The sequence below is a fragment of the Euleptes europaea genome, chromosome 4, assembly GCF_029931775.1.
Source record: "Euleptes europaea isolate rEulEur1 chromosome 4, rEulEur1.hap1, whole genome shotgun sequence".
In the NCBI taxonomy this organism is placed as follows: domain Eukaryota; kingdom Metazoa; phylum Chordata; class Lepidosauria; order Squamata; family Sphaerodactylidae; genus Euleptes; species Euleptes europaea.
The window spans coordinates 90,926,034-91,070,212 of record NC_079315.1 but is presented as its reverse complement, the minus strand read 5'-3'; the positions used below and the strand labels follow the sequence as shown (position 1 = coordinate 91,070,212).

At 42.1% G+C, this 144,179-nt stretch overlaps 3 protein-coding genes across 3 annotated transcripts in view; 2 read left to right on the top strand and 1 right to left on the bottom strand.

Annotated features, from left to right (window-relative positions):
• The first annotated feature begins 51,258 nt into the window (after nucleotides 1–51,258).
• On the top strand, nucleotides 51,259–72,540 carry LHFPL2 (LHFPL tetraspan subfamily member 2). Its single transcript, XM_056848667.1, has 2 exons — nucleotides 51,259–51,758; nucleotides 71,872–72,540. The coding sequence occupies exons 1-2, from the start codon at nucleotides 51,329–51,331 to the stop codon at nucleotides 72,126–72,128; spliced, it is 687 nt and encodes a 228-aa protein (XP_056704645.1). The 5' UTR covers nucleotides 51,259–51,328; the 3' UTR covers nucleotides 72,129–72,540.
• Nucleotides 72,541–84,024: 11,484 nt separating this feature from the next.
• Nucleotides 84,025–119,923, bottom strand: SCAMP1 (secretory carrier membrane protein 1). The gene is made up of 9 exons (XM_056848657.1): nucleotides 119,854–119,923; nucleotides 112,574–112,651; nucleotides 104,751–104,849; nucleotides 104,234–104,345; nucleotides 103,639–103,767; nucleotides 97,987–98,146; nucleotides 96,116–96,217; nucleotides 87,391–87,508; nucleotides 84,025–85,133 (listed from the first exon to the last, which is right to left on the bottom strand). Exons 1-9 carry the CDS (start codon nucleotides 119,908–119,910, stop codon nucleotides 84,969–84,971), a joined length of 1,020 nt encoding a protein of 339 aa, XP_056704635.1. The 5' UTR covers nucleotides 119,911–119,923; the 3' UTR covers nucleotides 84,025–84,968.
• A 23,687-nt stretch (nucleotides 119,924–143,610) lies between these two features.
• Nucleotides 143,611–144,179, top strand: part of AP3B1 (adaptor related protein complex 3 subunit beta 1) — a 201,387-nt gene continuing 200,818 nt past the window's right edge. Inside the window, exon 1 of the mRNA XM_056848189.1 lies at nucleotides 143,611–143,741. Coding sequence (XP_056704167.1) covers nucleotides 143,611–143,741 — 131 coding nt within the window. The remainder of the gene's footprint in view (nucleotides 143,742–144,179) is intronic.

The window sequence follows — 144,179 nt, the reverse complement described above, 5'->3', positions numbered from 1 at the left end:
TTAGCCTGGAGTAACTCTGCATAGGATTGCACTGTTAGACTGTAAGTTCAGTATGGCTTTTGTTTACTTTTCTTGTAAAGGAGGCAAGCAGCGAGGAGCTGAGCTTGCCCTGATACACTGAGCCACCCCTGCTTGGTTGGTTCAATTTGAATTTATAGAAATGCACCCTTTTTGTAACGACATGGCAGCTTGGGATAGCAGATGCATGATTTATATTTTTGTTCTGTGCCCCTCAGCTTTGTGCACCTGAGACAAGCACCCCACTTTCCTCACCCTTGTTACAGCTCTGATTAGAAGGGACTTGGTACTAGAGGCAGCAAGAAACCTCCTTGCTGGTTAATAACAGCTAGATAAAGGCTGGCTGAACAGCCTCTTCCTCTCTCTGAAATTCTTTACAGTGGAAACAATTCAATTTATACTGAAACTTCACTTATTAGAATCGTACCTGCTTAGGTGCTGCTGAACCAGTTAAGAGTCCCAAGGGCTGAGCTGTTTCCCAGCAACCAAACACCACTGCTTTCTGACCAGCAGTCCGAGGTAATCTGGAAACCAGATTACTGTGAGCCGCAGCAGCTGTATGAGGGTCCCACCATTCAAAAGAGGGGGAAATGGATTCGGTCCTCTTCCCTTGAGTTGAAGAGTCCCTGCTCACATTCTTAGAAATCTGTCTGTTTTCACATAGACATGGTGTAGTGGTTAAGAGCGGTGGTTTGGAGCGGTGGACTCTGATCTGGAGAACCGGGTTTGATTACCCACTCCTCTACATGAGCGGCGGAGGCTAATCTGGTGAACTGGGTTTGTTTCCCCACTCCTACACACGAAGCCAACTGGGTGACCTCTGTTAGAGCTCTCGGCCCCACCTACCTCACAGGGTGTCTGTTGTGGGGAGGGAAAGGGATGGCGATTGTAAGCCGGTTTGAGTCTCCCTTCAGTGGTAGAGAAAGTCGGCATATAAAAACCAACTCTTCTTCTTCTTCTTCATCTGAAAGAGCTGTGTTCTCCCACAATGGGATGGCACAAGAAGTGTTCACCCACAGTCTTGACAAAGGACTTGTGGACAATCAAGGACCACCAGACACCAATACTACCATAGTCTTTTTGGAAAATCTTATAATAGGGAAGAACCGAGGCTTAATTTTGAATTTGCACACATGCTGTGAAAGGATGTAAACATGATGTGCTAATAAAATAAACATCACATATACACAGTGTGGTAATAAAATGTTTACACTTTTATAACTTGGACTGTAACATTTGACTATTCCAGTTATAACTGGAATTGTGAGTTTCCTTTGTTTACTATATCTGTTTCTTACATTGTGCTTAAATTATTTCTCCAGATATAGCCTGAGTTCTTCAAAAGGTACCCAAATTTGCCCAGAAAACAATATCCTTATTTACAAATAGGTGAGTAAGAATGTAGGCTGTTTTTTTATATGCTACGTGTATATCCTGAGCTTAATTTATGAGTTACCAACTCCTTTCTTTAGTGCTAATGAAAACTAAGAACTGCTAAAATCTCAAAATATGGCATGACTGCTGTTAGACGAAAAACTGTCAGGAAATCTGAGAGTACAAGTGGGGAACCGGAAGGACTTGGGGGGTCCACTTCATTTCCACCTTTATCCCCTTCTCCATATTATTTCATCTTTCTCTCCTCCTGGCAGTCCCCATGTCCTCTCTACTTTCCCTGCTTTCTTCTCTCCTTCCCACTCACCCACCAGCCTCTTTTCTCTGCCCGCCCCCATCTTCAGCTTTATTATTTATTTACTTCATTTATATCTCACCTTCCTCCCTGATGGGGACCCAAAGAAGCTTAAATCATTCCTCTCCCCTCCATTTTATCTTTACAACAACCTTTTGAGGTAGATTAGACGGAGAGAGAGAGTAACTGGTTCAAGGTCGCCTAGCAAGCTTGCATGACGGAATGAGAATTTGAACCTGGGTCTCCCAAATCCTAGTCTGATTTTCTCCCCAGAGATTAGCTAGATCAGACAACCGTACTCATAACTTTTATAAAAATGTATCTTTTGGCAATATTTGTGTGGCCAAAATGAAGCAAGAAAAATTAACACTCCACCCTTAAACATAGTTCATCTGGAAGTAATTTTTATTGATTTATTACAGTATGCTTACTATTGGTGTGTAAGAGCACAAGAAAGCTTTTCATATTACTTGATGTGTCCTTTTTCTGTTTTGTATTTTGTTTTAATTTCAGTGGGGGAATTTGCTAATTTCTTACGTTTATGCTTGCTGTTTGAATATTTATACAAACACTCACCACACACTGTAAGAACAAATATTTTGATATTCGGAAAGGATTGATCTGAGCCGTGCACAACAGAGTTGATCTCATCATTGGACTGCAACCAATCTTTTATGGCTGTAATATTTCAAGCACCCTATTCCCAGTACTGTATTTCAGGATATGGTCATGTGAGATGAGATCAGCATCTTGCAACCAGCAGAAAACTATTGCTTAATTATTACCCATAATAAATCAGTTTAGCTTTAAAAAAAAACAAAGACAAAAACACTCTCAACATCATGTAGCCTGGATCATGCAGATTGCTTGGGTGATGAATCAGTGGCAAATGCTGGCTGGTTATTTAATCCATTGGGTGTGCACTGTTGATTCAATTGGTCCATGAAAATAATGTACCGTTGTATAGTACCTTAGAGATTATGTGAGATTTATATTAGGACCAGAACATAGTAAGTTTTGATTGTTGTACATCATTGGTTTACAGCATTTCTGTCGACAGGGAACAAGCTCTAAACTGAAGCGTCTGCAAATAAACTTTTGCATGTTGCAAATAATTTTGGGAATGGGTGTGTGTGTTCTGTGATGGAATGTAATATCAATCTATGCTATGCAGTACATATATGTCTGAAATTCAAGGCCTGACTTCATTCTTGCTTTGAAATTTAAGTTTCCCCCCCTTAAAGTCAAGTTAGGTGGAATAGAATTACATGAGTACTTACATAGGGTAGATTTCTACAAGGTATGCCAGTGTTCTGTGTATCTACGGTATTCAACAGTGTTTTAATCAGATCTGGAGCTAGATTATTTTTTAAATAAAATTGACTGTTTATTGGCTGGTTTATCGCCACCTAGAACCTGGATCAAGTAAATAAACCCTCATCTCTCCCTTAAAGATTGAGGGCTGCGCCCTGCAAAGGCTGAACGTTTTAAGGGAGTACTCAATCACCAAGCAGCATTGTGATATAGAGGTTAATGTGCTTTAATTCAGTCGAAAAGGTATTAATCTCCATGTGACTGTTTAAAGTGATGCTCACTCACTGTTGGGTCCAAACAACTTCCGTGGTTCTTCGGATCATCACCCCCCCCCATTTTTAATAGGACTAGTCGTGGTGGGAGATGAAAAACTCTCATAAGACCATTGCTCCTTCCAGTCTGCAATGTACTTAATCTATTCCACTGAATTGTACAAACTTTTCTGGGAAGCTCAGATGGTAGTTTGTGCTTTTTATAAAATACTGTGTGAATACATGGGATAGCGCACAATAATATCAGGATAGAATATCAGCCATGTTGGTCTGCAGTAGTACAACTAGGTACAAGTCCAGTAGTACTTTAGATACCAACAAGATTTCCGGGGTATAAGCTTCAAGAGTCAACGCTCCATTTGTCAGATACCAGTTGGAATGGAGATCTCTGAATCCATATATCCTAATCAGAGGGTGGGGGAGGTGTTGCAGAGGAGGAATCATGATGGGGAGGTACAATGTGCATTGTAGTCAGCTTGATTAAAGCAGAGGGGAAATGCTTGGAGGCAGAAAATTAGCTTCTGCAGTAAGATAAGTATCCTATGTCCCTGTTCAGCCTATGGGGCATCCATTGTTCTGAACCTGTAAATGAATTCAAATTCAACAGTCATACATTATAATCTCCCTTTGAAGCTTCTCTGATTGAGGACTACCACTATTAGGTCGGTAACGGAATGACTCACTGGTTTTTGAGTGTTGTGGTTTTTAATGTTGGATTTATGTCCATTTATTCTTTTGCATAGGGACTGACCTGCTTGTCCGATGTAGAGATTGGAAGGGCATTGCTGACATTTGATGAAATATATAATGTTGCGAGATGAACAAGTAAATGAACCTGTAATGGTATGCCTAGTTTTGTTAGGTCTGGTGATTGTATTCTCAGAGTGAATATGGGGACAGAGTTGGCATCCTGGTTTGTTTCAGGCCCTGATCCCAGAGACCATGTCTGTGTTAGGAAGGGCATTGTTGTCGTAAGAAGCTGTTTAAGGCTCAAAGGCTATGGACAAAAAAAAGGGCCAGTGTGGTGTAGTGGTTAGGAGCAGAGGACTCTAATCTGGAGAACCGGGTTGTTTTCCCCACTCCTACACATGAAGCCTGCTGGGTGACCTCTCTGAACTCTCTTAGCCCCACCTGCCTCCCAAGGTGTCTGTTGTGGGGTGAGAAAGGGAGGAAGATTGTAAGCCAGTTTGATTCTCCTTAAAAGGTAGAGAAAGTCAACATATAAAAACCAACTTCTCCTCCTCCTCTTCTTCCTGTGAGAGAGGAGTCTCAATGTCCAGCATAGGTTGTAGGTTGTTAATGATGCCTTGAACAGGTTTGAGCTGAGAACTGTAGGTGACCACCAGTGGTGTTCTGTTGTTGTTTCGTTTGGGCATATCTTGTAGCATGCGATACCAATGGTTCTGAGCTGCATGCAAACTAAATGTAGCCTCATGAGTAAGGAATACAGAATATTGCACCCAATTATTATCTTAACAAGAACATTCAGTCTCTTATTAATGACTTCTGAACAATGTGTTTTTTTAACATCACCTTACCCTAAGTTCTATATGTTGTCTGTTTACCAGATAGTTTAAAAATCTGTATCTTTTTTTTTAAGGGATTTATTATTGTTGTAGAAGTTGTGCGTTAAGGAAAATAATGCCTTTGAAAATTAAACTGCCACCTGATAATCTTGGAAGATTAAACATTCCTTAAACATAAGGTAAAGGTAAAGGTCCCCTGTGCAAGCACCGGGTCATTCCTGACCCATGGGGTGACGTCACATCCCGACGTTTCCAAGGCAGACTTTGTTTGCGGAGTGGTTTGCCAGTGCCTTCCCCAGTCATCTTCCCTTTACCCCCAGCTAGCTGGATACTCATTTTACCGACCTCGGAAGGATGGAAGGCTGAGTCAACCTTGAGCTGGTTACCTGAAACCGACTTCCGTCGGGATCGAACTCAGGCCGTGAGCAGAGCTTTTGACTGCAGTACTGCAGCTTAACACTCTGCGCCACAGGGCTCCTAAACATAGGAATATTTTTTTCCAGCAAATAATGTTGGCATCTCTGTTTGCTTGTTTATTTAGAAAGTAAGTTCTGGGAAGAGCAAAAGGAAATTCTGTACTTGGAAGCTGAAAGCATCTACTGAAATCAAACTAGTTTTCCAGATCAAGTTAAGCATTTTTCTACCTGGAGATTGGATCAATTTCAAGGCACTTCCTGAGACTGTCAAACTCATTATCAATGTGGCAGTCAAAGGCTATAGCGGGGCTGGGGGTGGGGGGAGAGACAGATGCTGAGACAATATTTTGGTTAGCAGAAATGTTCAAGAAATTTACTTGTAGTAATTTTCTCTTAAGTCTGTCACCCAGTTACTGCTGGTTTGTCTTTTTGCAAGCCACTGCATTTTAAATCGATTTTATTTCAGTGAGCAGTGAAAGTACTCTCTTTAAGTGTTTGGGAAGGTTAACCCTATCTAAAATGTTAGTTAACTTTGTGCAAGTTTCTGCTTGTGTTCCAGTGCTAAAGTGGCAATGTCTGTGAAGTAACGCGGTGAAGCTGTTGCATTTGGCTCCCTCCTTAAAGCATCAAAGTATCCCTGGTAGATATGTGCAAAAAATTACCTTGTAAATTAAAAACTAGAAGGAAAAAATCATCCAGACAGACATGCACTGAACATTTTCATTGTTTACCAAGGAGCATCAGTTAAAGAAAAATAAGGGAAAGGTGGGGGGGCACAGGGAAATGGCCTGTTTACATTACTTGCTGACCCAGGGTTAATTAAAAGGAACGTCGCTATTCAATAAATTCAAACATTTTTTAAAAGTTAACATTTTATTAAAACACAACTTTATTAAACAACAACATTATAAACATTTAATTGTAGGAATTAGATTGATTTTGGAATGAATTGGCCACAGCTTGGAATTGGCAAACAGCTGCGACCCTCGTGGCGCAGCATGCGTGATGTGTCAAGTGCCCAGGCCGTGTCCACCATGGCCATGAAGTAACCTCCGCCCACAGGGCTCCCGCTGTGGGCAACTGGGATGGCAGTACCAGGATGACACCAGGACGAACGCCACTGGGTGTTATCCCCCACCACTTGGGAAGAGGCGGACACCTGCCCTGCCACCAGGGCATGTCCCTGAAGCCTCTCCCAAAACCCTTGGGATAGGGTTCCCAAAACCAGGGAAGCGACCAATTCCTATGGAGCTTCCCCCCCCCCCAAAAAGACACATCCACATGCTAAACCGCAACAAGCTGCAAGGAGACCGATTCACTCACGGGCCCCTGCAGCCGCAGGGAAGCCGAACTCTACTCTCGGACCCGAATTCAACTCTCGGACCCTTGCAGCTTCCGCCACACTTCACAGCTGAAGCCAATTCCTTAAGCCTCCCCGAACATTGTGCAGCCATAGGTCCATCCCCCAGCTGGTGAGGTGCACGCCATCCCGGCGATAAAGTGACGCTATGCGGAAAGAAATGTCCCATTGTCGTATGATCACTCCGCCTAGTCTGATCACTTCCCTCCCAACAGCGTTGGTGACTTTCCTCCTAGCCACGTCTACCCTCCGCACATTGTGGGCACCTCTCCAGCACCTCCTTTCTAGGAGATCCGACCAGCAAATCACCGTTGCTGGGCATAACGATGCAAACGTCGAGAGATCACGACAAATCTCAGTAGCAAGGTCTTTGCCTCGAGTATGTACTAAGTCGTTCTCACCCAGTTGGAGGACCAGTGCATGAGGAGCTCCAAACCTTTCAAGCAAGTGATGAAGGACCGGTATCAGCGAACGCCAACGCATGCCTCGCTGGCCGAACCATTGCACCCGGACTGCTTGCTCCAGTCCCAAATGCTGTCCCCATCCAGATGCAGCCGCATAACGTCCATTCCAGAAAACGATGCTGTGGCCCACGACCCACACAGTCTGCCACGGTCCTAAAACTCGGAGCACAATTAAAAGAAAACGCGGTCAGGCCTGACATAAGACTTATACGATGCAGAACGCCATCGGCCGATGGCTTGTATCTGGCTGACAGCCATGCCCTCTCCAGCCGCCTGTGTGGCTGCTCCTATACAAAAGGAATGGCCACTAAAATCAGACGTGGGGAAGCCCATGGAGCTGACCGAAGCCTTAAAAACACTGATAAATTGATAGCGGGTCAGCGGTGTGCAATCAGCATGTATCAATAAGCATCCCTTTATGTGTGGCCGTATGGCTAGAAACCTTTTTAAAGCTCTGACAGGGCAAGGCCGGACAGTGGTGGCCTTGTGCAGCCGGACACTCGTCCCTTTTCCGACCTGGTCAGTCTTGGACCGACGAACGACGATCGTCAGTGCTGAGTTGTGAAGGCATATGTCCCCCAACAGTAAAGCCCTGCTGGTCAAATCATGACGGGATTGAGCCACGATTTCACTAAGTCGGAACGCCCCAAAGAAGGCTAAAGAAAATGCCGCCTCAAATAAGGTGGCCTCATAGCGAGAAGTGCACAAGGATGGCAGTAGCCGTACAATCCTTTTTAGCATATCCAAAGTGACTGGCCTCCTGACGTCCCTGATGGACGGTGCCTCGCGTTGCCAGCCCTTGACAGCCTTTCTGGCTCGAAAGGATGCACAAGGATCATTGAAACCGTGTGCTTTTGAAAAGAAAGAGATAGCCGCCATGTGAACTCCGATAGTCCTAGCAGCGTAACCAATGTCTTTTAAATGGGCTAAGTAACGTAAAGCCAAAGTTTCTGTGACAGGCCACAGACCATCCCGACCCATAATGGACAAAAAACTCTCAAAGTGGTGCACGGCTCTATCATATGCCCGAATGGTGGCAGGGGCCAATGAGCTCCGAATGCCGGTCATAATGACGTTTCCCCAAGAGCCCATAGCTCTGCTGGAAAAGGTTGTGGGAGCCGGTCCGCTTCTGGTGCCAGGAGACGGAATCTGTCCATCTGAAAACGAGACAGAGCATCCGCTAAGCAATTGTCTAGGCCTGGGACATGTTGGGCTGTCATAGAAATGTTATTGGCCAAAGATGTTAACACGAGAAAGCGCACAAGGCGCATGACCCTGACTGATCTGGATGTTTGCCTGTTAACCACCCTGACCACAGCAAAAAATTACCTTGTAAATTAAAAACTAGAAGGAAAAAATCATCCAGACAGACATGCACTGAACATTTTCATTGTTTACCAAGGAGCATCAGTTAAAGAAAAATAAGGGAAAGGTGGGGGGGCACAGGGAAATGGCCTGTTTACATTACTTATAGTGCATAATGTCCTGGAAGGGGACATGCATCTGACAAAGTGGGCTCTAGTTCATGGAACTATATGCTAAAACAATTTTTTTTTTTAAAAATGCCACAGGATTCCTGTTTATTTTCTGCAACCAACTGCATAATAAAAGGCACTGTGTCATGGCAGAGATCTGTGCCACCAATGCTAGGCTACAATCCAACAGTACCCCCAGGCCATGAAACTTCTCCATGGGGAGTGCAATCGCCTCCAGGATAGGTTGACTCCACAATTCTCAAGGAGCTTTGTCCTTGACCTACAGCACCTCAGTCTTGTCTGCACTGAGCTTCAGTTTAGTGGCCCTCAGCATTCCCATTACCTTCTCCAGGCACCAGTCCCAGATTTCCACACTCATCTTAGCGCCATCTATGTATTGGTTGCACCTCACTCCAAACCTTGGATAACCTCTCCCAACTGTTCCATGTGGATGTTAAATAGAACGATGGATTGTGGAACTCCCTGCCCCAGAATGTGGTGATGGCTGCGAGAATGGAGGGCTTTAAGAGGGGAGTGGACATGTTCATGGAGGAAAGGGGTATTCATAGCTATTAGTTGGAATGGATGCTGGTCATGCTGCATACCTGTTCTCTCTAGTAACAGAGGAGCATGCCTATTATTTTGGGTGCAGTGGAACACGCGCAGGATGGTGCTGCTGCAGCCGTCTTGTTTGTGGTTTCCTAGAGGCACCTGGTTGGCCACTGTGTGAGCAGACTGCTGGACTTGATGGGCCTTGGTCTGATCCAGCAGGGCCTTTCTTATGTTGTTATGTTCTTATGCCTGTGGAACTCCATAGATTAGACCCAGTGGAGCCAAGCAGAAGTTCCCTCACACCATCTTCTGGAATTTGTCAGCTAAGTAAGAGCAGAACCACCAAAGCACTTTATCCCCCACCGTCAACCCAGTCAGCATCTCCTGAAGAACACCATGATTGTTGGGACTGAAAGCTGCTGAGAGGTCCAGGAGACTCAATATAGCATGTTTCTCCTTTCTCAGCACTGTATTTCTTAAGCTAAGGACTAGATGCTCAACTAACCCCAAGCCATAGCAGTCAGGGCGACTGCTATAACGTTAGTCTGCTAGTTGAGCAAGAAGCTAGCCATCTAGTCACAGAGCTCAGAAGAATCCTGCTGTTGCACTAACATTGTGTGGTGGGACTTTCCAAATTGTTTATCTTCCACCCTTTGATGATTCCTCTTGGGGGTCCCAACTTGTCTTCTCTTGATTATAGCGAGCAGAGCTTTCAGGTCTTCTTCCTTGTTCTGTAGGAGCTGCTGATGAGTCAGTAGCACAGCTCATACTTTTCAGCCACTTCATTTAGGTCTCATTCCCACTGTTAATAATTGGATTTCAAAGAAAGTCATTGCTTCAGAGACAATCCATCTGTTTCATTAAATGGCCAGCTGTAGACATGTGACATCCCCCCTTCTTTCCACATTGCTCCCTCCAATAACAGGTTTAATTGTCAAAGGCTCCTAAGAAGCAATCTGATTAGCAGATGTTAAAAGGGGGACATTTTCAGCAGGTTCTTGGTGTGAAGTGGTAATTTGAGAGAGCTTGTGTATGGGCTTGCTGGGATCTGATTGATGGGTTTGCCTGGCTTTGACTCTGATAGAGCTTTGGAAATTACATCATTTCCTCCACCCCCTCCCTGCTCCAACGAGGCCAGGTGGAAATGTTTATGTGGAGAGCAGCCAGAGAGCCATTTGTTCAGCTGGACGGCTGCTGCTTCCCACAGCAAATCAAGACAAACTATTATAACTCCGCCCTTATAAAGCATACCAGCTGTATTTATAGTCAGGACATCTGAGAAACTGAAGTGGACAATGGCTATACATTTTGTCTATCTGTTGTAATTCTTGCTAAAATGTTGTTTTTCCCTTCAATAAATTATCCAAGAAACTATTGACTTAAACTTGAACCTCGAAGAAGTAATGTTTAAAATCTCCATTTTCATTCATCTTGTTTAACAAGGTTCTGCAGTAAAGAACAGGAGATGTAAAGTTGATTATAAGATAAGGGCTATCTTTTGTGTTTCATGCAACACCAATGTTTTTGTTAGGAACTTCACAATTAAAATTATTAAATATACTTCCTCCATAAAATTATAGTGGATCAGCCTTCATCCTTTACTTTTGTGAACCTACTAGCAATTAAATTGCACTGAGCAATGCTTTTAACAATAATGATATCTCAGAGCTCAAGAACACAGGTACTCCCAAGATTTCTCAGATGAAAATAAGTATACTTTTGTACAATAGACATTTCTGCTCTACTGTACTCTTCTTCACCTTTGTGTGCAGCAGTTTTTTAAAAAGGTCCCAGAGACCATGTAGGGATAAAGTGGGAACAGTGGTTTACTGGGTCCAGCTACCAGAAAATATTATCTGATTATTTGGGGAAATTGGAATGTATGAAGAAGAATAGGAAGAAGAGTTGGATTTTATACTCCAATTTTCTCTACCTTTAAGGAGTCCCAAAGCGGCTTACAATTGCTTTGCCTTCCCCTCCCCACAACAGGCATCTTGTGAGGTAGATGGGGCTAAGAGAGTTCGGAGAGAACTGTGACTAGCCCAAGGTCACCCAGCTGGCTTCATGTGGAGGAGTGGGGAAACCAACTCGGTTCACCAGATTAGAGTCCGCTGCTCATGTGGACAAGTGGGGAATCAAACCCACTTTCCATATTAGAATCTACCACTCTTAACTGCTACACCACACTGGCTCTTCTAGTGAACAACTCAGGTGTGATGTTAGGAGTTTGGCTTAACCTCTCATTGCACTGGATTCACAAACCAAATTGGATCCCTGTGTGCTTGCTGGGATGCTCCATTTACTGGCATGTCTGATTTAGCCCTAAAACTAACTAGATACATTGAATTTTAAGTTTGGATTTTTCAGAAATTCATATTTAAGAGTAACTCTGTTTCAAGTGGGTATTATGAAGCAGTGGTAACTTATCATAATTTACTGAGCAGAATGGTAGTATTTTTGCATATTTTAAAATAAGCCTATAAAGTAAAAATAGAGTAGATATTTAAAATTACAGACTTAAAGATGTTAAAACCCCAATGTAGGTTTCAGGTAGCCGGCTCAAGGTTGACTCAGCCTTCCATCCTTCTGAGGTCGGTAAAATGAGTACCCAGCTTCCTGGGGGTAAAGAGAAGATGACTGGGGAAGGCACTGGCAAACCACCCCGCAAACAAAGTCTGCCTAGTAAACGTCGGGATGTGACTTCACCCCATGGGTCAGGAATGACTCAGTGCTTGCACAGGGGACCTTTACCTTTAGGTAGGTAGTTAGTTAGGTAGGTAGGTAGGTAGATAGATAGATTATTTCAATGCATAAATGGTTTTACAATTAGGCCATAGCGTAAAATGGTTTATTCCTTAAAGTCATGCATGGGTTTAGTTTTACTTGAGTGATTTGCTTACTTGTATGTAACTGTTTGATAAATTGATACTTGGAAGTATAGCATTGCTTTATGGGATTCATCTTTGGCTTTATGCCAACAGATGTCTTGCATAAAAATGCTTATCTAATCTTATCAACAAGTTATTTCCAATGGGATAAAGAATTTTATGAACTGATTGATGGAGTAGCTATGGGAAGTCCACTCAGTCCAGTAATAGCAAACTTTTACATGGAATATTTTGAAAAGACAGCATTAGAATCGGCACCTTACAAACCTACAGTCTGGTTCAGGTTCGTAGATGATACATTTACTATTTGGAGCCATGGTGAAGAAAAATTAATGGACTTTCTAAACCGTCTTAATAATATCCATCCAAACATTCAGTTTACCATGGAAAAGGAAATTGAGGGTAAACTCCCATTTCTTGATACCCTTGTCATCCGTAAAACAAACTTTCAGTTAGGTCACAAGGTCTACCGGAAACCAACTCACACAGATCGCTACTTACACAAAAACTCCAACCACCACCCCCGACAGAAAAGAGGAATAATCAAAACATTAATGGACCGTGCAAGACGGATCTGTGAACCACAGTTTCTCAAGGAAGAAACTAATCATCTAAATCACGCACTGCTAGCAAACAGCTATTCCAGAAATGAAATCAGAAGGGCCATTAAACCAAACAAAAATCAGAAAACTCAGGAAAAAAAGTCTCCCATAGGAAAGATATTCTTGCCATTTATTAAAGGAGTCACTGATAGGATGGATAAACTTTTGAAAAAACATAACGTACAAACGGTGTTTAAACCCACCAAGAAAATACAACCGATGCTACGATCAGCAAAAGACAAAAGAGACCCCCTCACCTCTGCAGGAGTTTATCGTATACCTTGCAGCTGTGGACAAGTTTACATCGGGACCACAAAACGCAGCATACAAACAAGGATAAAAGAACATGAAAGATACTGCAGACTTGGCCAACCTGAGAAATCTGCAGTGGCTGAACATGGATTGACACAAAAAGGACACAGGGTCTTATTCCAAGACACTGAAAGACTGGACAATTCTACCAGCTATTTTGTCAGATTGCACAGAGAAGCCATTGAAATTCATAAACATCAGCACAACTTTAACAGAAAAGAAGAGAGTTTAAGAATGAATAAGGCTTGGCTTATCTGTCCTGAAAACCTCCAGACTAACAAAGACTACAGTCCACAATAGCCATGCAGATTAGCTTTGGATTTCACACATTCACACTTCAGGATACAATGGTTCCATATTAACATACCACACCCTCATTAGCACATTATCTTGATACTTACAGGACAATGATTAGCACATTACCTTTGATACTTTTTGCAGGACAATGATTCAGCTCAAACCCTTTCTGACTATATATTACTCTTCCTACACACTTGACACTGAGAGACACTGTCCTTAAGTGTTACTCCTTTGAAGATGCCTGCCACAGCTGCTGGCGAAACGTCAGGAAAGAAAATACCAAGACCACGGTCACACAGCCCGGATAACCTACAAGAACCAATGAACTCTGACCGTGAAAGCCTTCGACAATATTTTAATCTTATCCTATTTTTTTGGTTAGGCAATTTTTTGTAATTGAAACAGTATTATTGACAACAAGTGATGTACTAGATTTCTTAACTAATGTTAGATTTAAAAACAAAAGAAGAGCTGTTACTACTAAGGCCGACATCCTGATTCCACCAGTGGCCAACCAGATGTTTCTGAGAATTCCACAAGCAAGGTATGAAGATTATAGCCCTCCTTGTTGTTAGCTCTCCAGCAACTTGTTTTCAAAGGTATGCTGCCTCTGAATTAGGGTTGCCAGGTCCCTCTTCACAATCAGCGGGAGGTTTTTGGGGCGGAGCCTGAAGAGGGTGGGGTTTAGGAAGGGGAGGGACTTCAGTGCCATAGAGTCCAATTGCCAAAGCGGCCATTTTCTCCAGGTGAATTGATCTCTATCGGTTGGAGATCCGTTGTAATAGCAGGAGATTTCCAGCTAGTACCTAGTGGTTGACAACCCTACTCTGAATAAGATCATTGCAAATATCCACTGACATGTGTAGTCCAGGTATTTGTGTTAACTCCCTTTTAAAGATACGTGGCCATTATCACATCTTTTGGCACCAAGGTATATATGTTAAGTACAGTTTGTGTGAATAATTACTTTGTTTTGCCTGCCCTGAATCTACTACAGTCAGATTCATTGTGCGACTACCCAAGATCTAGAAATAAGACCGAGGGAGAAAGATGTCTTTCTCAGCACTTGATTCACAACATGCATAATGTTATGAACTTCTGTCATGTTTCCTTTTAGTCATGTTTTTTCTAAATTAAAATAAAATCAAAGGCTCCAGCTTTTCCCCCAAAGATGCTTCAACTCCTTAATAATTTTGCTTGCTCTTTTCTGTACAGTTTCCATCTCTGTTAGCATAACAACATGGGTTTATATAAAGTCATTACAATACTGACAGTTCTATTTTCAATACTTGTTCTGATAACCTTTGACATGGAATTTAGAGAATATTTCCCTGTAAAGTCTTGTTTATAGATGTGAGAGCAAAACTCTCTTTTTGACAAATTTTAAACATCTGTATGTTAATCTGAGCCACTGTTTTGCAAGCATCTGATTGTTTCCACTGGAACCCCCGAGAAACATTAGTGAGTAGGAATAATTCAAAAAGCAGGTAAAGCAGAACTTTCCGGGCTGAGTTACTATACTGAGTTCTTTTTGAAATATTTTGCATTACTGATAACCTAATCAACATCAGATAATTTCCCCTAGCAAACTGGTTTTGTTGCCCTCCATAAACATGGATTTACTGCCCCCTCTTGAGACTTACCAGCAAGTCTTTCTGATTGAGGGTCCCAGTTCCTATGCCAATACACTAAACTTTCAAAGCCTATCGTAGGCTACTGCTTTCTTTCAGATCAGTAACATCTAGGTTGGTTAGTTCTGAAGACACTGCGTGGGACAGGCGAGTAGTTGCAAAAGCAAATCTGTCTGAATAAGAGCATGTGAGCCCCATGTGCAGGATAAAGATACCAGAGTTATCAGCAAAACTGAGTTGTAACTGTAATCAGCTTGAAAAATAAAGTGTGTAGGTGTGCAACAAGGAATTCTCTCATCCTGTGTCAAAAGATCCTGTCAGACTAAGATTCTGATTTTAACAAAGGGGAACTGATACAGGAAAGAGAAGAAGGCAGAGCTGTTCCTGGTGCCCCAAAGCATTTACAGGGATAGTTGGGGTTCCCAGGTGAGGACCTAGAAATTCTGTGTGACTCCCTTGGGAGGACTGTAACACTTGGGAATACTCATGGGAGCATTTGATTGAGTTCTGTCCCATATAATAGAACTAGCTCAGGAGGTGGCAACTACAATGCTCAATCAGGTTTTTCCTCAGTCAAGGAGTTGTTTCCATCCAATGGCATTCATAGAATCATAAAGTTGGAAGGGACCACCAGGGTCATCTAGTCCAACCCCCTGCACAATGCAGGAAATTCACAACTACCTCCCCCCCCACACACACACACCCAGTGACCCATACTCCATGCCCAGAAGATGGCCAAGGTACGTTCCCTCTCATCATCTGCTTAAGGTTAAAGAACCAGCATTGCTGACTGATGGCCATCTAACCTCTTCTTAAAAACTTCCAGGGAAGGAGAGCCCACCACCTCCCGAGGAAGCCTGTTCCACTGAGGAGCCGCTCTAACTGTTAGAAAATTCTTCCTAATGTCTAGATGGAAACTCTTTTGATTTAATTTCAACCCGTTGTTTCTGGTCCGATCTTCTGGGGCAACAGAAAACAACTCGGCACCCTCCTCTATGTGACAGCCCTTCAAGTACTTGAAGATGGTTATCATATCCCCTCTCAGTCTTCTCCTCTTCAGGCTAAACATACCCAGCTCCTTCAACCTTTCCTCATAGGATTTGGTCTCCAGACCCCTCACCATCTTTGTTGCCCTCCTCTAGACACGTTCCAGCTTGTCTACATCTTTCTTAAATTGAGGTGCCCAAAACTGAATACAGTACTCTAAGTGAGGTCTAACCAGAGCAGAGTAAATTCAGTTGAGCATTTTAATAGCATTCTGAAGCTTTGTGGTATGGGAAAAAAAGCTCAATCATGATTCTTCAGAACATGAAGTTCAGCTCTGAGTAACGTAGATCTTTATTGAAACTTCCCACATAGGAAAGACACACAGACAAGTATTTTCCGGTATTTTATACATGCAGAATGGGGGAGGGCAGCGGAATTGGATTTCAAATTTGGTTTTCTGAGAACATTTTAAAAAATGTTTCTTGTTGTTACAACCATGAAAAAAAAATAGATAATGCATTTCAGAACCACAAAGGGTGGATAAATTCAGTTTCCAGTAGCAAGAGAGTAAGACTTGGATGCTCATGTAGCTTCCCAATCTCTCAAGTTTAAGGCTCCATGAATATCAGAAGAGAAATGTGTTGGCATTTTGGAGAATAAGAAAAATATGCTTAAATCATAAAGCCTGTTAAATCAAGTGGCTCCAGTGTACTTTGTAGGTGTGAATAGCAATGTGGTTGTCATAGCATGTGTTGTGTATGCAAAGAATGCATACAAGAATATTGGTGTATGCAGTACAGCAGCCTTGCAATTAAAAGTTGTCATCCACCCCTGTCCTAGTCTCTCATCCCAGTATTTACAATCATATCTCTTTGATCGAGGCGCTCAAAAGAAGCAACAATGGAGAACTTGATTCCACTGCATACCAGCGGTTCTGATAGTGAACCACTTAACAAAACCAGTCAGCGTGCCAAATCACAGGAAACCGCATAAACATCTAATTTGCTCAACAGACTTTAATTCTAGTTGGTAGGATCTGTCAAACGCTGCCACGGTTAACAACAGCACCAGTCAGCACTTCCTTAAGCTTTACAGGAGAGACAATGGTCTCCTCAGTTCCCTGCACCTAGAAGCAAACAATTCAGTAGTCCTAGGCTGTCAGGAAAAGACACTCAAATTCCTGGAAGGTTCAGTACCAACATGTGTGTTTGCCACCTGATAGCTTCATATTAATGCATTTAGGGATGATTTGCTTATTACAGAGTTTACTGGGCACATATCACAGAATGTGTAATGAATCTGCTAAAACTGAAATATTTGAAGTGCATACATATCTTTCACTTTGTGTGCTGTTAAGTCTCTTCTGACTTATGGTGACCCTGTGAATTAATGACCTCCAAGAATTCTTATGCTTAACAGCCTTGCTCAAATCTTGCAAACTGAGGGCCGTGGCTTCCTTGGTTGAGTCAATCCATCTGCTGTTGGGTATTCCTCTTTTCCCGCTGCCATAAACCTTTCATAGCATTATTGTTTTTTCTAATGAGTCTTATCTTCTTATAATGTGACCAAAGTATGATAGTCTCTGTTTGCTCATTTTAGCTTCTAGGAGGAGTTTGGCCTTGAGCTCACTTTGTAATGGCTGTAATAGCTTTATTTGCATTTAGCCATAAGCCGTTAGAAACATGTCCAGGATACCACAGATATGTAATAAAAGGAAATACGAGGTTAATAAAATGCTGGATTAATAATAGATATAATAAAACTATGCTGAATTGATGCATACAGAGAAATAATAATAATTAAAAGTTAGAGTGGTGTCCCAATCAGCCAATGAGACCTCGAAGGATCAGTTCTCTTAGCAACCATGTGTGTGTGTAAAGTGCCCTCAAGTCGCAGCCGACTTATGGCGACCCCTTTTTGGGGTTTTCATGGCAAGAAACTAACAGAGGTGGTTTGCCAGTGCCTTCCTCTGCACAGCAAATATTGGACCTTATTTTCTTTGCCACCAGAGCATACAGGGAAGTCCTATAAGAAACAAACCCATTGGTGTCTTTTAACAAAAATATTAATTTTTCAGCACTAGGAAAAGTGTTAAGGCCAGAAACCAACCCGGCAAGAAATTTAGCCCTGGGTTCCACATATAGAAGGCATTCAACTAGGGGTATAAGTCCTCGAGCTCACTTTGTATACACTACATGAAGTTTGAAAAATCATTTCTGACCCCAAGCTCTTTGGCAGATGTTTCCTCCTGGGGGTAAAGAGATGCAAGTGCTTCAAACTATACAGTTTCAGTGGACAAACAGTAGGTCTCTAATATGAAACTGTTGAAATCCTGGGTTATAATCCAGAATTAAATTAGGCTCCTGAAAAACCCTTTATTTCACTGTTTTTAAGCATATTGTCCTGTGTGCAGGAATATGGCTGCAACATATGAACTGACCCCAAAAGGTTGTATCAAAACATCAATATTGTGCAATATAGAGCAAATATTGTATAATTTGTTTCAGAGAAGGCAGGTGAAAAAGGGATTACTTTTTGTTTAGTTTCCAGTTGCTTCATAAGAATGCCCAGTGAGTGGGTAAAAACATTTGATCAGAGTCTCCAAAGCTAATAGAAACTTGCAAGGCAGATATCGAAATATGTATAAAAATGAAAGAATGGGGAGCTCTCTGAAACCCCATTCAGTAAACCTTTCTTTTACAATTCTTCATGTTTAAAAAGATTAGGAATAACTAACTAATTACTGCAGGTTCCAATCTGTTTGACAGAGCATTTGTGTGTATGTATATATTAAATCGGGGAGCTAAATATGAGTCCAGTAGCAATATACAGACTGACATGATTCTTGAAGTTAAAGCTTTTGGGAGTGAAAGCTCTGTTCATCAGATTCTTGAAAGTTTCTACCCCGAAAATCTTGCTGTTCTAACCTCGTATCTAGCTGATTCGGTATCATTCACTCAGTTTAAATAGTTTAAGCTTATTATGGGAACTGCAAGTACTGAATACATCATAGAATTCTATCTCTATTGGCTTCAGTCCACAAGCCCTGTTAAACTGGAATATATCAATGAAATTGGCATACAACTACTAAATTATCTTAGCTGCTGTCTGCCTGCAATGTTTGTATTAAGTCCTTGCTATGCCAGTATAATATACTTCGTGACATAGCCCTGGTGTAGAGGCTGGTATATAACCAATTTGAAGAACTTACTTGCTGGCTGTACAGATTTCAGGATCAGGAAGTAATCCACTTAAATCCATAATTTTACTTTATCTGGGTTGTCAATCATAGTTATTAGCTGTTATTACCTGGAGTTTTGCGGTGGTTTGGAAAAGTGACGGATTTCATAGTTCCTCACTGCAAGTAAGTGCATTTACTCAGAACTGTAATGTTTTGCATCTAAAGTATCAATTTTTCTACTTATTTGTTTGCTGACATTAATTGAAGTCATAGCATTACTTAAGTCAATTTGTATAGGGTTGGGTTGTTTTTTTTTTTAACATTCATAACAGAAACCAGAACACAGTGACATCTCAAATGACAAAGGAGCTGTGGCTAAGTGGTACAGCATCTGCTTGGCATGCAGAAAGTCCTAGGTTCAATCCCTGGCATTACCAGTTGGCAGTAGTTGATGTGAAAGACCTCTGCCTGAGACCCTGGAGAACCACTGCCAGTAGAGAACCACTGCCAGTGTGAGTAGACAATACTAACTTTGATGGACCAACCGTCTGATTTAGTATAAGGCAGCGTCATGTGATTTCTATCCTTATGCTTATGGATTTTATATTAAGAAAGGTAAACTTTTTTCCAGATTATAAAATATCACAAACGTTGCAAGACAAGCCCTGAATACACAGATATTATTGCAGTGTTGTTCAGAATAATAGTCTGATGTTTAACTGCATAGCAGGCCTCCCTGCAGTAGGATTGTGTGCTGTTAACTCTGGCAGGTTGTGTGCTGTTTTGCCAGATTCCTTTTGTGGCCCTCAGACAGTGGACTGGATAGGCTGCTGTGCCGCATCCTCAGGCAGCTGGTAGACTTCACACCCCAGTGCACCTTATTGTAGGGAGAAACGTGTGGTGAAATGTGTGGGTCCTTGTGTGCTGCTGTAACCTCCCCCTGGTCTCCGTGTAGCCATTTATATTTCCAAAGGCAATTTAAATGCTTCTGTACAAGATTTCCACATCTTGAGCTATAATTGCTGATGCAGGCATCTCTCTGCAGGCACATGGTAACTTGAGTCTAGAGTGAAGGAACAAAGGAAGATGAAACTTTTTTTCTTTAATGCCTTTTTCTTGAGCTTATTAATATATTTTGATAGTTATATTCTTTTTAAGTGCATAGCTATAATTCCTAATTGTCCTTCTGAAACAGTGAGTGGTGAGATAGGACATCAAAAAGAACAAATCATGAGATCATAGTAAGGAAGTGAGTATCAAACAGGGTATCAAACAGGGAGGCATCAATTTTAGCAAACACATATTCTGTGCATTGCCTTTTCAAGACAATGTGTTTCACATGGTTGGATTTACGTTACGTATTTCATCCAGCATTGTAGAGCATAGATACAATTGGCTGTGTACCTATTCTTTTTGTATCTGTTTCATTTCAGTTTATAAAGCTGATGTGTGTGTGTGTGTGTGTATATATATATATATACACACACACACACACATATGTAGCTTATTTCCCCAGCCTTGTTTAAGTTATCCAATTGGATAGCTTCCATTAATGGATTCTAGAGAGAGCTCCTATTGATTTAGCTAGAACTAGATGCTGTGAGGGACACGCAGCTCTCACTGAGAGCTGGACCGAGAGCTGGACCTTACGTCCTCTTCCCCTCCCCTTTTGTATGTAAGGTGAAGAATAACAAACACATGATGGGATCTCATCATACTCCGTGTTTCCATGCACTTGTTCAATGTCCTTGGTGGCTCCTTATGCAGATAGAATCCTGTTATATCACACATTGGGTTGCATCTAATGGTTCTTTTTGGCTGGTGGAATGGCATATTCACCAGAAGAGGAGGGGGGGCTATTTTCACTGTTCCCCCATATAATTGCTGAGCTCCAGTGCTTGTCCAGTGCTATTTCTTGGGGAACCTTGTACACTGGGAAGATCAGTGCTTCAGGGGTATGGTGGGTTGCAGTGGGCAAGAAGGTTCTTTACTTGCTGCTGGTTGCATAGAACCATGGGCAAAAGAGAGGTGTGGATATCTCTCTTGTATTCTATATATTTTTTACCTTAGGATTGGACTGCATTAAACATTTAGATCAACTGTCATGACTTCCAAGAAAGTACGCCTAGAAACTTGGTTTGGTGAATAAAGGCTTTCAGTAACCTCACAAAACCCCCAAAAGGAGGAGTTGTTGAGCCAATTTTACAGTTTATACTGTTAAATTTAGTGAAATCAGATCCTTGGGGAAAAACAGATGTGATATTGAGATATCTGTGAAGAGATCTTAGTGTTCCTAAAGCAAAAAAGCAGTTCTGTGGGACCCCAACTTAGATCAGGTGAGTGATACTACTCTGCTATGGAAGGGAGAAAAGACAGGCAAAGAGGGTTAATAACAGGGTTTCCAGGGTTAATAGCAACCCTATCAGTTTCCCATAAAACCACATTGAAAAGGAAGGTTTAAATCCTCCTCCTCCTCCCTCCAATCTGAATTGGCATGGTTGGCAGTTACTTCCTTTTTTAAAATGCTGGGAAGATAGTCATGGATTTTCTTTAACCTTGTCTGTTATGGCTCTTGGTAGTGTGACTCGAAACTGAATTTGAATTGTGAACGACTGTGTAGACTGCTGTTAGGAGTCATGCTAGTCGGTCATGGCAATAATTTAAAATTAAAGTTCTGTAATACTTTAGCAAAGGTAAGTTTAAATGTTGTTAGCTACTGATCCAGGGAAGAAGGCAAATATTTTCTTGGTTTTCCAGAGCTTTTGTAGATTCCTCTTTCTTCCTGCTGAGAAAAAGAGGGGTTCTCCCAATTTGGAGGCCTCTTTGTTGCAAAGTAGTGTGAAGCCCATGTGCATTTTTACTCCTTATTTATTTACTTCCTTTCTCCCCTGTAGGGACCTAAGGCATCTACGGTACATCATTCTCCTTTCATTCCTTTTCTTTTCACCACAACCCTGTGAGGTAGGTTAGGCTGAACATGTGTGACTCGGCCCAAAGTCACCCAACAGACTTCCATGGCAGAGTGGGGCTTCTAACCTGGGTCTCCCAGATCCTAGTCAGACACTAACCACAATACCACACTGGCTCTGGAAAAAAATTCCACCGGATTACAACTCTTGTATTTTTGGTGGTGCTTCAACATTCCAGCAAAGAAATGGACTAGCAAACATAAAAAAAAAAAAACTGTGCTTGAATGTGCCCATGGGCAGGGGTATTATCTAGTTACATATTTGTGCACTAGTTAATTTTCTGATTTATGTCAGCAATATGTTTAACACCATGGTTAACCTTTAATCGACTGTCACCCATAAAGTACACAACATCATTATCAAAGATCCCCCCAGCCAAGCTAAATGCAAAAACATTTGGAACTAAAAACAACACATTTGGACAAGACAACTGTATTTATATTTATTTATGTTTTTATGATATACCGGTATGTGTTTGATGTGGAGATCCTGTGAATGCATTCAGTGATATTCTTGTGTTTGATGGCTGTCAGCCAACTCATTAATCTAAAGTTTGATTGCTATTTATAGTGTGCTGCTTGCTGTTTTTTAAGAGCTGGGAGAGAAATCGAGGTTTTATCCTAAGAATGGGGTGAGAATATAAAACAATCTTACTAAGCTGGGTCAGCATCCATAGTAGGTGGGGGAAAGGGGCTTCCTAAAATCCCAGACCGCCCTTCTTTGCCCCTCAAAGTTCCAAATGCTCTCCCAGATGTGAAGAGTACCTCCTGGAGTCAACATATGACCCTTGTTAAGAATCATGGATTTAATAATGTACATGTTTTGTCATGCATTAACCACTAATTTGCAGTTCAGGCTGAGTGACATTTATTTAAAACATTCCTATCCTTGTCTTTGTTCACATAATGAACTTAACTGTTTCTAGGTCGCACGTAGCCACATGCGTGAATTTCCAAGTCATACACTGACTATGCAAATTATATAATTAATTGCAGTCCTTTGATTTAGGATGTGTCTCAAATATAAATCAAAGTTTTAAAGATGGTTGCTGCTCCCTTTACTTGAGTATTGTATTTCCTTAATTTTGTGTGATGACTGCCCATAAAGTTCTAGATCCTTTTGTGATTGTTACCAAGTTTTAGAAAGGATTTATGTGTCTGGGTACATTTTCCATTCCGAAAAGAGTTTTTACTGTGCAACTCTTAAAAGCATTGGTTTCAATGAATTTCATAGAATCATAGAGTTGGAAGGGACCGTACATGCAATCTAGTCCAACTCCCTGCTCCATGCAGGATCAGCCTAAAAAGCATCCGTGGCAAGTGTTTGTCCAGCCCTTTCTTGAAGACTTCCAGTGAGGGGGAGCTTACCACTTCCCTAGGCAGCTTATCCCACTGCTAAACTACTCTTACTGTAAAAAAAAAAAATCCTAATGTCCAGCTGGTACCTTTCCACCTGTAATTTATGCCCATTATTGCAAGTCCTATCCTCTGCTGCCAACAGGAACAGCTCCCTGCCCTCCTCTAAGTGACAGCCTTCCAAATAATTAAATTGAGCAATGATGTCCCTTTGTTGCCTTTCTCTGGACATGTTCCAGCTTGTCTATATCTTTCTTAAATTGTGGTGCCCAAAACTGAACACAGTACTCTAGTTGAGGTCTAACAAGAGCAGAGTAAAGCGATAGCATCACTTCGCGCGATCTGGACACTACACTTCTGTTGATGCAGCCCAAGAGTGCATTTGCCTTTTTAGTTACAGCATCACACTGCTGACTCATGTTTCAGTGTTTGGTCTACTATGACCCCAAGATCCTTTTCACACACACTACTGCTCAAACAAGTCTCCCCCATTCTATAATTATGCATTTGATTTTTCCTACCTAAATGCAGAACTTTACATTTGTCTTTGTTGAAGTGCATTTTATTAGTTCTAGCCCATTTCTCCAGCCTGTCAAGATCATCCTGCATCTTGGCTCTGTATTTGCTACCCCTCCCAATTTAGTATCATCTGCAAATTTAATAAGCATCCCCTCTATTCCTTCATCCAAATCATTTAAAAAGATGTTGAACAACACAGGGCCCAGCACAGATCCCTGAGGAACTCCACTAGTCACTTCTCTCCAAGTGGACGAGGAACCATTAACTAGCACTCTTTGGGTATGATCTGTCAACCAGTTGCAGATCCATCTAACAATAACAGGATCTAACCCACATTTTCCCAATTTGTCAACTAGAATACTATGTGGAACCTTATCAAAAGCCTTACTGAAATCTAGATAAACTATGTCTACAGCATTCCCCTGATCCAGCAAGGTAGTAACTTTCTCAAAAAAGGAGATAAGATTAGTCTGACATGACTTATTCTTGAGAAACCCATGCTGGCTCTTAGTGATCAGATCCATCCTTTCTAAATGCTCAAGGATGATTTGTTTGATGATTTGTTTGAACACTTTTCCTGGTATAGAAGTCAAGCTGATGGGTCGGTAGTTACCTGGATCCTCCTTTTTCTCCTTCTTGAAGATGGGGACAACATTTGCCCGCCTCCAATCTTCTGGCACCTCACCTGTTTGCCAAGACTGGACAGAGGTTCCAAAATTACATCTGCAAGTTCTTTGAGTACCCTTGGGTGCAATTCGTCTGGCCCAGAGGATTTTGTTTCATTTAAAGAAACCAGGTGTTTGTGCACTACCCCAACGCCAATTCTAGGCGGCAAATCCCTTCCCTCATCACATGTTCTGTTTATGCAATGTTGAGCACCACTTCCCTCACGAGGAAAAATAGGAATTGAGGAGTTCTGCCCTTTCTTCATCTCCTGTTACAATTTCACTTTCCGTTCCACGCAATGGGCTTATCTTGTCCTTGTTCTTACTCTGTACATAGGAAAAGAACCCTTTTTTGTTGCGTTTAGCATCTCTCGCTAGCCTAAGTTCATACTGAGCTTTAGCTTTCCTAACACTTTCCCTACAAGCACTAGTTATTTGCTTATATTCCTCTTTGGTTATAAGGCCCTCCTTCCACTTCTTAAATGAGTCTTTTTTTATTTCTCAACTCTTTAAAAAGCTTTTTATGGAGCCACCCTGGCCTCTTTAGGCTCCTCCCATTTTTCCTTCTCATAGGAATGGTTTGGGATTGCTCCTTCAGTATTTTATTTTTAAGAAATGCCCACCCTTCTTGAACTCCCTTCTCCTTAAGTATTTCTGACCATGGGATTCTACCTAGCATAAGTTTAAAGTTTGTTAAAATTTGCTCTTTTGAAGTCCAACCTACATGTCTGACTATGTACAGGTTTTCCTCTCCCCAAGATTGTAAATTCCAAGAGTATGTGGTCACTACTACCCAGGGTGCCTACTACTTTAACCTCATCGACCAGTTCTTCCCTGTTGGTGAGAATCAAGTCTAAGATAGCAGACCCCCTTGTTTCCCTGTCCACCTTGTTGAACTGCATCTTGTTCACATCCGCCCGCTTTTCCAGTGTGCTCAGATCTCGGAAAAGTGGGCAGATCTGATTTAGAAGGATGTAACTCTTTAGGACTATATGGTTAATGTAATATGGAGGCCCTTGTGGTATTAATACAAGGATAGCATCTGACTTTCTTTTTCTTTATCGTATTTTATCCTGCTGAGTGCTAGTTAGAATGATGAGTACTTTTAATTGCTGTTTTACTTGATTATTGATATTAAAATTGTGTTTTCAGCACTGTTGCATATTTCTGAAACTATGGCCATTTATGCGTGGCTGTTTCCTCACGGTCACTCTGCATACTGGTTCAGGGCTTTGCCTTGATTATGCTTGTATTTTCCGACCATCAGAGGTCACCTTGCTCTCCCTGTGCGTTTCCCTACGTTTTGCCCATGCTTACTGGATTTGTGTTTAGCCAGCATCCAGAAAATGCAGGGAAAACGTGCAGAAAATGCTAGCATAATCAAAGCAAAGCCCTGAAGTAGTCAGCAGGGGGACCATGAGGAAACAGCCATGCATAAATGGCCTATAACTGAGGCATGGGATACATGTATTTTAATTAGTTAAGTTATCTATTTGGATAATGGGTGAATATATATTCAGAAAAACTGGTTTCAGAATCTTCTGGACAACACTATCAATGAGTCTAGGTTATTATTCTGAATGGATTATGTGGCCTGCAAACTACAAGAATTTGGACACCTAGAAAGTATCAATGTTTTAACGCTCATTTAGGGCATATTTCCAGTTAACTTATCTTTTGTTTTAGCATGATAAGTTGTTTCCAGTACAACTTTTTTAAAAAGTCCCATCTTAAGTACTTTTTCAGAGGATTGCTAATCAGAGTCTCACTTCCTGAATACCAGACAAGTTAAGAAAAGACCTTAGTAACAGAGTGGTTTTGTTTTGTTTCCAAGACACATCCGTAATATCTGCATGTTAATCCTTAAGAAAGGAGGCTCTCTGTTAAAAGATTACTCAGACTTAACAGTGAGAATACTGTCATGGGAATGAAAACTTGACGAATGCTGGCTTTGAAGATTAACTGTGGGATTTTGTTTTCTGCAAATTGTACCAGTCTTAATAGGAGTATTTTTAAGCCCTCCACCTTAACGTATACCCACATCCACAAAAGTTTAAGAAAAGTTAAGCATTTATTATGACATTCATTTGTTAAAGGAGTATCCTTTCCAACATCTAATGAGCTAGTACACTAAAGAATCCTAAACTTATGAAAAAAGGTTTCTCAAAATCTCCAGTTCGTATCTGTTGCTTTAAGTAGCTTATTGGGAATATCTGGGAGAAAAGGGGACAACTTCTGCTTTTATTGCAGATAACATTTATATGAAAATAGATGACTAACAGGAGGAGCCTATGTCTGTCATGGCTTCTTCCTCTGACCATTTACAATGAGTTTAATGAAGGTACTGAGAACTCACGGGCTCTATGCAGAAATGAGAATGAAGCAGGCAGTCCTTGGGACTCAGATACTCCAGTCCCCCTTCCTCCTGCCATTTTGCTTGAAATGGAGAGTGAAAAATTCCTGCTTTGGGACAAACTCAACTTGATGTTCAATTTGGGTGAAACAATGAACTAAACCAAATGCTAAACCAAAGATTAAGTGTTATGGTAGATTGTAATTTAGATTGTTATGGTAGATTGTAATTCCAAACCAGGAAATCTAAAATATCAGCACTGTATGTTAAGGAAGGAGTGGGACTGTGAGTAAAAGGATTTGTGGTTTGTTCTCATCATGAAGAAACCCAAGTTTGTTTGTGATGTTTGAATACAGCCCCTATAAGAGATCTTTAGACAGAATTTGTTTTTTCCAGGAGTACATAGGGAAGTGGGGAAGCTACTACAGTTCAGTGTAACACTTTCAGAATCATGTGAACTAGTTTAATTGATTTATGGTACTACAGTGATATTACCCATTTCCTTATTTGGTTTATTGAAAAAATGAGAATAGACAAACTCACCGTAAACAGATTCAGCCCTGGTTAGTAATTGGATGGAAGACCACCAAAGAATACCTGGGTTACTATGCAGAGGAAGGCAATGGCAAACCACCTCTGCTAGTGTCTTGCCTTGAAAACCCTACGGGGTTGCCATAAGTCGGCTCAAAGTGAAGCTTAATCTTGATAAGATAGAGACAGTCACTGTTGGTTGGAGGTATAGATGATCCTGGAAATGCAATGTTTGCTGAGGTGAATGGGGTTGCAGTTCTTCTGAAGATCCCAATAATCAGTTTGTTTGTCCTTCTGGACTTTTGCTCTGGGATGGGGTCAGAGGGTAGCTGTGCCCTGGAGAGCATTTACTAGTTTAGGAATATGCACTACAATGAGTTGGTGTCTCAGCCAAATTTAAAATGGTGGTGTTGACTTTTAAAATAAACTTTTTTTAAACTGAAGTATATCAGGGACTCCCCGCCCTCCCACCTACACATTGAAATCCTCTGGAAGGGCCTGATCTATGTTCTACCACCTCTGGAGGCATGCAACAGGGTTTTCTCGGCAGCAGCATCAATTGTATGGACCTTTTCCTCTCCATTAAGCTCATTTGACACTATCTTTTGTTAGCATTATGCAGACTGGCAAACACCTCTTTGTCTGCAAGAGCTTCTAACCTGGTGTAATTAATTGGTTCTTGTAGGTTATCCGGGCTGTGTAACCGTGGTCTTGGAATTTTCTTTCCTGACGTTTCGCCAGCAACTGTGGCAGGCATCTTCAGAGTAGTAACACTGAAGGACAGTGTCTCTCAGTGTCAAGGGTGTAGAAAGAGTAATATATAGTCAGAAAGGGGGTGGGTTTGAGCTGAGTATTGTCCTGCAAAAGTATTGTCCTGTAAGTATCAAGATAATGTGCTAATGAGGGTATGGTATGTTAATATGGAACCATTGTATCCTGAAGTGATCTGTTAATGTGTGTAATCCAAAACTAATCTGTATGGCTATTGTTGAATGTTGTCTTTGTCTGGAGGTTTTTCAGGGCAGGAAGCCAAGCCTTATTCATTCTTAAACTCTCCTCTTTTCTGTTAAAGTTGTGCTGATGTTTGTGAATTTCAATGGCTTCTCTGTGCAATCTGACAAAATAGTTGGTAGAATTGTCCAGTCTTTCAGTGTCTTGGAATAAGACCCTGTGTCCTGTTTGTGTCAGTCCATGTTCAGCCACTGCTGATTTCTCAGGTTGGCCAAGTCTGAGAAATCAGCAGTGGCTGAACATGGACTGACACAAACAGGACACAGGGTCTTATTCCAAGACACTGAAAGACTGGACAATTCTACCAACTATTTTGTCAGATTGCACAGAGAAGCCATTGAAATTCACAAACATCAGCACAACTTTAACAGAAAAGAGGAGAGTTTAAGAATGAATAAGGCTTGGCTTCCTGCCCTGAAAAACCTCCAGACAAAGACAACATTCAACAATAGCCATACAGATTAGTTTTGGATTACACACATTAACAGATCACTTCAGGATACAATGGTTCCATATTAACATACCATACCCTCATTAGCACATTATCTTGATACTTACAGGACAATACTTTTGCAGGACAATACTCAGCTCAAACCCACCCCCTTTCTGACTATATATTACTCTTTCTACACCCTTGACACTGAGAGACACTGTCCTTCAGTGTTACTACTCTGAAGATGCCTGCCACAGTTGCTGGCGAAACGTCAGGAAAGAAAATTCCAAGACCACGGTTACACAGCCCGGATAACCTACAAGAACCAATGAACTCTGACCGTGAAAGCCTTCGACAATATGGTGTAATTAACTTTCTCCTTGTCTGGGTTTCTGCTGATATGGTCTGGTCTGATCCTCTTAACTATTTGTATTTTGTACTTGCACAGTTCTGATGAGTAATGTTTTTAGATGATGTGTGATTTTGTAGCTTTAAACTTAATACTGTGCTTTAAGCTGCTGTTATGGGGGATCAGTCATACTAAAAAAGAAGGGTACAAATATAAATATTTTGATTCTCAAGTAGTGGGTGCAAGAACTATGTCAGTGAATTGCTAAAAAATTGGAGGACAGGGTTTACTGAGGCAGTGTGGTATAGTGGTTAAGAGTTTCTGTCCAGTATCTGGGAGAACCAAGTTCAAATCCCCACTTATGCCATGGAAGCTCGCTAGGTGACAGTGGGCCTGTCACACTCTCTCAGCCTAACCTACCTCACAGAGATGTTGTGAGGATAAAATGGAGGAGTGGAGAATGATATAAGCTGCTTTGGGTCCCCTTGCAGAGAAAGGCGGAGTTCAAATGAATGAATTAATTTCAAAGGGAGAAGAAGCAATTCAACTTAATAGACTGGTAACCAACAAGCAATTCTACAGGCTGGTTCCCTGGTCTGTTAGTAACATAATTAGACATACCAACAGGCTGTCCTGTTGCGAAGAGCATTCTGTGTAATCTAATAAATGTAAAAATACAGAACAAAACTGAGGAATCATACAGAGGTCAATCTGCTTGCTGTATATAGTGAAATGATAATGGAGTGTTTTGTTTTCCTGATTCAAATATTGCATTGATTGGACAGTACCAGTGTTTGAATTTTGGAAGGGGAGGTTTCAACAACATTTTTGATGCCCACCTGGCTACTATTTTTGGAAACCTGCAGGGGGCAAACAAGGGGTTGAACTTTAGATTTTATTAGGAGTCCTCTTAATTTTTCCTCCATACCTGGAGCATTGAACAATAGGTGCTATTGTTTAGCAATACCAAAATGTAGCTTTTCTCCATGTGAGCTTTCTGTGCGAACATGCCCTTTGTTAGGAAAGGATTAAATTAAATGCATATGTAGAAGCATTGTGTGTTGCTTAAAGCTGGTATATGGTATATTTTACTTTAGCAGGAACCTCCCTCCCCAAACATCTGTAAAATAAATTATATGTTACAGAGTAAAACCATTTATAACATAAAATGAGTTCATGGTGAATTTTTAAAATTACAATAGGGAATAGTGCACACAACATCTAGTGTTGCTGCATTATTAGGGTAACTGTGACTTAGGTCTACAGAGAGAAACAAGCAAAGTAGAGCTTTTGTAACTAATTCTTTCCAGACCTGGAGTAACTTGCAGAATACTCTGGTTCTTCCACCAGGTTATTTATTTATGAATTAAGGGCAATATAATACCCATAAATCTGATGTGGTACTTGACTTTTTCCTGCTTTACATAAGCCCCATTCCTCAAACATGGATGATAACTTGTTGCTTTCTAAAAGACAGGAAGAGTCGCCTTTCTGCCCACTCATATGGCTGTGCAACACTAGATCCACTTTTAATTTTTCAGTTTCATTGGTTTTTTCCTTTTGCTTACTTATGCATAATCCTACAATATCTTTCTACCTTTATTTCTGATCATTATCCCTTGGGTTTTCTATTTACTTTGTTTCTGGCGTAACTGGATTATACTGTCTTAATCTCCATTTGTGCTTTGTAGAAAGACAATTTATCCTCTTTTGATTTATAACAACCCTTGGGTGGTCTTCTAGATAGGATGAGCTTCCTTAGCATTAGTCCACGTAGTATCCATTAATCTGACTCAAGCAACAGTAATAGGGGAGAGCCGGCCTCTTCAAAGTGGGATGTACTTGTACTAGTGAGCTCTTATGAACAGTCCTTCCTAATTTAAATTTAAATCAGTTTTTAATCTCTGTGTTTCTGGACATTGAATCCCACCTGTTGCAAAAATGTTATTCTCAAGCAAACCTCAATTTAGTTTAAAATATAGTTTATTCTACTATTCTACGTAACGCTTTTCTGTTATTAGTAGATAAGTGATAATTTCCTTTTAAGACATAAGTGATCTACCTTGTGTATTTCTTCTCATTCATGTCTCCTCATAATGATGTTTTGTATCACAGTAGGTTCAGGGGTTCTGGTTCTGAGCATCCCATGGTAGAAAGTTTCAGGTGGGTAGCTATGTTGGTCTGCAGTATAAGAGCAAGATTTGAGCCCAGTGGCACTTTAGAGACCAACAAGATTTGCATGGTATACGGTAAGTTTTGCGAGTTTCTGGCAAAGGGAGCTTTGAGTCTCGGAAGCTTATGCCCTGGAAGTTTTGTTAGTCAACTTGTCAGCTCTCAACTTCTGCTCTTCCCATGGTGGAAAGGTGAGAGTGGGCATCAATGAATAGAATGAGGTAGTAAAGATTATATGTGGGATGTTCAAATTATCTGGACAGCTCTTGTACATCCCAGGCTGCCTTTAAAGACAGAATTATGTTGAAGTAACACTGCCCTCACATGGTAAAGGGGGATGGCTGTACAGACCTTCTGTGACCTCCTTTGATGGCAAAACTGTTTGTTTTCTACTCTTCTGCAGTCTCTCTCTTTCTAGCTTTTACACACAGACTCACACACACACACATTCTGTTTATCTCTCCATTTAAAGAAGAGGAAGTCTGTCATTTAAATATTCTTTGTTATCTGAATATTGATTAAATTCTGTATATTCGTGTACATTGTAGTGTAACATTGGCTACTATTCAGGTCCTATCTTCTTCCTATCACCTGCTAAACTTTATTTTTGTGTGTATACAGTGCATATTTACCATATAATCATCTCATGGCTCCTCTACTGTCAGTGCAGCTAACAGCCCATTCCTGACAATGGGGCTGAAAGTTCTTTGGAGCACAATTTTAAAACCACTGCAGGTTGCTTTGGGAGGAGGGAAGCAGGAAATTTCATACCTGTGAGCACTGCTCCACTTGCATGAGAGAGGATCTAAGCCCAGGTTTGTATTCAACCTAAATACAAATCTGTGTGCTTTAATGCTTGTGTGCCTTCTGCATTCTTTCTTCTTCTCCTTTTTCCCCTTTAAGTTTGTGGTAAACAATAATCCCAAAGACAAAACAACTGTATTTTCTTGTCAGGCCCAAAATTGTCTTAGCATTTTAGGGACTGAATCAATTGCTCAGCTAGGGATGGCTTCATGGTTATTTCTCGATTGTTAAAGTATGAACTGACCATGTACAGTTCTCTCTGAACATGGATGCTCTAATGAGCTTGGTCTTCTTGACCTGACACCCTAAAAAAGGCTGTATCAGAAGTTCTGGTGCAGTTATTTCTTCCTTATAGCTCTCTTCCTTTTGGAGGATGTTATTTTAAAAGCTGTGACCCCAAAGTCTGTCACAGAGTGGACAAGAATGGGAAAACGTTTTCAATAAGCTTTGCAGTGATTGAGTTTTGCCGTTACATAAACCTTGGTCATCAAACAATTTGCAGTTCCTTTTATGTTTGGAACACAGTGAGCAATCCACTTTAGAAAGTGTTGAGCAGTCTTACACTTGCTTTGAACTACTTGTATGGGTAAATTGATTCAGCATCTTGAGGGACGAGATTTTTTTCTTCTTCACCTAGACAGCCCCCATCCCCTCCCCTGCCTAGCTCAGCTTCTTCCAAATGCCTTCCAAAGCCAGTGTAGCTGCTAGAAACAGGGACTTGGACCACAAAGACTTTGGTATGAACCACTACTCCGTCATAAATCTCACTGGGTGACTTTGGGCCAGTGGCTTTCCCTCAGCCTAAACTACGTTACAATGTTGTCATGAGGATAAAATGTGAGGAGAGAATCCTGTGTAGTTTGAGCTTCAGGGTGTCCTGCTATTCATTACGATTTTGGTTCCTGCAACCTGACTCTGTGATTCAAATTGACTTGAGGATCTGGCAGAAATCTATGGATTTCCCAAATCAAACTAGAAACCAAGGTGTGTGTGTGTACACTGGTATTTCTCTATTATTCCCACACTCTGCATTGAAACCCTGTCTTGAACCTCAACACTGCCACTTATTGGTGGAAGCCAAAGCACCAAGTATGGACACTGGCAGCCATGTCTTCCTAAGTAACTACAGTTGCCATGCTTTTTTGTTTGTTTTTGAGCGCCAGTGTTGCAGAAAGCTTTCTAGTGCATCACCAATTTAAGCAATCACCGTACTCCCATGGGAGAAGCGAGACCATTGATTTGTTGTAACAAAGCTGTTAAACTGGAAGGATCTGAGAGGCTATCTAGTTTGGGGTCCATAATGTGGCACCGGCTGACACCTTTCCAGGTGTTTCTAGAAAGCGGGTAGGGCCAGGTGGGGCTTTTGCACAGTAGGGCTTCTGATCTGATTAGCGATCTGATTGTGCAAATTTTTTGAAAGTTGCTTCGGCAGCACCTTCCACCACAACACAATCCTCTTCGCTATCTGACTGAAGGTAAGCGGTGTATATGCAATACTTTTAAGCAACATGTTAATTTATAAAGACATCCTGTTAAACAGAGCTTCTGCCTGAAATGCTGAAGAGTTACTATTAGAGTTGTGCATGACTTCGTTCCCTGACATTTTGTGGCTGGCTCCGCCTCCTGCTGCAGCCATGTTGTGGTTGTGCCCACCACCCTGTGGCAGATTTTCAAAGGTGCCCACAGGCTGAAATAGGTGGGAGAACCCTGATCCTATCACAGGCTCACTACAGAAAATCCACAGCTATACCATTCTTGATATCCTTCATATCTGCAGGACCACCTCTCCTGGTGTGCTCCCCAGAGAACATTAAGGTAATCAAATGCTAATTTGCTGGTGGTCCCCATCCCAAAGAGTGTCTGGCTGGCCTCAACCAGGGCCAGGGCTCTCTCTGCCCTGGCCTGGTGGAATAGTCTCTCTAATGAGGCCAGGCCCCTGCGGTACCTTACGGGTTTCCACAAAGCCTGCAAGACCGAGCTATTCCACCAGGCCTACCCCCCCTTTTTTTGAAATTATATTCTTATGGGGGTTGGAATATGGCAGGCCCTCCTGGGGCGGATATATCGCAAAGTGCGCCATCTGATATGTGGTATAGTTCTTTATTTATTGATTTATGAGGCAGGTTTTTAATCATGATTTTATTGATTTTACTGTGTTTTGATTTTGCAATTTTTATCTGTGTTAACCACCCTGAGACTGGCCTCTTTGCTGGGGAGGGCGTGATATAAGTTTAATAAAATTAATAAATAAATATCCACTTGTCCAGCCCCTGCTTGAAGACCTCCAGCAAAGGAAAGTCTACTGCCCCCCCCCCATAATTGGTCCAATTGAAAACATTCTTATTCCTCCATGAGCCACAGCAGTTATTTCGCATATGACATCCTTACAGTTCTGGTGAGGAACTTCTGCCCCTCGCAGTTCTGACCTGAGGAAATTCTGTCACAGATGGATATTAAGCAGATTTCATTTCCTCATAGACATGTCTTGTGATCTTTCTTCAAAATGCTGATGTTACATTTTCTTCTCACTGGAATAACATGCTGAATACGCAAATGGCTCAAATTCGACAGAACCATATCTTGTTCATACAAGGCAATCGATTCAAAACTCACAACTTTTCTAAACAGCACTTTTGGGCTGAAGGTAGCCCGGACATAGGTCTAGATTTCCACAGGTGAGGATGAGGGAATCAAACTATCAGATTTTTCTGTTTCTGGGTCAGCTGCGATTGGTTCAGGCTATTCAGTGTTTAGTAAGCAGCATATTAGAACCAAGCAGTTAATGTATTGCTCAGGTGGGAAAATGTAGTTACCATTCAAATTAAGATACTGTATTGCAAGTGTGGTAAGGAAGTTCATAATATTGTGTCTTCTGTTGCCCAGCTCAAAGGTCTGAACCAGCAGAGTACAGAGGGCTGGGCAAACCCCAAAGATTTATACAAATTCCTCTGATATAATGGGTTTTTCACTAATCATCAATTCTGTCTGGGGCCAATGTGTGTCAGTGAAGGTTGGTGCACATATGCACATTCAGCACACAAAGACTACAGAATAGCCTGTGTGAATGACCAATGACAATTTAAACACCATAGGTGCAACTTTCATAGCATCTGAAATGTGGTACGTATATACTCGAGTATAAGCCGACCCGAATATAAGCCAAGGCACCTAATTTTACCACAAAAAACTGGGAAAACTTGAGTATAAGCCTAGGGTGGGAAATGCAGCAGCTACTGGTAAATTTCAAAATAAAAATTCTTTCTTCTGCTCTTGACACAACCTTAAGTTTGAAACTAGCTTCGTATGACCTGCATTTTTGTTTCGGTCCAGGATTAGAAGTATTGGGATCCATTTGCAACAGGATTAAAAAAAAACTTTGAAAAAGAAGTGCTAACGCAACACATGCAATAACACAGTGCTACACAATGCAGTGTGTATATTATGAGCCCTAACACAGGCTGCGCTATGCAAGCATAGTCAACACTGGGTCCAGATAGGGGTTAATAAGAAAATAAAAAATAAAATATAGCAGACTAAGTACTGTAAATAAATATAGCAGACTAAGTACTGGGTGTATGGCGTGGCCTTGGCGGCTAGCAACCCTAGCCCCTCACGCCGTACTTGGGGCAGGTCGAGGAGAGCTTCCTCGGCCTCAGAGCAATCCGACGGGGAGTCTGAACTGTCCTCCCCATCGGTAGCAGCCAGCTTGCCCTCTTGTCACCGCACAGGGTTTGGGCTGCTGCTTTCAGTGCTGCTGCTCTCCTCCCCGGCCTCCGCTCTTTCCCGCCTTTATTTCCCCATCCGCCCCTGTGGCCCTCCTCCCAAGCCCTTAAAGATCCTCCCTGGCTCGCTCCACCCTCTCCCTCCTTACCCGTCTGTGGCGGCCACGGGGTGTGCCCCGCCCGCCCTTGCTCGCCCTCCCGTCAGCTGGGCAGCGCTGGGGCCTCTAGCAGCGACGGAGCCCCGGCCCAGAACCATTGTCACGGCGGCACAGGGCTCCCTGGCTTGACGGCCCTGCCCTGCCCCCCGCCCGTCGGCCCAGGCCGGCGCCGTCTCGCCCCCACATGCTCCGGGCATCGTCGTCGTCTCCGGCGTTGGCCGGCTCCTGGCGACCCCGCCCCTCCTGCAGTGCAGAGTCTCCGCGGTCCCGCAGGGTCCCCGGGGGGGGCGCCTCTCCTCCCGGGGTGTCCGTGACTCCGCGGGCATTGCAGGGAGGCGCCCCGCCTCGCTGGGCGGCAGCGTTGTCCTCCTGCCGGCCCTGCCCCCAGCCGCCGCTTCCGGGCCTCCCGTGGAGCTGCTGCCCGGTAAGTGCAGCCAGAACGGTGTGTGTGTGTGTGCTGACCGCTGACCCAGGACAGTGGGACTCTCACTCTAGTATAAGCCGAGGGGGGCTTTTTCAGCATAAAAAAATGTGCTGAAAAACTCGGCTTATACTCGAGTATATACGGTACTTTTCATGGAGTCAGTTCATTCTTTCAGCTGCAATGTCTAATAATGAGAAATGGGCTGGTGACAGTAGTGAACAAAGCTGCAGTTTCAGGTTTTTTAAGGTCAGGTTTGTCTTTTGAACTGGTAACCTCAATTTTGTGATGGAAGAACAGGTCCTGTTTTGGTTGACCTAAACTAGGGCTTAATTAAACAAAATGATAGGAGCTCATAACAGATTTCCCACTGTTTTTAAACTATCAATAGCAGCCGCAGGGAATCCCAGTTTAAACTGGTGCTACATCACGTAGGGGAGGGAGGCTTAGGACTTTTCCCTCTGTCTCTAACCCTTCCCCCCTCCACCGTGCATAGAGCACTGCCACCACTGTTGTTGTGATGGTGGTGGTTTTTAGTATATATTTCCAAATTTTAAAAATAATCTCTTATTCTTTAACGGAAGCTTTCAGGCCACCCTTTAAAAACCTATTTTCAAAAAAAATTAATGGAATGAACCAGTGACTCAGGTGAGATAGTGTATCCACTGGCCCTATTTTATGGCCCTGTGGATTGTAGACTTATAGTTCCAAGCTATTGTCTCAGTTCACAAAATCGTCAAGTTTTGAATGACAGTAGTCAGGTCTCTGTGTTCTGTCATCAGCAGCTGGGTAAAAAACAACCCCAGGCGACTTCCTTCTCTTCAGCAGGGGTTTAACACATGGGAAGCAACATTGTGCATATAATATTCTGAATTCTGAGTGTTCTGTCTGTAAAATCAGATTTATTAAACTCCTTTCTATGACCCACTTCATTTGTTATATGAACCTAGATTATAAAGACATAGATTTAGGATGTAGTCCTTTATCCTGCACGGAGCCCTTTGGACGGGCTTGCGCAGAACTTCCTGATGGGTTAGGCCCTAATCTTTATCGAGGAACAGCTGGTATTAATACTCATAACCCACGCAGCATTCAGCCATTTTTAGAGCTCATGATTTAGAACAGTTACAAGGATATCCCAAGGCTGTGCTAATTACAGGAGAATGAGGGTTTGGCTCTGTTTGGAAAGCTGAGGCATCCATGCAGCAAAGAGGATTTCATCTGGGGATTTTGAACCTTGAATGATTTCATCTGGAATGATTTCATCTGGAACTGAACAGGAAAAATTCCTAATTTCTCCCTCAGTTGATAAATTCTTAAACAGTTACATTATCCCAGTACTTTTTGGCCAAGCTTGCTCTTTGTAGTGTACACTTTTTTTCTGTGACTTTGCAACTTTCTTTTGAGATGCCACAAAATACTATTCTGTCTTCCTTTCCATATAGAAGATTTAATAAATGTTGGAATTACAGCAAATCTTCTATAAGTTTTCAAAACATACTGTTCTGGCTGCAGACATAAGGAAAATGAAAAGGCAATAACCAAGGGTAATTGGAACAAATCCATAATCCAGGAAATAGAACCTGTAATGATGTTGAAAATCATCAGGAGTGTGACCTTGTTACCACTATGGGACAAAAAAAATTCCAGGTTTTATTGAACTTGAATAATACAGATGAATCACCACCTTGTAATATATCCTAATGGATGTTTACTTTTTTTTTTTTTAATTGTTCTCATCTAAGTTTTGACTTTATCAGTGGAATGGAATGATATATTTCCTTTCCAATATGAGAAATCCATGTATTTTAGAATGCAAGAAGAGCTTTGCTAGGCCAGACAAAAAATGTATCTAGCCCAGCACCTTCTTTCCCACAGAAGCCAGTGAGATGCTTCTGGGAAGCTGACTAGGAAGGCATGGAGATACTGTATTTTTCGCTCCATAAGACGCACCTGACCATAAGACGCACCTAGTTTTTAGAGGAGGAAAACAAGAAAAAATATATTCTGAATCAAATGGTGTACTGCCCCTGGAAGCCCGGCGGGGGGGTCTTTAAACTCCTCTGCGCTGCCATCCCAGGCAGCGCAGAGCACTTTCAAGACCCCCCCTGGCCTAGGCAGCGCAGAGCAGTTTAACCTACGCGTCCCGGTCCCGAGGCTCAGCTGTTGGGAGGGAACCCGCTGAACCTCGGGACCAGGAAGCGCAGGGGGAGGTTAAACTGCTCTGCGCTGCCTGGGAAGGCAGCGCAGAGCAGTTTAAAGATCCACTGCCCCCTTCCCGGGGGCAGGCAGCGCAGAGCAGTTTAAAGACCCACTGCCCCCCTTCCCAGGGGCAGGCAGCGCAGAGCAGTTTAACCTCGCCCCCCCCCCCCGGCTGAGCCTTGGGACCAGGAAGCGCGGGGGGAGGTTAAACTGCTCTGCGCTGCCTGCCCAGGCAGCGCAGAACACTTTCAAGAGCGCCCCGCCCAGTTTCCTGGGACTCCAAGGAAACCGGGCGGGGCGGTCTTTAAAGGCGGGAAAAGGCAGGTGGGGGTCTTGGAAGTGCTCTGCGCTGCCTGGGATGGCAGCGCGGAGGAGTTTAAAGCCCCCCCCCCCCCGCCGAGCTTCCAGGGAGTCCCTAGAAGCCAGGCAGGGCGGTCTTGAAAGTGCTCTGCGCTGCCTGGGATGGCAGCGCAGAGGAGTTTAACCTCCCCCCAGCGCTTCCCAGTCCCGAGGCTGCGCTGGGCGGCTGGGAGGGGCCTCCTGCTCCCCAGCTGGCTGGCGGCGTCCCAGCTGGCTCCCGGGGCAGTCCGGCTCCACGCACCGCTGCCGCTGCGCTGGGCGGCTGTGAGGGGCCTCCCCCCACCAGCTGCCTGGTGGCTTCCTAGCTGGCTCCCGGGGCGCTCCGGGTCTCGCTGAGCTGCCGCGGCTGGGGGTCGGCCGTGGCTCCCAGGGCCTCTCGCAGCTTTGCCCTTCTCCCCGGGGGCCGGTTTCACACACACACTCGCTCCATAAGACGCACAGACATTTCCCCTCACTTTTGAGGAGGAAAAAAGTGCGTCTTATGAAGCGAAAAATACGGTAACAGCTATTCTCTGCTGCCCCCCTCCCAAATCCTGATTCCATTTTTGTACCTGTGGCTTTGATAGCCATCCTCCATGATTAGAGAGTAACATGTCACCACTTCTGCACATATGAGTGGTGGCATGTTATGGTGGGTTCAGATGACCAGGATCAATGTTATAGTCGTTTAAATGCTTTTCTTTTCTTTTGTTTTGCCATCAAGTGGCAGTTGATTTATGGCGTTTTCAAGGCAAGAGATGAACAGAGGTGGCTTGCTATTATCTGGGGCCACAGATCAACCCAGGACTTCCTTGCCAGTCTCCCATCTTGAGTACTAACCGTAGCTGACCTTGCTTAGCTCTCAGATCTGACAAGATCGGGCTAGCCTGGGAGCTTACTCTCTTAGCATTAGCTTAATCCCAGTCTTACCAGTCCTCCACAGCAGCACAGAAATTCGAAGAAGCTGAAGTTATGCTGGAGGATTCAAATTCTCTCTGTAGTTTTTGAAGTGTGTTTAAAAATTAATTCCCACAGGGTTGTAGGTTATAGGTGCTGCACAGCAAGATGGAGGGAGGCAACACATGGGCTCGGCCCACCTTCCATTATGTACCAGCATGGTCCTGATTCCAAGGATTTTTTCCTCTGTGCAAGCTGGCTGCCTTCTCCCATTCAAACTGCAGCATAGGCAAAACGCTATTCCTTCCCTACACTTGAATATCAGGGAAGGCACTGTCATAGTTCCTCATGTGCTTCAAGTTTTAACTACTGAACTGCATAGACAGACAGGGAAATAAAGGCTATTCATGGCCTGAGGCTCTTCTTGGAGGAGAAGTGTTGGAAACTTCTCTACCAGCTGAGTAAGATCTGGGCTGAGCTTCTGTTCTCTCCTCTGTTACAGGTATTTAAGTCTGGGAGGGGCCACAGGACAAGAGCCAAAGGATTCTTGTCCCTTGGCTCTTGGCTTATGGCTCACAGCCTGTGGCCTTGAGTCAGCAGAGCTAGTAGATCCAGGACCAGCTTAGAATGCTGGAGTTGTAGTTTTTTTGTTTGTTTAAATTATATGTTTATTTTTCTTTGTAAGCCACTTACAGTTTCTGGTGGGAGGAAAAGCAGGGTAGAAATGCTTTAATAAGTTAACAGCATCAATCTAAGTAGCTCAAGTATACAAGGGACACAGCCATATGTCGGGAGTAATTGAGCTGCACAATAAGAAAGCCAAAGCCTCTGATACTGTTCACAAGGAGAAGGAGTTAAAGAGCCCTTTGCGTGTGTCATGTAGGACTGAATGGGGCCAGTGTTTCTGACTCATCACTTCTTGACCCATTAAAAATTACTTGCCAGCCAGGTTTGTGGGCTGTTTTAGGTAGTTGTCTTATTCTGCACTGAAACTAGAGAGCTGGTATAATGCAAGGATTAGAGTGCTGGATTTGGGAGACCTGGGTTCAAATCCCAACACAGTTATGAAGCTTTCTGCATGACTTTGGGGCTGTCACACTTAGAGTCCAACAATGCATTACATCAACCTTGCATCCTCCCCTAGCCCATCATGAAGACCATGCCTTGTGATTCCATGTTTGGAATGCAATTCCTAACCGAGATTCGAATTGGGACTGTGGTGTGCAGGGAGAGGGGGCTTCAGTCTTTCCCCTGTGCCATTTTTAACCTAAAATGGTCCCAGGCAGCCATTATGTGCCACACTGGGGAAACTTGCATATACTAATGGGGGCACACAGATTTCCACACTGGGGCAAATACCTGCTTCCCGAGGCTGTTTCAGGTGGATAGAACGGTGTGGGGGGAGAAGGCTTAAACTCCTTATCCTTGCGTGTTCCTAATCTGAAGCAGGCCCCCACATGCCTAGCTATTGAGTTCATGTTCAAAATTCACAAGGCACATCTGATCAAAAGTCCTGGTAGTGGACCCAGGGAGGATGTGAGCATAATGTAATGCATAGTTAGGCCCTCAGCCTTACAGGTTGTGATTAGGGTTGCCAACCACTAGGTACCACAAAAAAAGGGAGCACTCCTGCGCTATTACCCCAAGGTTTGGAAATCATCACAGAGATAACTGTACAAAGCAGCCACATAAGTAACGTGTTTAAACATATATTCAACTAAGGTGCAGTGATACATATAAGAAACACATACAACTATGTACACAAATGTATAATGCTTTCTCTAATGCAGTCTTTGTGCAAAAAGGTTTTCTGTTATAGCAGTAGTTGTAGAAAATTTCTTTAAAAATTTCTTTTAAAAGTCCATAAGGTACTTGTAATAAATATTCAAATCTTCAGAAGAAGGCAATGGCTGGGGGACGGCCGTTTCAAGAAAATTTCTTCAACCCCAATTCATTCAATCTAGGAAAAATACTTTTTTTTTTAAAAAAGTAACACCTTTAAATTATAACAGCATTGTTGGAGAGTTCTGAGTTACACAGCATTTTGGGGAAAGAAGAGCAAAAGCTTAATTTCTCTTACAATACCAGTTGTTGATCCAATGAAGGATCATGAAGGTGTTTTTTGTTTTTGTTTTTTGTAATGATCTCTCACATTGGAGTCATGAGAGTGGCAGCTGTTACTACACACACAATGCACTGGCAGAACAAGGGCCAAGATACAGTTTTAAGGACTGAGATAACAGGGTTTCGATGAATATTCATGGCGGCTTTTTCAGTATGTGTGGAAAATGCCTTGAGTACAGATTGAAGGGAGTCAGGAAATAGCAGTGACGAGGCCTACATCACCATTCACTAGTCTCCAGTGACTTTGCCTTTTTCTTTTTCTCATTCTGCATATAATATGGTTTATTGGAGCAACAGAAAATGAAGGCTGTTAGTAGGGAGAAGGAAAAATTCAGTCAAGTTGATCTAAACTGGTTGAAGCCTCTGTTTTTTCAAGTGTGAAAACATTCTGTGAGTTCATATGTGCCTCTCTAACTGGTAGTAATTTAAAATCAGCAACGTATAAATAGCAGCAACTTCTGATCTGCATTTCTCAAAGCATTTTGTAGAATGTGGTAGATCCACTAATGAATAACAGTTCGGGGAACTAGTGCCAAGACTCTGGCAGGCATTTCTCATTTTAGACAGCAAGATGTTAACCTTCTGTTTGGTAAACAAAAGATACACAAAAGTCCTCTGCATGATTTCCTCCAATCTGTACAGAACATGAGAAGAAAAGGTCTTATTGTGCCTGCAGCTGCTTTGTTTTGTTTTTCAAGCAAAAAAAAGTCTGGTTTCAGCTGTCTGTGTGGCCCTCCCTTCAACTATTTATTTAAGTTGAGCCAAAAGGCACTTTTCTAAAGATGAGTTACTAGTTGACAAAATGGAAAAAGTTGCAGAGGAAAGAAGTTTAGGAGACTGTGTTGCCATGATTTCAGTCTTGCACTTCAGTTTTTCAGTGAAAGGGAAAGCATGGCCCTTTAATCCCGTGAACCGTTCTCAAAAAGGTGAGCAGTTGCTCAAGTGAACTAAGGTACTCATAAAATGAATAATGTAGAAAATGGATAATGCTCTGGCATTACATAGTCTACATAGCACATAGGCTTTCAGACAAAATAATATAACAATAATTGAAATACATGAAAAAGGGAACTTTCAGCACTTTAGGAAAAAGTAAATATTGAATACATATTCCAAAATACCAAATTAAAATTACAATTAAAATAACCACAGAAACACTGGATATTTAACTAGGCACTGAATTAATGGCAGTAGCTCAAATTTTTAGCGCAGCTGAGATGTATTTGGCAACTGCTAGAGAGATGTGATTTTCATTTCCGGACAGAAGATTAAGTAAGTGATCGTCCACTGAACAGCTGGTAAAAAGGGGGAGTTATCAGAGAAGCTCTTAAACTGCCATAGAATTTGCATGTGAGAAAAAATATGTCAGGGTGACAGGCACCTTGAGATCACAATAACAAATCTTTTGACCATGTGGCATGTTTGACCATGTGGCGTCTTCCAAAAAGGTCAGCAATAGGTAGTGCATTGAAATGGGCCAGGGAGAAGAAATGGCGACAAGAGGGAATCATAAGAGAATATAGATGCTTATTGCTGACAAACGGTCTTGAAGGAGTAAAACCCAGGTACAATGGAGAGCAAATGAGTTTGGCATCTGATTGAAGATTACTCTGGTCTAATAGTTCAAGCTGTTTTTAAATCAGAGTACAAGTTCTAGCAAAGCCCAGCTCAGAAAAGTTAGAGAGGGAAAACCCTAGTCATGCTATTTTAGAATCTAGAAATTGGCACCATGGACTTATAAAGGAATCAGAGCGTGACCAAAGCAAAAGGGAAGGGAGGGATTGAGAAAATTGTAAGAATAGTCTAAACCTCAGGGCAGCAAACCAAGCAGAGGTGGTAAGCTGTTTCGTGCCAGCTTCAAGGCGCAGAACTGATGAAGCTACACATCTGGAAGTGCCAAACAATGCACAGAGGAAAGATGACTGAATGGCTTCTATGTGGGAACCAAAAGCTTGGATCCATATAAGAACCCCATAGAGGAGTTGGGCTGTGATTTTTGCCCAAAACACCTTTAAAGTTGATGGGATATGTTGGCCACCACTGATAAAGAAGAATATTTGGGTATCTGCCATATTGGTATTTGTACTTGCTAAGGGGCATGAAATAATAAGCCTAAATACTTAAATTAAAAATCTGTTCAAGGTGATGTTTATCTAAGGACCAAGAGAATGACTGACACTGTCTAGATTTGAAAAAGACCATTACTTTGTATTTATGGTAATTTATGTGGAGAAATTCAGCTGCCCAGTATAGTGAAAAGGTTTTAAGAGCTCGCCACATGCCTACTTTAGAGAGGAAAAGTAAAGCAGCAGCAGCATAGAGAAGAATAGGGACCTGCCAGTTTAGGAGCATTTATGTCATTTGCAGTAAGTTTTCAGGGAAGGCCATACGGATAGAGATTAAAGAATTGTGGAGCCAACACACAGCCCTGACGTACTCTCCCAGGTAGCTGCAATTGAACTGGTTAAATAACCCTGGTAGTTACATTGCACCCTCAACTCAGAAAGTGCATGAAGATGTTTAATTAAGTTTAAAAGCCTAGGTGATATTGAGCTAGCCTCCAATTTCTCCCAAAGTCATCTTCAGGAGATTGAGTCAAATGCTGCTTGCAGATCGATAAATGCATCATAGAGCTTTTTTCTTCTTTTGAGAAGCGTACTTTGCATCCAGAAGGTGCAAGGGGTATGGTGCAGAATTGAATTCCTCTTTCTCAAGCCAATCCGTTCAGGACCCATAACGGAAAAGTCCTCGATCTGTATTTCCAGTTTTAGGAGTAGATGAGCAGCATACAATTTACCTAACACAGATAAGAGACTAATTGGGCGATAATTTGTAGAATCCGTGGGCCATTTATGCGGGGCTGTTTCCCCATGATCATCCCCACCGACTGCTTTGGGGCTTCCTTTTGATTATGCATGCCTTTCCTGACCATTAGAGGTTGCCTCATGCTCCCCGCCCATTTCCGCATGTTTTGCCTGCGTTTTCTGGATTCTGGCTAAAACCGCATCCAGAAAACACGGGCAAAATGCACGGAAACGCTCAGGGAGAGTGAGGCAACCTCTGATGGTCAGGAAAGGCATGCATAATCAAAAGGAAGCCCCAAATCAGTCAGCGGTGTGACTGTGAGGGAAACAGCCCTGCATAAATGGCCCTGGTGACCTCTTGCTCGTAGATTGGTATAACAATAGCCTGCCTCCATTGGTTGGGGATATTTCCAGATACATCTATCATCGCTAATAATTTAGCAAGCACTGGGGCCCACCAGGAAGGATCAGCTTTATACAGATCAAGAGGAATGTAATCTGGCCCTGGAGCCTTGCAGGCCTTTAGGCAATTTATTAGTAGGATGATCTCATCCATAGTTACAGGATCCCAATGAGGCAAACTGTCAAAAAGAACCAGGTTAATAGAGGGGAGATTGGTCATGGGGTCATTAAATAAGTTGTTAAAATGTGCCTCCCAAACAACAGGGGAAATTCAAGAATTTGGTGCTTGGGCATTTTTAAGGCCATTGCCAAAATGTTTTGCCAAAATGATTTGTTATCTCTATTTGCTGAGGGTCTCTGCAGCATGGACAAGGTTAGTAATCTGTAAGACTGTTCATAGGATTTGAGTCGATCCTTCAAGAGAGCTGTAGCCCTCATATAAAAAGCAAGAGAGAGGCTAGAGTTGGAAAGCTTAAAATGGCGATAGGCCCTTGACCTTAATTTTTTCAGCTGTTGGCATTCTGTGTCAGACCATCAGACTTTTGGAAAATATTAAATCTAGCATGGGCCAAAGGTACAGTGTAATTAAAAGAAGTTTTTTATATGCCGACTTTCTCTACCTCTTAAGGCAGAACCAAACCGGCTTACAATCACCTTCCCTCCCCCTCTCCACAACAGACATCCTGTGGAGAGCGTGACTGGCCCAAGGTCACCCAGCTGGCTTCATGTGTAGGAGTGGAGAAACAAATCCAGTTCACCAGATTAGCCTCCGCCACTCATGAGGAGGAGTGGGGAATCAAACCTGGTTCTCCAGATCAGACTCCACCGCTCTTAACCACTACACCACGCCAGACACACTTTCACCAGACACATTTGGTGAAAGAATAGATCATGGCAACCTCTGAGGTCAGTAGATGAAAGTAGAATCATAGAATCATAGAGTTGGAAGGGACCACCAGGGTAATCTAGTCCAACTCCCTGCACAATGCAGGAAATTAACAACTACCTCCCCCCACATCCCCAGTGACCCCAACCCTCCCCCCACCATGCAGGATCCCACAATCAAAGCACTCCTGACAGATGGCCACCTAGCCTCTGCTTAAAGACCTCCAAAGACGGGGACTCCACCCACACCCACCCCCCGAGGCAGCACATTCCACCGTCGAACAGCCCTCACCGTCAGAAAGTTCTTCCTAATGTTTAGGTGGAATCGCTTTTCTATTAGTTTAAATCCATTACTCCGTGTCCTAGTCTCTGGAGCAACAGAGAATAAGCTAGTTCCCTCATCAACATGACATCCCTTCAAATATTTAAACATGGCTAGATCTTATTTTTCAGGGGCCCCCAGCAGATGGGGCGTTGAGATAAGATAGAATCCTGGAGGGCACATTTTGGTTCCACCTCAATGGCTTGAGTTTAGGAGCTGGTGTCAAAGAGAGAGGAGAAATGGGGAAGTTGACAATGGAGGAGAAAAATGTTTGATACAAATTGAAAGGGGCAGATGATCACTTTCTAGAATCTCACCCTAATCTAAATAGGAGGAAGTAATAGGCATATAGACAATAAGGCTAGCACCTCTGGAGAAGAGAAAAGTCTCTCCTAGAGTCAAACTGGCTATTGCCATTAATTATTGAAAGGCAGGCAGCAAATTTAATCAAAGAAGAGCCTGCAAAATTTATTATATGGTCCTTTGTAGATCTGTCATCCTGCAATAGGGGTAAGTAATGGGTATCCAAATGCCACCACTTAACCAATGCCTCATCCGATGGCCCTAGTTGGGCATTTAGATTGCCAGCCGGGAAGACACGTACTTCTGGGTACAGTGTTACTAAATGGAGGCAAAAATATTCTAAGTGAGTCCAGAGCGCAAAAGCTTCTTTATTAGAGGATTGAGGAGTCAAATAGACATTTATCAAAATTAGTTGCAGAGAAGTTGATTGGATAAGAACAGACATAGCGATTGGAAGGAGTGATACAAGCACAGTACGTTGTACCTTTAGATCCTTTGCAATAAGACAGGCAAGGCCTGCCCTGAGCCTTCCTCTTTGTTTGAGTGCTGGGATGGAAAAAGAAAAAAACACCAGGGAATTCAAGTGGTTCAGTAAGCCAAGTCTCTTGAAGGAGGATATCATAAAGTCTTAACTTCTGTACCAGCTCCTGGTTGAAAGATTTTCTGGCCCCTGCAATATTCCATGACATGGTATTTATAGTTGTTCAATGCTTCTGTGGCATTGAATTTGCTCTCTGGATCACAAACATTAGAATACCTAACATGAGAACTTAAAGAAAAGCACGGGGGAGGGGTTAGTGGTTTCCATATGACCCCGGGCAAGTTGAGGGTCTTCTGAGAACCTCATTTCCTGCCAGTGGAAGTTAAGGATTGTTGAGGGAGTTGGATGGATGGGCCTAAGGGCAAAGGCCCTAAAGAAAGTACCCCACTGGATCCCTGAAAATGCCTCAGAATCTAACAGGATTGTTGTGTGGCTAAAAGGGATGAAAGGAGAACAATATAAGTGACTTTGAGTCCCCACTGGAGAGAAAGGTGGCGTATAATTGAAGTAAAATAAATAAACTATTCTTACCCTCTACAGTTGCTTACAGACCCCCCCAGATTTTGAATAACCAGTTCTAACACAATCTTTCCATATTGTTTCACTTTCACAGAAACAAAACCAGGTTACTTTAATTAAGAGAAGATGAAGAGTTGGTTTTTATACCCTGCTTTTCTCTACCTTTAAGGAGCCTCAAAGCGGCTTACAATCACCTTCCCTTCCCCCCTCACATCAGGCACCTTGTGAGGCAGGTGAGGCTGAGAGAATTTGGAGAGAACTGTGACTGGCCCAGGGTCACCCAGCTGGCTTTGCATGGAGGAGCAAGGAATCAAACCCAGTTCTCCAGATTAGAATCTACCACTCTTAGCCTCTGCACCATGCTGGCTCTGAAAAAAAATTGCACTCCTAAATCTAATAGCATCCTTTCCTGATGAGTGCTTACCTCATTGTAGCTCATCACAGATTCCCATACTTCATCACGGCCTCCTCAGCTGCACCCTGTCTTTTGAGACTGCCACTTTGTAGCTGGAGTCTTTTTGTAAAGTCTGAATAGTTGTAATCTGTACACACGGTCTGGGCCTGAGCTTGGGACACTGGATGCCTTTGCCAGAAGGTATAATGGCTCTGCCATTCTTCCTTTTATAGTAATCTGCCTTAACATGGATGTGGTACAGGAGGGATGAGAGGGAGTGTTCCACGTGCACACTACTCCTAGGCACTGGATTCAGGTGCCAGCAGTGTTGTGTACCCAGCCTCTAGGATCTTTTGGAATGTGTACACCTTCCACACCTTACCTATTTGCACCCCGTAGACAGAAGCTGACTCATACCCCAAAACTTTGATTTCTGAAATCTAGGGAGTAAGCTGGAGCTTGTACTGGCATTTACTTCTGGCTTTCTTTTCAGGTACATTCCTTGCTGTCACTGAACTTTAGTTGGTAGATGTCGATGATTCATGCTTTTACTACTTTTCCTTTCAGCATTCAGATGAAGCTCCACGCCTTGTAAAATAAATACACACTTTGCTCTCTCCTGTGTATCTGTGAACAGTTTCATTGCACTAAAAAAGCTGTACGTCAGTAGCTGTTCCCTCAACCTTTCCCTCAAAATGAAGTTATCTAGCATCATACATGTTTGTGTTCTGATCCAACAAACTAGTTTTGATTGCATTTTAAAAAATATTAACTGCATTGCTTCCTAGGCAAGCGCTCCCATTAAACTCTTCACCTCCTTTATAGCATGGGCGACATCAACAGAAACTATTATTATAGTTCCTTCCTTCCGGTTTATTATTGAAGTTGGTCGTGCTGAGAGGATTCGCTGTTTTGGCAAACCAATGCGTTATCTTTCAGCACATGTTATTTACAGAGGGTGTGTCTGCACCACATGCCCATCACTCTGCCTGACAGGATGGCTGTTTGCCTTTTAATTCCTGCCAGAAGTCAAGTCGTGAACTGAGCCAGATATCTCCTTACTCCTTTTGAGTGCAACCAGAGGTTGGGGCATTTTATTGCCTTTTTAAATTAAGAAAACATACCAAGCGTCCCCTCAACAAAAAGTTACTACAATTAATGGTGGCCCGTTCTTTTGTTCTCTTCAAAGGAAAGGACCATCCGTCCACCAAACCCCATCCCTTTCGGGGTGGTTTGGAGTAACTTATGGGTTCCGTGCGGTGAGCCAATGAACATTAATGATTTGTTACATGGAACAGCTTCCACATGATGTCGTTTTATGCAGCCACCACCACACTTCTGACATCTTTTATTACACTGATAGCCTTTCTTCCTCAAAGAAGTGGTTTACATATGGTTCCCAGGCAGATTACAGGAAGTGATTTGCGAAACTTCAGCAGGAGAAAGATACCATGTGCCTGGAGAAAGTTTACGGTTCAGGTGCATCAGGCAATTATTGTTTTAGTATCATTGCAATGAATACTTCCCTGCCCGTACATAATTATAGACAACTAAAATAATGTGTCATGTGCTAAAATATTGTCTAAGGCTTTCACGGTCAGAGTTCATCGGTTCTTGTAGGTTATCCGGGCTGTGTGACCGTGGTCTTGGTATTTTCTTTCCTGACATTTCGCCAGCAGGTGTGGCAGGCATCTTCAGAGGAGTAACACTGAAGGACAGTGTCTCTTAGTGTCAAGTGTGTAGGAAGAGTAATATATAGTCAGAAGGGGGTTTGGTTTGAGCTGAGTCATTGTCCTGCAAAGTATTAAAGGTAATGTGCAAATCATTGTCCTGTAAGTATCAAGATAATGTGCTAATGAGGGTGTGGTATGTTAATGTGGAACCATTGTATCCTGAAGTGATCTGTTAACATGTGGAATCCAAAGCTAATCTGCATGGCTATTGTGGACTGCATGGCTTTGTTAGTCTGGAGTTTTTCAGGACAGGAAGCCAAGCCTTATTCATTCTTAAACTCTCTTCTTTTCTGTTAAAGTTGTGCTGATGTTTATGAATTTCAATGGCTTCACTGTGCCATCTGACAAAATAGTTGGTAGAATTGTCCAGTATTTCAGTGTCTTGGAATAAGACCCTGTGTCCTGTTTGATACTTTTGCAGGACAATGACTCAGCTCAAACCCACCCCCCTTCTGACTATATATTACTCTTCCTACACACTTGACACTGAGAGACACTGTCCTTCAGTGTTACTCCTCTGAAGATGCCTGTCACAGCTGCTGGCGAAACGTCAGGAAAGAAAATACCAAGACCACGGTCACACAGCCCGGATAACCTACAAGAACCGATGTCATGTGCTACTTTGTTAAAGACACATCATGATGTTCTGATTACCTTTTGTCTCTGCCTTCAAAGCTGCTGCTTTTATGCAGCGTGTGTTAACATTTATTACCACAACGGCTGCCAGCGTGCAGTTTTTTCAAGCAGAAGTTTGAATGGGTGGGTGTGGCTAAGAGTTTCTGTGAAACTTGTAAAGCTTTTGACAAACAAGCACTAAGTCGGATGGTGTAGAACTGATAACTGTAAGTACAGCACCGCTGCAGGGGATTAATAACCCTACTGAGGTTTAAAGTCCTGGAAAATCTCCAGCTGACTGCATCTGACAAGCTCATGTTAGAACTATTAGATGTTGATTTAGATCCTGGCTCGGAAAAAAAAAACCCTTGGATTGTTCTCAGAAACTGTGGGGGTAGAATTAAGTGTTCTTTTTCTCTCTCTTTCCCTGGTAACATTCCTCCTTACCCTTCTTCTTTTCTCTCTCTTAGGTATGTGATGTCAAATCAGTAGGCTGTCCTCAGTAGCCTCCCACACACCATTGTAACGTCATGTGCCAGTATGAATATTAACACAGACATGCATACTTTAGTGCTCTGCAAGCAAAGAAGAGAAAGAGAAAGAGTACGTTTGGAGAACAAATGACTGGGAAACATTGCCTGGCTAACTTCTGTTGAGAACGCACCATCCCTTTTTCTGCGGATGAAGAGCAGATTCAGGATTTTTCAAAGATCTTTTTAATCTGTTTTTTTTTTTTACACTTCCTTTTTACTTTGGATTTCAGGCTCTGAGCTGCACTGGGCACAAATACTGGACAGCAATATGTGTCATGTCATTGTCACTTGCCGCTCAATGCTATGGACACTTCTGAGTATTGTTGTAGCTTTTGCAGAGCTCATAGCCTTCATGAGTGCTGATTGGTTGGTTGGCAAGGCAAAACTTGGGAGCTCTCACAACAGAGACAATGGGACGGGAGAGTCACTGGAACCGTATCGTCCAACCCTGGGGATCTATGAACGTTGCACCAGAATCCAGCACGTGCCATATTCCAGGCGAGACACACAGTGTGGCCCCTATGCGGAGAACTTCAGCGAGATTGCCAGTGGCTTCTGGCAGGCTACTGCTATTTTCCTAGCCCTGGGGATCTTGATACTCTGTGCTGTCGCATTTGTATCCGTCTTCACCATGTGTGTACAGAGTATTATGAAGAAAAGTATTTTTAATGTCTGTGGGCTGCTACAAGGGATTGCAGGTAGGTGTAATGGAGCACAAAACTGAGACTCCTTTGATAGTCTAAGTGTTATGTGGACGAGAGAGCATTCTCTTTTCTAGATTTTCCTCACATTCTCTTTTGAAAGTTAGGCTTGTCAGTAGTTTACAGTGCTATCCTGAACAGAGTTTTCTAAGCCCGTTGACTTCAGTTGACTTTGAAGGGGGTAACACTTTTTAGTACGGCACTGTTAGTCTCCAGCAGGCTTCTTTTGATAAGCTCATGTTATGACTTAGTATGTCATAAAGCACAATATCGGTTGACCTTGGTCTGACCAATATCCTATTGTGTTTCTGTTTGGAAAAGATAGCACACTAAAATGAGCTTACAATCTCTTAGTGCTAACACACCATCCCTCTCTCTCATTGCTTTAATAATTTTTACATTGTATTGGAGATGATAATATTTGTCTTTATCTAGGGATGTGGTCTCCTTTGCAGCTACCATAAATTCTCAATAACTGTCAGAGGGCAGAATATGATTGGTTTCTCTGTTCACTTGAAGTACTATAACAAAGTTGTTCAGATTCATTGGAAGAATAATGTATCTCCATTTTTGGTAGCTGAAGGAGTTAATTTTAGATGAACAAATGAATTATCTTCAGATATTCCTTTGTCGAAATGTTACAGGGCTATCAGATTTAACTTTCAAAGTGGAACCTGACAAAGTGTTCTGTAAAGAAAGATAAGAAAACGACACTAAGAAAATAGTAAACGACCATGCAAAGATTACATCATTTTGGGTTGTGCGTGTACTAATAGAAACTGCTGGAAGACCAAAGGTTGTACATGCATAGTACTTCTATAAGGAAGGCCTGGGGACAACATCACCTGTGAAATAACAACAACAAAAAATGCCATCACTCTTAACATTCATTGGATCTTATAGCCATTGCTGCAGAACTGTTTAATTAGCATTAATTTAAAACGTTTGGGTCCCGCCTCTCCGCATTTTCTGATGATGGTTAAGAACCCCAAATACACCATAAAAAACAATGTGCTGCACCAAGTCAATATTAGAAAACCACATGATGAAACAGCAGCATAAAATCAGTCTTTCTAGACTTGGACTAGTCTGGTTTATTCTTCCAACTAGCAAATGTCTTAGAAAAATGGTAGGCTTTGCATAATTCCTCAAACTCTAGGAGAGAAACAAACCCATACTTTCTGAAACAGGCTGTTCCACAGAATCACCAAAACAGACAACAACACCTGCCACAAAGAGTGAGGACCTCAAGAGAGAACTCCTGTATATTATGTGAACTTGCAGGTGGGTCCAGGAGTGTGTTTTGATGAAAACGGTGGGCCCAACGATATGCAGGTCACTAAAGGTCAATATAGTACTGAATATTACAACAACAGGCCCAGAAAACTGAATGGTTCTATGTTTCTTATAAAACTGGTAAGCAATAACAGTCTACTCCAAAAACACAGGGGGTAACAATTCAACTTGCTGTAGAATTGGTTTAGTTATTATAAGCAGGCCAAAGTAGTAGCGAGATGCAACTTTTTTTTGTTGGAGTTTTCATTTCTTGTTCTTCCTCCTCCTCTCATTGGCTCCTCTTCTTCCTTCTCTCTTATCCCCCTCCCCTACTGTTGCTATATTTAACTGTGGTGGTTGCTGATGCTGCAGTTAGGGTTGCCAACCTCCAGGTACTAGCTGGATATCTCCTGCTATTACAATTGATCTCCAGCCGATAGAGATCAGTTCATCTGGAGAAATTGGCCGCTTTGGCCATTGGACTCTATGGCATTGAAGTCCCTCCCCTCTCCAAACTCGCCCTCCTCAGACTCCACCATAAAACTTCCCGCCGTGGCAAAGAGGGACCTGGCAACCCTAGCTGCAGTTCTTGCTTCCAGCAGTACTACCAGGCTTGGCCTCGTTAGATTAGGAAAGCCATCAGCTGGCCAGAGAGCCCATGCATGAGTGGGAGAATCTCCCCCTCCCCTGTGTTTTGGAGAATGTTTTTGAGGTTTCTGAGGTGCTGTGCCTTGGTGCACCATAGGGAATATCATCTTTCAAGTACCTGCCATCAATACACACCTGCATTACTGGGCAAGTCCAGCTGCAGCTAGTATAAGCAAACAGGAGACAATCATCTACTCTGCCATGGAAGCTTCCTGGGTGAACTTGGGCCAGTTGCATACATCTAGACATACAGCCTAGCCTACACAAGGTTTTTGTGTGGATTAAAATGGAGAATGATATAAGCAGCTTTGAGTCCCTGTTGGGGAAAGGGGGTATAAATGAAGTAAAATTAACAAATAAATAACACTAAAACCTTTGGGGAGAGCAGTCTTGCATAAGTCATCCACTGAATGCTAACTGAGTAGTTGTTAAGACTGGTGGGAAAAATCCCTTCTAAAGAAGTATTGGAATCCTCTTGGTTCTATGAAACTCTGGGTAGACCACCCTGACTGAAAAGTGGGATTTGTTGGACAGGAAACAAGATCTGTTCATTTTTGATGAGAAGTCTTCTTAATAGCATCATTTAAAGAAGGTAAATAACTACCCAGAGAGATCTTTCTCTCCCCACCTACAACTTCCTGGGGTTCTGGAAGACATTGTTTTCCTAGCCAGTGACATTCCTCCTTTTGTATTACTCCCAAAGAAAAACCTTTTCTCAAGTCTCAAAAGAGCTGTAAATTAACTCAACATGTGTTTTTCTTAGAACTTCATCCTAGTGAGCCGCTTCCAACTCAAGAGACAAATGGTTTGAGTCTTCCCTAATGTAAAAGAATTTGCTGCTGTTCCACATACATCAGTGGGAAAGGAAGGGCACATGTTCTGTGATTGTTTAAGGCCATGGACAGAGGAACACTGAATAAAAAACTTCATGCAAAAAACCTGGGCGTTACTCTATTGCAGCAGTTCTCAACATGGTGCCCATAGGCACCACAGCACCCGCTGACACATTTCCTGGTGCCTGCCAAGTTTTTGAAAGTGGGCAGGGCCACATGGGGATTTCGCCTAGCAAGGCTTCTGGTTGGCCATTGGATTGGCTGTGCAGATTTTTAAAAACGTTGCTTTGGCAGCAGCTGCTATCACAGCACAAGGAACTTCACTGTGTGACAGAAGGTAAGCTGCAGCAGCCATTTCATAGCTGGCTACACCTCCCGTGGCAGCTCTTTTGTCCAGCCATTTTGTGGCTGCGTCCACCATGCCGTGTCAGAATCTAAAGATGCCCATAGGCGCAGAAAGGTTAGAGGCCCCTGCTCTATTGGTTCTCCCTGGTGTGTGATCAGTCAGCACAAAAGGAGGGCACACAGCCACTTATGTTAAATAGATGAAGGAAACATATACTGTTCCTAATGACACAGTTAAAAGACATAGAAAACTGGCTGGGAAAGAGTGAAATATTAGGGAATTTGCAGTCTACTTATTACAATTAGGGAAGGTGCCATGGCTCAGTGGTAGGGCATCTGCTTGGCATGCAGAAGGTCCCAGGTTCAATCCCCAGCATCTCCAGGGACTAGGCAAGTAGGTGATGTGAAAGACCCTGGAGAACTGCTGCCGGTTTGAGTAGACAATACTGACTTTGATGGACCAAGGATCTGATTCAGTATAAGGCAGCTTCATGTGTTCATGTGTACAATGGAGTAGCTGCATTAGTGTGTTGCAGCAAAAATAAAAGGGAGTTTTGTGGCATGTTAAAGGCTGACAGATCTATCCAAAGCAGAGTTATACCATCTTAATTCCACGGAGTTCAGTGGCCTTAGAAGGGTATTTCTTTACTCAGTATGGCATTGTTAGTCTTTAAGATGTTGCAGGACTCCTTTTTGTTTTTGCACTCTGCTGTGCTGTGCAGATATACTTGTGCCTGTTAAAGGAAGTTTATACTGTACCACATGCTGTTTGTTTCAGGCAGCAGCCTTTTTGGGACCCACCTTTCATCTTAACTTGCAAAATAAGATCCATTTCTAATTTTTTTTGGCTGTCTGGCTCTCATTTCCTTCCTTCTCTGTCTTGCCTTTTTCGTCTTTGTAAAAAAATTCTCAGCACTAAAGAGAAGAAAGAGATGGCACTGGTGCATCCAACTTTTGATTAAGACAAGATCCACTTGTGGGCCCTGATCCACCCAGTCAAGTTTTAAAAGCATAGTTCTGAAATTATGCTACCACTAGTGTACCTATGTGCCCAGTCCTGCATGGCCCAGGCTAGCCCCATCCTAGGAACTAAGCCGGATCAGCCCTGGCTAGTACTTGGATGGGACACCACCAAGGAAATCTTGTGTTGCTACACAGAGCCTGGCAATGACAAACCACCACTGTTTGTCTCCTGCCTTGAAAACCCTATGGGGTAGCTATGAGTTGGCTGCAACTTGATGACAAAAAGGGGGGGGAGTACCTAAGTAGCACCCGTTTTCTAGAATTTCAAAAATTTAGCTCTGTACACAAGCTATGTTATGGGTAGAAAATTAGTAAGCTTGAGATGACAATTTATTGGGTTCACTGACTGTCTGTAAGGTAAGATGACTGACTACATCTGGGTTGTTTCCCGTGTTCTCCTGGGCTCTGATGCACAGGTTTCCGTTTCAGATCTTGCAAACCATTTTAGCAGATTGTTCATGTAGTCTGTCAGTGTGGCTGTGAGCAGTCAGAACTATAAAAAAATATTGCTTTGCAGTTAGTCTGAAATCCCAAAATTTGCTGATAAATTTTGCTTTTTTGATGCTATTTCTATGAACTGCAAATAATTTACACTCTAATGCTGGGGTCTTTTTTTAATGGGCGCTTGGAAAATGGTACACTTGTCAGATCTGATTGTCTTTCATTGCTGATTGCAACTAAAGAAGAAAGACCTTCTTGATATATTTATAATCTTGATTTGTGTGTGTATTTTAATCTGTTCCTGAAATTCGTCATGGCGAAGAAGAAAAAGCTGTACCAATTGTTTACATTTTCTCCAGTTCCTTAGGCTGTGACCTGGGCATTACCTAAGGCAAGAATGAATGCTGCATATCTTCTTTTGAGTCTATACTCCCAGCAGGAGTGCATAGGACTAACAGGTCACTTAGGGGCAACTCACAAATTGGGCCAAAGAGTTTAGTCTTTCTGCAAATAATAATCAGAACAATCCTAGATAATCTACCTTTTGATTCAAAAGTTCTTCTTGAAATCTCAGAGTTTTGCTGTCCCCTGCTGTTTACTGTTCCTTTGTGGGGAAGCAACATTTTGTAAACATTTAGAAACCAGACTATTCAGAAAAGAGCAAGTTATCATCTTCAAAGAGTCCAGAGAGCAGCGGATCCATATAATTAGATCAGTAATTGCTTCTTAACAAAGAAAAGAGACTGGACAGGCTGTTGTTTGAGCATCACTGGGAAGTGTAAAAGCTATTTTTAAGAAGGCTGTGAATCACTTGGAAGACCTGGGTGTAAGCAATTTTGTTCTTAAAATACGAATGGGGAATTAATTCAGAGGGGCTAGATGGTAATAATAGCTTCTTATTTTCAGCCAGTAAATATCAGCAGTCCAACTGTTTATATCATAATAGTCTTTAGTGTCCCCAGTTATTGGGCTGGATCCAGCATAAAATTTCTGCTTGCGATAGAGCTCTTGTGCAAGCCAAAATGCAAGAAGACAACCGTGGTAACTACTTGCACTAAGTCAAACCGACTGTATTCCCAGTTGTGTTTTCCACTTGCGCAAGATGTTGTACAACCAGTTCGTTGTGCATTATAATATATAGGGAGGAAAGCACCAGGTGTTGCACAAGATCTTGCACAACAGTACTGTGCTAAATCTGTTTATATTTCCACTTGGACATCGTTGGATCCAAGCCATCACTTAATGTTTGATATGCACTATAATCCCTGACCTTGATGGGCCAGGCTAGCCCGATTCATCAGATCTCAGTACTAACCAGAGTTGGCCCTGATTAGTACTTGGATGGGAGAGCACCTAGGAATACTAGGGTCATTATCCAGAGGAAGGCAATGGCAAACCACCTCTGAACGTCTCTTGCCTTGCAAACCCTCTGGGGTCACCATAAGTCAGTTGTGACTTCACTGCGCTTTCCATTACCATGCCCATTTAAGGAAATGAATCGGGGGTGGGAGTTTGCATTCTGTGAAAGACTTGCAGGGGGAGATTTGACATCTTTGTGCTAGCATTGCTAACACAACTATGGGCGAAAACGCACGGTCACTTGAGCCTCCTTTATTCCCTGTTTCAGCCAGGATTTAGCCAGGATCGAATGCACGTTTGGCGAAACACATGCGTTCGATCCTGGCTGAATCCTGGCTGAAACAGGGAATTAAGGAGGCTCAAGCGACCGTGCGTTTTCGCCCTATGTCCCAAAGACTACTTGCCAATGCTTCGATAACAGTAAAATCATACATTACATGGGAAATCCTCAATTGCATCTTCCAACTTTTTTGTTTCTCGAGAAGCGGAATTGCATGTTGATGTATGTCAGACTGTGATTGAAGCAGTGGAATTACGAAGAGGTACTTAGCTCTTTCTCCTTGCTGTTATCCCACTGTAACACCCCCTCCCTGAATGAAGTGTAAGATTGGGGCGGGTTATAAGAACATTTTCCTAATAGCCACTGTGGGGAGGGGTAGTTCAGAATGGGAAAAATGGCATGGGGGTTAAATGCTCATTCTCCAGCACTTTTGCTCTGATCAAATGTATATACACATGCAAACAAGGTGGGAGATTCAGTCAGTGAACTGTATTTTGGTCTTCATGCTTTTGAGATCCCAAAAGTTTCATACCTTACATGAGTTTGTAGAAGTGAATGGTAGAAAATGAGGCCGCACCTTTGATTGTAAATGTGCCCATTCAGACATTAAAAAGATATATTTATCTGTCCAGCATTATTTTTCTCCCTTCAGTTAGCAGTTATTCCCCCACACACAGCTGCATGGGAGTTGCCTCCCCCAGTGTGATCACGCATATCTGTAGTATATATTTTTGTGTCTGGCAAAATCAAGGCCTAACAAGCAAGTTCCAGGCTTCTCAAATAGACCAGGACAAACAGAGAGGCTCTGTCATTTGATTCCATAATTAGACCTCTCTTCTTCTGGAGGCTCACAACAATTTGAGCATAAGCATTTTACAATTAAAAAATGTCCAGGCTAGCATTAGGGAGCCAGAGGCTGGCAATAGAGAACTATTTTAATACATTGTATTTTGTTTTATACCTTTTTAATTTTATACTCCCATCCTAGCTTTTCAAATGTTATCTTGCTCATAACCTTTGAAAGAGAACAGGTCACAACAGTTTGTAAAACTGGTGAGATTTAAGAAGAAGAGTTGGTTTTTATATGCCGACTTTCTCTACCATTTAAGGAAGAATTAAACCGGCTTACAATCACCTTCCCTTTCCCTCCTCACAACAGACACCCTGTGAGGTAGGTGGGGCTGAGAGAGCTGTGGCTAGCCCAAGGTCACCCAGCTGGCTTTATGTGTAGGAGTGGGGAAACAAATCCAGTTCACCAGATTAGCATCCACCGCTCATGTGGAGGAGAGGGGGATCAAACCCAGTTCTTCAAATCAGAGTCCACCGCTTTAAACCCCCACTCTTAACCACTACACCATGCTGGCTTTCTGGTGAGATTTAAGTATAATTTTACTGTGTCTTTTGAATCCTGCTTTTGTGCCAGGGCACCATTTGAAATGTACATAGATCCTTCTTTAGAATATTTCTTTCTCATATTGAGAGCAATCCCATGTGCCTCTACTGCCCCCTTGCCTCTCCATCTTGCTATAGAAGATTCCCTGGCCCCCTTTCAACCTCCTTCAAGGCTTCAAGTGCCTTCTTTCTTGGATTCCCTTGCGCCTCTTCATTCAACATTCACTTTGATAAGCTCACTGCTCCAGCTGCCTCCTGCCTCCCCCCACCCCCAAGCCTCTTCCTTTGGCCTGGGACTCTGGACTGACTACTCACCTCCAAGGCCAATTAGTTGACAATACATGCAAGCTTGGCTTTATGCTTGACTTCATCCTCTCTTTTGCTCCCTATAGATAATCTATTACCAAGCTGTGTTGCTTCTCCCTGTACAGCACAGTAACAACCCAATCTATCAAACAGATTGGTCAATTGTGTGAGAGATGTGGCGACTTTTCTCTTTATAGTGTCAAGGAAAAATTAAATTTCATTTCCCCTTTTTAAAGTGAGAAGTGGTTGATGGATAACTAGTGGCTGTTAAATCTAGGGAAAGGATTAAACATTCATCTGGGTTTATGTTTCTCCCTGACTACCACATCCTCTTTCACTCCGGCCTTCCTCTATCACACCTCAATCTTTCACCTCTTTCCTTTATCCCTTAGAAGCTCCTTAATCTATTGATCTTGAGCAGCATATATCTAGTGTTTGAGGGATATAAGGACTGAAACAAATCTTGCCACTGACGATGTAGCAATCTCTCACCTCTCCAAAGGCATTCACCTCATTCATGACTTCTTACACTGTGACTTGGATCCCACAGTAAGTTTCCAATATGGAGGGGGGGCACAGTTTCTGGTGAGTTCCCTTTTCTGTTGCAGACACTCAGTTCCAGTAGCATTTTGGGCTGCAGCAAGAGGAATTAAGGCTCATTACGTTGGTGGAAATGCCTTCCATTTGTGGAGATGTACCGTGGCCATGTAATACTCTTCCAATCTCTTCTTGGGCATCACATCCCCTTCTGTATCTAGAGTGATTCCTTGTCTTTACCTTGAAAGCTCTCTATGACATTATCACACCTTATCTTTCAATCCCTTTCTTGTTACACTCCTGCCTGTGATCTCCACTTCTCCTGCCCTGCTGTCCTCAGCAGCCCAAAGGTGTCTTGCTGACTGTCACAACTCCACAAGCGTGGTGTAGTGGTTAAGAGCGGTGGCTTGGAGCGGTGGACTCTGATCTGGAAAACTGGGTTTGATTCCCCTCTCCTCCACATGAGCGGCGGACGCTAATCTGGTGAACCAGGTTGGTTTCTCCACTTCTCCACATGAAGGGTGATTATAAGCTGGTTTGATTCTTCCTTAAGTGGTAGAGAAAGTCAGCATATAAAAACCAACTCTTCTTCTTTTTCATTCTTTGCTGTCTGGAACTAATTCTCTGAAGATATGTGTGGTTCCTCCTCTCTGTGTAGCTTGAAAGCCCTCCCCACAGCAGTGCTCTGTACTTGCCCTTTGACCTACAGTGCAGGCTGAAGACTAAGAAGGGTATAACTCTGTTTAGGATTGCATATTTAATCTCCATCCCCAACATGAACCAGGTTTTCAGTGCAATGCTAAGGAGAGTTACTCCTGTCTAAGCCCATTCGTTTCAGTGGGCTTAGACTGGAGTAACTCTGCATAGGATTGCACTGCTAAAGTGGTTTACGGAGCTGCATTTGTCTCCATTCTTCCCTTGTTCTCTCGTCCTTCCCTCAACTGTTGACTCTTTCAGACTTCTTACAGCCATGGCTGCAATCTTGTCCCCCCACCCCACTGGAAAACTCTGGAAGGCTCCACCACATCCACAAAAATTGTTTCCACGGTTATAATGAAACTGTAGTCATCGTATTTTTAAATTCCTATTTTAAGCACCGATTGGGCTAAGTTTTCTGCCTAAATGTTTTAACCTGCCTTCTACATTTCTAGGAGACCTCTGTGTGTTTTATAGTGGAAATCCTGACACAGTCTCAAGCACGTTAGAATGCTGAATGTTGCGGTACGTGAGTTCTTGTGTTTCGGTGGCTGCGTTCCAGTAGTACAGCTCGTTATGGACTCGCCTGCTGCACGTTTAGAGTGCAGGAAAATACCATATAGAGGAAAATGAGAGTATAAGCCATTACTAATGGAATAGAATAACTTGACAAAGCCCTTAGGTGGTAGAACAGACCGCACCACTTCAGGTAGCAGATAGAGAATTCTGCATAAAATGCTCCATGCAGACGGAAAGCCAGCACCACAAGGCCACTCCACCCTCCCCTTACTAGGCTGATTGTCTATTTTCAGAAGAGTTTTAAAATCAGGAAACATTCTCAAATGTGATCCTCCACCAGCCGACTGGCACAGACAATCCTACCACCTCAGTGATCTGCCACTAAACAAACATGGACGCAAACAGAACTAATTCCAAGTAGTGCAGGCAATAACTCATTTAAGTATTCTAACTTGATTGTGGCTGTTTACGCAACCAGTTCTCCTGCCTTTCAATGGGAGAAAAAGGCAACGTAGAACTTCCTACTGAGATCGCAGAGGTTCCAGGCATGCATCATTTCCCTAGTTGATGAATAATAGTGTACCAAAAGGGTCTTGTAGGAAATGTAACATAGGTGGCATAAGCTGTGAGCCTTACACAGAGGAGGAGATAAAAGTACAGTATATTAACGAAAGCTGTCAAACTGCTGAGAACAGGCGGTGAGGTTGATTCTTCTTTTGCTTTACCTTACTGTCATTCAGTCCTTGTGCTTTTCCTAGGGCCATTATCTCTTCCCAAGTCCACTTTCACTATAGAAGCCGCTGTGAGATGGTTTTGCTGCTTACATTCCCTCAATGTTCCCTTTTCATGTAGCATAGAAGGGGGTTAAGACTGAGGTAAAAGGTAAAGGTCCCCTATGCAAGCACTGAGTCATTCCTGACCCATGGGGTGATGTCACATCCCCACGTTTACGAGGCAGACTATGGAGTGGTTTGCCAGTGCCTTCCCCAGTCATCTTCCCTTTACCCCTAGCAAGCTGGGTACTCATTTTACCGACCTCAGAAGGATGTAAGGCTGAGTCAACCTTGAGCCGGCTACCTGAAACCAACTTCCATCGGGATTGAACTCAGGTCGTGAGCAGAGCTTGGACTGCAGTACTGCAGCTTACCACTCTGGGCCATGGGGCTCTGCCTAGGAAATGTTGGGATGTGACATCACCCCATGCGTCAGGGGACTTGCACAGGGGACCTTTACCTTTTTAGACTGAAGCTTGACTATAAATAATGTCTTCGAAGCCTACATCCCTTTCATATTTTTCTTACCAATGTTGCAGAGACAGCTGGGGGTAAGGTTGTGCCCTAGAATGACAATGGAGGAATATTTTGCATGGTGGATTGGAATGTTCCCCCAAGGCCAGTTCTGAAACAGTTTTACAAGAACACTGTACAATGCAGTGCCAGTCAACAGGTCTTACGAAAGTAATCCTTTCAGGAAGACTGACCAGTATAACCTCTTAGTCAGTCTGACAGTGATGTGTGTTTTTTTTTCATCTTTAGACTGAGCAAGACTAAACTCATGTACAATTAGTCAAGAGGACAGCATGCCCAAGAGTCAAACATATAAAAGGAAATTGCATCAGAGGTTGTGAAATGCCTTTTCAACTTTCCTTCACTTCTATACTGGGACCACAGCATGGACCTAATCATATTTACTCACACAAAAATGCCTCTGATTCCAATGGGATTTCTTTCCAGATAAGTAAACTTTGAACTACAGCATCAATAATTTGTGAAGTGACAAACAAGATTACTATAAATTCTTATTCTTTAAGGAGGGCTTAAAATATTCCATAACTATTTCCCAAATAAATGCATTCAAGCAATTGATGGGAGTCTCTTGAAAGTGGCATATTTTTGCCATCAGACTCTGATCCTAAAGGAACTTTTAAGAGCAGTCTGAAAATAACATCATAAGATTAATCACGTCCTAACACGGACTAATTTTTATCTTGAAAATGTGATATGGTCATTGTGTGCAATGGTGTGTTCATTACTACTAGAGGGAACAACTGGGAAACATGGCTCGGTTGAGGTAGGATTTGCATACAAATGATGCACAGGTTAAATCTTATATGCCACCTGCCAGGTCATGAATTTGAGGCTGTCTAAGAATTAATTACTAACACAGAAAGAGCTGCGACTTAGTAGTAGAACACATGCTTTGCATGCAGAAGATTCTGGGTTCGCAGGTGGCTGGTGTTGGGAAGGATTCCCCCATGCCATAGCTGGTCAATGTGAGCAGTATTAAGATAAATAAACAAATGATTAAACTTGGTATATGGAGAGCCAGCGTGGTGTGGTGGTTAACAGCGGTGGTTTGGAACGGTAGACTCTAATATGGAGAACTGGGTTTGATTCCCCACTCCACATGAGCAGCGGACACTAATCTCCTGAACCGGGTTGGTTTCCCCACTCCTCCACATGAATCCAGCTGGGTGACCTTGGGCTAGTCACAGGTCTCTTAGAGCTCTCTCAGCCCTACCTACCTCACAGGGTGTCTGTTGTGGGGAGGGGAAGGGAAGGTGACTGTAAGCCAGTTTGATTCTTCCTTAAGTGGTAGAGAAAGTCGGCATATAAAAACCAACTCTTCTTCTTTTTCTTCATTTGACCAGTAGTAATTTGGTGTTGCCCTGACCTTGATGGCCCAGGCTAGCCCAGTCTCATCTGGTCTTGCAAGCTAAGCAGGGTCAGTCCTGGTTTGTACTTGGGTGGAAGACCACCAAGGAATTTCAGGTTTGCTGCACAGAGGCAGGCAATGGCAAGCCACCTCTGTTCATCTCTTGCCTTGAAAGCAGTATGGGGTAACCGTAAATTAGCTGCATCTTGGCGGCGCTTTCCACCACTACAATTTGATGTTAAATTACTGTAGTGAGAGACTGAAATTGAGAGACTTTACTGTGTTTCAGCAAAGTTGTCCACCATTGCTATCTTCTCATTTACCCCCCTCTTAATACAGTTTGAATACGAATATTTTAATGGCTTTGCTGTATTAATAAATCTGATAATACAGTTTGAAAGTTACTGGTGTAGAGTATGTAATAATTCTTACGATAAAGAGTTTGTAATGCTTTGTAATGCTTAGGAGCCCCGTGGCGCAAAGTGGTAAGCTGCAGTACTGCAGTCCAAGTTCTGCTCACGACCTGAGTTCGATCCCAACGGAAGTTGGTTTCAGGTAGCCGGCTCAAGGTTGACTCAGCCTTCCATCCTAACTGAGGTTGGTAACATGAGTACCCAGCTTGCTGGGGGTAAAGGGAAGATGACTGGGGAAGGCACTGGCAAACCACCCCCTAAAACAAAGTCTGCCTAGTAAATGTCAGGATGTGACATCACCCTATGGGTCAGGAATGACCTGGTGCTTGCACAGGGGATCTTTACCTTTTAATGCTTTGTATTCAGCTCTTGATGTAATATGGATGACACAGGTAGTTCTTAAGATACTTTCCTGGCATATGGTTAAAGGAAACCCTTAAAGAACAGAAACTAGAAGACAAAAATAACAGCCCAACCACTTCAGTTCATTTTTAGCTCAGTCTTATGATTTTAGCTGTCCTTGACTCATAATAAATTTGGGCATTGTGGGTTGGTAAAATACATCAGTTCAATATAAATGCTGCAAAAAATATAACTCAGTCACCAAAGAGCTTGGAAAACCCCTGATGTTGCCAACCAAGCCTTGTGTCTTTTAGTTTCAGGTCCTACAGCATTTCTTGTTCTTGCCAGTCTTTGAGGCAGAAACATCAAGAAAACTAAAGTTACTGAAGATTTCCAATCAGTTCAGCATTTGGAGAAGGATTTGCAGAGTATACCTAATTTCTTCCAGATCTTTTTTCTGTGTCAAATTGGAATTTCTACGAGTACATTTATCACACATGCAGCTAAGCCTTAACCTAGCCTTTTAAGTCCTAACTTAGTGGTTATTGCAAAAATGGTGGGAGGACCATGACGTGATTCAGTAAGAGTCATGCATATGGACATATGCAGCTGCCATTGGTCCATCAAGGTCCGTATTGTCTACTCAGACTGGCAGCAGCTGACCAGGATCTCAGGCAGAGGTCTTTCATCTGATCTTTTAAACTGGAGATCGTTAGGGAATGAAATAGATCTTCTGCATGCCAAGCAGATACTGTGTCACTGAGCTACAGCCCCTCCCCAACTTCTTTCAATGGGATGACTAGCAGTAGTTTAATTCTCTGCCATTTAAATTAGTGGGATTCAGTAGTGCTTAATTTTAGCTGAATTGTCTTAAATGTTCTTCTGGTAATCTGGGGCCCTGACCTGAAAAGCCCAGGCTAGCCTGCTCTCATCAGATCTCAGAAGCTAAGCAGGGTCGACCCTGGCAAGTATTTGGATGGGAGACCACCAAGGAATACCAGGGTTGTGATGTGGAGGCAATGGCAAACCACCTCTTGAGTGTTTCTTGCCTAGAAAACCCTACCAGAGGTCACCATAAATCAGATGTGACTTGACGGCAAAAAAAAAAGTAATATGGGTCACTGTGAGTTTTTGAGGCCCCTATCCATTATATTTTTAAAAAAATGATGGTACATGAAAACAGAATAAGGAACCCAAAAAAAGTGTCAAGCTTTAACAAAAATTTTGTGTTTTTGTTTTGTTTTTTTACCAAACCGTATCTATTATTGCTTAAATTTGCTGCTGTCGGAGTGGTAAACTGCAGTCAAAGCTCTGCTCACAACCTGAGTTGGATCCTGACAGAAATCAGTTTCAGGTAGCTGGTTCAAGGTTGATTCAGCCTTCCATCCTTCCGAGGTCGGTAAAATTAGTACCCAGCTTGCAGGGGTAAAGTTTAGACGACTGGGGAAGGCAATGGTAAACCATGGTAAATCTAGTCTGCCTAGTAAACTCCGTGATGTGATGTCACCCCATGGGTCAGTAACTGGTCCTTGCACAGCTGACTAAGTTTACCTTTAAAACCTTTAAATGCCACTATACCTTAAATCAGTAACAGCACAAGGCTTCTTGATGTTAGACGCTGTTTGTATTTTCTGTCTTCTTCCTTTGTTTAAATAACACTACAGAATCTTGTACATCTCCTGCATTAACCACATTTTTACTAATTTCTGTTTTATCCAGTGGAATTTTTGACAGGACAGGCAAACGCTCTTTGGTTTTGTTGGGAAATGGGACAATAGGTTTTGGATTTGCAATTGGAGAGTGGCTTTTCCAACGTACTCTGCTGTTTAATGTGTCAGAACAGCAGCTGTACAGGAGACTCTCAGAACTAAATAGCATGCTTCAGCTTATCCAAATAAACAGCTGGGTAACGGTTCTCCAAAGGGATTGTTTTTCTGAGCAGGCCAGGGGATCTGCTTTATGTCAGTGGAAAGCTGCTGCTACTCTGACATTGATCAAAGACAAGGTACGTGCACTCTCCACTCAGGTCTTTGGCGTGTTGATGAATTTGAGTGCAAACTTTGTTAATTGAGTTCTTGGCTTTCAACACCAGTGGCCTGACTTATATTAAGTGGCTATTAACCATTATGGCAGAAATGGAACCACAGTACCTCTCGGAGAATCAGATGCAGATAACAAGGGAAAATGGTTGTCTTCACGCTCTATCTGTAAGCGTTCCCCAGAAACCTCTGCAAACAGTATACTGGACAAGATGGACTACTGGTGCAATCCAGATAGGCTCTTGTGATGTGATTTGCATTTAGAGTTCAAATCCCAAATACAAGGCACATCACGATTAGTTACCCAGCCATGACTTCAGCTCTTGCTGCCTTCAGAATGACAGTGAAGGCTTTTTTCTGTCGCATATACAGCTATGGCTCCCAGAAGTAGTTGGGGGAAAGAAGACCAGAATCATCATTTTAACTTAACAGATAGTATGTGAAGTTTCCTGGTGGATCTGAGTGAGCCAGTTAATTCAGTGAAAACTACAGGAGAATCTAGCTAGACAGTTAGATATGACTGAAGGAATTATTTATCAGTAATAGTTACTACATTTGTGGGCAAAATGGGCATTTGGAGACATGCCAAATTGTTTCGACAATGCTGTCATGAAATTGTACAACATATTGTTGTCCAGTAAAATGTTTTAATGTTTGAATGATCGAATAAATCTGTACAACACAGATTAAATGTAGAAGTATTGATAACTGAAGCTACATTCAGAAATTGGAGGATTAGGTTGGTTTAGTCTAAACATGAACAGGCAGATTAACTCGCAGATGCCGAGATGATTACATTGCAAAACAACCTCAGATTGCTAATGTTGCATCTTGGGAAATAAAAAAAACTTATACTAAAGCCCAGAGATTAAAAATGCAGTTACCAATGTCATTGATGCATTTCAGTTCATTTTGACAAAATAATGGATGGGCTACTTCCCCCCCCCCCCTTGCTGCTTTTTTAAAAGCATCGTTTGTTTTAAAACTCTTGGACTTGAAAGAAAAAAAATACTCCAGGATTTATTATCGGGATCATGTTTATCAGTAAGAGACAAGTATTTGAAATCTTCTTTGTCCTTTTCCAGTAAAGGGGGCTTTCCAAATGCAATTCATAGTCACATTTCTAAGGTGGTGGACTGAGGAAGAAAGGGATTGTTTTTGCCGTTCCCCCTGATACTTGCTGATGGGGCCAGTGCTTGTGAATGGATATGAATCCCAGTAATGACAATCAAGTCTGGAAATTGACCCTTCCTGGAGGGAAGAATAGCAGCAGGCTACAAACTTTCAAGCGGTGACGTGCCCACAAGTAATTTGTATGACTGTGAAATAATAGCATGGGAATAGCATGGGAAGTGTTGTATTTGTTGCAACCTGATCCTATGTCAAGTGCATACAGTTGTAGCACATGCTACACTTGGATTTCACCCGTTGTCCAAGGTGTTCAGGTGGCTTGTGAGGCGTTGTCCAGCTTTGCGATCACAATTATCCTGGTAAAGAGGTTGAGAGTGACTTGACCAAGACTGGCTTGCGAGTTTCCTGACTTAGCTGGTTTTTGGACCCTGGTCGAAGTACAATACTGAATCCTACTTGTTGGCTGTATGAGATAAGATAAAGAATCAAGCTGTTCCTAGATTAAACATTTTAGAGCCATGTAATCAGTTGCCATTTAACAATCAACAATCCTAGCCTTGGTGAACATTATGTCCAAGCTAAAGAGAAAGGATTTTATACAGCTAAGGGCAGTTTCCTTTTTCAGTAGTAGGAAAGGACTTTCCAAACATTACTCAATGTACATTCAATATAAAAGCTGTTCCTTCTGTTAAAGTGACTAGGGGAAACCTTTTGCCCATAAATAAATAGTCCATAATACTGGGGGCTCATTATTGGATTTGATAATATTTAATTTAAGCTCAAATATAGTTGCAGGGTTTAAATTTGGTTCAAGAGTTTATTACTTTTTAAAAAAAGATCACCCCTCCAAAGCATATGTTAGCCCCCAAAAAGAACAGACAGTTACACCCCCCACATCTGTCATGGAGATGGCATGGGGGTGCCCTTTTCTTTATAAAGAATCTACATTGGTATCATTCCTTAACCCTCACTAGTGGGTTACCAATACAAAGCCATCCTTCCAAGACACACTTGACTAGGAATATTTTAGCACATTAAGAATATTAATGATAATATTAAAAACATTCCAGCACATTATCTGAAATATGACCAAGATAAGCCTAGGGATGCTCCTGCAGCTCTGGGCCAACCATCCATCCAAGCAGTCAGCCAATAGCAGAACCAAGGAACTGGGTCTTTGGGTGAGGCAGTGCCTGTTGTTAGAAGCCCTTGGAGTTTGCACCTTATTGAGGCCTGTGCTTACCAGCAGAGAGCTCTCTCAGCTTTTACAATGCAGTCTTTTAGAGGGAAATTATCTCAGCTGTCTTTGAGTAACCACGTGGACTCCCCCCCCCCCCATCAAATCACATCTAATTTATGGCGACACCTGGTTGGGTTTTCAAGGCAAGAGGCGTACAGAGGTGGTTTGCCATTGCCTGCTTCCGCGTCATGACCCTGGTATTTCTTTGAGGTCTCCCATCCAAATACTTGCCAGGGTTGCCTCTGCTTAGCTTCTGAGATCTGACGAGATCAGGCGAGCCTGGACTCTGCTACATTCAAATATGAATGGCTAGGATAACAAGGGAAGAACAGGAAAGTTGCCTGTGGTTCTGCAGAAGTTTCATTGCCCCTAAAAAATTCAGCAAATTGCTGTTCCAGAGCCATGAACTATTCTCCCTAGCCTCCAGATAATTCTCTGCATCCTCACTGAACTACAGTTCCTGAAGTTCTTTGGGAGAAGTCCTCCTGACGACTTAACTGAAATCAAACAGATATGTTTGATGTACCCGTAGAGGTCACATCTTTCTTTCCAAGCCTTAAACAAAGTACTTTCTTATTGAAGAAGCTACACAGTTTTGGTAGATGTTTATAGTTTCCTTGGTTGATAGGTGAATGCTACTTAAAATCTAATTGGGGAATAAAATTTTAGTTTTCAAACTTTTTTGTGTGCAGTTGTAGAAACAGTTTTTCACATAATCAGACGAATTTTGCTAGATCACAATAACTAAGGAATTTCTGGTGTTTAGTCTGGTTTATCCTGGTCTACCCAAGACTGAGCAATACTTTATACTCTTATTCTGAAAAGCACAAAACACATCCTCTCATTGTTCGTTAATGAGTAGCATTAAAAAAAATCCCTGAGGTAAAACTGGGCTTTACCTCACATATGGATTTTAGCAACCTGTTGGATAACTACAGTTACCAATAATCTAGGTTGGCTTTTCTTTTTAAAAGAAATGTCTGATAAATGTGTGTCTCAGAATTTTTTTTGAAGTGTTGCAGATTTTAACTTTAAACCATTGTTCAGGATATTTTGACACCGTAGGCCCAAGAGTTTGCTTTCAGATTTTTTTGTATAAATCTGCTAACATTCATTTTTTTCATTGTTCTAGCTTCAGAAGAATAACATATGAATCGAGGGCTTTATGCTCAGAATAAATCCTAGAACAAATGGAAAAGAGTTTGCAATAATTATTATCTTGAATGCTCACAGGTGTCTAACATGACACTTTCAGAGAGAAAAACAAATTTGATGGTTTACTAAAGTCACGTGAAGCTTATGTAATTATATAAGACAGCCACTCGCTAAGCCCCTCCCCCCAAGTCTCTCAAATCTGGATTGCAGCAAGACTGTCTTGTCTTTTCTGAACAGGCTTGGTAAGAATTTTAGAAATTGCTTTTCATTTTTAAGTGCAGGCTAGGCAGAAGGGACGACATGTATTCTTTTTATTTAGAATTCACTTACACAGTCTAGTGTTTTCTGTGTAATTGTGATTATTGTTTATTTAATATGTTCAAGGATAACTAGAGTAATTTTAAAGAAAGATTATTTAAAGAAAGAACAAGTCATTGTTCAGTGATCATTGACTGGGATACAAGGGTTTCACCTAGGCCTGGAATAACAAACTACTGACTTCTCTTTGGTCAGAAGACTGGTACTTGTATATAATGATCATTGAAGAAACTGATCATTCTTCTTGACAGCCTTGTGGCTTAGTGGTTAGTGTGTTGTTTTAAAACAGTCAGCGAGACGTTTGGTTTCCATGTGCCTGTTTTAAATGAGAGCAACCCTGTAAGAGAATCATCGATATTTCGTCATCCTATGGGTTTCTTTTCCTCAGCTGGCTGGCCTTTCTATCCTAGCAATTAAGAAACTGTAAGGTACTGGAGCATGTAAAATCTAAATTGTTCTGAATGAGACAGGAACTAGCTTTTACATCTGTTCATGCCCTGAAAATTTGCTGAGAAATAAGCACATAGTGGCTGTGACTTAAAACTTAGTGGACATTTTAGACTTCAGGGAGGATAATAGTAATATATTTCATGCTGAAAGTAGGCCCAAGTTTCAGTGTGGCTACTTTTACTTTTGTGGTTACTTTTATACAGTACAATCAAAGGTGAGTTCAGCTAACCCTGTCCCTACAATGAAATTATTTTCTAATGTCACCTCACAGTGAAGGTTCATGGGGAATCCAGCATTGTGTATTTCACTTCATTATGGGCAGGACTTTAAAAGTCAGGCGGGCCAGAGAATCCTTATCCAAGAAGACAAGTAATTCTGCTGTTTTTCCATCTCCATAGTATAGGATTCAGCTTTTGAAACCCTATCTCTGCCTACATTCCAAGTCTCGAGAAATCCTGCTGACGTTATCCTTCAGAGTATTCACAATATTCATTCTTTCCTCTGCTAAAATCCTTGACCTTGTCCAGGATGCCAGTGCAGCAGTAGAACTATAAACAAAGCCTTGGGGGTAGATCTCTGCCATCTGGTCATGCCCCTTCTTGATCATTGAAATGTCTCTTTTTGGACTTTGATATGGTTCTTTCTGTAAAACGTTTAGTTTCCTTAAAGCTTATTGCACTTTTGTTCTAACTACTGTTTCTTCATCTTGGCAGGTCTCTTCCTTATCCTAGGCTTGATCTTGTACCCTGCTGGCTGGGGTTGCCAGAAGGCAATAAGCTATTGTGGATCTTATGCTTCTGCTTATAAACTTGGTGATTGTTCCTTGGGCTGGGCTTTCTACACCGCTATAGGTGGCACAGTCCTGACCTTCATCTGTGCGGTTTTCTCTGCCCAAGCTGAAATTGCCACCTCCAGCGACAAAGTACAAGAGGAAATTGAAGAGGGGAAAAGCCTTATTTGTCTTCTTTAACGACCCAAGGAAACCTTCAATCTCTCAGGCGTATTGGTTTCAAGTGGCTTAGCAAATGGACTCCTCTGAGTGATGGAGACACGAGCTTCCTGAAGACCAGGCACTATGCTGTCACTTGATGGTCACTGAGGACTATGGGCAGATTAAGAAGAAAATGATGCTACGGGAATTCTGGTACCTGGCTGCATTGGCAGGATGATACAAAACTCATGTTGGCTTCACATTTATATGAACCAAGTGCCTGACAGATGCAGAAATTATCCAGTCTTATTGACATTCAGCAACATGAAGGAATCCTGAGAAGTATTTTGTTGGAAATGCCAGCACTGTCAAGTATGCACAGAACAAGATGCCTTAAACCAGGCTTTGATTTCAAGGGTTTAGGTCTTTAGTCACCTGGTCAGTGGTAACATTCTCCATAGCAGTTTTTTTAGGATAAATTTTTTTTTAAAGCACAGCACGTCATGTTGTATAAAACATGTTAAAGCTGTTGTGCTGAAGAAGCAAGCATTATCCAAATTCAAGCTATTGGGGGGGGGGGAGGGATACTACTGTATTTTCTGGCGTATAAGACTACTTTTTAACCCAGGAAAATCTTCTCAAAAGTCGGGGGTCGTCTTATACGCCGGGTGTCGTCTTATACGCCGGATGCTGAATTCCGAGCCGGACTGGAGAATCTGCCTGGGGAGCCGCCTCCGCTCTGTCCATGTCCGGCAGAGGAGGGAGGGGAGGCGAGCCCGGCGAGGGCGCTCACTGCCCAGCTCGGAGTCGGAGCCAGGTGCACCGGGGTGCACGGAGGGAAGTGCTCGGCTGTGCTCCAGCGGCAGCGCAAGGCAGGCATGCGGCTGGCTGGCCGGCTGGCCGGGGCTGGGGTGGCCACTCTCTTCTCCCGGCACAGGGTGTTTTGGCTGCCGCCTAGCACACCCAACATGCCCCCTTTCCTCCCCGGCCTCCGCTTCAGCTTCTGTCTTTATGGGCTTCCCTCCCCTCCAAACCCTCCTTTAGCCCCGCCCTCCATGGGCCGTCGGCTCAGTCCTCCCCTCGCCCTTCTCGAGGGCCCTTACTCTCGCCCCCATCCCCCTCTTCTTCCCCGCTCCCTTCTCCCCTCGCCGACTCCCCGAGAGCCACGTCCCGCCGCTCCAGGTCGGCACACACTCTTCCATGCCGGGAGGTCAGCCCCCGGCCTCCTCCTGTTCCTCCCGCCAGCCCCGCCTCCCGGCGCGCTGCCAGCTCGTCCAGCCGCCCTCGCCCCCTCTTTCTCCCGCCCCGGTAAGTGGTGTTGTTTCCCCGGGGATTGAGCCGCCCCAGGAGGACCTGGGGCGCAGTCCCGAGGGCCGGCCCCAGGCCGCGGACTCGGGACAATCCCAAACTCTATATTTTAACTGTAAAAATGTGGGGTCGTCTTATACGCCCAGTCGTCTTGTACGCCAGAAAATACGGTAACTAGATTTCATTTCAGCAGGGACAGTAAGCAATATATTGCCCAGTAAATATACCTGAGGCACAGAGCTACTACAAAGAAGTACAGGCAATTGTAGCAGCCAGAATCAAAGCTAAATTTTGTTGGTCCCATAGCACATTGTGTAGTTGATCTACCTGTAGTAGTAGGCAAAGCAAATATTCTTACTAGTGTGAAGTACTGAGCCCTTGAAGTTGTGCTTAGGTTTCAACCAGCAGCAAACTTATTACAGCAGCTGTCATTGATGGACATAGCCTGAGACTTTCATCGACTGCCTCTTGCCATCATTTCATCTACAGACTTCTATCGTCCTCATCCCCAACACAGATATTAAAGAAGCCACACTATCCCATAATAAGAGACACCACGTTAAGCTGTAATACTTTTGAAAAGCTCGTATCACATCTATAGGAAATGTTGATGAATGCTGTCAACAGACATTCAGTCACTGTTCCACCCCATTTCTTAGGATTTAATGAAAACACATTCAGATAAAAGAGTTGTGTGCAGCAGTGGTGAATATAGAAACAAGAAGGGCTACCTAATGGCTAACTTCCAAATCTGGGTTATTACTTCCGCCTTACTAACATTGATATTGTGCCTCTTGATAAGCGGTAGGACACACAAAGGAAGTGAAAGCAAGGATGATAGAGCAAAACTCTACATCAACCACTAAAGATGACCACTTATTTCTACTATACCTAATTTTTTTATTGAGATATCCAATAAAAAGGAATGCCTACCCCTCTAACTCAGGATGGCTACAGGATCTTTTAACCACTGTTATAAAGTGAAAGTATTCTCCAGAAGGCACTTGTGAAGTAATGAGTCACAAACTACACGCATATGTATTTTGTGGGCCATTATCATCTGCATCAATCTGTTGAGCAACAAGAGTGCTGGTGAGGTATATTGGCCAATATAAGACAAGTTGCCCCTGCAAAGCTGGCACAGCTGCCATTTATTAAAACCTTGTACGTACCATCAATGTCGGGACCTCAGGGCCATGAAAAGGGGCCATACTGGCCATGCACAGCATGAACACATGCAGCTGCCTTATACTGACTCAGACCCTTGGTCCATCAAAGTCAGTATTGTCTACTCATACAGGTAGCTGCTCTCCAGGGTCTCAGGCAGGGGTCTTTCACATCACCTACTTGCCTAGTCCCTTTAACGAGATGCTGGGGATCAAACCTGGGACCTTCTGCATGCCATGAAGATGCTCTGCTACTGAGCCACGGCCCCTCACCATGGTAAATGCAGGGTGCATTAAGGCTAGGAGAGACTGTAAAGTATGATAATGAGAGGTTGGCACTATGTTGCTGTCGTCTGGCAAGCAAACCAACTATTTTTTCCTAGTTTGCAAACCCAGAGACTAATGTTGTTCTGCTATAGGCAGAGGTGCAGAACACAACTTGTGACCCAAGCCAAACACAGTGCATTATCGTGACCCCCATGAGCCACCCCAGATTTTTTAAAAACAGTCCTTCCCCCCTGAAAGCAGAAAAACCAGCAGGATTTAAGGGCCTAATGGAGCACTATTCCTTCCTAGTGAGCTGCATTTGGCTCAATAAGTCACAATGTGTTGAACTAGACATGGGATAGCATGCTTGGATAACTGGTGAAAAGCCAGTTGTCCCAGCATAGTTCTACACAATGTGACTTACTGAGCCAAATGATAACTTTTATGGGATGAACTAGTACAGACTGCTCTTGAGGAAGGCTTGTTTGAAAGAACAAGTTGATCCTGCAAACAGTGTTTTTATTTACAAGGCCTCCCAAGTTTCCCACTTCTGTGTTCATCAAGCAAACATTTTCTCTATAAAATGTCCTAACAACCACCATTGGAGTGAAACTTGGATCACTTAGAAATTCCAAGTTCAAATTTGCATTATCTTCAGAAGTTTTTCACCTTTAACCACAAGGCTGTAGCATTTGTAATCTAGGCAGAGTTTGCAGTAAACTAGTTTTCACCATAAAGCAGGTTATAAGTTAAGTAATTTGAAAAGCATGTACACTCACCTGATGGATATGTTGCACTGTATACCCTGTGAGACTTACCTGTAATTTGGTGCTGGTCCGGACCTCATCTGTTGTAATGGACACCAAATCTTCACTTATAACGTTTTCCCGAAAGTCCTGTCTTGGGCATGTATAGGTGCAATCCTATACATACAGCAGTGTTTGAAGACAATATCCTTTCTAACAAAATTCCCATTAACATAATTGGGATTTCAGTCATTTGCAAATATTGAGAACTCACATCTTTTGCAAAAAAACACTTCATTAGTACACAGACACAATTAACTGTACTTAGTTCCCATTTTTCATATTAGTTCATGCTTCATTAGTTTAGTTGTGGTATCTCCTATTTCCAAGACAGGATTGTCTCATGGTTTTTTCCCGTTTACACAAATTGATTACAACACAACCTCACTTGGAAACAAATTTCACTGCCATCCACCAAGTTTACATGTACTCAGAGGATCAAACTCTTGGTAAATATCAAACATCCTGTGATTTAAGGAGCCTTCTGAATTTCACCTCTGCAAGTTCAAAAATGCTTTATCAAAGTAAGATTTCAACTTCACAAGAAGCCTTATGTGACTTCATTAATTCAAGGAACAGTTTGAGTTTTTAAACCTGTGTTCTAGATATCTTACTTTAGTATTTCACAGATTTTGCGCTAATATTCCTTAAACATCTGTGGTTGAATCACTTTTGTAAACGTTTATTGTATAATGTGCCATTACTCTTTCCAGAGGGTAGTAACTTCAAAAGGTATACATAAAACTGTGTGTGATGTGCAATAACAAGAAAATTAGAAATAAAATGTTTTGAAAGGGACAAGGATAGTGGCTGTTCCATGGACAAATAAAGCTACTATAATACTATTTAACATTTATTACGTGCCAACCGTGTGCTTCCCTCTTTGGAAAGAAAATACGGAGTAACAATAAGTGTGATAATGAATCTCCAGAAGCTTTTGAACTATCTGGGTAATCCAGGCCTACTTATTTATAGCCTGAACTCTAAATGTGAAGGGTATGTTGATATTTAGCAACCAATAAGCTCATCAGAAAAAGGAAGTTGAGGGGAAGAAATGTTTCATGTGTATTATTGTCTGTTGACACACAATAAAACATTTCTGTTGAGCTGTACTGCTAATTTAATGTGTCTACAATATAGCAATTTCTTTGCCTAATAAACAGCTATTAACCCCTGGAATTTTGTGATAGATCATTTCAAATTGTGCATTGATGTTAATGGTAATCTCAAAACTCAGCCTTTTGCAAGATACACTAGACTGTTATTGGTTTACTGTTCCAGTTGCAAAAGGAAGGACAAATAGCAACTGTCCATCGAGGCTCTTTATGCAGGTACAAGTGTTGTAGTTTTTTGTTCTGATTTGATACATAGAAATACTAACAGAAGCTGTGTTAACTAGCAAACACCAGGTAACAGAAGCGCTGAGGGCAGGGCTGAATTTGATACAAATAGAAGTAATACGGTGGGAAAAATTATTATTTTAAAAGTTACCTTATTTCCCAGATGCCATTTTTCTCCATTTTCATACCTTTGATCCAGATAAAATCATGTACGATCACCACTTACTATGTCCCCTCATGATATTTTTGTAAATGGATAAAAGTCAGTCACATTGTATATATGATTCAGATCTTAGACAAATGAACTACCTAAGGCACTCAGAATCCATTAAAAATTCTTATATTAGTTCCAAGCTCCAGCTAGATATTTGTTGACTTTAGAATTACACTGACATTCTAGCCCAGTACCAGGAATAGTAGCAATGGTGCAATCCTATCTACTGTGGCAGAATAGATACATTACACACTGCTAAAATGACATTTTAAGCTTAAACAACTCATTGGTGGTCACAAAAGATACTTTAACAACTCGTTTTAATCATATGTCTTCAAGTCACAGATGAAGAAACAGCTTAGTGTGGCATCAGCACTGTCAACCCCACACAAAACAAGGAATCTGTACAGTTACTTAATTGTGCAAGATTTGCACATGAGATGTGTATTGAATTTCAACTATTTAGGGTATGATCCTCCCCCAGTATCATCAACGAAGCCCCAGTCAATCCTAGGCATACTTGGCTAGGATATTACATGGCTCAATGGATGTAACAATTACAAGCAAAGGGTAATATGAACCTACACCAACCATCTTTAGGAGCTGATGTGACCAGTTACAAGCAGTACTGGTAGAAGGTGGCTGATTCCTGTATCTCAGGTAGTCTAGCGTCTGTCACCTACATGAGTGGTATGAACTCACTAGAATAGTGCAAAAAGGCAACAAGGTAGCTCATTCTCTTCAAACGGTATTTAGCCAATGGATCTAATTGATGAAATACAATCTGACAGACTTGTAAGATGCCCCTGTTCAATCAGAGAGTAGATTTTTAAATGTTTTAGACATTATTTTTAATAACTTATTTCAGTTTCATTTGAGACATTCTTCCAGGTAAGAAGCAAGGACGAATACCTCTTATAAGATGGTACCTGCTGTGTCAGAGTTACATGCATGCATGGTCTTTAAAACTGTGTTCTTCTTTGGAATTACTGAATTGTCACATGCAAAGGTATGCAGATTAATTATTTCAATTCATAGCTCTCATGATTAACTAAGATTTCTTAACCTAAGCTTGTTGAGATACTGTTTAAAACTGATAACATACTATAAATGTTCATGCTGGTGAATTGTGCCTGTTCAGACACAATGCAGTCTGTTGTTATGGGAAGACCTCCAGTTCACATGCACTCCTTCCATCCACCTCCCTCACACACAGTAGACTGAAGACTTCCAGGTTCCCAACAAACAACAGTTTCTCATGACATCCAAACTGAACAAAAAAGATAACCTGTGAATTGTTCTCTCAGCCACAAAACAGGAGCCCAAACTGTGAGTTAACCTCAAGCATTCCCAGTCCTCCATCCCATAACAAACCATGATTTGTTGTTATGTCTGGGTGCATCCCTTGTGCCCAAAGAATAGATTATAGCAGCCAGCAAAAGTTGCATGAATTCTGGCACTTTCAGTTTTCTCATGCACAATTTGTGACCCAGATACAGTTTACCAGCTGAATTCTGCGTCCTGCTAGCAGGCATACAAAACAGAAAATTCCGTGTCCAAGCTGATCTGAAAGTTAATGTTAGACATTTTTGGGGAATGCTGTATTTAAGAAGACACTGTAGTGCCAGAAAATCAATGTCATATCCATCAGTATACAAATATTTTAAATACGTAATACCAATGAGAGCCTACAGAACTTACAGGTTCAGGCAAGGATTTATGCATGCCTTAATGTAACACGAATTTGTTTGTACAGTACCCATGCCTCTCAAAACCATCTAAGAATGCTCGTGAAAACTCTCCTGAAACATAAGAGAAGCTTATTATGTGGCACAGGATGCCACTTTCTGAGGAAGGAAAACAGGCAAACATTTCTCTGGACAGAAAGAAGAGAGGCATGAACTTCTCTGGTTTGCACCTGGTAAAAGAAAAATTAACTACTACTACATTGACAAGAATTAATAGTAGATGCAGTGACCCTCCACAGAAGTAACAAACAAATACCAGGATAAATTGTTTTCAGAAGTTTCATTTTACTTCCACCAAATTCCCAGACAAATTTAATACTTGTAGATTTAATCAGTACCAACAAATCATATTTTCTTTTCAAATGCTCCAACGTACATCACAAAACCAAACACTGCATCTATCACTGGGTTCTACCTTAAAACCAGTCCCAGTTCTAATTGTTGTCCTGGTAATTGACATAGTTTTCCCATTGCAGCAGAATTTACATACATGTTACAAAAGGTCAACTTCCCAATTCAGCTCTAGTTGCATTTACTTCTGCATTATTACTAATTCCAGAACAGGGACACCGACAAACACTAGGATGACACACGCATATAAATGCATACCAGACTGAAATGTTATGCAGTGGGTATAGACGACAGTCACATTTGTATGAACATCGGGATATAGATGTTACCTATCCGCGCTGCATTACTTTCAATTCAATGTGCATCCTTACTCACATTCTGGCACTGTGTTGACTATGCTTGACTAGAGCTGAATCAGGTAAAATATGTGGTACCTTCCATACCTCTTGCGTTTATTTTGCCGTTTACAAAAAAACACCCTTCCTTGTTTTTAAAACTACAGAACAAACTGTCCAGAAACGTTTTATTCTATGTGACTGAGTTAATACAATAAATATGCAGAACCTTTGAACTACTCAGACATGCAACATCAGAGGACCTGTGTGCATTTGTACGGAACTGTGACATTCACCAGGATGGCAAAGCACTGTTAGTAATTTACAAAATATACAGACATCCCTCGGATAACTCCCTCCAATGCCTAAATAAGAGATCACAGACTACTGAAATTCCAGTATTGAAACTTTGTATTTTGAACAAAACTTGCCACAATTGGATACTACAACATGGCTTAAATGGGCATACACTTGATAACTGACATACTACTTTTTTGTTAAACATTTTAACATACATCAGCCTTCTTGACATATTTCAAACCAGAAAAAGCTCAGGATTAAGTCAGTTTCTCCTGACTTATTCCAGATGATGTTCTAGGGGTTTGAAAGAGTGTACTAGATAAAGAAGTCTATACACATTATACTTCATTTCCTGGGACCAAAAATGGGTACAGGGCTATAGCAAACTCAGCCGGTATCTACTTCAAGTTCTACACTACCCCCTGAGAAAAACAAAATATTCCAGTATCATCTTTTTTGTAAAATACAATTTTTGCCATCTGATGTGATTCTGACAATAAGAACCAAGATTAGCAACCAACTGCATAATTGCTACTGATATAGAATAAAGGAGTAAAAAGTAAAAATATGCAACAACATATACACATTTCCTCCCCTGGGGGGGAGTTTGCACAGGCAAAAGTATTGGATCTACGACAGATCCATGATTAGTTTTTATACTCCCCATTTGATGGCCATTGGCTCTATATATCATTGCCCCTAGTGTTCAAAATTATGCAACTAATATAAACTACGCAAGTCAAACCATTATATTTACATCTGCGTCACTTGATTTGGTTTACAAAATGTGGATTCTTCTCAATACAGAGTTTTCCTTTTCTGCGCTGGGCAGGTGTGGTTATTATCCTCCGTACTTCAACTACTGCAGACTTCCAGTGCAAACTATCACCGGCATTGACTATATGCTCCTTACTGTCAGTCTTGTTCCCCAGTGAGTGCCCTTTCTGAGTTGACAGAGTTACTTTCAGATGTGGTGCTGGAGACACCTAGACTAATAGTTCTGGGAGACTTCAACATACATGCTGGATATCTTGCTAGGGCTGGCTCAGGATTTCATAGCTTCTTTCACTGCCGTGGTTTTCTCTCAAATTACAACAGGCCCAATACATGAAAGAGGTTATACTACAGACTTAAATTTTTGCACTGAGCTTTTAAGGGAAGGTTTGGTTTCAGGGTTGGATATGGCCTGAAGCATGGTCTGGCCATATCTACTCAAGGCAAAGATGAAAGTGGCCCTGAGAGCCCACTGGAAAGGGAGTCTAGTTAAAGTTGTCCACCCATTTAAATGAATGGGCTTAGACTGGAGTAACTCTCCTTAGGAATGCACTGTTAGTTGTGATACTACTGCTAAGTTTTTTGCTGATCAAATACCAAGAATATGCTCTGATCTGGATGCCGGTTGTAACATAGGTCCACCAGAAGAAATGTCTAAATCACTGCTTGGTCTATTTATGGACCATTTTGACCCAGTTTCTGGGATTGATATGGATAAGATCCTGGGATCTGTGAAGGCCACTACTTGTGCCCTGGATCCTTGCCCATACTGGCTATTAATCATGTAAGGACCACATCAACAAGCCTTTAGTTTCTATTATAAATAAATCACTAACTCAGGGCACCTTCCCATGGCCACTGAAATAGGCAGTTATCCATCCACTAATTAAAAAAACAATCCCTACTGAAAAACAATGTGGCTAATTACTGCCCAGTCTCTAAGTGATTGAAAGAGCAGTAGCAGACCAAGTCCAGGTTTTCTTGGATAACTCATCTGCTCTGGACCCTTTTGGGTTTGGTTTCAAGTCAGGCTATGGGACAGAGATGATCCTGCTGGCTTTAGTTGATGACCTCCATGTGAATGTAGACAAAGGCCATGCCTCTTTGTTTCTTCTACTGGATTTAGAAGAAGAAGAGTTGGTTTTTATACCCTGCTTTAAAGCAACTCTTAAGAAGACCTTAAGGTAGAGAAAATAAACCCGAACCTGAAATTTACCGGATTTTTGTGTGTGCACAAGCCTAATGTACATTATAGTTCAAATAATTTCTCAAAGTGTTGCCATTGGAGGCATCTTATCATCAGTGTGGGACCCATCTTGTGAGGTTCCACAGGGTGCAATCATAGCCACCAGGCTTTTCAATCTCTATGTAAAGCCTGTAGGACAAATCAGTCATAGCTTTGGGGTTTGTTGTCATCAATATGCGATGACACCCAGCTCAATATATCTTATCCAAATTTCCTGGTGATTTGGTAGAGGTCCTGAATCACTACCTGGCTGGTGTGGTTAACTAAGAGTGGACAAATTGAAACTAAACCCTGAAAAGACAGAGGCATTGCTAGTAGGGAAGGTGGAGATCTTGATGGACATGTGCTTTCCACCTTCAGTGAGGTTCAGCTGACCCTTGCTGACTCAAGTTAAGAGCCTTAGGTTATACTGGATCCAGCATTACTGCTAGAGAAGCAAGTTAATGCAGCTGCAAACACTCATTTTAGCCTGGAAATGGCACCCTGCCTTGATATGGCTGATCTGGCCACCTGGATCCACAGTAACAGTGACTACTTTAAAGCACTCTACATTACTCTCCCCTCAAAGTCAACTCAGAGACTCCAGTTGGTGCAGAACTCTACAGCCTGGCTATCACTGGAAGCCAGATGGGACATGCAGACACTCCATTGGCTACCCATCAGTTACAGGGCTCAATTGAAGGTACTAGCTATCACATACAAAGCCCTTCATAGCCTTCGTCTCTCATATCTGTGGGGCTGCCTCTCCTCCTATGCTCCCTCACAACAGCTTCACTCATTTGAGCAGGGCCATCTGCAAATGTCACCCTGAAAATGGGCAAAATCAGCAGCTGCCCACACACATGCATTCTCTGTTGTGGCTACCAACTTATGGAATGGCCTGTCTGATGAAGTCAGGAAGGCTCCCACTCTCCTAGCTTTTTACAAACCATGCAAAAAAACTGAATTATTCAAGAAGGATTTTTTACACATGTTATAGGGCTGTACTGTAACAAAATGGTTCCAAAAGAGACTTGGGATTGTGGTCTATAGTACTGTGTATAGTTCATACTGTCTGTTGCTGTAGGTACTATCCTACTATGTAATTTTTTCATCATTTAGTGAATCATGTTAATACTTATGCTTTGTTTCAGCTCTGTTTCGTATTTCTGGCTGGTCCCAGATTTCTACAATCCAAATCCTAATGCATTTTTCACTGGATGCTCCATCCGGTTGACTGTATTGACTTACTCTGTCAAATCCGCCTTGGGTCCCATTGACAAAGACGCACTATAAATAAATAAATAAAATAAAACAAAGACTAACATCTTTTACTAATCTGGAATACACTCAGTCTATCACCACATATGATCTTACATGCCTTCTGTTTTACAAATAAGCTGAAAACAACTTGGTTTAAAATATAATTTCCATACAGTCCATTTTATAGTATTTGTGATTGTGATGAAGTTACTAAATTTATCTTGATTGTTTAGGCCTATAAAGTAACAGTCATAATTTAAGGTATGCAAGCATGACCATTTTAGGTATTAGACCTTCAAGAATTATTATTTTTCCAAGTAAATACTGGGTTAGAGTGTACTGACATTAGGATCTATCTTGCAAAACCTTAAGCGTTCTCAGTGTCAGAACTTGAAGTTAATCCAAGATATCTTCTAGGTGGCCATTCAACAATACATCTTCCTTAGAACATCAGGTTAAAACAACATGAACTTAAACGGAACAACAATAAATCTCAGAACATGAAGTTCAACTAAAAATATCAGAAAACAACTAGCTCTGTAGAACACATAACCAGTTGATTAATACTGTGCTAAACCAACTTCTGAATAAATGCATTTTATAAAATGCCAATTGATTAAATCACACATGAAGGCCGAGGTATGTTAAAAAGAATTCAAGTACATAATTAAATGCCAGTTTGAAAAGCCTTGATTAGAGAATATGGTTTAGGTTAAAAATTTAAATAAGATACTGTATGTTCTGATGTTTGTACAACCAGTAAACCAAGTGATTGACAAGGCTAAAGATTTTGTACCATTGTTAAACACAAGTGCACACTAAAAAAAAAACAAAAACAGAATGCTTAAATACAACAAAAATGTCACAGCATTTAACACAAATCAGAAAGATCCAGCAATATGGGAGTGTTCAAAACATAGAATAACATTTTTTCTTTAGGTAAATGTTTTCCAAAGACAGGAAAATCAAAATTAAAAATAGATATAATCACTCAGCTCTGATTAAACTTAATTAACTTCTCTTCATTGTATGTTGCATTACATATTCTTTCAATGACAGTATCTGAGTAGCAAAACCATTCCAAGCTAGAAGACCATACACCATAAAAACAGATTCCCAACAAATACTATAACCATAGTTGTAGAGACAGATTCTGGACCAAAACACTAGTTCAATGTGGCCAAATAACTGTTTCATGCAAACTCAGATTTTTATCAAAAGACCTATTATCCTAAAAAAAGAATTTACATTATCTATCATACTTATTTTAAGCTTACGTCTGTCCTTCATCAGCTGCTGAAGATGTACAGCAGCAGCTAAATATCACGTTCAAACCCGTCAGCCACCCTGTTTCTCACATAAGAAATAGGGAAGCAAACTATTAGGAACAAGAAGAGTTGCTCCAAAGTGCTTGTCTCAAGTCAAAGTGGAAGGTCCAAGAGAGAACTGACCAGAAAACCCCTAAAATCCATTTAAGGTGACCCCAGAAGCTGCCATATCAATTTCAGATGCACTGTTGAAATTTTCACAGCACGCCTCCAAAAATATGGAGAAAAAGATAATTCAAACAATTTTAAGTTAGAGAGTAGCCAGGAAGTACTTTTGAATAAATAAGTGTATAAAGGAATGAAACAAGGACCTTTTTCCTGTTTTAGCCCATGCACAGCTGAAGAGGAGACATACATGCTGTGTGCATTTTGAACACAAGTCTTTAGGGAGTATAAGTGACTGGAAAATAAAATACAGCCAGAAAATTGTAGTGATTTTCATCTCTTTCTTTCTCTATATTTGGTTACCCTTGAAAGCATTTTGAGCGGCACTAGTTGCTGCTGTTGATGCAGCGTTGGCTGCAGCAGTTTGTACAGTTTTATTGGACATCACACCCGTTGCAAATTCTTGCTGGGCCTTCTCAAAACTTGCTCCAGTTGTGCGGTAAAGCCCATGTACCTAAGGGAAAACCCAGAATGAGACATATTTCAAACCTGAGAGAGAAAAACTTTACTTAAACTTGTGCATTACATGCCTGATCATAGCAAGCTAAGATGACCAGAACGATTTCAACAAAAATTAGTTACTTACCTACAGTAAGTTGTTATATTAAATAACAAATAATGACAATAACATAATTGTGATGGACAGCTGAATATTGATGTGTGGTCCCAGTCATGGAACCTTGAGTAACAGGAGGTTCGAAAAGGAACACCCCCAGTAGAGAGTTGGCAGTTGGAGAATGACAGTTAAAGGCTGGCAGCCAGGGTGGAAGGAAGACAGTTGTATGTAGGATCAAGAAGGATCCTGTGTGTGGGAAGTGAATGAAGTATCTTTCCCTAATGCAAATAGCTCTAAAGAAAAGGGGGAAATCCCTCACCAGTTTTAAAGAGGAAAACTGGAGACCTGTGCATTTTGTTCCTGCCTCCACCAACTTAGAGGCCGTGTTTCAAAGAAGCTCATGTCAGTTCAACTAAGCAGTAACTGCCAAGTTTTCCAGTCTCTCAAAAGAAGCAAACAGTGAAACCTATCAACTGCATTCTGAATACAAAATGTCTGTTGTATATAGTTATCCTAAGTTTCCTCAGTCCTGTTGTTGTGTTACCTGCCAAGTTTATTCCTGAAATCTCACCGACGACTTTACAATTTCCCCGGAAGAGAAAAATAAAACAGTTTTGAATTCTTAATTCATTCTGCCTCTCTCATGTCATATTCTGATTTAAACAAATAAAGGGTTTTTTGGTGGATTCATTATCGTCCTAGGTGTGGGTTAGTAAAACAACAAGAGACAAGTCATAAGACTCTGGAGTTAATGAATTGGTGAGGAATGATATCTGTCACAATATCAGATAAGCTTTTACACAGATACCCTAACAATATGCGTATTCTTCCCATGCTCTTAACTACTAAAAATATTTATTACAAATTCACTTCCATTTGATTCCATTACAACTGCTGCTCTTATGACTACAGTCTGGAGCTCTAACAACAAAACAGTAAAAAAAGGATGATGATAATGATGAGGATAATAATAATAATTTTGGACAGTCCAATAGACAATGGGGCAAGGTGTCACGGCTCTCTCTCTCGGCAATATAAAATCATTATTGTTAACTATTAAACTCCTATGGGTATCTAATCCTGACTTTTTCCATTTGTTAAGGGGCTTTAGCAGAAAGCCCTGAAGTTTATCCAATCCCATGACAACTGGTGCAAGAGGAGAAATGCCTGGTGATAACTTTTTATTATAGGAATCCCAACTACTTAAAAGGTTATTTAGTATAAAATTATTAAAGATATATATCTTTTTGTTTCTAATTTCTTGAGCCATAAAAAGGTTTCTAATGGCATTTTAACATAAGCTTACTTAACTGCAGTTTGCAAGGAATCTGTGATGTCCAAAATCCACCCATCATGATACAGCATCATGATAGTTTATTTATTTCGCATTCCCAGACCTCCCTTAGTCCACCTACTTCGTGCGACGGACTAGCTAACCCTCTGTTTCTTTTTCCCCTGTATAAAGTTGTTAATACTGTTTTGTTAATCTTTTAAATTGTTGCCAGAAATTACTACTGGGAGGTTAGCTAGTAGGTAACTAACTTTGGGATTATTAGACCACCTGCAGTGAAGAATTTGAGGCATAAAAGAATAACCTTCCTTAAAGAGCCCCAGATTTAAAGGGTACAATGCACTGCACCTCAAAAACAACTTTTAATTTAACTGAAAGGACAGAAAGTCTCTCTCAACCTAAATGGAACTCTATGAAAGGCTGAGAGGGAACTCAGTGCACACATTGAAAACTATGAAAGGCATTTAGCTGCCGATCATTTTTCTTGGCTCTACTCCTAGGCACCCCTATGTACATTTTCCAATTTGTTCTCTGACCTGAGGACATATAGTGTCAATGACTAGATATTGTACTTCTTTTTATTTGTACTCCAACAGATTTGGTGCCTGATCTAATGAGACCCCCGTGAGGCAAAAGTATAAAACACAGAAGTCTAAGATATTATTATGGAGAAATGCCCAGAATCCACAAGTTCCCTTCATAAAAGGCAGGCAGATAAGCACTGGACAACACGAGTTTGGAGTCAGGGGATAAGGGCAAATTCCAACTCAATTTTGTTTGCCAAAATTATATATAGAGTAAAACTGTATTACATGGTTTGACTTTATTAAATAGCAAGGATCTGAAGGCAGAAAAACCACTTACCTTCTTAAACATAACTAGTGAGATGACTGCAGATGCTGTGAAAAGTGCTGCTATGATTATCATCATAATGCCTACTGGAATACTTAGGTTAAGCCCAGTAAGAGATGAAATCCATCCACTATAGACAAAAAGAAAATACAACTTTTTGTACATACATATGCTCCAAAATAGGACATCTCATAGAACCATGGCTATTGTTCCTTACACTAAAATACCCAAGGAATATATCATTATCTCGAACACATAGCTTAATAATTCTGATGACACCAAGTAAGAATCAAGGTTTTAAAAGTATTTTATACAAAAGATTGCTCAGACAGTATTAAGAATTGAAAGCATATACACATTTCAGTTGTTTTTATAGATAATGAACATAAATTTATTTATCATCTTGCTGGATTCTAGTAAATAACCTTTGACTCCAAATTCTGATTGAGAATTCGGTTAAAATGCCTTCTCTCTCTCTCCCTCTCCTTTTTGCCAGTAATCAGATTTAAAGTTTACAAACCACCAAAATCATCATGAATATAAATTTATTTATCATCTTACTGGATTCTTGTAACAAACCTCTGACTCCAAATTCTTGTAACTAATCTTTGACTCTGAATTCGGTTAAAATGCCCTCTCTCTCCTTTTTGCCAGTAATCAGAGTTTACAAACCACCAAAATCATCACAAGGGCCCTTCAAATGCATTCTGCAACTTGTGGTGTACCTGAACAATGTTCTTTATACACACACAGAATTCCATGGCAAAAATCTCAGGGTTTTTAACTAATCCGGGCCAATATGATTACAGTAGTCCCCTTATCTTGGCACAAACATAGTACAAATATTAAGACTACAGCTTCTGAAATATTCTGATCTTAAAAGCTTGCACTGAAGAAAATAAGCCTCTTTAGAACTATCTAAAGTACGCAGATTCCAATCTCATATACTGTTAGGTGCCAAAAATATATTTGTTCCATGTTGTGGTTCCTGCAAAAATGTGTTCTGTGAATGGCGCTGACGGGGAAATTATTTGCCAACAACTCAGGGAAGTGACAAAAATTTCCTTGCAAGGGAAACTATCCACACAACACATTTTCATGGCATTCCCATCATGCAAACAAATCTGAAAACTGAACAAACATGCTGCATGAACGGCTTCCCTAGATTTCTCAAAGTATCATATATTACAATTTTTAAACCCTGCAGGATAAACCATTCAATAGCATAGCGGCTAAAAGGCTGGGCTATGAATCCAGATGTTCCTGGTTCTAATCTTTGTTTTGGCTGGGAACTTACTAGTAGCCTTCAGAGTGACTCTATGTCAGTCCCAGGCCCAGCCTCTCCCCAACTTTGTAGCATGGGGATAATAAACTGACCTACCTCACAAGGTTGTTACAAGGAGTAGAAAAGAATAATGCATATAAAGAGCTTTGAACACTCATAAGTGCTACCTAGATGCCACGTATGAGCAGGATGGCAGGTATTTTTAAATGGGTAATAAGTGCCTTAAACCACTTCTAGTTATCATGTTATGTTTACCAAGGAATAGAAGTGTAAATTTGCTGCAGCCAAACATCAAAAAGTCTCAAACCAACACAAAAATTAATGAATTTATTGTGGCATAAGCTTTTGTAAACATCTGATGAAGTGGGCCCTAACTCATATACGTTTATGCCACAGTTAACTTGTTAGACTGTAAGATGTCGCATAAAAATACAATAAAAATTTATAAAAAAAAGACTGTAAGATGTCAGTATAATATGTATATACATGCTCCTACATAATTTCTAGTGATTAATGAATAAAATATATGAACAATTATCCAGTCTCATAACAACCAGCTCAAAAACAACTTCATCCCTTGCCCTGTTGCAAGAAGAACTGAGAAACTGAGCCAAGTTAGTCTTTAATGTGTCCAGCCAGACTCTGGAAGACCCAGCAGCCAATTTTTATATAATATTCGCAAGTATCTTGATTCAGCTGAGACAGAGTATAAACATTATCCGCTTAAAGTTTGCATCATTCACAAAAAGCCAAGAAGTGAGAAGTTGAGCATTAGCAGCATTTGGTGGATGGTGGAAATGCTAGGTGTGGGCTTCTACAGGACCTGGAATATCTGGGGGGGGGGTTGCTTTTGGCATTCCAAAGCATGGCACCTTTTTATCTTACTCTGGAAGCCATTCCATAAAATTGGTCCAATGAATAAAAAGACCTGAGATCTAAGAAAAGAAGCTTACAGATACTCAAGCTGGCACAGTGAACAGGAACTTACTGGAAGTGTGTAAACAGAGGGGCTTTGCAGAAATCTGCAGATACTGTCTACTAATACAACATGTAGACTTCATAAAGTCTTTGTATTTTAAGCAACAGCTGTTCATCATCTGCACATAAAACTTTCCTTTGAAGTCAATAGCACTGACCTTCACACAAAGAGTTAGGGCCAGGAGAAATAAATTAGAAAATGAAGTGTGGTAAATGTCCCCTTTAATTCAGCAGGAGTTCAGGAAGCCTAACTACGCTATAGATTACACACAAGAAGACACCCCCCATGCATATATTGTATATTCTTATGCTGAGGGAGAGTAACAGGATAATTAGAAGTTTTTATTAGTTAAGCACCAAGGCTAGTAAGGCTAGTAACATTATTCATTGATTTTAAAATCCTTTCTACAATTTACGAGGAAAGAATCTCCATAACTGTTGGCACTGTTTTCATTCTTCCATAAAATCTCCATTTTACCCCTGTTGGTCCATTTTATGATTCTGTTGATCTGCCTCTCATGACTTGACTGACTGATTAGTTCAGATGGCTTGGCAAACTCAACGGTTATGTCTTTATCACTGTCTTAGTTGCTGTGATATCCCACAGGGCATGGGCAGCCTAGGTCAAAGTACACTAGAGATGCCTTAAAATATGGATTAAAAATTTAATAAAATGTATGATGATGATTATCACCACCCCATCAAATTACATCTTGCCAGTGCAAATTAGTTGTGGAATTTTTATATAGCAGGATGGGCCACAAAAAGGCAGAAGACACTGCTTACGTAATTTATGCTAATTATGGTATATGATTCTACTTAACCTGCAAAATATAGCCTTGGATACTCACCGTGAGGGCTTATTCTCCTCTGAGGCGAAGGGCATCCTGAGCTGCGGGTTGTTTTCCCTCTCCATCCGGGTAGGCAGGACTAAAAGATTCTGACTTCCTGTGATACTTGGCGGGAAAACAGCCTGAGGAAGCCAGTTACCGTCTAGACTAGCTACATTAACAGCAGTAGGAAGAACTCGCTATATAAACTAACTGTAAATTGCAATTGCATATAACCCAACATGAACAGATAGACAGATAGAGCCATTCCTGTGCTAAGCAGGAGACAAGTACTGAACAGTTAAAATTTTTATTGTAAGACAAGTTATAAGGGAGGGGCAGGATGCCCTTCGCCTCAGAGGAGAATAAGCCCTCACGGTGAGTATCCAAGGCTATATTCTCCCCTGAGGCAAGGGCATCCTGAGCTGCGGGACTTATAAGAGCTCCCCAAAAAAGGGTGGGATAAGCTACACTTACTCGACTACATTCTGCAGGACCCTGCGGCCGAAGGCCGCCTGCGCTGAGGACCATGTGTGAATTTTATAATGCTTGATAAATGTTGAAACAGAGGACCAGGTTGCGGCCCGGCAAATTTCTTCCAGCGGGGCCTGTTTGTCAAAGGCGGCAGTAGTTGCCATACTCCTAAGGGAATGAGCTGTGATGCCCTCGGGCACTGGCTTGCCAGCTACCTTGTAAGCTTCAGCTATGCATGCCTTGATTGTGTTACTGATGGCAGCGGCTGACATCTTTTTTCCTTTACTGGGGTTAGATATTCCTATAAATAGGAAGTCTGACTTTCTAAATTCTGCAGTACGCTTAATGAATGTGCGGATGGCTCTCCTGAGGTCTAAGGTATGCCATAATGCTTCGGTTGTGCCTGATGGATTGGGGCAGAACGATGGGAGGTTTATTTCCTGAGATCTATGGAAATGGGAGTTTATTTTAGGCCGGAAGGTGGGGTCTGGAGTTAGGACAACCTTGTCTTTATGGAAGACACACAGGCCTTTTCTGATGGAAAGGGCTCTGAGTTCCGATACCCTCCTAGCTGAGGTAATAGCTGTAAGGAAGAGGACCTTCATGCGAAGGTACCTCATCGGAACCGTTTTGAGAGGTTCGAATGGTGGACCCATGAGAATCTTAAGAACCAGATTAAGATTCCATGTAGGGAACCTGTGAGAGGCAGGAGGTTGAATTTGGGATACCCCTTTTAGAAAGGCAGAGATGTGTCTATGCTGTGTCGTGGGATGTCCGTCCGTGAAAGGAACAACAGTAGAAATGGCGGCCAATTGTCTTCTTAAAGTGGAAGCCTTCAGGTTCTGTCTAACCCCTTCCTGTAAAAATTCCAGGATGCCGGGAATGTCAGGGTGAAGTGGGTCCATTTGCTTTCTCCTGGCCCAGCGAACGAAAGCCTTCCACGACGCGTTGTAAATGCGCCTAGTGGAGGGCTTTCTGGCCTCCAAAATTGTGTTAACCACTTCGACGGAATAGCCTAGCTCTAGCAGTGACCGCCTTTCAAGTGCCAGGCGGTCAAACAGAACCAATGAGGGTCTGGGTGAAGGATAGGTCCCTGTCTGAGAGTGTTGGATTCCGTTGGAATTTGCCATGGATCTTGGCAGGACATGCTCTTCAGAGTTACAAACCATGGCCTCCGAGGCCAGTAAGGGGCTATTAATATCACATTGGCTTTGTATTGATGGATCTTGCGGAGGACTTTTGGTAGAATGGGTATTGGGGGGAAAGCATACAGCAGTCCCCTGGGCCACGGGCTGAGAAGGGCGTCTGTGCCTTCTGCCTTTGGGTGAAAATACCTGGAGTAGAATCTGAGTACCTTGCGGTTTGATTCGGAGGCAAACAGATCTACTAAGGGGGTGCCAAATATTTCTGTGATCTGAAGAAATGTTCCTGGATCTAACTCCCATTCTCCTTCGTCTAAATTTTGCCGGCTTAACCAGTCGGCCTGGCAATTGAGGTCTCCCTTGATATGTTCCGCTCTGATCGAGGGAAGATTGGCTTGAGCCCAAGTGAGAATTGCTACTGCTTCTCTGTGAAGGGAAGAGGACCTGGACCCCCCCTGTTTGTTGATGTGCGCTTTTGTAGCGACATTGTCCGTTCTGATAAGTACATGATGGTTCCTGATTATGTCTGCGAACTTCCAGAGAGCTAATTTGACAGCTCTCAGCTCCAACAGGTTGATATGGAGCAGTGATTCCTGGTGGGTCCAGCGACCCTGGGCTACCTGATCTCCCAATATGGCCCCCCATCCGAAAAGGCTGGCGTCTGTGAAGACTTGAACAGGGTCTTCGTGAATGTACTGTGTGGCTTTGTGCAGGTTCGACGGAACAGTCCACCACAGAAGACTGTGTCTGACGCTGTGTGGGATTGTCACTGACTTGACCTTTTTTCTTGCTATATCTAATTGGTGGGGACGTAGAAGCCACTGAAGGGGGCGTGAGTGAAAGCGTGCCCATGGGACAATCGCTATGCACGACACCATCAGGCCCAGTAGAGCCGCAAGGGACATTAGCATAGCGGACTTTGATTTGGTCAGTTTGGTAGCAAAGGTTTTCAGTTTGCTTATTCTTTCCTGGGATAGAGATAAAGAGTTGGTCTTTGAGTTGATTCTGGTTCCCAGGTGTGTCATAACTTGGGAAGGTTGTAAGGAACTCTTGCCGAAATTTATGAGATATCCATGTTCCTGGAGGACCTGGATAACGTGATCTGTATGGGTGCGGGAGAGATTTGGTGTTGGAGCACAGATCAGAATATCGTCCAGGTACGGGTGTACCTGGACTCCTTCCTGTCTGAGTGTAGCAATGACTGTTACCAGTACCTTCGTGAAGACCCTCGGGGCGGATGTCAACCCGAAGGGGAGGGCTCTGAATTGGTAATGGTTGGGTCCATAGGCGAACCTGAGGAATGGTCTGTGTAGTGGATGTATAGGAATATGGAGGTAGGCCTCCGTCAGATCCACAGCCGTCATAAAGGTGCCAGGGAGTAGAGATTCCACTATTGACTTGACTGTTTCCATGCGGAAGTGTCTTCGAGCCATCCTCTTGTTGATGTACTTCAAGTCGAGGATGGCCCTCCAGTCGCCGTTTTTCTTTGGCACCGTAAAAAATATGGAATATACTCCCTGGCCCTTCTGAGAGCTGGGGACTGGCTCTATGGCTTTGATGAATAGCAGGTGTTGAATTGCTGTTATTGTCCTTGAATGTTTCTCTGTTTTGAGTGATATAGGGGAATTTAGGAAGAGATCCCGGGGTCGGGAGGTGAATTCCAGTAGGTATCCATTTGATAGGATCTGAGAGACCCATTTGTCCGGGTTGGACAAGGCCCACCTTGCTGTGAACATTTGTAACCTCCCCCCCACGTAGGTGTGATCGGCGTCACTGAGGGGGGTGTTTGGGTAATCGGTCGCCCTTATCTGACCTGGCCTGGAAGTTTTGGGGCCTAGAGAATCTCCCCCCTCTGCGAAAGGATCTGGTATTGTTCCATGATCCCCGGTTTGACACCCAAGAGCCTCTCCTGAAGTCTGTTCTGAATCTGGGAGTGAATTTGGGGGAACGAAAGGAATGATACAGAGGAGAACGTTGGTCTTTTTTGATCTGCATGGGAAGGACCTGTTTTTTATCCTTTGTTTCAACAAGGATACTGTCCAGCTTTTCTCCGAAAAGCCTCCCCTCTTTGACTGGGTAGGCCATCAGTGTAGCTTTGGCCTTAAAATCAGCTGGCCAGGACCTGAGCCATAGACCCCTTCTAATGGAGGTGACTGATGCCATTGACCTCGCTACTGAGGACATGGTATCTAGTGAGGCATCCGCCATCACGGTCAACGCAGTTTGTACTCTGTCAAGACCACCAAGAACTCTGAGGCTATCATCTGGTACAAGTTGTATAATTTTCTTGACCCATAAATAAGCGGCCCTAGCAAAGATGGAAGTGGTAGCGCTGGTCTGAATGGCCATGGCTGAGGCCTCGTGCGCCTTCCTCGCCAGGTAGTCTGACTTTCTGTCTAACTGGTCCCTCAGGGAGCCCACCCCGTCTTCTGGGATCAAACCTGGTGATTGGAGGTCCAACACAGGGGCGTCTACTAAGGGAACCTTAAGCATTTCCATGGCATGTGGAGCCAGATTGTATAATTTTTTAATACTAGTGGGGAGTTGTTTATTGGGAGTTGGGTGCTCCCATTCGTCTCTGACCGCGTTAATGAAAAATTCTGGGAAGGGTACTGAATTGGTTGTTGTCTTAGGTCTTGGAAAGCATTCCTTGACCCCTTTTTTTAACTTAGACTTTGGCTCTTCAGATTGATCTGATTCCTCATTGAGATCAAGGGCGAGGATAGCCTTTGCCAAAAGGGCCTGATAATCCTCCCCAGAAAAAAGTCTGTTATGCTGTTCTACTTGTTGAGGTGGGTCTTCGTCGGAATCGAATTCCCCCTCCTCTAACTCCTCCTCCTCCTCATAATCTACAGAAGAAATGGGAGACTTAGAGAGATCCATTTGATTCTCCCTGGTTTCACATGGCTTAGCCTTCATTGCTGCTTTTGTAGGCCATGACCCACTCCTGCCAGCAGAGGGAGCATCGACCTTTGATTTTGCCTCATTTACAGCAGAAGTGCAGTTGGAAAAGGAAGGATTAGGCGGGAGATTGGGAGGGGGAAGGGAGGGGTCCAATCCCATAGGGGGAGGGAGGCGAGTTTGAAAGGATTGAAAGGCCATCCACTGACGCTGGAGGGCATAATTAATAAGGTCATCAGCATTTTGCCATGAAATAAATTGTGCGCCTGCCACCTCCTGGGAGGGGGGGGGGGGCTGCCAACTCCCGGCGGGAACGTTCCCGTTTGCGCAGGGTTACCAGAGGATGCAGCTGCCATCGGATCCGAACGTCCCTGATGCTTGTTGAGCGGTTTAGCCGGTTTTGGGGAAGAGGCGGGTGACTTGCGCCCGGCTTTCGCCCCTGCTCCAACTTTAACGCCGCGCCTTTTTCTCCGGGCGCCCGGTAGCTGCGGCGCTATTTTGCGCGCCTTTTTAGGCTTTTCTAAAGGCGCCTCCGGATCAGGCGTCTGGGTCTCTCCCGGTTCCTCTTTGCTCCCTAATGGTCCGCCTGGGCGGCCGTTGGGAGAACCGGAGCCCTTGGGGTTGCTCTGCACCAACCCCCTTTGATAGTCCTTCTCAGAGAGAAGGTCGTCTTCCCTAACTAAAATGGCGTCGGCCATCTTGGCTAAGGAAATAAGGAGGGAAGAAAAAACGGAGGGGGGGGGTAGAAGACAGACCAACACTCAAAAAACAAGGATCAAGGCGAAGATTAAGGACTCACGGAACACTGAGAGGTAAGCTGTAACACGAAAGGGAAAGAAACTACTCCTAGCTAAAGAAATGAAGCCTAAAGGCACAGAGCTATGCGGAGTTGCCTGCTCCACCCGGATAGGCAGGACGGAAACTGGCTTCCTCAGGCTGTTTTCCCGCCAAGTATCACAGGAAGTCAGAATCTTTTAGTCCTGCCTACCCGGATGGAGAGGGAAAACAACCCGCAGCTCAGGATGCCCTTGCCTCAGGGGAGAATTGCCTTCTTGTCCCTTGTAACAGTGATACATTATTGGATCTTAACCACTATTTACTGCTTAACAATGAAATGGGTTACTTACCAGTTGCCCCATCCTTGGAAACCTGCCGCCTGAAGGACATGAACTGCAAACTGACAAATGTACACAAAGAAGAAAACAAAGAATCTGAAAGAACTGTCACTCCTGCAAAAGAGAAAGAGGGGAGAACATCTGAAATGTCTTCACAATGTTCTGCCAAACAGTACCAGCAGAAATATCTAAAATTACACAAATTATATATAAACTGTGGTTTTGTGACAACATCCAATTGCTATGGAAACAGAGCTGCTATCAATACAAACTACTCTAATCAAACATTGCACAAGCAGCAGAGTAAAAAAATTCTCAGAACCAATTTAAAACAATTATACAATCAATGATGGGATCTCTGCTTTGTAACAAAAATAGACCTTTGCCTTGTCGCCTAATATATAGTCAAATGACACCTTATTTCCAAACCTTATTTATTTTATTGGAGAGATGTCTTATTCACTGGTCACTAATGTCAAATGTCACCTCTTGCATTATGTTTCTTAAGGATGAAAAAATTGTGGCCCAAGGAAGTCTATGGATCTAAGTGCCTCTCCCAATCATAGTAGGCACTTGCACCCATGGAACAGGGAGAAGACGATTTTTGCTGATGCCTCTCTGTCATTGCAGCCCTCAACTTTGATCCCAATGATAATCCGGGGGATCTAGTGACACACACGATACAATTTCAAGGGGACAGAAAACTACACTGAAACAGAGGAAACAGAAAAGTCTCCATTTATGCAGTGCAGTTCTGCTTGCATTGTTTAGAATTCAAGCCTTTAGTTCCTTTGTTTTCCAGTTTAATACTTTTGAGAAAAGAAAAAGTATAAAACCTAGCTAAATGAGTGTATCCACAAAGCAACCACCTATGTCACATATATTCATGCTGCTACATAACAATATTTATTCATTTTAAAAGGAAAGCACTTACAATTGGCAAGAGATAACATGATATAGTCTAATATTTTTAAACATAGTTTCACAGGGCCTGTAAGACTGGGATGTTCCGCCAGGCCTATGGTTGAGGACAGTGATGGTTCCATCCCAGCTGGGCTCCCAACCCCGCTACCCCCCAACCCCCCCTCATTCCTTGTCCCCCTCCCATTCCTTGTTCCTGGATATCTTTCCTCTGTTCCTCTTCCTTTCCCCCCTCCTTGACTGGTTCTCCCCATTATTATTATTATTAATGCTTAAGGGCGCCATCTGGAATTTTAAAGTTGGTAAGGATTTTAAACATAATTTATATGTTAGTATATTATTTTAATCTGTTGAATTTTGGGTTGTTAGCTGCCCTGCGCCTGACTTTAGTCAGGAAAGGGTGGGAAAGTAATTGAATAAAATAAACAGTAGAACTATGAGATAGGTCCTGCAAGCAGAGTGGATTTTGCTGATTCTCCCTTCCCACTGCAGACCCCCAAGTTGCACCACATACTGTTGAAGAGTCCACCAACACCCCGAAGCCACTTTAGGGGACATTCGGGGGGGGGCTACAGGGAGGGGCAGAAAGAGGGACACATCTGCTTCACTCACAGACCTTTGGATTTAACCCCAAGCTTACATAGTTCAGAGTAATAGAGTAAAAAACAGCCAAGGATTTACTTTAATAAAAACCCTGAGTTAATATGATTTTATAAGAAAAATGGAACTGTAGATTGGTGGGTTAGACAGGTGAGTTTCACATAGACTCATTTAGCCAACCCACATCATCACTGCTTGTATATCAGTAACAAAGCCAAGTTCCTCTGAAAGCTACCAAACGTTTACAAGGACTTGCACGAAAAGTTGTAAAACCATGTTAAGTGACAAGAAGATGATTAAAAAGCAGTTAAATGATGTAGAGTTTTAATAGCATGAATTCCATGCTAGATGGAAATTGTTACCTGAAGGCTCCATAAAGTGGTCTGTACCAGCAGACAAATGAACAAGGAGTAAAAAGCAAGAACCAGAGGATGCTCAATCCAAAGTCAACTCCTCGCTTCGGCTCCAAGCAAAACCAGGCCAGACATCCAAAGATGTTAAGAAATAGTGTCACTGCATGGACTACAAAAAACACAGGTATGCGTACACTGAACTTCCACAATTTTTGAAATTTTAGAAACTTAAAAGTATGCCAACTCCACAGATTATATAAAAATTTGATCACTATAATCCGTTTGTATAATAGGTTTTTTAAAAAGTGAACACCCTTCAGTGTTGATGTTTTTAAAAATCCAATTATATTACAAGTAATCTAATTTAAAAAATAAATCTTAATGTAATACAACTAATCCAGTTACAGTCTATACACCAACTCTCTTAAATATGAACCCAAAGCTCTTGATCAAATGCCACTAATAGGATTAAATTACCCCTGCCCGTGAGGGCAGCTTTCTTCCAAGTAACAGCCCCTTGCACTTCACAAATGTTGCTGACATTTGTGGGAGCTAGGCTAAGGGACTGCCACTGGAAAGGAGTAATAAAATGCCCTCATGTGTGACCTCAGCACTGTCCAACGCTTTTGAATCTGTCCATTGAGTTAAAGACTGACTTCTATGTAACAGATACAACCTGGGAACAAAGTATAGTTTTTTTGGAGTAAAGTATCATAAATATGACACAATAGGTCTTGTATGTTATTCTTCAAAGCTGGTTAGAATGTCAACCAAACATTGCAGGCCCATTCTCTTACAAGCCTGCAAAGGGAATGTGTCCACAGTTTCTGCAGATTTCCCCCTTGAACTGCACCCTCCTGCACCATGTCCAATACCATTCCCAAGGATCCCTCAGCCCAGTAGCAAAATTTCCAGAGTATGCCAGGGGCTGCAGCAAGAACTGAGAGGCAAAACAGAACCATTAGACAAGCACAGCGTGGTGATCTTAAGGGCAGGTGAGGAGTGGGGAGGAGAAGCAGGGAGGAAATGCATTTACAAAGAAACCGAGTTGGGGTAAAATAGGCCACAGCTTTATTGATCACGGCCACTGGAGCAGTGGTATGGCATATGGCAAGGATGTAGGAATAGGGCGACCTGACTGTCAGCTGATGAAACCTTTCCCCAGCCCGCTTGCTGGGGGTAAACCTGGAATGGCAAGTCCAATGGTCCCACAAGGTGGGACCACCATGGTGTGGTTCCCTTGGCACTTGTGAGTGGAGCCAAGTGAAAGCCCCTGAGCTGGGCATGCCACTACATGGCTCCACCTCCAAGACTCATTAAGGAGGTCCCCATCTGGGAGAGGCAGGCATGTAGGCACAGCCTCCCCCCTACTCCTGCAAAATGGCCCAAGACCTGGAACCACCACAAGAGCCAGGCTAAGACACCCGGCTCCACTGGCTTGTCACTCCAGGTTACCACCAGCATACAGGTTGGAGAAGGGTTCCATCGGCTGACAGGCGGGTCTCCCAATTTGTGCACTATGCCACACCAGTGCTCCACCTGCAAGTAATGCATGACCATGTCCAGGTTGCCCAACGCTGCTCTGGGCACAAAAACCTGCCTCTCCGTCCCGCCCCCTCCCTGCAAAACAGCTCAAGGTAAGTGTGGGGCCCTGCCTTACTTATAGTTGCATCTAAGTAACTCTTAGCTCCTACAAGTGTATACAGAGCTAAACATAAATTCTCATTCACTCAATTTCTCCCTTTGTCTCTACCTGTGTGCGTGCCATCAAGTCACAGCTGACTTATGGTGACTCCATAAGGTTTTCAAGGCAAGAGAAATTCAGAGGTGGGTTGCCTTTGCCTGCCTCCATGAGGGCTGAAAGAGTTCTGAGAGAACTGTGACTGGCCCAAGGTCACCCAGCAGGCTTCATGTAGAGGAGAGGGGATCAAGATTAGAGTCTGCCACTCTTAACCACTACACCACGCTGGCTTCTAAGTAGATGCAAATAATACAATGCAGAAGGTGACATATATGAATTTAAAAATATTTAAACTAGTACTGTAATTGGACTTTTTCATTGCAATTTGAATAATTTAAACCAATATTTTAAGTTGATCCATCCTGACTATAATGAGCTAGACTCCTAGCTTGATAATATTTTTTATATTTTTATTTTCAGCTAAAGTGCTTGCACAGGGGACTACCTTTACCTTTTAAAAATAAAGAAATCAATATTTTCATGTGTGTGTGTGTGTGCGCGCGCATGTGTAAACATGTGTAATATATACACTCTTGAACTTGCTGGAAATTATAGATATATATATGAAACAGAATGTTCAGCAAGTTTAAGAATCATTACAGTGTTTCTTGCTTTAGTAGCTGACATTTCTACAGTAATTACTGGATACACAGACTTTTGCAGATACTATTTAATTATCTGAGAGCCAGGCCAGTAAATGCATACAGGAACACTACCCTACCCTATAATTAGATATAGTCAAAGACTACACTGCTAAAGACATTTTTACTTCTTATAAATTAAAAAAACCCTAAGTTACATATAAAATTATAAGCAGCTGCATGTACACTTCTTCTAGACATAATCTTTGTATGAGTTTGGAAAGCAGAACTGGCGATGGCAGATCAGTCATATCACAGCTTTACACCACTTTCCCACAATTGTCTTTTGTAAAGTTAATAAAGGAAACTTAAATTATTCACATATTGATGTACAATTAAGATTAGGCTTTGCCACACTACCAGGAATATGTCTACCATGTGCTGTGTACATTCATAGGCAAGAGTGAAACATTGTCATATACAGTGGGGGGTACACGCCAAAGTTTCAATTTTTTAGAATAAAATTTGCAAGCAGCTTAGTATGATTGTTGGTTACCTTGTGGAAGCTGGCTGGTTTTTATGTCTGCTCAATGTGGTTGACACCAAGCAGAAGCACATATCCTCAAATCAGCTTAGCACCCTTTTAATGCACACTGAACTCACTAACCTATAACCAAGAAAGCATGAACACTGAATTTTCCACAATCCTGCAGCCCCTTCGGATCCCCGGAAAAATCAGTTCTGGGGTTATGGGACCAATATAGAGGAACAGTTCATGTGTCACGAGGCTGCAGTGAAGAGAAGGAAGGGAATGAAGGTACTCTTTCTGTGTGTTCCACAAGTACCCCTCTGCTGACAGAAGGAGCCAATTTCACCTCCTTCACTCCCCAACCCATGTAGTTATTCCCCCATGCGGGTCCCATGACCTTTCAAGGAGTTAGAAGTGGCAGGGACAGAGGAACACAAGACAAATCTGTGCACCTTCTCCACATGCCTGGTTGGATATAGGCCACTTTCATATACAACTAGATGAAGAAGTCCATGGCTCTTAAATGGCAATTGGCAAATGGTTGGCCAAGTCTGTACATATATGTGAGTTGAGAGCAAGCAGAAATCAGGCTAGCAAAGACATATTTTTATTAATCTGGGCAATTTTTCTTAATTTTACCAAGCCCAAAATAAGATATGCTTCATTCTGTGTACATGTGCAATATTTTAACTATATTAGTCCAGCTCTGTTTTTCCATAATGATAATGTCTTTACTACACTGTTGGGGAAGGGAGGGGGGCGTATCCTGGCTTGGTGGTTTTTGGTGAAGTTTTATTTTTATGAATAAACAGTTAAGATTTCTAAAACAAAGTAAGGTAGGAGGACAAAACAGTAAACTAAAAGACCACCATGGGAAAGTGATGTAAAACTCTGATGTGACCAATCTTCCAATAAAAATTCATTTTAGTACTGTTCCATATTATTAATTATTATATGAAATGCCCCAACTTCCATGGATAGTAATATATAGATGCAGATATACACACATTGAAAACATCCTGTTCCTATGTACCACTGTCTGAAATGCAAACAGGTCTTCCTTTATATTCCAAGTTTAAACATCTCTACTTAGAAGTAAGTGATTCTAATGGAAATTAATTCTCTGTAAGCACATTTAAACTCACAATATAATAATAGCCTAATCACATGAAACAGCAACTGAATTGGATTTAAAGCCTAATCTCATATCAGCATCAGGCTTCAACAGCCAAATGACGCTGCAGTCTTAAGCACTGCTGATTGTCCTAAGACCATAAAAGTCAGTGTGTTCAGAGTGCTGGCTATGATTTGGGGAACCCACTTAAATGCATTAAGTTCACTTAACTTGAAGCTCAGTTGGGCCTTGAAGTTCACTTGGACCAGTCACATACTGTCAGCCCAACCTATGTTACAGGGTTGTGGTGCAACTAAAATAGAAGTAAGGAGTACCACATGCCCTGCTCTGAGCTCTTTGGAGGAAGAGTGGGACAAAAATATGACAGACAGATGGAAGGACATGGACAACCATGAAATATGATGTACTAAAAGATCCTATTAGGAGATCCTCAGCTTACACTCCAAACTGCCAAGTTCTGCGCTGTCGCTATTAAAATATGCAGAACTTTATTAGAGAATGATTGTTAGAATATTTTACAATTTTATAAATTTTAAGGTGATAATTTTAACCAGGGGTTGTTTTTAGTGATCTTACACCTTTATTTATACGGGCAGTCTGTGATTTTGCGGTACAAAACTATTGAGTCTGGAAATTTGGATGTGTTGGCATGTAATTGGTCAGTTGACCGTATTAATAAATTTGATGGACTAAAAGCTCATTAAGACTGAAATTAAGAAACTGTACCCTAGTAGTGAGGGATCTGGGGCAGATATTTCCCTGCTCAACACTAGAAGCTACTTCAGCTGTAATTGATAAAACAACCAAAGTGGACTCTTCAGATCAGGCTATTATCATGGCTTTTGATGATGGATCTCAAACGTTAAAAATAAATTCAGGGCAAAAAATTAATTTCTTAGGGAGCCCCTTAAGCCAACATTAATTATCATGTAGTCTATGAAGGTGGAAGGAAGGGAGGCAACCGCCAGGCCCACTTCCATCTACTCTGGATGCTACCATATTGCTGCAGCTTGAAGGACAGAATGATGAACTCAGACATTTTCACTTTGTAAATCAAACTCTGGTTGACACACATCCATCCATTTACAACTACAATATCTGGATATGCTCTAGTAATTATGAAGTATACTAGCAATAGGAGACACTTTGGAAACGGGGAGAAGTATTTCCATTTCCATTTATTGTTAGGGCCATTGGCCAGCATAAGGGGAGAAGTAAGAATCAAGAGACTGTGGGTAAGGATCTACTGATGTGAATAAACAGAAGTGAATGAAGTGATATCAGAATATTTTATTGCAAATGAGTTTCACTGACCCATATCCATATCATATGGGTGGTGGGCATATTTTAAACAGTTTACAACACACAAATGTGAACCCGTGCAGCTACATTCCCAAAGAAAACTGCAGATAATTCTGGTAATTGTATATTAAAAGCCTTGAATGCTTTTTTTTTCTTTTCACCACAGTTTTATGTTTCCCAGAATAAAAATGTGTTTGTTAAAATATTGCCAAATGTTTAAAATCAACATAAATGCCTACACATTTGAAATATTTTAAATGTTAGCTTAAGCAACAGGCCAAAGACATTCTATTAGCAAGTGGGAACACTGAATATTACATTTACACAATGTTTGTATCAAACACTAAATGTACATAAATTGGAATTTACTTACACATCCACAAGTAGTACATAATTTTTACTGTCTTCTGAAACTCTACCGGGATGTCAACAGAGAAATCCTGGTAAAAACAAGGACCCACTGGGAAATTTCCTGGCAGTGGAGGCCAATTGTTTTTCCTTCCTGCAAAAGTAAAGCTTTAGTAAATATTTATGGCCACTTCATAATTATATTTTTGTAATGCCTAAAGCAAGTCTCAAGTTACCTTTCACTGTCCAATGTACGATGTCAAACACACTCAGCACTTCAATAATTTAAAATGTACATACATTTTCCTACAGAGAACATATTCAAAATGATAAAATGAAGCAAATGCTGTACCTTGAGATAAGCCAATAAAGTAATCAATCCAAAATCCAAACCATAGTGGTGGCACTTCTGATTGTAATGACTAGCTTGTTAGCAATATAATGATATAAAAATTCTAAGTAGTAGAGAAAATATTTCTTTTTCTTTTTGGAAGTCCGTGGTATCCGTAAAACTCTCCTCCAACACCACATTTCAAATTAATCAACTTTCACACCCTTACATAGTAAATGGGGAATACTGTGGTATGAATTATCTTGTAGAAGAAAATTTCAAAGTATACCTCCTTGTTGGTTGAGACTCTGCATTTCTCTTTCCCTGCGATCTAGTTCAGCTGCTTTCCTTTCCAATTCTTCCTGACGTTTAAGCAGTTCAGCCTGGGCCAAGGCATGTTCCTGGGGAAAAATGTATTAGGAGATTGTAAAAGAACAAGCATTAAAAAAAACTCCACATTTTCAGATTCTTCAGGAGCAATCCAAAGCAGGACTACTCAGGAGTAATTCCTGTTTTATTCAATAAGGTTTACTCCCAGGAAACTAATCTTCGGATTGCAGCCTTAGTTGTCAATAACACGGATAATACTGAAAGCCAGTGCATTATATAGGTCAGTGTGTTGCTCTAGGCCTGGGAAGACCAAGGTTCAAGCCTTTGCTTACCATGAAACTGGGTAAGTGACTTGGGTCCACTCATTCCTCTCAGACTACCCTATCTAACAAAGCTGTATGCTGCCCCAGTTGCCTTGGACGAAGAGAAGAATAAAAAAGTACTCAATGAAAGTATTAAATAAATAGTAGATATACCTTTGCAATCTGAGTATAAGCAGGCGGTTCCTCTGTTGGTTTCATTATAGCTGGTTGTGTACTGGGCACATTGGGAATTTTGACATTTCCTGGTGGTGGCTAGGAAAGACAAAAAGAATCTTTAAAGAAGTGCCTGGAGATTAATTACCGAAGACCGCAAGACTATTTGTATAATTTGCTGTTTGTGTAAACAGTAAACTTACTACATTTTATTACACTGATGAAAATTGAAAAATAAAGCCGGAATATACCAACTGCACTCTTCATATTAGTCTGATATTTGTTGACCCACTGATATTTACTCAAAATATGTTTCAACACAGGAGATTTTAAACAGGGCAGCAGGTGAAAGATGGTATTTTGCAAGGGCTGTCATCTGATTGAAAGAATCATGCACTGCAATCCTAAGCATGTTTGCTCTGAAATTACTGAGCAAAATGAGACTTACTCCCCAGTAAGTGTGCTTAGAACTGCAGCCTTAGTTGACTATATCTATGAATAACAATAGTTTAAGCGGAATTGTACACACTTCATTTTTAGATATGTGCATATGCTGCACCATCATAAATCTCACACCTCCAGTGCAATAATTTAGGAAAGTTCTTCCCCTTTATACAGCCTCTGCAATCTGTAACTTCTGTAAGTATTTTTATTGAAATTCATTCTTTATATTTGTTCCCTGATTAATCAGGGATATATTTTTTAAGGATTTTAACTGATTAACAGCCCATTCCTGAGCTGTTGGCAGCCGGGGACAGTGGGAAGGAGGCACTGCTGCGGCGCTTCCAAAGCCATTTCATGGCTGCTTAAAGACAAGAAAAAGCATTTTAGAGCCTTTTTTTGTAAAAATTGGGCTTTTTACGCCTTAGAGAACAGCGATGCTGCACCTGCTAAAAAGCTGTTGCAGCAATGCCATTTTCCCCGCCGGCATTCCATGCCGAACAGGGATAGGGAGATGCCTACAGGAACGCCCTCCGCAAGGATGCCAGCACACACCCCAGAATGCCAGTGCAGGCCTTTACGCTGGTGGGACGCCGGAAGGCCCAGCTGGTGTTCCGGGGTAGCGCAGCCGTGGCAGTGCTGGGAGACCAGCATCCAGGCCTCCCCGCCAGCATTGGGGCCACTCACAACAGCGTAAGTAGTCCGGGCACCGGCGCAGGAGGGGGCCAACGCCAGCACAGCCCCTTCCTGGTCTTCTGAGGACTTTCGTCCTCAGAAGTCAGGAATGCGCTGTCACATAACCTGTCAGTTGATATTGTAGCTTTATTACTATAATGGAATGTATTTTCACTTAAAGAAAGGTGGATGTTGCAAAACAAACCTATTTGCCTACAAGACCAGACCCTACCCTGATTAAGAATCCCTTGACTGATTCTTTTATTGATTCTTTATATCCTATTTCCGCAAATTCACATGTGTTCATTAGCACTATTCACCAAGGACAACTCAACATGCACAGCTCCTTAAACCAGCATTAAAATGTGGCTATAGCATGAAACAGTGAGAGACTTGCAATAAATACGTCTTTCCATAAAGTTGCCACTTCAATTGGATTCATAGGCATACTTATTTGGGATTAACTTCCTTTGAACACAGTTGGATTTCAGTGTAAACATACCCTGCAAATAAAGCTTATTATAGGTTTAATATCCAGGACCCTTTGATACAGGAGTGTCATAGGAAGTGATGTGGGTTTTCCAGTAAAATCTGAATCAGAAAGTTTTCTGGAAAACTTAATACAACGCCCTAAATAGAGCATGATGTGATTTAGCATGCAAACAACAATTTTCAAAGTACCTTATGTTAATTTTATGTCTCATTAACAACAAATACTTGAACTGAAATATTTCATTAGATCAATAACCAAGTCTGTTTTACATGTTATTTTAAAACAAATTTAAAGCTTTATGAGAAAATACTTTTTATTAGAATAATATGTATAATAATGTTGTCCCGAGACGGGCCTGGACCCGGTCCGTCTGGGACTGAAAGACCCCGCCACCACAAGGGGAACGCAGGAGAAGGGGAGGGCTCGGGAGGGGGCCAGGGACACCCAGGGAGCCGACCCCTTATCTTCAGGTTTTTTTGTCCCCACAGAAGCCGCGGCAGGAACAGCCCGCGAGGAGGACCAGGCCAGTGGGCCGCATCGGGAAAGGGAAGTCGGCTGGCACCTCGACGAGGGAGGGTGGGGCCGGCAGAAGGGAGACGGCACCCGAGAAGACGCAACCAGAGCTCTGGCTGGCAGCGAGGGGGCCGGTAATCCTGCCACCCCCACAGGCCTCCGAGTAGACCTCCCCGCGGCCCAGCTGACAGGCGGGCGGGCACGCCCAGGGCGAGGCCGCGGCGGTCCCTCGGCACCCAGCGCAGGAGGCCCTCCCGCGGCCCCGCCAAGGGGGCGAGGGGGGGGAAAGGCGCGGACCGGACGGCCAGACTGGGACACGGAAGCCGGTGCCAGGATAGGAGGGCCTGCTTCCGGGGGAGGGCTAGTCAGCCCCTCATAAGGTCTTGGGGGGGCGGGGCCTGGAAAGGGAAGGGGAAAGCCAGGCCTTTATAAAGGCCACTGGAGCGGAGGCCGGGGAAGAGAAAGGTCAGAAGTCTCAGTGCTGGAGGCTGACAGAGCCGAGATTCTGGCTTCGTCGGAGGGAGAAGGTGACTCGGATTCTCCCTCCGAATGGTCTGAGGCCGAGGAGGCTCCATTGGCTCGACCCGTGCAGGCTGCAGAGGAGCGGTGGGCAGAAACCCCAGAGCCCACAGCCCTTACAAATGTAATGGTTGGATCTCACTGAAACAATCCACATGTGTGGGGGTATTTCTGTCAATTCCCCCCTCCCAAGGCAGCACCTCAGCTGTCCCCTATGCTGTTCCTACAGATACTTCATCGCCCAGAAGCAACACTGTGGGAAATACTTCAGGCTGCAAAAGAAAAACAAGTGACACTGAAAACTGTTGGACTCACTAATTTTATCACACCAAAATCATGCATCAAATGCCAGGGATGCGTCCACTCATCTGTTTCAAAAGAATTTAATTCTGTTCCACAGAGGTCACTGGGGCACCTCTGTTCAATGTCTGTCTCTACAGCATCACTTAGATTACCCGTTAGTTCCATATTAGATTGGTGATTACAATACCCCTTCCATAGGGTTGCCAACTGCCTGGTGGTGGCGGGTAAACTACCGCCCATCCACGCGCTCTCATGCGTGCACAGAAACAGCGCACGCTTCACTTTTGGGTAAACCCGAAAGTGACGTGGACGCTCTAGCACCCTCGGCTAAAACTCTATGGAAACCACACATCTCTGGTCGTACTCAAAAGAGCCATGCAACATGCACCCAAGGGCCATATTTAAGTTTGTCATTCAAGTGTTGGGAGTCTGGACAAGAGGGGAGTGGAGAAAACAAAACAATATACTATCTAAAGATATCCCTACTCATCCAACCCCACTGTGCTTCTCTTTCATTGCTTAGCTCTCCAAAGCATCACCACCGCCTCTTATGGCCAGCCTTCCATACCTACCCAGGACTCAGTATGCACACATAAACCGCCCAACTCTATATGATCTGTACAACTTTTCCAAATGCCACTATTTAACTGTCATAAATATCCCACACGCAAAAGCACCCATCTACCCCAAGCCTGTTATCCTAATTATCCTTATAATCCAGATCTCCAATACACCGTTTTGTGGCATTTAGCAACTGTGCTTTGCTCCAATGAGGTATAATTTACTGTCCTATACTTTCTATGTCCCTTAGCACCTGTAAAGAAGGGGGAGAAAATGATGCAGGAGGAGTCCATATCAGCCACGGCTAAATCAGCTTCTTAGTCTTATCAAAGGCATCAACTTCCTGATCACAGATCAGTAGAATGTGGTAGGGATACAACACACAGAAAAAAGAAGCCCACAGGACCTGGTAAAGTCCCTGGGCTTTATGATCCACGACCCTGTACTGATACAAGGCATACTGGTCACCTCTGTTAAACACTGTTAAGCTTCACAATAACAGTGATATTTAAAATCTTCTAAGGAATCAAACCTCTCAGAAACATAGAGTAATAATCAGTAGCAAAAAGTACAAACACAAATATTGCTAACATTAAAATCTGAAGGGTTTCCTGCAGATGGTTTATAAACATGGAAGTGATTGTTCTATCCAGTGTTTTTATGCTGCAAAATTCAATACCATTGTGAAAAGACATGTATATCATCAAAACCACAAAGAAAGCAAACACTGTTATTGGGAGTCATTCCAAAGCAGTCTGGGATATGAGTCTGTAATTCAGAGGGGGGAAAGCCAACATTTTACTGTTTAGATCCCGGGGGCCTAAAATAACTCTCTGGATTCTGGCATGTATCTCACATTTGTAAAATGGAATATTTTACAATAAATTCATAAAATATGTAAAAAATTAATGCAAAATTACTGTGAAGTCTGGATGATTATAATTTCTGGTTCTTTGCACATTTTATAGATTTAAAAGATTTTATTAAGAATGTCTTCTTCTTGGCTGATTTCAACAGGCCATGAACAGCAACAGGCAAGGCATCAAAAAACTAAACAATTCACTATTACGTTCTTCTGCAGAAATATCTGTCCGAATCTACTCCTTTAAACAATTTAAGTCTAATATCAAGTATAGTAAAATGGTTTAAGAATGGAAAGGACAGGTTTAATATCCAGAATACAAATGCCCAGATCCAAGAGGTATTAAGTATCAGTGCCTGTTTTTTGCATAGATTAGCATACTAAACCGATCAGAAGTCTGCTTTTGGTTTACTGCACTCTTGCATACAGTTTTAGAAAGATTCTATTCAAATCTAAGTTTAACTACAAAAATGAAGTTTTAAACTGCTGAGAAGCACCTAGCTGCAGCAAGGAGCAAAGGATGCGTCTATCTTGCAGCTCTTTGGGAAGACAACACGCTGACCCAATTAGTTATTAACTTGTGAAAGGCTTCTGTGTCACTGTAATACAAGATCAAGGCTGCAAGGAGTGTACCATACACAAGCCAATTCCTACCACAAAGTTTACAAATTTAACACACGCTGAGCCATTGGAGGGGAAAAGCAGGATTTCTTTGGCAATTTCAACAAAACACTGCTGGAAATTTCCAAACTATTAAAAGAACACTGCTATAAATGACAGCACTTTCCATCACCACATAAATGACCCATTTCTAAGAGCAAAGCACATTTCCACTGCTCTTTGATGAAGTTCTTTCTGTGGGTTAAACAGCTTCCTTTTGCTTCTACAGAAGATACAGTATGCTTCCTTATTGTGGTATCAGCATCATTATCCTGACATCTTCTAGATAGGGACATGAACACACTGAACATGTTTTAACAGATATTTTAACCTACAGCAACACAGGGGGAAAAGTCACTGTGATAAGGACTGTCATCAGATAATCTCTGGCTTTTCTCAACATAAGTGCTATAGTCCCCTGTTCTATGAAACTAATGGGACTTCAGATATTCATATAATTAAAAGAATGCTATGTGCCAACAGTAACTAGGGGTAAAAACATAAGATTTTAATTTAAATGTTTATTGTTTAGTGCATAAGAAGTGCACTAAACTTACATGGTGTTTACAATATGTGATTTAGCAAACACTGCTTCATAAATGTGGCTTAGGCTGTTCTTTTCCATAGAACAAAAACAGACCCAAGGAATCCCAACCACATAAAAAGCAACAAAGGCAAGGAATAAAAGCAACAAAGGCAAGGCTAGAGTTACCTGGCCATACGTGTTAATGAAGCCATAACAATGTTTAAAATGCTGCTCGAGAAGAGGGGAGAAGGCAGGTGCACATTTAAGCCTGGCACAAGCCAGATTCACGCACATTTTTATTTAGCCACAGTTAAATTGGGCATTTGAATACAGACAATCTGTCTGCAATTAAAGTTACAAGGAGGTTTTCTGAACCACACTGCTGGCACTAGCTGAACAAAATTCTGATGAACTGTATATTGGAAAGTCTACCCTGATTAATAAGTAGGGTTCCTTACAGTGGCTTTTGAAAATAACTACCACAGAACACAAATACGAATTTCTGTGAAAAAGCTGAAGTAGCATGACTTTATAGCACACGCCTTCACAGAAATCATCTTAGCATATGTATTTATGTTTCTAATTTTGTTCAATTGTACATTTTATGTTGTTGTTAGCTGCCCTGAGCCTGGGATAGAAGCCGATTAAAATAAATACATACATACAAGCCCTGTATGCACACAAGAACCACACGCTGCATTATGCTTTCAGAAGAGTCTTTATTGTACAACATGTAATGTGTGTGTAAAGTGCCCGTCAAGTCGCAGCTGACTTATGGCGACCCCATTTTGGGGTTTTCATGGCAAGAGACTAACAGAGGTGGTTTGCCAGTGCCTTCCTCTACACAGCAACCCCGGTATTCCTTGATGGTCTCCCATCCAAATACTAACCAGGACTGACCCTGCTTAGCTTCTGAGATCTGACGAGAATGTAATACAGATCATTATATAGCTGAGAATCAGCTATCTTTTCATCTACATTTGGCCTGGAAAAAGAATCCCATTTTCCATAAAAGTTTGTATATAGCCTCATTAACAGATTTGTTCAGAAAATGGTAATACATAAACAATGTTGGAACCCTCAAAATACACTAATTATGTACTCCTTCAATAGAGCTGGAGATATCAGTTGTTTTTAAGTGTATGGTCAGAGCAGAACCGATAATATAAAATTGAGTCTAAACACACTGTCGCTTGCAGGGAGAGAAATTGTCAACTGAAATTCTCACTGGTAGTAGTTACAGGGTCTAGCTGCTCAGCCAGGCAAAATCTGACAGTGATCATTACTGAGAATACCCTTAAGATAACAGCAATCATCAGGAGACTTGAACAGTTCTCATTTTATAATGTATCATCTCAGTTTGATGAGCCCACAGAAAGAGAAAGTGGTATCATGGCTAGAGTGCCATAGACTGGGGAGACTCAGGTTCAAATCCTACATCAACTAACTCAGTGGATTTGGGTCAACTGCTTAATTCTCAGCATAACTTCAGCAACTAATAAAGGTGGGAACCATCTGTAGAATTTTCCTATGTGCTGCCCAGAACAAGGGATCCATCTAAAAAATATGCCCACCACCATGACAGACCCGTTTCCAATACACAACAGAAAGTTGACTCTTGTTTCATGTATCCTTCCAACTGATAATTCAATCCTGATGTTATCCTTGCTACTCCATGCCCACAAATACTGTCCCCTGGTAAACTGTATCCACCCAGTAGAAAGGATCCATTTACTATCTCTCACATCCACCTCCAGCATAGCGTGCTGTATATAAGTTGAATATTTCCCAGTTAGTAGTCTTGAATGTCACTCTGCAACAGCATAGAGGGCACCTGGAAGTTACAACTAAGTTCCTCTGGCACGAAGACTGCCAAGTACGCACTTAGCAGTTATCCATCTCTCTGCCGTGACCTTCCCAGGTTCTCCTCAAATCTCTTTTCTATCCCTTTTTAGTGTACTTACACTATTGACAAACTACCCTTACCAAAAAGACAAAAAAAAATCTGAAATCTGACACTGAATTAATGACCCGTTCAGATACAACAATAAACTATGATTTGTCTTTGTATGAATGAGCCTAGACAATCCTAAGGCTCTCCCTTCTCTCTTTGCATGCAGCCCCATTCTTCTGGTAGCTACACACATAACTGGTCAAAATTAATATCAATTCAATGTTTTATTTTTAAAGGTTTGTAAAAGTATCATCAGTTCAACATTTTAAAAGGGTTTCCACAACAAAAAAAGTTTAACACAACAAGGAATGCTTACTGTTCTGGAATCTGAGAAAGGATTGTATTCATCTAGTCCTGGAGGAACATTTCTCGTCACTTGTGTAACTGAAGGATCCTAAATAAAGAGAGAGAGTGCCATTAAATATAGCATGCAAATATACAGTCCATGTGATAGTACCAATCCAAACACATTTACCAATACAATTATTGCCAATGTATCCCCATTTCCAATAATAACCTTCTAAGTCTGGTTTGTAGCCACACAGATTATTGCATTTCCAGAGTTCATGACTGAACTACCAGTTCTGAAAACACAAAATGCGGAGAAGCTGACTACATTCATTATATCTGAGAGATGTTGCAGAACTTCTAACCTGCCCATTTTTAGCACAAACTTAAGACAAACTACATAAACTATCCAAAAAAGAAGTTTTATTTCTTTCCAGTGTGGAGAGCCTGATTCAATGAATTTTCACTCAAGAATAAGTACCATTAAATCCCAAGAAATATGAATAGGATTTTACATCTTCAGTTTTGACAGAAATATACCACTACTGATTGAGCCAATCACTGGAGTCTATTTGGGAAACATTACACATCAGAACTATGTCTTTTTAGTTTCTAAAATAAAGAAATTTATTGGGATATAAGCTTTGCAAAATAAAAACATGTCAACAAAGCATAAAAAAATCTTAACTGTCATACAGTGGAAGATTTTCATATTTAGGTTTGACTTTATTTGGGGCAGAGAGAGAAATGCTTTCATACTCTCCCTCCCTTCATGCCAACTGATTTTGTCCTGATCTTCTTATAAATCTAGATTAACACAGTTCTGAGACGCCCCATTGTCACACTCTGATTTAGATGAGAAAAATAGCTTCATCTCAGGATACAGACTAGAGCTCAGTTTTCAGCTGAATCTACCTACCCACCTCTTCCACCCCCACAAGATTTATGTGCCACACTCTCAACCCAAATGAGTTCAAGAGAAAACTAACACATAAAATATACAAATACAAGTACAAAAAATAAAAACTAATAACTTTATCTGTATATACCTTTCCCCTTCCAATTCAGCATCCGATAGAGTGAGACAGCGTTTATTCATAATGAGCCTTTGACGCTGTGCACAAACTGCTCACAGGTGACTTCCCCAGAAGTCAGTGGTAGAATTCATTGTTATTACATGTTGAAGTCTTAGATTGAACCACTGGTATTTCCAGTTAAAAAAAACTTAAGAAACAGGGCTACGGTCTTTATCTGAGCCTGAAGAGCTGCTACCAATCAATTAACTTGTACTGATCTCAACAAATCAAACATCTGAAGCAGCTCCTATGTCCACCTACTTTTTATGGAGAAAAAGGTGTGCTCATTATCGGGGAAGCCATTTAAACATTTATATCCCACCTTTCCTCATGGATCAAGGAAGCTTACAAATTATAATTAAAACCCAAAATAAATGCCCCCTCAAGAGATACCTGCAGTTATAATGCATTAAAAGCCCTGGCAATCAAATGGCCTTATAGTACCTCCTAAAAATTTCTAAAGATGGCTCACACACCCTTCTCAAGGAACAAGTTCCACAGAGTGGGAACAACAGAGAAGATACAGGCTCTGGCTGAGGCCAGGCAGGCTACTTTAAGTGGGGGAACTGCCTGTAAGTGGCCGCAGTACAGGAAAGAGGACTGAAAGTTAGATTTGGTTTTTGTTTTTAATTTTGCATTATGAATTCAGGCCCTGAAATATACATTCAACATTTTATTTCAAGAGCAAAAATAACCTAGCAAAGCATAAAGACCATACTTAACAGCGTCAAAGTATTGTGTAGGTGCAAGGAAAGAGGCACTCCCACAGGATATCGGATCTCACTGCTGTCATTCATCCGGTTCTTCACTTTTTATCACTCTTTCAGCTCTGTCTCTCTGTAACTATGTCCATTCCAAATTCAGACAGCAAAACACACACTCACCTGCCTTTTAGCTACTGGTGTATTCTCAATTATTTTCTCTGTTCTAACATTGATGAATCCTTGAACAAGAGAGCTCTCTGGAAACCATATCCTGAGAAACAGCTCCCACTGAGAAAAAATCAACCAACCATTCTGAACATAGGAATGGTAAGCCAGGAGCCATAATGGTCGCTTATTCAGGACCAAAAAGCATCCAGCTGTCCTCAACCAGGGTCAGGGCCTTTTCAGCTCTGGCCCTGGCCTGGTGGAATGCCATGCCTAGCGAGATTCAGGCCATGCAGAACTTGAAGGACTTCCGCAGGGCCTGTAAAACTGAGCTGTTCCCCCAGACATATGGTTGAGGACAGTGATGGTTTCCATCTGGCTGGCTCCTCCTCCTCCCCTTTCCCCTCCTTTTTTCCACCCTCTATTGTTATTGTTATTATGTAGTCTACCGCTGCTATAGCCTAGGGGCACCTGGTTTTATTGAGTGTATGGAAATTGTTAATTTTATGGATTGAAACTGTTTTAAATGGTTGTAAGCCACTCTGAGCCTGACGTAGTCATAGAGGGTGGCCTAAAAATATAATAAATAAATAGCAAATAAATGCCATCTCTTTGCAAAAGATGCGTTATGTCTGCTACACTCATACATCCTGCTTCATTCTAACAAGCAGTAGGTCCAAGGCACATACAACTGTATATTCTAAAGACTTCAAGAGCTGCCCTAACAGGAAGAGCTTTGACATTGATTATAGTCACCACAAAAGCACAGTAGCCTTCAAGCGTTATTTTTAGCACACAAAAACAAAATATGTTCTTAAGCTGATTATGATGTTTTGGACTTCAGCCAGAACTCTGAAGATGCATTTCAATACTGGAGTGATCTGACTGTGAAATATTGTTCTCTTGAAATTAACACAAACATACTTTTAAATCACTACAGAAACCATCCTCATCCTCCCACACCCTTGTTTTTTAAATGTCACAGTGAATTGAAGAATAAGAATGAGAAATAGAATACTAAACTAGCTGGTAGCGTTGCACATAAACCCATATCTATACGTTTGGGAGGGGCTGTGGCTCAGTGGTAGAGCATCTGCTTGGCATGCAGAAGGTCTCAGGTTCAGTCCCCGGCATCTCCAGTTAAAGGGACTAGGCAAGTAGATGATGTGAAAGACCTCTGCCTGAGACCCTGGAGAGCCGCTGCTGGTCTGAGTAGACAATACTGACTTTGATGGACTCTGATGGTCTGATTCAGTATAAGGCAGCTTCATGTGTTCTTGCGTTTACTGCTTATGACAGTAATCTGAAAAGTTATGTACCATTAGCATTAACTCACTATTAAACTGAGGCAGAATGACTGTAGAATAACATTCCAGAAAGGAGAATGTTACAAAAAATGGAACAATGTAAACAGGGATGGGGAATTATTTGCATGGCTCATATAAATGTTTTAGAAATTGAGCCTGCATAGATAGTGAAAAAGTGACACAATTACTTTTTTTGGAAATAGCACCAAATTTTTAGTCACTGTAAGACCACAGTGTGTTTTCCAGCTCTGAGGACAGAGTATGATGATAATCTACTACTTTCCACTATTTTAAAGACAAAGCAGCAATAGTACCTCCCCACTCCAAATAGTAAATGTGGTTCCATGTAACCTGCCATTCATCTGATCACCTGGGGCAAACAGGAGCTGCCCTAGCTGAGCATCCAAATGGCAATATGCACCTACCGGTACATTATTAGCACACCCATACATATACTCCTTGTCCCTATGGAGTGTGCAAGAACAACAGCAGGAAGCAAACCCTTCCTGGGAAGCTTGTCCTGTAGCAGTGTCACCGAGGGACCCTGGGACAGTCTTAAACCCATTTTCTATAGTCTATTTACATGGCCACCTACTGAAAACACCCCTTGCTCTTCCATCTTTTGTTCTCCAAATTGGTTCAGTAATTTATTCTACTTGTAGTTAAAACTCTTATACTGATTCCAAGCTTCAAAACATCCATAATTTTCAACTACTGCTACAAAACTTTTATTTCTCACCACCCTAATAAGCCTAAATACAATCTACGTGAAATTACTGTTAGGTTCTCATTCTCCTCTGAAATTAACAGGTTTAATTCCTTCTTAAATGAGTCACTCACAGAAGTCAAGCAAAACTAATTTAAGTGTGTGGAAACACATCAAATACAAGTTTCCAACTATCTTAAAAACTTCATGTAGCAGTCAAAAAATCATGACCCTGTTTTTAATATTCATATTGCCCCGTAGGTCAAACCATGTCCCTGCCTGCAAGGTTACCATCAGAGCTACCATATGTTTAGTTATTTTTGAATGCATTGTGAAGGGGTGAGGACAATGTAGGTTGCATTTAGGCTTATTACACAGAGAACACATTCCTGTGCAACATGTGTTTTAAGTCACCATGAAATCTATTAAAATATTAAGGCCTGATATACTTGGCTCCTGATAGTCAGTAATGCAGCCTTGCAAATGGCCCATAAGTAGCCTTTAGGATATGAAAGCTAATGCCACAATAAAGGTATTACAGGACTTTTTGGACAAATCTACACCACAAACGCTCTGGTTTTCTAGTAACTCCCTCTACCCAGGGTACTCTAGGTATTGCTGCTGTCATTGGAGAATAATCCCATACAGCATCCTCACCAAACTACAACTCCCGGGTTTCTCTGAACAAAACCTTCACAGCAGAACTGGTATAAAATAAGAAACAAACTTTAAGGCATAAATGTATGTATTTATTTTACAAAATTTATATCCCACCTTTCAGCTCTCATAAGGACCACCAAGACAGTTAACAAATTAAAACATAAATAAAATCACACCTTAAAAACTATGAAAACCAACAAAAACACATCATTTAAACAATTAAAACCAGATCTAAAATATATACAACATAACAACAAGTATTGAAACATTGGGCAGGAAGGAGGGATCACTGACAGTAAACATCCAGGGCAGGGAGGGGTGGATGGTACATCAACAAATCCCAATCCTGTCTCTCACTCCTAACTTTAGATACACAGCCACAAAACCAGACGTGTCCTGGGTAGGGCACCATGTTAGGGGGATAGAGCCCTACAAAGTATGACATCACCTCCCAGCCCACCAGACCTATTCTGATGTATCATTGATTACACTGGGGGGCACAGTTGGGAGTGGTTAACCTCTCCTCCCTCCCCCCAGCCAAGTCTCTGATAAATATGCCCTGTCAGCTTTGCTATAAATGACAAGCCTAGCTTTTCTTCTTGATTTTTTCCTGCACAGAATCGCAGATTTAAAGTACTAAAAAACAGTATCTCACAAATACAAGGAGTCTCTATAGTGAATAGTGGCTGGACACTTTGCAGATAATTAAACCTGCAGAACCAGGATATCCACAACCAATGTAGGGGGCTCTCCAAGTATTCAAAACTATGACTTTGTAAACTGACTAAAATAAATGGCTTGATGAAGACTTAGGGAGCAATCCTAAGCAGGTCAACTCAAAAGTAAACCCCATTTTATTCAATGAGTCTTACTTCCAGCAAAGTGTTCTTAGGATTGCAGCCTCCGTATGCTCCAGAAGGGAAGGACTGTTGACAGCCACAGTCAGCTAAAGGAAAAGGGGAGAAGAAATCAACCTGCTTAAACCCTGAGAGTTTACTGAATTCCAGCAGATGAAATTCTGGGTGCATTCTAAGCAGGTCTGCTCAGTTGTAAGTCTCATTTTATTCAATGGGGCTTACTCCCAGAAAGAAAGTGTTCTTAGGATAGCAGCCTTTAAGTGGATGGGAGGTGGAATGGGATTTTCAAATCATTCCCACTTCACAATGTGTTTTTCGATGGCATACTTTTTTTCGATGGCATACTTTTTTCTACACCAGTTTATTTTATTCTTTTATGTACTGACTGTTGTTGTATAGTGAACTTATACTAGCACTATAATGGCATGAAGAAGAGATCCCATGAGATTCTTGGAATAATTATTTGTACAACACTATCAATACACATAGTGCTTTATAGTGTACAGGATGACAGGTCTCTACTCCAAGACACGCAATTAAATCTGACATAAAGGAGATAAAAAGGGGAGGCACTGGTGAAAATGAACAATGTGCATTCTATTGCTTGGATTTAGGCTTAAAAACTAAATTAAGCTCCATTATCTGGTTACTTTAGCTTTTCTTCAATCTGAAGCTGTTGACACAGATCTCACATTCCCAACATCACACTTTTCAGCAGCAAGAAATACAGCTAAAATCAAGAGTCAAGCGGCTAAAAAACAGAACACTTCTCTCTTCCCGGACAGTTAATAGACAGCACCAAGAAGTGGTTCTTAGGAGACTTTGTTCCAGAATCTATCATCCATTTTGTGTCTGTTTATAGGCTTCGGAAACTACCTTTCAGGTAGAGAGATGAGTTCCCGACCTGGTCTACTGCCTGGTGTCAGCTCAGATTGACACAAGAAGCCTTCTTCATCCTAAGTGCCGTCAAGTCGCTTCCGACTCATGGCGACCCTATGAATGAAAGTCCTCCAAAATGTCCTATCTTTGACAGCCTTGCTCAGGTCTTGCAAATTGAAGGCTGTGGCTTCCTTTATTGAGTCAATCCACCTCTTGTTGGGTCTTCCTCTTTTCCTGCTGCCCTCAGCTTTTCTTAGCATGACTGTCTTTTCCAGTGACTCTTGTCGTCTCATGACGTGACCAAAATACGACAGCCTCAGTTGAGTCATTTTAGCTTCTAGGGTCAGTTCAGGCTCGATTTGATCCATAACTCACTGATTTGTTGTTGTTGTTTTTGGAAGTCCACGGAATCCGTAACACTCTCCATGGGGGATACCCAGCCATAAAGGACTGCAGCATCCCCCAGCCTTGGTCATCCCTCGACGTCCCACGCCAAAGGCACGCGATTAACCCTTTCATCTCGAAGAGGGAGGGGACAAGGAAGGCCGGGAGCCTGAGGCGGGAGAGGCACCTTCGCTCCGATGAGGCCTCTGAGCGGCCCCGAAGGGCCAAGGAACCGCCGCGGGGTGGGCGGCCAGGAATCGAGCCGGGCTGCTCCAAAAGCCTCGAGGGGGGAACCCGCCTTTCCCACCACAGGAGCGTCTCATCCCCCCAGCCTAGTTTCACCGGCAAAAACACAGCGGGGGGTTGGGGAGGGGGAGGGGGAGGGGGAGGGGGAGGGGGAGGGGAGACTCCCAAGTGAAAGGGGGCGGGGCAGGGCAAGGAGCATCATTTTACAGGCTACTTCACCGGTCGGTGCGTGGGTGAGGGGGGGGATTACCTTCACAAAGCTAACGAAACTGGGATCACCCCCCCGAAATATGAACAGCCTTCCCTCCTCCCCGGTGCGTTTACCTTAAAGGGGTTGTTAAGGTCCGGGTCCGCGAAGGGGTTGTTGTCAAAATCCGACATGGTGGGTTGGTGGGTGAGGTCGAGCGGGGCGGCGGCGGCGACAGCGACTCTAGCCGAGCGCCCCGAAGGTTGCCGCCCCTCCGCCCCTGCGCCCCTCCTCGCCGATGTCAGCGCGAGCCGAGTCCCACCCGCCAAACCCCGGATAGGCCGCTCAGGCGGCCCCCCCCCTGCCAAAATGGCCGCCCCGGAAATAACGTACGAAGTGGCAACGGCTCCCTGACTGGGAAATGGGAACGGCGTGGAAGGGAAGCCTGTAGCCGGGATGGTAAAGGCGGAGAGAGGGAGGGGTGCGCGCTTTTGTGCTGTTCTCCTCGGCGTTGACGAAGCTCCGCGAGGAGAACTTTCTCTTTTGCTTCTTCGTCGGTCTTGAAGAGTCTCTTCTGTTCGGTTTTGTTTCGGTGCTAAGGATTTCAGAGGGGGGGGGCGACTTCTTATTAATGGGACTTTTCCCGTTCTCTGTCCAGTTGGAGAGGGGAGGGTCGGGGGGAAGACCCGGGAAAGGACTTTTTAAAAAGTGTTTTGGATGGGAAAATTGAGACATTTTTGGAGCAATGGGGGGGGGGCGGAAACCTATGCAATTTTTTGTCTTTTTTGGAATGAGTTAAATAATTTTAAGGACAGATTTTACTCAAAACGAATCTGATATAATAATTCTTATACTGTAGACATGAACGACAGAGATTGGAGACCGTTGTTTAAATGTGAACTATTTGAGCAACAATTAATGTACTAAAGTATGTGTTATCGTAAATTAAAGAGATCCGTGTTTTCTACGTTACAATGCTTAATGGTATCCAAATATGCTGGTTGTCCACCTGTTGTAACTGTATGAGGCTATTTCTGTCCAAATAACATTTCCTTTTATCTCTTATAAGATTTGTTTTCTCATTTCAGCTTCTCAGATGGCAAAAATAAGATACACATGCTAAGACAGCATAGATGCAGCAGTTTGCTGCAAGTATTGAGTATATTTGCAATTTTGCTTTAGAAAATGAAAGCATGTATACTTTTAATTTTCATAAATATGTGCACTACTACAATTTTATATACTAATGAAGTTATATAATTTTTATCTCTTTTAAACAAATTTAGGTTTCATATGAAAACACTTTCAGAGGCTAGCTGTTTTGGTCAGTGGAACAGATTCGAGTCCAGTAGCACCCTAGAGACCAAAAATAAGCATAGTATATTTCAGTTTCCCTCAAATATCTGTTTTATTGAAAAAGGGTTTTCCCCCCCTCTTAGGGCTTCAAAATATACCCAAGTTGTATTTCTCTAACCTTTGTTTCCTATTTTCTGTGTGTAATTGTGTTGATGGATTGCATTTAAGCATTTATTTAACTGCCTTGCCCCTATTTCTCAATACAAAAAGGCAGGGTAGATGCTGAGATGCTCCAAATATCTCAAGGGCAGACAGAAAATGATTAGTACCACTACAAATGGACATTTAATAATCAGTTACTACTGTCGTGAATTTTTAAATTTTAGTTGTGAAATGTTAGAGTTCAAGGCTGGGAGGTAATTAGGTAACTTTAATTGATCCTGGGTCTTCCACCGTTTTTAAGAAAAAGCTATTTGATAAGTATAGACATGCAAATGTCTTGATGCATGAATTAAGCCCCTTTTGTGGAAATTAGGTCTAATGTATCCCACTGCTTTTGAACTACATTTACAGCTTTTATCAAAGGGAAAAAGAAAGGAATCACAAAACCAGGAGGTATCATAGTGAGGAACAAGCCAAAGGTCAGATCAATGCACAAATCCTCTTCAGCAATGAATTACCTTACCTTGCTGATGCTCCTTTTGGTGTATGGCACAGAGCCCCTTTTGCTAGGTCACAACACCCTGCAGATCTGCTACTTTTTCTGCCTTTTTGAAGGACCTACTATATACAGGGCAAAGGTGTCATGACTCCTTCAAAAAGGTAGAAAAATTAGCAGATCTGTGGCGTGTTGTGACTCAGCAATAGGGGCATTGCGACCACGACCACTGCCATAAGGAGTCATCTTATTTTTTGCCTAAGCATTTAGTAGGATTACTTTTCTATGCATTCAGTCAAAAGCTACATTTTCACTTTGAAATATTTCTGGAGACCGTTTTCTATGAGTTAGCTGTATGCAAGTTATATACAATAAGACATGAAATAAGAACAAGAGCTTTAGCATTTCATCTCAGTATTTTATTTTTACCACTCATCCTTTTCTCTCTTCAACCTCTTAAGTGCCCATTCCTGAAGGGGGGGGGTAGATCCATGGCAGCCAGGAGCGGCGCAGCCTCTCCACCTCTTCAGAAGTTTTCTAGCTGCTGTGGAGACAAAAGCATACTTATAGAAAAATGGGGGAAATGCCCATTGCACAAAGCAAGGCTGCGCCACCCAAAAAGGTGCTGCAGCCATACCGCAGCTCAAGGGGGTGCTCCCGGGGCGAACAGGACTAGGAAGCTACCCAAAAGCAGCTCCACCCCAGGAATGCCCCCCCCCCACACACTGCGTGAGCTTTCCCTTCCAGGAAATCCCTTTTGGAGTGGCTGTGCTGGTGGCGGGGGCTGCTGGTACCCAGACCCCAGTGTGTTTGCCCTCGCACCAGTGTTGGTGCCACCTTATTCCATGATAAGTTAGCACCTTCGCTGGCATGGGGTCATGCCAACTTCTAAGGAGCTTTGTCCCCCCCCCCTTCAGCAATGGGCTGCTCATCTCTTTGTCAGCCCCAGTGTTACAAGTGGCATTGGTTGTCCTGCTGCTGCTTCGATGAGTTATACTTACTCCACCAGTAGAAGATGATTACCATTTTCTGCTTTCTCACAAAGAAACTATTTTAGAGGGTATTGTTGCATACTTGGAACAAAAGCAATCCCTGGGTTTAGTGACAACATTCAACTAGGAGACAGCCAGAGACGGAGTCTCTGTGACTAGTTTTAATATTTGCTACATAATGGCAAATATAAGCAAATTAGATTCAAAAAGAGGATTTGACTTCACCCTTTATAGTTTTTATCTCAAACCAAAACCGAATATAAGTTTCAAATTGCATGTTACACCTACCGTGTGATTGCCACAAACACCTGCAGTACCCATTGGGAATTTGGATCTGGAATCACAGGGAGCAGGGGTCCAACCTTCCACCATGCACTGTTTTCCTGAACTGAAATGGAACCTGAAATGTTCCCCACTGATGATTTAATGTGCACTGAATGCTTGCATGTGAAGCCCTACCCATAGGGCAAATAAATGCCCTCCTGTGGCCATTTCAGGTCAGGAAAACAGCAAAGGTAGGAGACCTTCCTCCCCCTGAGGGGACACGACATATTAGATTTTGAATGAATCCTTTTCTATATTAGATTTTGTATTAATCCATGCCATGATTACACTCTGCCCTACTGGGACGGAATGTTGTGGGGAAAGGATGCTGACAGGGAAGGCTGCTTGAGAAAATGCCGAAGGGAGCTTGTGTAAAGAACAGTATATTATGTATAGATAAAGAACTTGAGGTGCCAACAGATATCTGATGTCCATTGTTTATAGAACATCACAAGGCTAGTACAGGGAATATCCGAAGGGTATGTTAATGGATGTATGTCCTGAAGTAATGACAACAATCTGACAACCATGCATATCAGTAAAACACACATTTCAAAGAGTGTCCACACAGTCAATGCATTGCCAGTCCACATTCCAATATATTGATTATGTGTCATGTGTCATTAGCAGATTTTATTATTATATTAGCCAACTGCTATATGTCACTTGTGTGTCATAATGCTTTGTTACTACATGTCATCCAAAGGTATATAAGGTGACATTGTGCTTGTATCCGATGCTTTCGGCCTTAGCAACCGTGCTAGCAGTGGCCTTCATTGTGCACAATAAACTAAAGATTTACTTTTGCCTTTGCCTCTGGTTCATTTTGTACTTGGACGAAGCACCAAGGGCTGAACCTTAGTGCAACCTACGGTGCAACCCCCATAAGTACGAACTAATTGTCATTAATAGATTCAAAGTAGTCAAGATAAATTCTGGGCTAGAGGCTTGTTAAGGAAAAACAGTTTGGGAAACAACATGGCACTCTGTAGTAAAGGTGATTAAGAGTAAATATGTGTTTTTTGTGAAAACAACTACCTCTGCTGCCCATAGCTGGAATTACAGGAGAAAAAGTAATTCATCAGTGACATTACATACATTAGGGATGAGAGATAAGAAGAATGTGATGTGACTACGGAGCTAATCTGTAGTTTACATTGAAGTTGAAATGGAAATCTGTTAACTCAGTTTTTTCCAATATTTTTCATAAGTAATCCACCGGTGGGATTTTGTTTTTGGCTTGAAATGTTTCAAGATGTTATCTCGGATGTTTGGCATTATTATTTACTAATATGAGACAGGTCGGCCGCAGCAGAGACAGAGAGCTCCAGTCCTTCACGAGTGTGATGTTGCATTATCCTCCTGTTCATATAGTTCATACCTATGGCCCTCACTTTGATGCAGTCCAGATGTGTGTGTTGCTTCAGACTACATTTGTCCCTCCCAGCAGAGATCAGATCAGGATTAGTACATCATGTACCATCTACATGGTTGGCTCACTGCAGGATGTCCCAGGAAAAGAGATGTCTGGCTTTCCTCCACAGAATATATCCTGTGTTCCTGGTTGTACAATTCAACACTGAATATTGAGTACTGGGAAACAGCTGTACAAATAAGCCCACAATCAGCCTATATGTTATCTAACATGGCTCCAGAAATCCACAAGTGTGCTAAGCATGTTGATTGGGAGTCATTGGAATAGCTTATGTCTTTGGATTTCTGCCTGCTATTATATGACTTTCAGCTGTTGAATTATCTTTGTTATGAAATCTTTTGTATGTGCTCCTATTACTGGGAATTGTCTCCTTAGATGGCCATATGTGCTAAACCTTATCTGTTCAGAAAAATGTTCAAAGAAGAACTGGTTTAGAAGAACAGCTGCATGTGTTTAGAGCTGAGATTATTCTCTGAGATATTATTCCTTTTGCCATAATTTTTTTTCTAGAAAAGGTCATTTACCTAGACAGTTCAAGTATTATAAAGTCAATCTGCTAACCTTTTAGAAAAGAGCAGTTCACTTTTGTGAAATACTTATGAAATTAAATAGATTTCAAGTGCTTCTTGAAAGGTATATGTATCAAGTGTCTGCCTTTCAATTAGGTTCTTTTCTTCCTTGGCTATTTTAGAATGTCTTTGGTTTGTTTAAAGGTAAAGGTCCCCTGTGCAAGCACCAGGTCATTCCGGACCCGTGGGGTGACGTCACATCTCGACGTTTTCTAGGCAGACTTTGTTTACGGAGTGGTTTGCCAGTGCCTTCCCCAGTCATCTTCCCTTTACCCCCAGCAAGCTGGGTACTCATTTTACCGACCTCGGAAGGATGGAAGGCTGAGTCAACCATGAGCCGGCTACCTGAAACCAACTTCCATTGGGATCGAACTCAGGTTGTGAGCAGAGCTTGGACTGCAGTACCTCAGCTAATTTTGTCCATCCTTTCCCCCAAGCAATTTACATTGCAATCTAAATCAGACTTGCACTCATCTGAGCTTGCTGATTTCTGCTTAGGGTTGCACAGGTAGACACTAGATGATAGCATCACTATTAGATTTAAGATCACTTGCATTGCTAAACATAATCTTTGTGGGATATATAGTATGTGACTTTATTCTTTTTCATGTTTTCTGGCTAATCAAAAACAAAATGGGATAATATTTTTTTCTCACAAGTTATCACTATATTTGATATTGGGAATAAAAATGGTTGATCCATTAGAATTTTTTCAAAATACTTTGTATGCTGTTTATAAATAGCTGATATTAGTAGCATGAATGACACGTAGGATTCTTATGGCCTAGCATTAGTAAATTTAACATATGAATTTTATATTTTATGCAAGCCTATCCAAGAATGAAGCTGTGCTTCAGAGGCCTTGCTGGCATGCTTCTGACGTGGAAGCAGGCGGATTAGCAGTTATCCAGGACACACCACCAGATCTCCTTGCTTTATAGAAAACAGTGTTGTTTAATTTACAGTGCACAGATACAAAAGACAAACCGTCACGTACACTTCTCTCCACCAAACTTCCCAACACAGAGTTACAGTTACATAGGCTTATATATAAAACTCCACCTGAAACCAATAAGACCACCTGCAGACCTGGCCACAGTATTACATCATCCTTACTGCTTCAAACCGGTTAGTTGCAGTTCACCCTAGAACCTGCAAGGCTATTGCTGCCTCTTGCATCATCCTAGATGCCTCTGATCTGACAGCTACCTGTCAGCTGTCTCTGTCAGATTATTATGGGCGACTTGTTACTCTGACAGCTTCATGCACTGACCTGAGGTGGTGGCAGCAAGAGACAGGGTTATCTTTGTGGTGGCATCCCAGTTATTGAACTCTGTGCCAGTCATTCACTCTCTGCCTGCTTGCCCTGCCAAATTCATTTCAAACTCCTGTGCAAGATAAACATGTTTTTATTCACTTAAGATTTAATTTGGGGATTAGTTTTGATTTTTGTAGTTAACTGCCCACTGATTTATTTTTCTTTTGATATTGTTTTACTTACTGCTAAAATATATGAATGATTTATATTTATTTTTCTGTGCTGATTTGTATAAATATTATGTTTTTTGTTTTGTTTTTAATTTAAAGTTTATTAATTTTCATACATAATAAAACATAGGTTTACATAACAACATCAACTTCCTCATTCCATTTTTGGTGTGTTTATAATTGCTGTACAATATTGTATACTTAGTCAATACAGTAGGGGTGAAAGACAGACCTAGTACAACATTATACTTAAATTGAAATTTTTTTATGGACCATATTTGAAGTATGGACGCCGTCTTAGAGTAACTCACATTCTGATGAGTGTCATTGTTCGTTACATCTGTAATAAAGGGAAACCATCTTTTTAAGTAGTTTGAATTTGCTTTTGCATCCTCCGAGGCTTTGATCTGTGATGATATTTTATCTATTATCATTAACTTCCACACTTTGGAGTACCATTGTATCAATGTTGGGATGGATTTCTTTTTCCAAAACAATGCTAAAAGACTCTGTGCTGCCAAAATCAAGATTGAAGTAAGCTCCTTCTTACATACGTCTTCATGTTGGTCATCATGTAGATGTAATTATACATAAGGTAGTACTGGGTTCAATTTATACAAAATATTTTTTTCTATTTCAGAAATAATTTTTTCCCAGAATTCTTTGATTCTAGGACATATCCACCAACAGTGAGCAAAGTCTGCTTTCCCCCTGCACCCTTTCCAACATTTATTTGAATATGTCTGTTTTATCTTATGTAGGCTGTCAGGCGTCATGTACCACCTGCTCATAAACTTGTACGCTTGCTCTTTAATATTAACTGCAACTGATCTGAAGGGATAAGCTCTCCAAATTTTTTCCCATTTCTTATTTGGGATGCCCCCCCCCCACTGTCTATTTCCCGTTTGCTGATATAAGATGGGGTCTGTGGGAGACTTTCCAAAATATCTTATATAATTTGGCAATAATCCTCTTATGATACCCTTGCGTATTCCGTGCCATTATTTCGAATTGTGTTGGAGGCCTGTGCAAACTTTGTTGGATTTGGGGCATGTGGATGAAATGTTTCAATTGCAGAAATTGGTACCATGACAGTGCCAGGGGGAAAAGCTTTTGTTGTAATGAGGTCTTGCTTTGGATTGTCTTTCGCTTCATAATATCCTGAATTCTATTTATATGAAGTTGCCTCCATGTATTATAGTTGTCTCCCTCGTCCTGGAGGATACAGTGCGCTCTTAGTGAAAGTCATTATTGGGGATATCTCTGGTACTAGATATTTTTTATATTTGTCCCACTCCCTTAGGGTGTTCTGCAACATTGGATTTTTATCTATGTATTTGGTGCACTCCAAGGGTCTAAGCCAGACCAATTCCTCCAGGGTAATATTGGTGCAACTCTTAATAGGAAGAGTTGTAAAGAAAAACAAAAATTTGGGTAAAATAATGATTTTGATTAAGTGAATTCTAGAGAACCATGACAAATTCATCTTAGACCACTCCATAAAGGATTTTTTAATATCTGTTATTAATGGGCCATAATTTAATTTATGCATGTCATTTATGTCTTTTGATAAGGTGACTCCAAGTATTTCCATTTGGGGGGCGGATGGTCTAATCAGAGATTTGTCTTTAACTGCAAAATGTTCTCTTCAGACATGTTTAGCGTAATGATATTAGATTTTGAGTAATTAATCTTATATCCCGCTATAGTTCCGAAAGACTGGATTGTTTCCATTAGACAGGGTAAGGTAGATGCTATTTTTGTTATGTATAGAATAACATCGTCTGCGAACAGACTTATCTTATACTGTGAATCATCAATTTTTATTCCTTCTATTCCTGTATGCGCTCTGATCGCTTCAGCTAGGGGTTCAATTGAGAGAGCAAATAAAATAGGGGAAAGAGGACACCCCTGTCTTGTGCCTGTTTGTATTTTAAACTCTGTTGATTTTAAGTTATTTACTGTTAAATATGCTGTAGGTGATTTATATAACACCTTGATGGTCTGCCAAAAGCCTGGGCCAAAATTTAAATGAGCTAATAATTTATGGAGATACGGACTTTCCAGGCGATCGAATGCCTTTTCTGCATCCAATGAAATAATAGCGGTCTGTAAGTGGTTATTCTTGCAGTGTTCTATAATATTGAGAGTTTTCCTGATATTGTCCATAATTAATCTGTTTGAGATAAAACCTGTTTGGTCTGGTGATATATACTGATGGATAAACCGATTAAGTCTAGTGGCTAGCAATGATGTAAATATCTTAGCATCATGGCTAAGGAGGGATATTGGGCGGTATGAAGATGCCAAAGTAACCTCTTTCCCATCCTTTGGCAATACAAGGATCCGGGCCTCATTCCATGAATCAGGAATCTTTCCATTCTCAATAGCTTCGTTAAAGATTTTCGTCATAGGTTTTATTAAGATACCTTGATTTTTTTTTATAAAACTCTGCAGTGTATCCATCCCTGCCAGGAATTTTATTATTTTTCAGCTTTTTAATAGCCGATGTAGTTTCTTCCTCTGATATTGGGAAGTCTAAAAAAGATTTGTGTTCCGATGTCAATTTTTTCATGGAGCACTGCTCTAGAAATTTCTCAGTTTGCGTATGATCTGGGTTGTTTGACGTACATAGATCCATGTAGTATTGTTTAAAAATTTCTAAAATCTCTTCATTTTTTGTTTTTATTTTTCCTGTCTTATCTTTCATTGCACCTATCAGATTAGATGCCTTCCGCTGTGCTACCCTTCTGGCCAGTAATTTGCTAGCCCTTGTACCTGATTCCCAATAGTTTTGTTTCATTAATAAGAGATTTTGTTGCACTGTGTGTGATTCTAACAATTCCAATTTAATGCGTTCATCTTGGAATTTTTTTTTGTTTTTCGACCACCAATTTTTTTATGCCTCATTTCCAATTTCTCTATGGATTCCAATAATGTCTGTTTTTCTTTTTCTTTTTCTTTTTTATAGTAAGAAGCCATGGAAATTAGTTTACCTCGAATTACCGCCTTGAATGTGCCCCATACCACTTGCGATGTTACCCCACAGTTCTCATTATGCAGAAAAAAATCTTTAATACTTGTTGTTGTTTCTGAAATTATCTTTTCCTTCATTAAAAGAGAATTATTCAATTTCCAGTCTGAGAATTGCTGTTTATTTTCCTGTGAGCTCAATGAGCAGGTTACCCAAGCGTGGTTGGACCAAATGATTGGTCCTATATCTATTGCCATTAATCTAGAGACTTGGGTCACCGGGATTATTATAAGATCTATAAGGGAATAAGTTTTATGAACATTAGAATAGAAGGTGTAGTCCCTCTCTCCCCTGTGTAAGATTCTCCATGCGTCGCAGAGTCCTAAGGTCTCTAATAAATCTTTAAAGTTTGATTTTAAGTTTTTTAAGGGTGCCCTTGCTTTTTTATATTTAGATTTATCCCATACAGGGTCTGGCGCTAAATTAAAAACACCTCCTATAACTAGTTCTCCTTCCCCGAATGCAAGTAATTTAGAAAGCACTTCTTCATTATACTTAAGTTGTCGATCATTGGGTGTGTAAATAGCAAAAATGATAAAACTTATAATAATCTCCTAATTCATCTTTGACTAAAACATGCTTCATATTCAGCTTTTGTTTTTGGGTTAAGAGAAATCTGGGTACTGGACTGTTTTAGCCCTTAAAACCACTTGTTGTATCACCCTCCTTGAAGATTAGCCTTCTTCAAAACACAAAAAGCCCCTAAAACCATGTAGAACGTTTTTCACACTCAGATTTCACGTACAGCTTATAACTAAGGAAGTCCATTATAATAGAATACCCTTCTAGAAATGCTCTTCCTCAAGGCTTAAATATATCTAGACCCATTAAAAGATATCAATTCCTATCCCCCCCTTTTTTTATAAAAACAAAATTAAATAAGTTTAACAAAACATTTGCAGCTGTATCTTATTTCAGACTTCGCTGCACCCTTTTCATACATAGAATAAACTTCCGTTCTTTTTAGCTTTGAGAAAACTAAAAAATTGCCTTTTTACTCAGCATTGACCTTAACCCAAATAAAATATGCTTAGTATACAGCTGTAACAAATATAGCTCTGAGGCTATATGTAAAAAATATAGCTCAGAAATTATACAGTACAACGCAGTGTTTATACCTGAAACGTGCTTCTTATGTAGTTATTACTCTTGGGTAAAATAGAATACTCTTGTTAGCCAGTTTTAACCAATTAACTTAAATATAACTGTACACTCTTCAAGGGTTGGCCCACATTAAGACATGGACCTATCTATAACCATATAAAGGAAATGCCTTAGTGATCTCTATTAACTAGAACCAATGCATTTGTACTAAGAGGGAGCATGCACAGAACTCTCAAGCGAGTCGCAGCTCTGCGGCCCATCGGCCAGGTTTTATTCTGAAGTTATACTAAATATAGAAACAGTTTATAGGTATGTCAAAATATATGTCTGAAAACGGAAACCTGGAACTCCCGGCTCTGTTTAAAACGATCAGTTATGCTTTGGCGAAGTTGAGGTTGGAGTCGAAGCTTTTGCAGATCTACCAGGCGAAGGATTCCTGATGCCCAAATCATATAGCAGTTGCTTGCCTTGTTGCTCATCAGAGGCCGTGAAAAGATGGTTGTCATGGTATACCTCGATTTTGGCGGGAAACCCCCATCTATATCGGATCCCGTTCTCCCTTAGGGCCTGAGCAGCCATCTTAAGCTTCTGCCTCTTTCCCAGAATTTCTGGGGCAATATCTGCAAAAATTTGTATCTTCTTTCCCTTGTGGGTTAGGGTTCCTCTCTCCCTTGCCTCTCTGAGGACTTTAGCCTTTGTCCCCTCTGGAGTAAATCTTGCCAATATGTCTCTTGTAAACCTTGGGGTCTCTTTGTGTGGAGGGCCCATCCTGTGAGCTCAATGAGCTCTAATTATAACTGGAGCTCTGCCTTCTTCCAAGTCAAGCACCCCCACTAGCCAGTTTGAAAGAAACAGTGCTGGATTTGTTGCTCTGTTTGTATTGATTTTTTTTACTAAACTAAATGGATTTTACTAAACTTACAGATTTTAATGATTATTGTGTATTTGTGGTGTTTTATTTTGAACAACATCTTTAAAATCTTTTTCCTTTTATCTCCAATAATTATCAAAAAAGGGGGACATTTTTACCTAAACATTAATGTAGAGCAATTGAATAATTTATCCTAGAGAACAGAGAAAACGTTATCTCCTTCCAAAATAAATCAGAGAAACTACATCACAAAGGAAAACACTTAAATGTCTGTCTTTTAGTCTCTCATGGTTCAATGCTATATGGAACTGCGCTGAAACACGCAGCAAGAGAAGTCTATGACAAAAAAGCCTGATTAATTTTCTGCTAGTCTCAAATTACCATCTGTGTACCTAGTGTTGTTTCCAAAATAGATCTTTCAAATTCCTCATCCTTGATCTGCCAAGAAAATAATTTATTGGCCTTTTCACCTCGTTCATATACAAGTGCACTTGAGTGTAGCAAATGCTTACAGATCTGATTCTCAGACAATTTGTTACATTCCACCCAGAAACCATTTATAAATTATCAAATATTAGAGAAGATTTTACACTAGGGCAAATAAGTGAAGTGTTTCACTCTTAGCAAAATGCCATTACTTCCTAGACAGTCTCCTTCTCACTTTCCCCCCCCCCTCTTCATTATTGGCAAGCGGCAGTTTTTCCTAGGTGACTACAGATTGTAAACTCACTACGGGAAAAACCACAACCAAATGGATTGTGACTCAGTGGTACAGCATGGTGGTAGAGTTCAATCTCTGGCAGCTCCAGTTAAGAGGATCAGGTAGTAGGTGATGTAAAAGACCCTAGAGAGCAGCTGCGAGTCACAGAAGACCATAATTGTAGATGCACCAATGGTCTGACTAGGTATAAGAAAGAAAAGAGAAATCCTTTTAAACTTCCATGATGAACGTTCAGAAGGGTGTAAAATTATGGATGAAAAAATAATCCAGTGAAACTACCTTGAGCCCACTAATAAAATAAGTGCGGACTCTAACCTGGAGAACCGGGTTCGATTCCCCACCCCTCCACATGAAGCCTGCTTGGTGACCTTAGGCCAGTCACAGTTCCCTCAGAACTCTCTCAGCCCACTCAGAGGCAGGCAATGGCAAACCACCTCTGAATGTCTCTTGCCTTGAAAACCCTAGGGGGTCACTATAAGTCAGCTATGACTTGATGGCACACGCACACTGTATAACTACATACAATATAAATATGCATGAAAATAGTTAACAAAGAATTAAATATATGACAAATAAATGAGTCCAATACAAATTTGTCAGAAGTCCAAAAGGCAAACATCTAGAAAACTTACAGCTTGCTGGCAGATTACGTTTCAAGTAGTCTTCAGCTGATTTTGATTAAAAGCCTCCACTATGTTTCAGAGCTCAGAGTCTCAAGTTTTTTCTCACGCCCACATATATTGTTATTACTGTTTCCTGCATTTCTTGAAGCTCTAAGTGTCTTTTCTGTGTCTTATTGTTTTCAATTAACTAAACAGATCAGGGGTCCCCAGCACATAGGCTGCAAGGCACCAATGCGCCTTTTCTGGCACACACCAAGCATTTTCAGAGAGTGGATGGGACCAGATGTGGCTTGTGCCCAGCAGGGTTTTGGATTGCCAGGAGAGTTCTGATTGGCTTTGCAGATGGGGGGCAGAATTATGTCAGCAGCAGCCATAGTAAGCAGGTCTTCCCTTCTAAATGTAAGCTTCCCCAGGCCTTGGGCATTATCCTAGCTTTCCACCTGGTCAGCATGGGGGGCGGGTAGGAGACAAGCGAGCACGCTTGCTCTGGTTGTGGGCATTCTGCAGCCCAGCACCAGAAAAAGCCAGCTGGCCTGAACTGGAGAAGGAAAGCAAAGCCCTTCTTGCCAAAACCTGCCTGCTGGCTCTTGTCTGTAGCATTGGTGATGCAGCCCAGGACAAAAGCCCGCTAGCCTGAACAGGAATTCAGAGAAAAGCTTTCTTTCTACCCCTAGCCCTCCAACCCAAGTGGCGGTCAAGGAGAACAAGATAGCCAACACGTGCAAGAAAAGGGAACTTCCTGCTCAAACTTGCTTGCATCCTCTTGTCCCTGTGCTGCTGCTGCAGCTGCCTGAGGAGCAAAGCAAGCTGGCTGGCTTGAATGTGGGTGGGAAGCCCCCACCCTGAAGCCCCTCCAGCCACCCAGCTACTTTCTGTCCCAAGCAGCAGACCCCAGGATGAAAAGCAGGCTGGCTGGCTTGAAGGGCGGGAGAGAATAAAGCCATTCTCTCCAGGGCCTAGGAGGCTGTCCCGAATAGGTGTGTGTATGTGTGATGTTCTCTCATTCTGAGCACCACAGTAGGGCTGAAGGCATTGTGACATTTTATATACGAGGGGTGTGTGTGTGTGTGTGTGTGTGTGCAGGGGGAATCTCACACTGTTGAGATTAAAGTGAGGGAGGGAGAAAAGGGGAAGCCTAAAAAAGGGGATCTACTTGCAGTACTCTTTAGATTTACGTGCAAATTAAGTCTATTCTTATTTAACCCAACTCAGTTAAATAATTTAATTGTTTATTATAAAATTTACTGATGAACTGTGTATTCATTCTTTTTTTAGATCCATATCTAGCTGCTTTACCTGTTTGTTTTGTTACTGTAAATGCCAATAAAGGTTCTGTTTTCCTGTTTTTCCCCCAACTCGGTTTATTGACGGGCTTTGTGTTATTAGAGATTATGTGGGTCTTTATTGTGGTACTTTAATATTGTTTCATGTTTATTTTAAGCAGTATATTTTGAGTGTTGGTAATATATTGTAACACGTATTTTGGTAACTCTTCAAAAGTAATTTATGTTTCTATCAAAATCTGACCAGAATCTCTCTTTTACTCTACACATCACATATGCAATGAGCTCTGACCAGTCCTTCAGCACCAACTGTCACTGATAAAAGAAATAGAGCAGGCTGAAAATGTCTGGGCTCAAGAGAGAAGGGCTCATCTAAAGTGAAGAAGAAGCCAAGAGAAGCATTTTCCCCTTTTGCATAAGTATGTTAGATGCCCGCAAAATGAAGACATATATAACCAGATGCTGGTTTCATAGCTAACTCATGTATACGTATTTTGTGTGTATGCAAGAAAATGTTTTCAAACAATATGTTAATTTTTGTCAGGATCCAGTTAAACAGAGCCACCGTCTAAAATGCTGAAGAGCTATTTTCAAAGTTATGCATAACCTCATTCCCAGACATTTCGTAGTTCACTCTTCCTCCCATGGCAGCCATTTTGTGGTTGACTCCACTTCCTGTGGAACCATTTTGTGGTTCCATCCACAACCCTCTTTGAGAATTCAAAGAGCTGCAGGCTGAAAAAGGTTTGGGACTCCTGAGCTATACCTCTCAGAACATGAGCCCCATTGGATCAGACCACATGTACGTCTATAGTGCCACCCTAAGAAGAGTTGTACCCAAGTTCTTTGAAGTCAATGGGCTTAGAAGGATGTAACTCTGCTTAGGATAGTATACTAATCTAGCATTTTGTTCCAGTGCTGACCACTCCAGTGCTTTCAGGAAGTTAACAAATACAGAATGAAGGCATCTCTTCCAGCAAAATTGTGCTGCTGGATCCTGGCCAACAGCTGAAGGCTCAGGTCTCTTCTGTGGCACATATTTCCTTTTATCTGCTCCAGCTAATAAGCCAGCTATCGCTGTTCCTGAAATAGTGTGATCTATCCATGGAGGTGCATGCTTTGATCACATCCAGGATAGATTACTGTAATGTGCTTTACATGGGGCTGCCTTTTGGAAACTTTAGTTGGTCCAATATAAGGCAGCCAGGCTACTGTTGGGGACTGGACATAAGGATTGTATCACCCTGTGCTGGAAGATCTTCACTGGCTGCCCATGTATTGCTGGGCACAATTCCAAATGCTGGTTCTTAGCTATATAAGGCTCTAAATAGTTTGTGGCCAGGGTAAGTGGAATGCCCCCATCTACACTATCCAGCCCATCAATTAAAATTCTCACAAATCCTGGTCTCTGTACTTCACCCTGTAGAAGTTAGGCAAGGTTGTGACCAAATACAATGGTGGCATTTCACCTGTGGAATGCCTTCCCCCTTGAAGCTTGCCTAGCACCTTCTCTCTTTTAGGTGCCAGTCCAAAACATTTATTTTTAATCAGGCTTTTAACTAGGGGTTTGATATTTTTCTTTATTTTATACAATTTGCTACTAGCATGAGGACTGTTATAAGAATCATTTAGAATGCCAAATGCCAAGTGTCATTCCATTGGTGTAACTCCTATTACACAGTGAAACAGTGCCTTTAGATCCAACACAATACTTTAAACAGTTCTACAGATCCACAACAGAAATTCTATCCACACTTGTTAGTATTCTAGATTACAATAATTACTGGAGTATGTCCCATAGAGGTGGTTGTGGATACACAATACCTTTAGGATGAATACACTGACTTAAGAGGTCCCCTTTGTTATTTTCCCTAAAGGAAAATGACCCTGATAAGGCTACCCAGAGGTTTGAGTAGGTCAAAAGGGAGCATAAAACTATATTTTAGTAGGCAGAGGTTAACTTGGCTTCCCTTGTTCTGAGGCCCACTATGTATTGACTAACTCTGGTTAGAACCAAACTTTCCTCCTAATAAGTATATAGTGATGCCTTTTATTTTATATGCAGTTTAGGTCAATGCAGAAACAAGATGGGAAAGTGAAAACATGAAACCAGTATGAAGTGGTAGTATGTTTTCTTCAAGCATTCCAAGTAATCCTCAGCTTATTTCCAAGGCAGACAAATCCTCATTGATGGCATATTTTGCTGATCTGTAGGCATTTTATTATTGTCCCTTCAATTGTCTAATTTTAAACAAATGAATTATGCTACTCTTTATTACCGTATATACTCGCGTATAAGCCGAGTTTTTCAGCCCCAAAAATGGGCTGAAAAAGCCGGCCTCGGCTTATACGCGAGTCAATACGGGGGAGGGAGGGAGGGGGAAAACTTACCGCCGCCGCCGCCGGGCCCGTGCCGCTTCCTGCCGCCGGGTGCAGCCTGGGGCAGCCTTCCTGCAGCTGCAGGATGGATGGCTGCCCCGGCCCCCCCGGCCCCCGCCGCCATTTTTCCCGGGCGGGAGGGGCCATGGGCAGCCATCCTGCGGCTGCAGGAAGGCTGCCCCGGCCCTTCCCGCCCCCCCCCGCCATTTTTTTCAGGCGGGAGGGGCCTTGGGCAGCCATCCTGCGGCTGCAGGAAGGCTGCCCCGGCCCTCCCCGCCCCCCCCCGGCATTTTTCCCGGGCGGGAGGGGCCTTGGGCAGCCTCCTGCAGCCGCAGGATGGCTGCCCAAGGCCCCCCCGCCGCCATTTTTTCAGGCGGGAGGGGCCTTGGGCAGCCATCCTGCGGCTGCAGGAAGGCTGCCCCGGCCCTTCCCGCCCCCCCCCCCCGCCATTTTTTTCGGGCGGGAGGGGCCTTGGGCAGCCATCCTGCGGCTGCAGGAAGGCTGCCCTGGCCCTCCCCGCCCCCCTCGCCATTTTTCCCGGGCGGGAGGGGCCTTGGGCAGCCTCCTGCAGCCGCAGGATGGCTGCCCAAGGCCCCCCCGCCACCGCTGCCATTTTTCTCAGGCGGGAGGGGCCTTGGGCAGCCATCCTGCGGCTGCAGGAAGGCTGCCCCGGCCCTTCCCGCCCCCCCGCCATTTTTTTCGGGAGGGAGGGGCCTTGGGCAGCCATCCTGCGGCTGCAGGAGGCTGCCCAAGGCCCCCACGCCCCCCGCCGCCATTTTTCCCGGGCGGGAGGGGACTGGGGCAGCCTCCTGCAGCCGCAGGAAGGCTGCTCCGGGTCCCCCTGGGCCTCGCCGCCGCGTCCTCCCGCCGGGAGCGGCCTTGGGCAGCCTCCTGCAGCCGCAGGAAGGCTGCCCAGGCGCCCCCGGGCCGCGCCGCCGCCGGACCCTCGCCGCTGGAGAGCCCTGTCAGGTAAGCCTGCGGGGGGGGGGGGGAGGGGTTATAAGCCGACCCTCGGCTTATACGCGGGTGCCTAATTTTTCCCCATTTTTGGGGAGAAATTAGGCACCTCGGCTTATACGCGGGTCGGCTTATACATGGGTATATACGGTAATGCAGCAAAATCTTGTACATAATTTCCCTCTCAGCAACAATCCCAGAAGAGACAAATCACAATATAATTGCACTGCATAATAAACAAGTAAAGCCAATTATGAATCTATGCTGCTGTCAAACTCTTGACCTATGTTCCTTTAGTGCATTGTCGTTTCCTTGAGGACCCAGAATACTGGACGTGACAGCAGCCTGATAGCCCTGTCCTATGAAAATAAAGGCATGCTGAAGCCCGCTGATATCTGTCAGAGTAACAAGTTGCCCATAATAATCTGACAGAGACAGCTGCCAGGTAGCTGCCAGATCAGAAGCATCTAAGATGATGCAAGAGGCAGCAATAGCCTTGCAGGTTCTAGGGTGAACTGCAACTAACCGGTTTGAAGCAGTAAGGATGATGTAATACTGTGGCCAGGTCTGCAGGTGGCCTTATTGGTTTCAGGTGGAGTTCTGTATATAAGCCTATGTAACTAACTCTGTGTTGGGAACTTTGGTGGAGAAGGGTATATGTTACGGTTTGTCTTTTATCTGTGCACTGTAAATTAAACAACACTGTTTTCTATAAAGCAAGGAGTTCTGGTGGTGTGTCCTAGATAACTGCTAATCCGCCTACTTCCACGTCACTAACTGCACAGGAGCAGGCTGCAAATCAAATGTTTTAAATTTATTCTACACAAGCCACTGTCTGCAGCTAGGAACTCGGCAACTTTTTGCTTGTTTTTCTATAAAGCTTTCATGTTTGCTGTAATATTTTAAAACATTTCAATCTACCTGAGATCTGAGGAACTGCTGCCAGTCAGAATAGACAGTACTCACCTTGATAGACAATATTCTGACCCCATATAAATTATGTGTAAAGATGAAATAAATGTTCAACAAATATTCCTTTCTACTGTGATGACATGAAACAATGTACACCTCTCCCATTTCAGGTGTATATGGATAATTCTTACCTGATAATTTATCAGGAAAAAATTGATCCTGCCGTAATTAACTTACATGTGTAGTTTGAGATTATTGAGATTTATACTATATTTTAATACACACATTGTTTTAATAACAAAGCTTTTACCGGTATATTAATTAAAAATATCTATATTAACAAAGCCCTGACCTGGATGGCCCAGGCTATCCTCATCTCGTCAGATCTCAGAAGCTAAACAGGGTCAGCCCTGGTTAGTATTTGGATGGGAGACCACCAAGGAATACCAAGGTTGCTGTGCAGAGGAAGGCACTGGCAAACCACCTCTGTTAGTCTTTTGTCATGAAAACCCCAAAAGGGGTCGCTATAAGTCGGCTGTGACTTGACAGCACTTTACACACACATATTAACAAAAGGGGATTTTGTTTCATGCAGATATAATAATTACAAAAGGATAGTCATCTTTGAATAAATGCTTAGTGCACCATTGGGCAGATGAGATTATTATTTTTATTATTGATGGGCTATCAATCAAATAAAATGGGAAGTGAAGTCTGTGGATTCCTACATCAAGATTGCAGTCCTATTAGTCATAACCTCAGTGAATCGCTGCACTCAAATGTATAATAGGGTTTCCAGATTCAGGGAAGGCAGAGCTTCTACACTTTTGTCCAGTGCAAGAAATGTAATTGCAAATGCAAAATTAACAACATTTACTTTCCGGGCAAATATGCAGTCTAGCTATAGCTGCTATACTACAATGGCTTTGAGAAAGGGATGATCCAGGCAACATTTTACAAATATTAGGTTGGGTCATACCATCTTTTTCACTCAATCTCACTGAATTTTCTTCCTTATTTCAGCCCCATCTCACATAGCTTTTATTACTGCAACTCCCATGATCTCCATCACAGACTTTTTGGTAGTCAGGGTGAGACCCCCCTCCTTGTTCACCTTTGGAAAAGCTGGCTGGATCTCATCCATTAATTTTATTTAAACAGTATCATGTAGTTTGTGAGTTTAATAAAACGGCATCATTAGTCTTTAGTATGTTTATTATGGTTAGTTGGGACCAGTCATGTATTCATGAATCAGAGTAAAGACCAGTGCACGTTTTTTTTTTTTAAAGTCACCTATGTATTTATTTTCCACAGTGTACATTGGTTATAACCCTGAGCTGGTTGGCCCAGGCTAGCCCAGTCTGGAAGATCTTGGAAGCTAAGTAGGGTTGGCCCAAGTTAGTATTTGGATGGGAGACCACCAAGGAAATCCACGGTCTCTATGAAGAGGAATGCACCTATGCTAGTCTCTTGCCTTGAAAACCCTACCGGGTAGCCATAGTCAGCTGCAACTTCACTTTACTCACACACACATTGACTATCCATGGCTACCTTTTTTATTCCCAAGACTTAAGTGTATCATAGCGAAGGTTGTTTTGGCTTGGTAGCTAGCATGAGAACTGTAGATCTCTTCACACCAGTAAAAAAGCTCTAAAATCTGACACTAAAACATAAAAAGGAAGACAATCCAAATGAAAGTGTATTGTGCCCCATTCTAAACACATTGCAATTTTGAATATATATATACATATATATTCACAACTACCTCCCCCAACACCCCCAGAGACCCATACTCCATGCCCAGAAGATGGCCAAGATGCTTTCCCTCTCATGATCTGCCCTTAGCTGGCTTGCTGGGCAGAGCGGGCTACAAATGTGAAAAATGTAAATAAAACAAAATACTTTAGGAATAACTAATCCATTATGCATTTACATAGATCACTAGCTGCAATCTTATGCATACGTCCCCAGGAATGAGCTCCCTTGAATTCAGTGGTGTTTACTTAATATGCATAGGGTTGTGTTGCCAGTCTCTTTAATATACTGTCATAATTACAATTTATGTTAACTTTGTAATTCATAAGCTGACCCACAAGAGGGCACCAAGCAAGTGTGCAGTGACAATATGACAACACCAGTTAACAGACCAAAATAGGAATGTAAAAACTAAGCCCAAACATATAATATATTCCAGTTAGCAAACCAATAGTCTGCATTATTTGGTTAATGCCCATTAGAAATTAAGTTATACTGCTTCTGTTTCATAAGATTTAACATTTTGATTAATTGTTGAGTTTTAAATATGTTTAATATGGAGTGATTGTTTGAGTCTTACAAGTTCTGAGCACGTATAGCCTGTATATATCCTAAAAAGTGTGCAGGGAATATAGTAATTAACATGAGAGTTTCTAGTTAACTCCTTTAGCTACTTCATTAACATATTAGCACTTTCAGTATATTAAAATAGTTATCAGAATTGCTTTACAGTTATCACTACAATTCCAGCCAATACTACAGGACTGAATCCTACAAGATACTGTCACTAGTGAGGAGTTGGGTTGTGGAGGAAAGAATCTTTTTATCCAGTGCAAGATTATTTGCAGCAAGGCTCCTCACTTTTTTTTTTTTTTTTTTGCTGTCAAATCACAGCAGACTTATGGTGATCACATAGGGTTTTCAAGGCAAGAGACATTCAGAGATGGTTTGCCATTGTCTGCCTCTGTGTAGTGACTCTGGACTTCCTTGGTGGTCTCCCATCCAAATCCTGACCAGAGCTGATCCTGCTCACCTTTCGAGATCTGATGGGATTGGGCTAGCCTGGGCAATCCACATCAGAAGCTCTTCATTTACCCTATGTTTTCAAGACTTTGCTGATATGGCCTTGCAGAGAAGAAGGTTGCAAAATAATATTAGCTCCCAAAGAGTAACTTTCCAGGCTCTCCTTATTAACCACTCCCCAGCTATCTCCCTACTTTCTCAGCAGAGAACTCTTACACTGCTTCTTTTGTCAGCTCTCACTGTCTTCCTTTTTATGGGTTGTAATATGCAGGTTTCTATTCCAACCAGTGACAAGAGTCACTGGAAAAGACAGTCATGCTAGGAAAAGATGAGGGTAGCAGGAAAAGAGGAAGATCCAACAAAAAATGGATTGACGCAACAAAGGAAGCCACAGCCCTCAATTTGCAAGATCTGAGCAAGGTTGTCAAAGACAGGACATTTTGGAGGACATTGATTCATAGGGTCACCATGAGTCGGAAGCGACTTGATGGCACTTAACACACACACATTCCAACCAGAGTATAATGGACAAACAGTTGATGCAAAAGAAAGTTCCGCTGATTTCAGTGGGACTGACTCCCAAGTGAATGAGTACAGGTTTGCATGATTGTGCCTCAGACTGTGTGTAGCGTTGCCAAAAGGCACGGAGAAAAATATCCAGTTCCTTTAATAGAAGCTTAGTGGGATATTATTTACCAGGTGATGCTATTTACCTTCATAGCATGGAAAGCTGCCCCTTTCCTCTCTTTAAGGGACAGGACATTTTCCACCAGGCCAGTTGGCTACCCTAGCTGTGTGGCTGCCAGTGGGACTTCTGAGTATGATAGGATTATCTTCAGCAGAAATTGTGACACATAATGTCCTTTACCTCAGTTAATCCGGAACAGCAACTATCTGTCTACTATTGCCTGCATGTATTTGGAATATCTTCTTCAGATATACATGTGTGTATCCAGAAGAAGTAGAAAGGTCCCTTTTTTACCCTTTCTTATGGCAGGCCAGTTAATGTATGTTGGGGGTAACTAAACCCCACCAGGCTATCTTGCACAGTGGTGGTAAAACCCAGTTACATTTGATGGGTAGGGGCAAGAGAAAAGCCTCCAGACAAAGATCTCCTTTGAGAGTCGCTTTCGCAGGGTGACAGCTCTCCTTGAAGCTCTCATTGCAGCAGCAGGGAGCACCCACACGGCGGTTTTCCTTGCACTTTCGTTGCCTCAGCAGCGACCTCCTGACCTTTTAAAAGAAAACAGTAATTATGCTGTACTTTAGTGATATATTTTTTTTAAAGTCTGGAAAATCTGGTTTGCCAGCAACAAAACTGCATTTTCGAAGCCTTCTAAAGTTCCTGTGCTTCCCTGCCAGGACCACGTTGTCCCCAAGCGCAGCACTTTACTTTTTTAGCACTGAATCGAGAGCCATTCACTTGTATTTTTTTGTGGGGGGAGGGATCTGAACTTGGCTTGGTCATCCCAGTGAAAAGTACCCCACCCCTTTAAAAGTTTGCAGCCCACTGATTTTGCCTCACAGAACGCAACAGGAGGCCTCCAGAGCCAAGACTAAACGCATGACATCTTTATGCCGGGATTTACTTCTTGGTAGGACATGACGTACTTTTTGGGAAGAGCGGGATGACAAAGGGCGAAAAACGCACGGGAGGTTTTTGCCTTGGATTTGCTGCTCTCTAGCTGCACATTTTCCCCATCTGAATTCTCAAAACTCTGCCTGGGGGCTTATTGTTGAGTTTTGAGAATTTGGCTGGGGAAAAAGTGCATTTAGAGAGGGGCAAATCCAAGGCAAAACCTCCCATACGTTTTTTGACCATTTATTCATGGAAGGTTTTGCATTGGATTTGCCACTCTTTAGATTCACTTTCCCCCATCCATATTCTCAAAACTCAACAATAAGCCGCCATGCAGAGTTTTGAGAATTCAGATGGGGGAAATGTACATCTATAGAGTGACAAATCCAATGCAAAACCTTCCATGAACACAGTCCAATGCAAAACCTTCCATGAATAAATGGCCTCTTCAGTCTTTTGCGCACATATCCGAGATCGGACTGAGAGGATTCGGCTTTGCCTACGTGGCCTAACCGCTTCCCTACTGCGCTAAGCGGGTGACGCGGCCTCCTCAACTGCAGCTCCGGCCGCTCGTGACCGCGACGCGTCCTCGTGACCGCGGGCCGAGACATTTGGACTGCGTGGGGCGGAGGAAAGCGGGGAGGTGCCCTGGCGTTTCCCTGGCAACGGCGGCGCTGGAACGCGGGGAGCGGAAAGTTGGTTGGGGGGGCGCCTCTGCCCCACCCCTCCCAGCCGCGCCGTCACGTGACCAGCCTTCTCGCCGCCGTTGGCCGTTGGCCGCCTTCTTCCGGGAAAAGAGCCGGATTGTGAGAGAGCCGCGGGAGGCTGACGCTTCAGGCAGGCGAACGGCGGCGGCGACGACGACGACGGGGGAACGCGAAAGTAGGCGATATGTCGACCAACAACGTCGGTTACAACGAGCAGGTCGGGGACGCTCAGCCTGAGGTAGGCCAGGAGGCAGCGCCCACCACAGCCCCCTCCACCCCGGCGGGATTCGGTCTCTTCAGCAGCGACACCAAAAAGTAAGTCAGGAGCGGCGAAGAGGGAGGGGGTGTTTGTGAGCGCGCGCGCGACGCCGGTTGACCCCCCCCCCCGAGGCAGAGCTTCCTGCAAGACGGGACCTTCTTCCTCTTCCACAGAGGGCGAAAACGCACAAGGGGTTTTTGCCTTGGATTTGCCACCCTCTAGATGCATACTTCCCCCCCATCTGAATTCTCAAAACTCTGCCTGGGGGCTTATTGTTGAGTTTTGAGAATTTGGCTGGGGGAAATGTGCATATAGAGAGCGGCAAATCCAAGGCAAAACCTCCCATGCGTTTTCGGGAAGTGCAGCCGCTGCCTTCTCTCCAGAGGCCAGAAACACCAGTTGAACTTTCGATCCCCCCGCCCCCCGAGTCCTATGAAACGTTTTCCAGTTAACTTATTTGTGGAGTAGTAGAAAAGGGCAAGAGTCCAGTAGCA

Coding starts and splice junctions, on each gene's coding strand:
- LHFPL2 (XM_056848667.1), top strand. CDS start 51,329: ATGTGTCATGTCATTGTCACTTGCCGCTCAATGCTATGGACACTTCTG. Junction 51,759..71,871: donor GCTGCTACAAGGGATTGCAG/GTAGGTGTAATG, acceptor TCATCTTGGCAG/GTCTCTTCCTTATCCTAGGC.
- SCAMP1 (XM_056848657.1), bottom strand. CDS start 119,910: ATGTCGGATTTTGACAACAACCCCTTCGCGGACCCGGACCTTAACAAC. Junction 104,850..112,573: donor CTTTCTCAGATTCCAGAACA/GTAAGCATTCCT, acceptor TGTCTTTCCTAG/CCACCACCAGGAAATGTCAA. Junction 103,768..104,233: donor GAGTCTCAACCAACAAGGAG/GTATACTTTGAA, acceptor TTACTTTTGCAG/GAAGGAAAAACAATTGGCCT.